A 121896-nucleotide genomic window follows, 5' to 3' on the forward strand; every position below is an offset into this window, starting at 1 on the left:
ATTGTCAGAACATTTGGTGCAACACTGTGAAACACCTCAGCCAGATGGGCCTGCACGGCTGCTTGGCGGCCATCTGGGCTGCACCCCGAGCCCTGTCTGTCACCGTGCCCCACTCGCCAGAGAGATGTGGGCCCTGGGCGGTGCAGCCCTGCCGGCCCCCCTCCCCGGCCAGGGCTCCCACCTGCAGGGCCTCGGCTGGGCGGCAGGGCACGGGTGTCGCAGCCCCAGCCCACGAGGCCGGCGCTCCTTTCTCACCCAGACTGATGTGGTGTGAGAGCACTGTTGGTGGCACACTGATGGGTTTGGCTCTGGCTGGGTCATGTTTATACTCAGTCAAGGACTTTCCAGGTTCTGGGGCCCTGCCAGCGAGAGGGCTGGAGGGGCACGGGGAATTGGGAGGGGACATGGCCAGGACAGCTGACCCCAGCTGGCCAAAGGGATATTCCATACCATGGGACATCATGCTGAGTATATAAACTGGGCGGGGGGTTGGCCAGAGTGGGCTGATAGCTGCTCAGGGGCTGGCTGGGTATCAGTCAGCGGGTGGTGAGCAGTTGTATTGTGTGTCACTTGGGTTTTCTCCCTTCCCTTGGGATTTTATTCGTCTCCCCTTCTCCCTCCTTTTCATTACAACTGTTGTTGTTTTTTTTATTATTATTGGTTTGAGGTTTTTCCCCTTCTATTTTATTTCATTGTAATTATTAAATTGCTCTTATCTCAACCCTTGAGTTTTACATTCCTTTCTGATTCTCCCCCACACCCCTTTTGGGGGTAGGGGGGAGTGAGCGAGCAGCTGCGTGATACTTTGTTTCTGGGGGTTAACCCACAACAGCAGCTCACTGCCCCTGCCATCACTGTTAAGGCACGACTGCCATGTGTTATGCCACGTGCTCTGTGCAGCCTACCTGTCTCCTGCACATGCAGGAATGGATCCAAAACCTCCTCTGGAGTTGACATGGATGCCAGGGATTTTTTCAACCTTCTTTGAGTCTTCCTTGTGTATCTCTTACTTTTTTTTACTGACTGTATGTTGTGTCCCCCTCTAGCCACACTGCATTCCCCTGCCTCGCCATTAACAGGCAACTCTGCTGCCTCTCCCTTGATATTTCTGCTTGATGTTATACATCTCCGGTAGTCTACCAGTCTCTACAGTTCTGTGGCAAAGAAACAGCAGGAGCAACAGGGGCAATGTTTCCTGGGGGAAAAAAGAGGCCTTTTGTCCTGTGATTGTCCAAAATAACTCACTAAGAAAGACACTTAACTCACAAACGCTCATATGGCTGCACCAGCTTCAGCATAGTCAGGACACTTTACCACAGGTGAAGAAGAACAGTCCTGATAACCAATTGATCTGAGGCCCAAGGTGGATCTGGCTTTCAGACTCCCCATGCATACAGCACATAGTGCGCAGGGGGTCGAGTATCCCAGGAATGGATCGCAGACTGCCAGTAAGTCAAGCAAGGCATCCTCAAGGGCAGTATTTTCAGTGTTCAGTTTCCAGATCTAGACAGCCTTCTACCACTGAGCACTGTAGTAGCTCCTAAGTAGCAGATATTTTCTGTGTGTAGACCGAAGTTGAATGTTAAACCAAAAAAAGCAAGAACAATTGGTTGAACTTAAGTATGCATACATGAAAGACTTCCTGAATAAGGTGAAAAACAAGAAGAGGCAGAAGTGGCTGGATAAATGAGGAGTATAAAGGTTTAGAGGAACACACAGACAAAATAGGAGCTCAGGGCCAAATCACGAGGTCAGAGAAGAAACTCAGATATTTCTGAAAACAAAGATAAGCATAATAAAGAATGTCCGAGCATAAGTTAAGTGAGACAAAGAATATTTTAAAGAGCTATAAAACATACAGAATATCCCTTGATGCATCTTACGTATTTAACAACCATAAGTGATCGGAAAGGGAGTAAGCTTGGCTATTATTTTAATGCAAAAATGCACTGGCCTTTCACCTGTAGAATTTGTTTCTAAGCATCTGAAGTAGTCTGTTTGGGACAGTTGCTTCTCAGTGGCCATGTCAAGAGAATGTGAAAGTGTGTGGTATGATTTCCACTGCCACCAGCAGCAACAGCCAAATGCCTGGCTTCACTTCTGTTATCCAGAGGGATGTGTGCCAGGTTTACTCTCCATCTCTGTGCGTCAGCCTGTATGGTTAAGGCACACCAGTTACACTGGGTATCTGAAGAAGCAAAGTGGCTGCTCTCCTCCCCTTCTTCCAGCTTGTGTAAGATGATACTCACAGTTGGGTCAGACTTCAGGACAGCTTCAGTGTGAGGCATATTTATGAGAGCAGGTTGGAATGCATGCTGTGCTTCTGGCTTTCCACTACATTCTCCTGGATGTTGAAATATTTATGGGGAAAACAGTCTTATGAGTTGAAAGAAAGATAATGAGCTACAAAACTGCTAATTGCCATAAGGATTCATCCTCCTTTGGCACACTTGAGTTTCTCCCATTAATTTGCAGAGATAGGCTTAGTCTTTCTGGCATGGAAATGACTGCAGTCCAAGATTTCACTTGTTTGATGAAATGGGAATAAACACCTCTAAGGCAGTAGCTCTGGACGAGGTTCACTGTCATCATTGTCCCTCCCAGTTCAGAAGGGTGGGGTACTGAGATAAAGACTGGGTGGGCTCTCCTTAAACCTTTATGCATGGTTTCCAAATCACAAAACTTTACAAATTTGACATGCTATCCCCTCAATATTTTTTTAATTTATTTTTGGGTTTTTTCTGGTGGCAATAAAATAGTCCTCTGATTGACAACAGAAGCTAGGCTCAAGGTTCTAGCCATAAATTCCCTGTGGCAGCCAAAACCACCGAGTAAGGGAGCCCAGTTTAGAAGGATTTAGGGGAGAGAAGTTCTGGGAACTCAGATTTGGGATGCCTGGAAGGTGCTGGGAATGTGGTGCAACTGAGAGCTTTCAAGCTGTCATGAGCTGTGTTTCAAAGGAGGTGAGCTGGAGAATCATTGCTTTTCTGATAGGCAGGTGGGTAAAACCGGCAAAGTTGGTTTAAATATCAGTCTGAGATGCAATCCTAAAGCTAAGGAATCTTATCCTAGGATCAGTTCAGAAAGTCTTTCATACCATTAAAATCCATCAGGTGGCTACTTTTCCCCAAGAACCGAGAACCTTTGCACAGCAGCTCCACATGGTCCTGCAGGCTGCCAGACCATCCCTCACTGATTTTCTCTCAAATTACACAGTGGCAGGCAGCATGAGCAAAGATCAGAGAAGCCCCCATCGCTACATGGAGTGAATATGTGGGCCATGGCTGAAAGGAACAGGAGGCAACACTTGTCTTTTAAGAAGGATTGATGTGGTCAGAAGCAAACTGGAACGAAACGGGACTGTTAAGGACCATAAGTACCTCCAGCTGTCCCTGCTGACACCCAGCCACTAGAAGGAGGACAAGTACATATGTGTTACTTCTTTCTACATGCATCTTTGATGTAGTTGTGATTTGTTGAGGTGTGCTTTTCTAGCTGTCATCCAGCTAGCTTCCAGCTGTAACTGCACAGTGCCCCTAAATGGGCTTTAGGTCAAGACCTCACTCACACATACCTTCTGCATGAAGTAGGAGACTGCTCGGGTAGTGGGTGCGGGTCCTTTCAGGCTGGCCTCTGTGGGAGTAGCCAACACCAGCCTGACCACAGGAGCCATGCCATGGGCAAACTCCTGCCACTCCCTGCTTGCAGCCATTCCCATGCCTTGCAGAGCAGCTGTCATTGTGCAAAGCTCTCACACTGCACAGAGTTCTCACACCTATGTATGTCCCAGTGCGAAAAGTTTGGGTATAGTTGAAATATTTGGATGCCTCAGCATTCCAAGGACTCTCTAACATTGAAATGGCATTTCCCTTTGAAAGGTTTGGTAAGTTATTTGAAAAGAAAAAACATTTGGAAACATTTTTAAAAGGTCAAAATCAAAATAAACATTCAGAAAATAGAGAATCTGCTCACCCAGTCTGAAATGTTCATTTCCTTTGGATTTGCTACACATTTTTTTTTTTTCCAGGGCTTCAACGTTTCTTCTTTTCTGTTCAGAAAAGAATGTCAGATCCTGACAGTCCTTGTGGGGCTGGAGGAGCCTCTCCCACTCAGCCCTTCTGTGCATGCATCATTCATATGAGAAATGGGCCCTTGGACAGTAAACCAATTGAGCAATCTGCTTCCAAAAGGAAACCACCACCAGAGTAGAAAAAGATGTCGAGAACAAAAGTTATTGTTTAATGTGATAAAGAAAATCAGTGTTGAAAACAGCTTCCACTGTATCCCATTTCCTACGGCTTTGTCATTTGAAAACAATGAATCTACTCTCTCTCCTTTGTAGGCTCGACCTAAAGCTTATCTTTTTCCCAGCTATGTGTCACTTGAATTCTACCAGTTTTACATTCCCTGCAGTTTCTCTGATTTTGCTTGTCAGGTCCACGGGGCAGGGATACATTTGTTAGCCACTTTCCAAAGCACAGCAGGCTACTGCTCCCTGATGCAGGCACTATACCAATACAGATAATAAACAAAGAGGAACATGCCAAGCCATACAAGAATTAGAACTTTGAAGATTTATCTCCTTCTGTTTTCCTCATTGCAATTTTAATGTAGTTATTTAGAAGTCAATATATTTCACCCTTGCTGCTCACTAAATATTCTCAGACCAGCAGAGATGTGGAGCTGCTGAACACGCTTAAAGCAAGAAGAAATTGCCAAACAGATGTAGAACATCATCGCTAACTTCTTGTTTTTCATCATTCCTCTCCAGTCAAGAAAAAATCAAATAATTGAAGTTTGAAACTGGTAACAAACCTTACAGCATCTGGATTCTGAAATGAAAGAGAAACCCTGTGTCTGCAGTCATCTGGCAATTTGTCCTTCAGCCTTAACGTGTTTGTTGTCCTTGGCATTATTTTTAAAACATCTCTATCTCAAAAGTTGTCTCTGACAAGCGGGGATTTCTAAGGTATTGGTGGTGACCTCTCTCTGACCCTGTGAAGGCAACAGCCTGAGACAGCTGGGACGTCCCTGGATTTCACTCACGGGGCCATCGGTGAGTACAGGTTCACTTAACCTGCCTTAATTCTCACCATGTGTCTAATATCCTAAATGCAATGAAGCCGTGACAAATGCTTTGCTCCCGCTATAGCACAGGTTTCCAGATTCCCAGCAATGCTCCCTGCACACTAGTGATGCCGCCAGACAGAACTTCAGCTTTCAGATGCCTTATCCTCTTACTTCTGCAATTATTGTAAGAATTTCTAAATCTGTGGCATGTGGCAGGGTTTCAGAGCTGCACCGAATGCCCAGTGTCCCTCCCCAGCAGAAGGTATCCTGTGTCCACCACCCTGACAATGCAAAGGGCCCCACAAGCTATCGGCTTTGCTTGGAATGCACGAACTCTTCTAAAATAATAAACTCGAGTGTCCTTCTGCGTGGCCAGCCTCTGGCAGCCCACACCATTCACTTCAGATTGCCAAGGTCTGATCCCCAAGCATGGAGGCTATGACCTTACCTGATGCTGAAGTGACAGCTAACATTAAAAACGAACTGAAGAGAAGCCAGCTATGGGCTGTGCAGTGATCTGGCAGCAGCTGCTAAGAGGAGCCATGCCCAGGTTAGCTTCCAGTTCCCGAGGCTGCATCCAGGGCCTTTCCCCAGCTGTGGAAAGGGGCTGAGGGCAAGGTGCTCCAGAAGAGCTACCTTGTCCATGTAGTCTGCATTGCTCCAGGCCTGGATCAGGACCTGATATAGAAAGAGTTTGACCCTAGGTCTCCTCAAAAGGCACTCATCCCACCTAACTTGAGTCATCTGCTACACTGCTGCCTAAAAGTAACTTGGCACAACATAACCTGCCTGCATAGGGCAATAGAAACCAGCAGGAAACCTTAGGATAAGAGCCGTCTAACCAAGTTAGGCATCTACAGAGGGATTTATCTACAGATATGGGCACCTAAACGTTTGTGTCCCCATGTAAGTGCCTCTGGTAACATTTAAAGCCTTGAGCAAAAAGCTACCCCATGGAGCCAGCAAAGCCTACAGAGCCATGCAGTTCACCTTCATTCCCTTGCTTAAACATAGGTGACTAAGGGTAGGCACCCCATGGGGCTGGCAGGTACAACACAAGACCTGTGGGTGACTCACAGCCTTCCAGGGTCATGTCAAGGGACTGCACAAGGTACATGTCAAGGGACTGCACAAGGTATGCTATTGCATCTCCAGGAGAGAGGTCTGTGTTTAGGCAACTGAGTCCCACCTCTAGAAAGCATGTAGGCACCAACACTCAGGTGTTTGCCTAGAGCTATATCACTCCAATGTTTCAGGATGAGCTGAGTCTTTCCCTAAAAGTGCCTGTTTCTCTTCTCTGACTGTACAGGAAATCTGCCCAGCTCTGCTGGAGACCCCCCACCTAAAGGAATGCAATGATGACCAGCACCACTCCAGGTGAGCATTGAGGGGCTCTTCATGTTTGTATGAAAAAAAGTCCTTCAGAAGTATTGGCTTCTTTTCAAGGAAAAGTTTTAAACTTTTGCGATGGGGAGAAAGGAGGGAAATGGTTTTATTTGTTCTAAAATGAGTATCAGGTTGACGGATTTCTTCAAACTGGCTAGCATGCATTTCTTGCCCATTTCAGGTTTTAACTCTATTGAAACTTTGTGGCTACACATTGATTCCTCAGAGTGATGCTAAAGGCAAGCAGCACTATAGGATGAAATCTTGTCCAGCCAAAAATGATGGAAAGTCTCCTACAAACTTCAGAAAGGGCAAGATTTTACCCCTAATTTTTGTGGTCAAAGTATTTCCATGGGCTTTTGTTCTTCTCCAGCATACGATCCCCAGCTGGGGCAGATCAGACCACCACAAGGAAAAATTCAGACAAGTGGCTCTGAGATCTCAAAGTGGGGCATAAATACTCTCAAATGCAATGCACTTGCCCAGGGATGCTACATGGGATTTGCAAGCAGCTGAGGAATGAAGAGCCAGAGAAGGCTGTCAGGAGTGGAAGTGGTTCTGGAGAAGGTCAGAGGAAGACAAGGTGAAGATTTTTCTCTGAACTGCATGAAAGTACAGCTTGAAACTGGGTGAAAGTTCAGGACTGTGCTGCCTTTATCCAAACCAGACATCATAGCTTTGCTCTCTGTGTGCAGGATTATTTTTTAGTTATTATTTCCTAGCTTTCCTCTTGCTGTATGTAATCACTCCGAGGAATGTTCAGCTATTTTCAGAACTCTGTGCTTCATAATCAAGGTGGATTTTGGAGAAGGCCATGGCTTTGTCTGCACCGACAGGCAGTGCAGCATAGTTGAAATAGGTCTATGGAGTGGGTCCTCCTGGACCTGGGACCTGCCTCACACTACCCACCCTGGGGGCTTCTTCAGCCCAGCTCCAGCCTGGACCAGGTGTCCATGAGGAGGTGGCACACACTACAAGCGCTCCCAGGGGCCACTCTCACTCTGGTTTCACCTGGCAGGAGCCCAGTCTGAGCTCCTTGAGGCCAGTCTGCAGCACAAATTCTTTCAGGTTGTGCATGGAGAAGGCAGATACTCACTTCAGAAATGCACTCCTGCTCCAACCAAGTGCTGGTATCAGCATAGCCCCAGGTAGCTGGAATACAGGGACAGCAGAATAACTCCCCTCTTTGCCTCGATCAGAGCAGAGTGAACCATGGTGCTCCTAGCTACAGCAATCCCGTTTGGGAAGTGCCATTGTGGCACCAGATGGGAAAAGAGCCTGCAAGGCCAGACATGGCCACTATCAAGATATTAAATACAGGCAGCTCCAACTTTTTTTCTCTCAAGCCACAGCAAACCATGCTGATCCAACCCATCCAGAGCTCCTGGGGGTACAGAAATGGGTGTGTAGGAAGTGGTTAAGAAGGAGTTAAACACTAAGCTGGCATTAAGAAAGGGAGAGAGAGAAGGATCCTTTCCAGCCACCTCTCCCTAACCAGTGCTAACAAGCAGGGCTAAAAGGCACCAGCTCAGCTTGTGCTCAGGTGCTGACAGCTACCTGTTGGGATGTGAGTAACACCTGCCAGGCTGCTTGCAGTTCATCCAGCCTGTGAAAATATAAATTGCTTAATGTCTGGACTGTGCTTGAAGGGGGTCACTAGTTCAGGATCATTTTAGTTGTCCTTTATATGACTATTCCTTCCTGTAGGAGCAGGCAGCAAAGCGGGGAGGCACTGAAACCCCCTCCTCTCTGTGACTGATGACCCGCCTCTAGCCCTACAAAGGGGACATGCAGTTAGAACAGTGCAACACTGAGTGGCTCTGCAAAAGCACAGTACTGCCCAGATGCAGCACTATCAGCTCTTTGAGGGCAAATTTGCCACTCTTTGAGGGCAATTCTTGCACTGCTTGGTGTTCTGCTTCCCCTGTAACTTCTGAAATCAAGGTAGCAGAAAAATACCAGAGGTATTCTATTCCTTGAGCCCAGCTTCCGTGATCTGAGAGGAAACCTTGAGCAAAATGCTCCAACTCAAAAATGGAAATGAATAGAACTCTTAATTTGCAGTTTAAGAAAATACTTAATTGATACAACTATCTTTCAGGTGAGAAGTACAGTGGTACACTTGATGATCTGGTGTGAGCTGCAATAACTGAACAGCACGCTCTAAGGCTGAGGGCTAGCTAAACTCTTTCTAACCTTTTTTCTAAATTAAGTCAGTATCTCCCACGTGCTTGTTGCCTCCTCATCCAGGAATGGTTTCTTATCCCTGACAAGGGTTCAAAATATTAATCTTGAATGACCCAAAACCTTTTCCTGGATCCATGAAGACATAAGTCTTGGGTTTAAGTGAGAAATTTCTTGAATGCAAACCAAATATTTCATGATCTGATCCTGCAAATGCCCATAAGTCAATAAATCTATGGAAGTTGCTCATGCACGTAAGTGTTTGCAGAACTAGTCCCCAGAAAGGATCTATTTAGCAATGATCAGCAAAATCCCTAATGGTTAGGGGTCCAGTGCAGAGATCTGGATGCTTGTTACACTTATGTAAACCTTCTGGATCAGTAACACTTGGCTACAAATACAAGGAGTAAGACAGTGGAAAGAATTGTAGTACTTCTACCATTAGTCAGACCCCCAAAGAGCAGAGAGTATCATGAGGAAGAAAAAACACTGGAAATGATATTAACCAAACTTTGCTGAAATGGCAATAAAAGTCTGTTGCAGATGGAAAGAATATGATACATTACCAGAAGCGGCTAACCTTTCCAGGTCCGTTCCAGTCAACCCTTCAGTGGATTTGTAGCTTGAATTTTCATGTTTCCTGAAATGCAACATGTCACCGCTCCAGGCCCCTGATCGCAGTAATGTTGCTGTCAGTATCCTGCTGGCTGGTGGCATCTGTCCTCCCAGGCCTGCAGGATGCTGTGGGCAGCTGACCTCGAGCCAGTGCAGATATTTCGCAGGCAGTACCATGATCGTAAGTGCAAAGTATGTGAAGGAGGAATCACAGAGATAAACAGGCAGCTCAGCTTAATGAACCATGAAAGTTTCACATGTTGCAATAGTGGATACAGCTTCAGTATGACCAGGACTTTGTACAGGCAGGCATCTGGGGACATGTCCCACTCGTAAGGGAGCACAGGGGCCCCACAAAGCAGCAGTTTTGAGGGAATCTAGAAGGGTTGTACACATCCTGTAAGTCCCAGCAAACTCATGGCTGGTGTTGTGCGCGTTAGTCATATGGGTGTAGGAAAATGGATGAGCAGTTAAAGATTCAGGCTGAGAGCACCGTGGGCTTTGGTCTGGTGCTAGGTGGGAGGAGGTGCCTGGCCAGCAGGGTCTCGGTGCAGGACTGGGAGTTGGATTTAGCTGTATAGATCAGATAAACAGAGGTTTCCTCTACTTTTATCCCTTGATGTTTTAGTAGTTAACAGTTTAAAATTTCATTGAGTTTTGTGGTTCAGTGTATTTTAGTTATTATTTAAATTGTTTTCTGCATCTCTCTGTTGCTCTCCTCAGCTCACGATGGGAGACAAAGCTCAGGTACTGAGGCTGAAAGCTATTTAGTCTGGTCCAGGTTCTCCTCTCATGTCCACCAGGATAAGATTAGTGGCTAATCTAAGTGTGAGCAAAGTCAAGACTGTTCTCTCTGCCCTTTCTGTCCAAAAGCAGCAAAGAAGGCCAGCAGCTCCCTGGGCTGCATGAGCAAGAGCACAGCCCACAGATCAAGGGACGAGACTGCTCCTTCTACTCAGCACTTGATAGACCACATCCAGAATACTGTGTCAATTTTTGGGTGCTCCAATACTAGGAAGACATCAATAAACTGGAGAAATTTCAGTGGAGGGCCACTAGTATGGTCAGGGCTGAAGCACTTGCCTTGTGAGGAGAGGCTGAGAGAGCTGGGCCTCCTCAGCCTGGAGGAGAGACCATTTTGGTGAGACCTGACAGCAGCCCCTGGTACATACAGGGAGAGCACCCTCCATCAAGGATGGAGCCAGGCTCCTCACAGTGGTGCACAGTGGGAGGATGAGAGACAATGGGCATAAGTTGAAATGAAGAAGGTTCAGATTGAATATAGAGAGAACCTTTTTCACCCTGAGGACAGTCTGGGAAGTAAACAGGCTGCCCAGAGATGCAGTGCAGTCCAAAGCAGGTTGAGGACAGAGTGCATTCCATCAATGGACTGAGAGACCTACAGGCTGACAGACAGGCATGTTGCTAAAGACTTGGACACCAGTAAAGTCCTTCATTCCACATATGTGCAGTGCCTTTACACTGAGGCAACTTGTCTCGGGTACAGCATCAAAATCTTTGAAAAGCCAGCTGTTTCCACTGTTCCTCTAATGCAGGGTAAATAAGCAAACACTGTTCAACTCCATGTCTACACAGATTTATTTCATGTCTGTGCAACTTCACTTAAGCTTCAGTAGAAGGGGAAAGGAAGGTACCATAAGCCATTTGTATATGATCACGTGCCTACAGCTGACATATGGCACATACATACTTCACATACATCGGTGGTTTTGTTGCTCCTTTTGCAGGTATTTCTCATCTGGTGCTTGCATGATAAATGACTTCTTTCCCAATGGAAACAAAGTCTTCTGACACAGACCTGAGTGCAAAGTAACACAAGCTTTGGGCCAGAAAATAGTTATACAGTAAATAAAACGTTGCCTTCTGTTAATAAAAGGGTTGTTCCCCCCACCTTAATTTAGTATAATTACATATCAGAAAATACTTTATAGATTAAGCTTTTAAAATTAGCCTGGTCCATAGGATGCTGGGAAGCAGGGATAATATTGTTCAGTAGGACAGCAACAGCAGAGTCTTTTGGTCTGATTTGTGGAGAGCATGGGCGACCAGGTTGGCCAGGGGACAGCTACAACCTCTGATATCATTCTTACGGTCCCCAGCCACCTGACTTCCCTCCATGCTCATGTTATTACGTTACTGGAAGCCAAGGTGCTTGGGTCTATTCAGCTCTCAGCAAGGAAAACGTTCCTCACCCCTGCTCTGAAGGAAACATCGTATTTCAAAAGTTTTCAGATAGCTCAGCATTTCCTTGTCAGAAGATGCTGAACTTAGATCACATCTTTGGTAACCAGTGCATTCATAGTGAGACTTAATAGAGACAGGGGTGCTGGGGCTTTACTGGTGGTCGCTGTGCTCCGTGAAGCTCTAAACAGCTTATTATACTACCTTGAAGTGCCAGACAGGGTATTTAATGTGGTCTGCATTTCAATGGCATTCTAGTTTCTGCATTGTATTTATAAAGTGGAAAATGAGCTACAGATGTAGAAACTGCTTACTTCAGAAAACTTAACCTGTGGCTTGCAGGAGTCAAGGGAGACCTGGAGTTAGAATAGAATGTCTCAGTCACAAAGGAAAGCGATTTGGCTTGAAAAGCACAAGGTTAGAGCTGCCCCATGCCAGTCTGTGCTGTATTGGCAGTACAGAGCACACACAAACTCATCCTGGACAGCCATGTCTGGATGCAACATGTAGGTACCTGCCTCATAAATATTCTGGCTCTGCTAGGACTTTGGGCTGCCTACTCTTGGCCCTTTCTTAGACTTTATATATTTCAGAAGAGTCTTTAAAACATGGGTGGGTGAGGGAGAAGTGCTCTGGCAGTGGCGTTAGCAGGAGCTGTGTATTTTGGAATGCCTTCTCAGCCCAGGCCAAATAGTGAAACCGCTGAAACCCCAAACCAAGCTGATGACTTTTCATTTCTTGAGGAATTTCTGTCCCTGTCCCCAGCACCCTGGAAATGGCAGGACTGAGGAATGTAGGTGGGTTTTTTTTCAGTTAAGATTTCCAGGGACTTTTGCAGTGTTCTTTAGAAAAAGATTGTTCTGACACTCCAGTGCTTTGAAAGCTTTATTGGTGGACAGTGCGGGGAAAAGAGCAAATATTGGCATACGAATAATGTGTGAATTATAAAAATGGTAAATATAAATTGGGTTAAATATTTTTTCTTATCTTCAGCTGACTGTACTTTTGTCCTCTATCCAGCTCAGCAGAACTTCTAGCCAGCTCAGATGTTTCCTCAGAGACCCATAAAAGCTCTACAGCCCAGAGCAAGCCCCATAAAATAAGTAAAACCTCCCAGTGTGAAGTTCTGCCTCCCTCCCACTCAGCAATTAACTCTTGTTCCTCCCACTTACATCTAAGTTGGCTTCCCACACGCTGAATGCCAAGTTTTCTGCTACTCCTCTTTCACACCAACCTCAAGAGAAGGGGAAAGGATTTTCAACCATTCTGTCCTGCGGTTCTGCTGGGTTCTTCTCATCTCCAGGTCTCTCACTGGACAGCTGCAGTCTGTTACGGGCCTGTCTCAGTTTTATTAGCTATTGAAGGACACACTAATCTCCTTGCTTTCAACCATTTCTCATATGGGAACATGACTTACCCATACCTGTATGCCTTCATCTCTCTTACTACCATCTGTGATACCAACTTAGAAAGAAACACTCTGGCTTGTAAAAGCAAAGTTGCAATGAAGGTCTTGGAATGTGGCAGCTCTTTTACCTTGTCACAGGAGCATGGAGAGGTTACATTACAAAAAAGCCCCATGGTTTCAGATAACTCCCACATCTCCCTGTGACACAACCCCAGCACTGTCCTAGCTTACATCCCTCCTTCTCTATCGATGGCAGACCTGCAAAAGGTCTCTTTGAACACACACATTAGTCTTCTTAATTTTTTTTTTGCCCTTTTTATTTTCTGGAGGATGAGAAGTCACTTCTACACCCCATTTCCTTCTCCTGCAACTCTAGATTATAATTACTTACAGTCTGAGCCTGTTTTGTCAGAAACTCTGAAAGTACAGTGCAGTTTGTTTTAAAGACCATTTGCAAGAGCAAAATATCAAATGTTGGTAATGGTGCCAACATTTATTATATGGAGTTCCCCCTGTAGCTAGTTCATATGAAGTATTTATCGTATAACACTGCAAAAAGGATATGACTGATTGACTGACTGTTTTCAGAATCAGCAAAGTCTCGTCTATAGCTGGCTTCCAGGCCCTCTACAGCTGGCTAGCTTCTGCTAGTTTCAGAGGGACAAACTGGATAAGCAAATACATGTGTCTGAATGTGGCCTATTTAAGCTCTATATAAAAAGCTGGAAGCTCTGGAAGACAAGTCTCAGCAAGCAAGATAGGTTCAGATATGGATGCACCATTCCTTGAGATGTTTTCTGGAGTTCAAGAACAGGTTAAGCTGTCCATGTTGACACAGCCACAACTGGAGCATCTGCACAGCTAGGGAGCCAAATGTAAACCTGGCACTGCTCTGTTGCCACCTCTGTCGTTATTCCAGATATTAAGATCCCCATTTCCTACCTAAGTAGAAGAATTGCAGTTAATTTGGGGTTTGACTGTCTCTGTCAAACCATGGTCTGAATGTTCGGTCATGTATTATTTCCCATCAGATCTACTCAGATGTTGAAGGAGAACTACTTCCCAGTTCAACATCATAAAACACTAAGAAACACAACAGCAGCCAAATAAACAATTCTCATAAAATAGGGAAATGCAGTGATAACATGCATATAAAGAGAGCTCCGTTTTCTGTGTGACTAGAACAGACTCCTAGAATCAGTTGGAAATGGGGGAATTGCCAAACAAACTCTTAAATGGCACTGTTTACTCTTCCTAAAATATTAAGTTTTCTATAGTCACTTCCAACCTTAAAAGTAATGAGCCTTACATGGAGGACAAGAGAGACATCTCTGCTGATACACTGTGTGGGTATATTGTCATGGCTGCTTTGCCCTCCTGGCAGCACACAGAGGCAGAAACTGCAATGTGACCCCAAACACAAGCATTTAGTTTATTGCTTCTGTAAACAGTTCTCCAATTTTATATACCGATTTATTATTCAAGATCACTAAATACTCTTCTCCTGAGGCTGACAACTGCAGTGAAACCGTAACTTGTCTCCAACCCAGTACTGAGGCAACCAACTACTCCTAATTAATGCTATTTTTTAATAGGAAACCTCAGGTTTCAGAAGGCAGATTTTACATTTTCAGGAAGTTAAAAGGTTTCTATTACAATCTAGGGAAGGACGTGGGGATTAACCCATTGGTCTGGAGCCTCCAGCTCCAGTCTGTTTCCTTGCAGCTGTTAGCAGCTGGCTAACCCACACCCTGAGTAGCCAAATGATGGAGAAACCTGCAATTCTTGCTGTTAGTTGAGGCCCTGAAAAAGGTTTACACACCCATGTGTGTGAAATATGTGGATCCTGTACCAAAGTGGCTTTTTACAAATTTTTTTAGGCTCAGTGATGACAACAGAAACAAAAGGTGGTGGAAAAGACACAGGACTGACAACAAGGCTCCATACCAAGGAGATTTCCCTATAACAGGGCTTACTACACACTGCACAGATCTCCCAGGGACAGTGAAATTTGGAGAAACCCATGGCCAGATTTTGACCCACATTGAGAGATCCCCAAGTTATCTATTTGAGTCCAGCCCTGTGAAGCATCAGGAGTCAGTGCAGATTCCAGAAGGTCCCTTTTATACTTCTGTAACTGCATAAAACAACATTAAGACAAGGATAGTATTTATCAGGGAATTTTCTTATACAGCAAAACTCCAGAGATGGCTTCATCGACAGCCGAACTGACCCCAAGCTGTCTGGGGTCACTGACGGTAGCAAGGGACATCCAGCCTCTTGAGATGGCCACAGTAGGTGGACCAGTGACAAATTTCCAAATTTTTTCAGAATTTTCCAAGTTCTTGCAGCCTGCATGCAGGTTTCACATGCACTATGTCGCTCTCCCACTGTTGACATTTAGTGTGTCTTTCTCTTGTCTAAGGAGGCCATTCTTTCCTCCTGCTGCTGGGATTCTAAAGCAGGCCCAATAACCTTGCAAAGTCTGCAGAAGTGTGTTATGGTGGGTCTTCAGCATGACAGCAAGCCCATGCCCTCACTCTGTCCTGGGACACAAACTCGGTCATGGGCAAAATGTAGAAGCATCATAAGTCTCCTAATACCTACTTATTCCCCTTGTTAGAAACATTAGCATATCACTAAGACTCACTAGGAATTTGCTATATAGCAACGTGTTGTACATCCACTATATGCTTCAATGCCATGTATTTTTCTCCTCAAATGCAACTCAAACCATCCTTACAAAGCTTTTGTTCTCTGTATCTTATAAGATGGCTCTTTGAAACATTCCTGTTTTCAGTCCAGGTTAACTGAATATGATGTGATATATTGATTGATGTATACAATATTATAATACACTCCAGATATACACAAGAATTCACTAACTGTGCAACACGTTTTTTCTTGTTTCTGAACCTTTGGACTTCTAAAGAAAAACATTCCAAGCAGATTTCTCAACACATATGATTTCAGAATAATTTTCAAATGAAAGTTTCAAAAGGAAGAAACCAAAGCAGATTTTTCTGGAACAAAAGATATTAAAGCACATTTCTAGCACTACAGCTGAAAATCCAGAAAAAATAGTATTACCTTAAAACATAAAATGAGAGCTGCAGCAGCAGTGAAGGTAACTGGGAAGAGGCTGGTCATTTATAAGAAGCTCCAACCTAACTTAGACCATTTTTGTGCAAAAGGCAAGTGGCAAAGCTGGGAATCACCAGTTTTCCCACCACAGGAAGATTCCCCATCACCTTGAAAGTTATGCTGTTTGTTGAAAAGATCAGTTTTGAGCCTTTGTAGACTGAGGACTAGTAGAGTACCTGGGAGGAAAGGCGATAGGCTGCAGCATGGCCATGGACACTGTGAAGGAGCCCAGGCTGGCTGATGCAGTACAGTGGACAAGCTTATCAGTGCAATTTTGAAAGGTAAACATTCAGAGTAGGATAGAACCAAAAGATGAACAGTAGAGGTAAAAAAAACCCATAGTGCTACTTGGAATTAATGGGTGAGTCCTCACTCTGGTTAGTTACTTCTCAGTTTTGTTTAGGTTACTTTGCCTAAAGCCAGTGTTGACAATACTCTTCATTTTGTAAGTCTTGGTTTTCCTCACATTCAGGGAGAGGAAACGGTAACATAGTCACAGCTTGGAACCGTTGTCTTTTGTTTGTTCACTGCCGATTAGCAGCATAAGCTAAACATGACCTCAGCTGACTTCTATTTACATTGCTGTTTTGGTAGAGAAGACAAAAATACATAGTGTATTTGCTCTTTGCAGATTCTCATCTGTCTGTTCATGCCTTTAGGCAGCTCTGCCTGTATGGGTCACCATGTCACACAGGTTTGGGCTCTCACCCTGTCCTTCCCTGGGGGCCAGGACTCCCAGCATCTGCCCAAGGAGGTCTGGCGGGATGAGGGGTTCAGCTCTGCAGTTGGCCTCTGCCTTTCTCAAGGCTGTCCCAACCAAAAAAGCAGGGCAGCCAGGACGCTCTGAGGAGCCATTTGGAGCAGCACCTTCCCTCCTCTCCACAGCTGATCTATGAATACTGACCTTCGAAGACTGGCCAAAATGATCCTCATCAGTGTGATGGCACATGTAACCTAGAAGGAGGAGGTGACTCACTAGTGCCTGAGTCCAGCCCATGAGCTCGCCACAAGCAAGAAACACAATGCCAGCACTCCTGCTCAGTAGGGACACCCATGGGCAGCATAAGAAGGGCTCAGACAGGAGAAGTTTTGCAGCCTGGGCCAGGCAGAACAGGGGCCAGCATGAAGACAGAGATGCCGGGTGAGCCAGAGGAGTGGGGAAGCTTCAGCCCCAGGTTCTCTCCTGTATTTTATTGCCTCCATTTCATTTCCTCATGATGCTACTGACCAGAGAGAAGGGGGAAAAGCTGCTACTGGTGTTTTAGGAGGACTTACAGAGCTGTGGCATTAACATATCCTCTGTTTATGGCAGGAGAGAAATGTGTGGACAAGGCAGGTTAAACATCTGCTAGAAGACATGGAGTGGGACAAGACAGATGATGTTTATGGGTGCCAGGGAGGAATACCAACCTCTGAGTGCTCCATTGTAAGCATTTTTGGACATACCCTAGACTATACTTTCAGGATACAATCAGTGCTTCAGTCAGCTCCAAGAAAGAATCTCCAGTTACAGAGGGGAGAAGGTCAATGAAGGGAACAAATGGAGGTTAGTTAGCAATGGAGAATCAGTAAAAGCTTATGGGGATTTTATTAGCAGTTTAAATAAACACAGCCCATATTTTTAATGGATGAAAAGGATCTGTAGCTCACAGAACAAAGACCTTCAGAAAGATGAAGTGTGGAAAGCAATTAGGTAGGAAGAAACACAATTGCAATTACATTCAAAAGGAGTCTGAAAGCCTCCTGGAAATAGTCTGTAAAATGTAAATGTAAAAATACTCCTACTGTGAGATAAAACTGGTTCTTGCTGCCCACAGTACTCTCAGGAAAATCACAGTGCCTTAATTTTAGGAAAAGTATCTCCTGAGAAAGCGCAGCAGAAGCACATTGTGTATTTGCACTCTGTCTGTATCTACTTATAACCTTCCAAAGCTTTAGACATAACAGATGGCAAGTTTTGCCTTGTGAAGGACGGACTCCTTCCTAGAGATTCTCTCTGAGACCTGGGAATGGAGTTTGCTGCTCCTGAACAAAAACTGTGCTCTCATTAAAACAATTTTCTTGCTATGTGTGTGCAACGCTGAATGTACATGTCATCTGCACTCCTGTCACTCATCCCCTGCTGTAGGGGCCTGCTGCAAGGCCTGGCCAAACAGCATCTCCTGCCATCTAGAGGCTTTTTGCATAAACATGAGGGTATCGCCAACGTTCATGTGTGACTTGATCCTCAGATGCAGCTGTGAGCTGCACAAGTCACATTTGGAAAGCATGTGCAGGAACTACTCACAAGAAGAAACCAAGGTCAGAAATTCTTCATGGGAGTCGAGGAGACTACACTCCTTCTCTCGCTTGCCCTCACAGCCTCCCTCACTTCCTCACAAAGGGTCATGCTTTTATCTGAGCGCCAGCTTGAAACTTCCATTTAGGGAAAAGAAAAAAAGAAGAAAAGAGGCATTTTTTTAAAATGAAGGTGTTTATTTCCAAAAAGTTGATCCTTCAGCTGTATTCAGCACCAGTGAGGCCACAGCTAGTGTACTCTGTGTTCAGTTCTGGGCTCTCCAGTACAAGAGAGATATGTACATAATGGAAAAAGTCCAGTAAGGGTCACAAAGATGATGGGCTGAAACATCTCTAATATAAGGAAAGGCTGATAGAGCTGGGACTTTTCAGCCTGAAGAAGAGAAGACTGAAAAGGGATCTTATCTCTGATGCAGGGAGTAAAGAAGATGGAACTAGGCTCTTGGTGTCCAGTGACAGGACAGAAGTCAATGGGCACAAACTGAAATACAGGAAATCTCATCTAAACAAAAGAGAAAAAAATTATTGTGGTATGGTGGTTAAACACTGGCCCAGGTTGCCAGAAAGACTGTGGAGTTTCCATCCTGGGAGGTATTTAAAACACGAGAGGACATGGTCCTGAGTAACCTGCTGTAGCTGACCCTGTTTTCAGCAGAGAGGATTGGACTAGGTGATCCTCAGAGGTCCCTTCCCATCTCAGCCATTCTGTGCATCTATGATCATTTTTGTCAAATAAATAAATAAATCCACTGTGAAAATTTCCTGGAGTTTGCATTTTGCTTCTGTGAAATTTTGGTTCTGGTTTTGTCTGGCTGCATGATGCAGTGATTGATGTTACTCACAGACTTGTATGCTTCTTCAGGTTGGAACAACCTTTGGAAGTCAGGTCCAACACACTGCTCAAAGCAAGGCCCACATCAAAGCTAGATCAGGGTGCTCGTGTCCCTCCCCAGGCCAGTTATGAGCGCTTTCAGGGATGAAGTTTTCCACACCTCTCTGGGCTGCTGTCCCTGTGCTTGATCACCCCCATGATAAAAACGTTTTCTTGATATTTCATTGGAATTTCCTGTGTGGCACTTTGTGTCCATTGCCCTTCATCTTTTCACTGTGGGTGTCTCAGAAAAGTGTGGTTCTGTCTTCTTTACAATCCCATTAGGTTGTTGAAGGTATCAGTCAGATCCACCACTGCAAGCCAAGCCTTCCCTCCCCGAGGCTGAAGAAACTGAGCGCTCGAGTCCTTGTACATCCTGTGCACCAGTCTCCTAACCACTGTGGTCACCCTCTCCTTGATCCACTCCAGCTTGCCTTGTACTTGCCAATAGCACTCCACGTGCAGGCTCACCTGCGATGAAGTGCGAAGTACGTCACTGAGCCCACTGACTGTGCCCTTCCTGATGCAGCTCAGTCTGTGGCTGACCTTCATTGCTGCAGGTATGCGCTTCCTCGGCACCTGCCATGTGGAGGTTCCCCCAGCTCTTCTTCTGCTGGTCAGGTTGCGTTTGGAGCTGGGTGACACAACTGGCACTGAGGAGTTACGGCAGCTGTTAGCACCCCAGGATCCGGCCCCCAGGCTGCTGCCTTTGACACAACTTCCCAATGCTGACACCATGATTATCACACTCAGCTATGATTCTGGCCTTACGCTGCTCTGGGTGCTCATTCCCACCAGGGCCACACTTTTCACTGACTTTGTGGCGCAGCTGGCAGGGTGATTGGCACAAGTCCTGCGGGAGTGCTTCCTGCTTTATGTGACATAGAAGCATGATGAGAATAGGAGCAGCAGTACAAGGCATGGCTTTGTTTTCAAAACCAGCTAAGGGCCCTCAGGCAGACTGGCTGCTCTCCAGGGGTGGGAGTTTTTAGACATCGTGGATGTCAGCTTCGCCTTAGGAAGGAGAACCGGGCTGCTGCAGCATTTACCTCATTCCCTTCTGCATTTACCTCATTCTCTTCTGCTGGAGGGAGGCAGCTCTTCACACGAATAACATCTGCCTGGTGAGAAAAAAGGACATCGGTTTTGGGGACAGAAACCATATAGCTTCTTGTAGGGAGGAACCACAAGAAGCATTTCACATTGTTCAGTGGGTTGGGTTACCTCCCGCAAAGGCCTTCAATTATCTTTCCAAGCAACACCCAGTGCTTCCTTCATCACCAAAGAGCTCTTCTGTTCGCATCCTGGGTCCACATGCTGGGCTTTGGCTGCCCCCGCGAGCCCTTGGCATTTCTCACATGCTGGCAATTGTTCCTGCTGCCTTTGAGGCAGAAATCCCAGTTCTCACAAAAATATGGTACAGTGATCAGAGATTAGCATCTGGAACTGACCAGGGCCAGACAATGCTTCAAGCGACTTCTTCGTCTGTCTTTTCCTCCCCACCCCTTCCCCTGTTGTGTTTTTCTCCCTTTCTTTTTCAGCTCTGTACAATTCCCCACCAGGCAGGACCCTGGCATCCCTCCGCCCTGGAGAGGCTTGGACCAGAAGCAATGCAGGCACAAGCTGTGCAGATTGTCCCTCTGTGGGGATCCGCCCTCTCCTCCATACCATTCCCTCAAGGATCACTCCAACAAGAAAGGAGGGTTGGTGCAACACCCCTCAGTGTCTGAACGGACACAGCATTCTCCAAGCTGGCACCAGGGGCTTGCCAGATGAAGATGTGGCTTTGCCAGCTAGGGGGGCATGGGAGGAGAGCTGACAGGGGGAAAGACCCGTCCCTCTCCCTTTAGCACCATGCAGAGCCACATGATGTCCCCTGGTACACAGCACAGTCACAAAGCTGTACAGCTATTTCAGTGAAGATGGGGTTTACCTCCAAGCAGGCACGCTGCTTCTCCTGTGGTGGCACAGCAGGACCACTGTGTCGTAGGGACAGCAGGGAAAGGGGGAAGGAAAGGAGAGGGTAGCCCATTGGTCAGGGCACTGCCAGGGCCTTGGAGAGAGGATCTCGATGGGAATAGCTTTCCTGACCCACAAGGCCTTAGTTCCCTCTTTAATCCCACCACTCTTAGATAAACAAAGAGCAAAAATAGTATCATCTCTTCAATGAACCACCTATTACCATGATAATGTGTTATCCTGCGCATGGGGCAAAGGACGCAAATGTGTCAATCAGATCACCTCAGACAGCACAGAGGACTTGCCCAGCCCAAGCGAAGGGAACAGACTGCACACCATTGTATTTCATGTGTTCCCCTGTTGTATCCTACTGCTGACTCTGCCCTGGCTCAGTTTAGCCTCAGCGAAGATTTACACTGGAGGAGAACAATGTGCAGTGCCCTCCACCTCTGCCCCCAGCACCCCCTAGCTGAGGCTGCAGAAAAAACGATGTCCTCCGCTCTTCACCCATGGTGACATCCTTGAATGGCACTGTCCCACCCCAAGGGTATTTCCAGCAGGGAACGAAGGAACCACGTCTCTGCAGATGAACAAATCAAAACCCACCTGTGGTGTCTGAACGTGAAAATGCATAATGCATTGGCCGTGGAGAAGGAACACCCATCTTTAAGCAGTAGGCTAAACCATGACTGGTGAAACCAGGCCCTGCTTTACAGCATCAGTGGCACAAGTTCCACTCACATGTGTTAAATACTGAGCTCTGGACCAAGGCGTGTCTTTGATTCAGTAAAAGAAAAAACCCCATTTTATTGTTGGATGCCTCCCCTAGAATCATAAAAAGTCACTGAATAATTTAGGTTGGAATGGATCTCTGGAATGCTCACATTCAATCTGTTGTTCACAAGGATTTCCAAGTCCTCTCATGCAAAGGTGCTCTCTGGACAGTCACCCCAGCCTGCACTGCTGCAAGGGGCTATTCCATCCCATGTGTGGGACTTCTCACCCCTTTGCTGAACTGCATGAGGTTCCTGACAGCTCATTTCTCCTGCCTATAATGCTCTGATGAGCAGCTCTGCCCTCCAGCACATCAACCACTCCCCAGCCCCCATTTAGTATCAGCCACAAGTTTGCTGATGGTGCACTCTATCCATGCACTCAATCCCATCGTCCAAGCCGTTAGATAGTATTGGCCCCAGTACTGGCCCCTGGGGTGGCTTGTAACCAGCTGTCATTTGGACTTTGCACTGTTTTTGATCACAACCATTTGAGCCTCACGACACAGCTGATTTTGCATCCACCTTCAAGTCCAGCCATCCAAGCCATATCCCACCAGTTTCGCTACTGGTTTCACTAGTGGGAGAACACACCAAGAGACTTAACGCAAGGCAAAGTCAATGATATCCACTTTTCTCCCCTGGTGTACAGAGCCATCCATCTCAACAAAGAATGTGATCAGGCTGGTCAGGCATGATTTGCCCTTGTTAATTCCACACTACCTGCTAACCACCTTCAAAAGGGAACAACACACTCACATACTTCCAAACCCTTAGAAAAAGTCGATACCTGCTCCTTTCCCAAGGAAGACTTTTTGAAAGCTAGCAATTAATCACTTTGTCAATTTACTTGACACAGATGACCAGAAAGGATGAAATAGAAATGGCACCATGTATCATAGGTTTATTAGGGAAAAAAGTTATACTTCGAGACCATATATTTGGCACTGTACTGAAGCAAAAGTATGTGAGAACAATTAAAATGTTAAAAACCAAATTACCATGAAAAATAAAATGCTCTTTTAATCACTTTAGTTCCTTTTTTGTCCCCAGACAATTAACAATAACTACAGGAAGCAACTGAAAAGGTATTAGACCTGTACTACACGTGAGCTGGAATGAGAGTGAGAGGATGGAGCAGAGACTGGATCTGTCCCCCAGGTATACTGCTACTCTTCCAGGCCGTCAGAATGGGGGAGTCTTACTAACAGGCGCAAAGGCTGTTGAGATGTTGCCATGAAACAGTAAGACCATGAAAATTACTAAGTAAACATTAACGCTAGATTGCCCAGAAGGACTACTAAAATCCTATGTTATCGTAAGCTTCCAAAAAAGGTTGCTAAAAATTATCATCATACCTTTCACCCATGTCAGCTTTTGCTTTCTGGTCTGGATAGAAGACATTTCGGTAGTATTTTAGAGGAAGTGTATCCCGATTTGTCTTCAGGACGGATCAAAGTCAAATGAGTTTCCTACTAGCTGACTCTTGCATTGGTGGCTTGGGTTTCTTTTTGGAGGGAAAATAAGTTAAAAGCAGTTTCTAATTTGCAAGTTACTTATCCCATGCCTCCACACAGTGAAGTGAAAGATACTGACAAGGAATAAATAACATACCAAATAAGATGTAATGGATTGAAGAAAAGCTCCACTAAAACTTTTAACTAGTAAAGGATAGAAAGTTTAACTGATGCTGATAAACTGCTGAATATGTGTTTTTGCTGGACTTCACAGTGCCACTCTAACATGGATAGAGGGGAAAATTCCCATTGAACGTCCAGTCCAAAGGCTGTCAAGGAAGTGGGACACAGGTCTTTGATCAACAATTCAAATGTTAGACCAACAGTACTCACAAGAAGAATACAGCTCTTTCCTTGGTTAATATATTGTGCATAGCAATATCTCAAAGAATTAACAGCACCTTTTACATAAAAATTCCAAACATATTTATCTAGTGAACAAGAAAATCTCAGCATCCCTAAGCAGTACTTCTGCAGATGTACAGTACTGTATTTATATAGATATAGATATAGATATCTCAAAGTGAATTTACACTGTGACCTGGTGATTAGTCCAGCAGTGGGTGAACCCACAGGGGAAGTCTTCAGGAGAGTATATTGCCTTTGGTGGGCGGCCAGTTACACAGCACAATTGCATAGGGGAGCCCCGGCAGGCAGCAAAGGGCAGTTTAGTATCCCATTAAGCAAGCACAGCATGCTTAGGTCATTCCTGCAAGATATAAGAAACTTCCAAATTTTCATGGCTAGTAACAGTTCTAGTTTTCACAGGTTGTACACACTGCAACTGCCTCTCTGTGCCTTAAGGACCCAGAGGAGGAAGGTAGGACACCAAACTTATACCCTGTCCCTGCTTCCAAGCAGAAATCAAGCAGCACCACAGATCTAGGCTGGTAAAGGAACCATGTTTGGCTTCATGAGGGTTTCTTGAGCAGCTGGTTTCCACTGGTTTGCCTCATTTTTTATTTTTTATTTTCTTTTCCAAATCAGTTGCTCACAGTCCTCTGGTAGGAATCATTTGAAAAGCATGGTCTGCCTAAGACAGGAAAGCAGACTGCTACCATTTCCCTGGGATGGGCACGCCGCACTCATACCAGCCCACGTAGTAGTAGGGTGTTGTGTATCCAATGCGCCCAAATGATACAGGCTCCTGACGGTACTGGCGGTAATATCCTGTTGGGAGAAAAACACCCGTTTGCATTTCAAAACAAAGACCTAGTAATTTAACAAAAGTAACAGATGCAGCAAGAGTCAATCCCACAGCCCAAATGAAAATTTAGAAGCTGTCTGGTAGGGAGTTCTTTCAAAAGGGTATTTGCTAGCCATGGTATTTGGCCTAGATCTTTCCTGAATGATTTACTACTGGTTCTTTATATTTCTTATAGTTTTCCTTGGGTTTACTGTTCAAAATCTCTTGAACTATTCTGTAATGTTGTGGTCTGCCAGAGCACTTCTGCATTTCCCTCCAAAAGGTGGGTATATTTCAGCTGTGTTTATGAAGTTTGCACGTCAGTTTAAATATACAGATGACTCCGGAGCAAAAATTGTATTATAGGGCTCAAGAGACTATCAACAAAAAACAGCTTTGCACAAAACAAAAAGGTATCATTTCATGCAGTAAATATGGAGTTAAGCCTTTCTCCCCCTTTTTCTTCATCTGCAGAAAGAATGTGACTGCTTAAAGCATTAGGAGAGGTGCAGCATTCTTCTCTGCATAGCTCGTGCATTGGAATATCTGAAACGCTCACGTCTTATGCCAAGAATACAATTTCTGTGTGCTCTCTATCTCTGTCTCCTAGACCTAGTAATACACATCTGGATTAATCATCCCTCTTTTGAACTGTGAAATGCAGTGCTTCCCAGTGATGTATAAATATTAGTGACTATTTCAGTTTCTTCCTGGTAACGCCACCATGAAATGAATATCAACAAATAATTTGACCTAGAAACCTTTAAAGCTAACTGAATTATTTAAATCAATAGACTTATTGAAAAGATTGGCTGACTTTCATGATTGGGTTCATTTTGCGAAGCAAGCCGTCCCCCTCTTGGCTTATGTGAGCTGAGGAGTTTACTCAAAGGAACTCCTTCAAGGTGAAAATTTTTACTCAGTGAGATATTGACCAGGCCAGAATAAAAGTCCTGCAGTCCGACCTTACATCACTAGACATACTCCTATGTGTTTTTCATTGAATGAACTGGTCAGAAACTGTCCGCAAAAGCCATATGTGCAAAGATGTAGCTGGACCTTTGCGGCATGTGGAAGAGTTTTTGCACCTTGATTCAATGAGGCAGGTCTTATAATTAAGAGAAAGGTTTCATAAACCTATACAATTTTTTTCTTTCTGTTTTTTGCATTTTGTTCCTGTAAATTATTTGTATTATATGCCCCTCTCTTTCATTCTGTCTTCTTCTCTCTATCAACACCCACAAGCCCTTCTGGGACTTTCATAACCTGTTCAGCTAGGCCTGAGTACCACATCACCTCATTGCCTACTGCATCAGCCAGACACCTCAGAGAGCTGCCAGCCGCTGGGACAAAGAGCCCCAGTCTGCGCTCCGCTCCCTACCCCTTAATCCTACAGCTGGGTTGACAGGCACCTGGCCAGCATCCCGCTCCCCCACTGCCGTACCCTGCCGTACCTCGGATAGTGGGCAGGGCTTCAATGTACGACTGAGGTCCTGTTCTTCCATCCAGGTGTGAATCCACAAACTGACAGTGGTCCTCGCCCCTTCCCCAGCTATCCCCAATGCTGTAGAAGGTGTCTGAAAAGTGATACAGACAGATTATGTGACTCAGTATTACTTTTGTTTGGGACGCACTTTACCACCAAGAAAATAGATGTGGGAGAAAGCAGAAGAAATCTTACATTGACAAACACAGTGTTTATTACCAATTAACAAACTGTGGCTGGAAAGAGGGAGAATGCTACCTTGGCAGTATGGAAGGACAAATTATGGAAAACAGAAATGGGTTACAGCTCCGTAAACAAAAATCCCCATTTTGCAAGTCCATGGGCACTGCACCGCAGGTGACAGGCGGAAGGACTTCCAACTACACCAGTCATTTCAATATGTCATGAGAAAGTAAGAAATGCTCTGATTGTCAATACCATTGGTTTGATTGCAGTCTCAAATGAAAACTAAAAACTGTGGAGCTCTCCTTCTCCAACAGAGAAGGTCAGTCCTTGTTTGTTTCTTATTGCATATTCAAACACTATCTTTAAACTATACCAATGCACTGCAATAAGAATTAACAAATCAGCATAATCTGAAAAGCCATTGAGATAATCCCAGTACCACAGATCAACAATATGGAAAATTTTGTTCACTATCTCTCAGCAAATACATCTATATATGAGCTGCTGTTAACTCTTAGGAGTAGTGCTCACCCAGCTGCTGTAATACCAGCCTTCCCTTCACTGTTCCCCACTTCAGCCCACCCTAGGGATCCCTAGGGTGTATTGCTCTGTCTGACCATGCATAGCTGGGGCTCACCAACCCTTGGAGCAAGCGTAGGACTTCCCACAGAGACGTGTGGGGAGCAGCACTCTGTTATCACAGTACAAAGCACACACAGGCTTTTCAAGGGAAACTTCCTCCTGTTCTCTGTCTAAAGAGTTCTGCTTGAAAGCTAATGTCCAGGGTGTGAGCATAACACAAAAGCAGGGCAGTTCAGCTATCACATCAGACTTTCTCGAGAGGACTCCCAGATAGCTGTCACACAATTCTTCCACAGATGAGGTGAAGAAAGAAAGAAGATGGAGATCACAAATAATCATATATCAGGAAATGAATCTTGATGCCTACCTTTCAAGTCATCACTGAGGTAAATCTTGTACCTTAAGGAGTTGCAGAGAACCACTCCTACAAACTTGCGGTACCAAGTCCGTTTCACATACTGCTTGCCACTGCAGTCTGAATAGGTGGGGTCGTATTTAAAAGTGAATGGGATCCAGATAGGCTCACCACCTTGAAGGAAAAAAATAAATCAACATTAAGGACAGACTTCAGCATTTCAGTCTAGAGTTTTGCTAAGGTTAACATCTGAAAATATGTTTTAAAAGATGTGCTGCAGCAGATTAATGCCTGACTTTTTGACACCTGGAAATACTAATTCAAGCACAAATACAAAATAAAAATTAAAAACCAAGGGACTTGATTAAATCCCTTCTAGGCAGTAGACAATAACTGTAAAATTATGATTTCATGTACTGAACCCCAGTTTTAAGTAAACAATCTCACTGGTTTTAGTAAGACATCTTCTCTAACTAGTGACTCAGTTTCTTTTCTCAACAGAGCCTGATCTTAAGTCTGACAGTGACACCACCTAAATACCATCACTTGCATTTTAACACTAAGCACAATACTTAACTCTTTTGCTAAAGAATAGATGTTAAGAATTCTGTGGTGACTAACAGCCTGTAACGTGAAGTGAAGTCTATCCTTGCTATTTGGTTAAAAAGATCAAATAAGAAATGTACTTTTCTGTTCTCTTTTCCCACATCACATCAAACCAGACAGAGTTTCCAATTGAGACCTTTCCTGGGGAACTCCATCCAGAGCACTACCGCAGAGGAAACTGTTTAATTGTATTGCAAAAGACTAAATGTTCCTACTGGCTAACCTAAATGTTTGCTTTATACTAACCAGGACAATATAATTCCTCTTGAAATTGCTGTTGTAGTAATGCACACAGAATCACGCAAAAAGCTTCCAGTGTGGTAACTGGTGTTTTCCTCTCTAGCTACAGCACAAAGCCCTGTTTTTACTGCGCTCTTTTGAGGTGGTTTACAAACAAGATTGAAAGTTTTTTCTGTTAGTCTTTTTTCCTTCCTCTCACTAGGGACATGGACCAAATCCTACAAACACTTGCACATGAGAAGCAGTCACTTAGCAGCACTCCTCAAAACTCCACCAGTATGGACACAAATGTAAGCAGGCTGACTTTACTCAATTTAGTCACATGGTGAAAGGATTGCAGGATTTTGGCCATTGTTTTCTCTTTAGAATAAAACAATAAACCACCTATGTCTTGAATGCAGTTTTACTGCTGTGCATAGTCTGCTTTTGTCCATCACTTTTGCCCACCTCCAAAAGTCCTGAAGGAAAAACTTAGCATGTCCTGTAAGAGGACATGCTGGATGTTCAGAAGCTTTTCATTTCCACAAGTTCCCAGAGCTCTGCCACCTCTCCTTGGTCTATCCTATCGCTGCTACTGCAGCCACACAAAAATAGTTTCTTTTTGTCCATTCAAAGCAGAAACTACAAGCGCAAAAGCTATCACCTTCCAACACCTCCTTTCCATGAACAGACCCACAAAATAACTGACAGCAGAAAACCTGAAGGTGACCGGGGACATGGGAAGGCCACCACCCTGAGAGGCCTCCCACAGTGACTGCCAGAGACACAGTGTGCTCTGCAGTACCTGCATCACCAGAGACATCTGAAGGGACATGGAAAAAAAGACTAACAAGCATAATAAACACAGAAGGGAGGGACATACTGGACGCTGTTTTCATGAACCATGTAGTCAAAAAGCCCCAGAACCAATGATTTGAACTGCTTAGGAAAGCTGACAGAGAGTAATAACCATGAGGTCTTTTTTCCTGCATCTCTTTCAAGAGCACGTACTGCCTGGGGTTGCCCTACCAATGTACATGTCAGCAAGGTTGGTCCCAGCACCAGGAAATCAGCTCTTCTGGTTAGGGGCTGAACTGGTTTATTGCAAATTTGGAAATGCAAAGCAAGCTCAACAGCTTCATGGCATATCATTCAGGTCAATAACAAGTCGTTGATTTTTTTTAGTATTTATAAAGGCGATCATCAATACAGATGAGCTGGAGACAGGAAAGCCTGATCCCACTGTTCAAGCAATGCTCAGGCAACTGAAGGACACAGAGAAGCAATATATAGTGCTTACTACTCAGCAATTAAAGCTGTTGTACCAAGCAAAAGATGGGCCAAAATCAAGTGCTTCTTCTAACATATCTCTACAAGATATATTTTGAAAGACCAGAATAAGGAGTCCTAAGACAGAAAATGTTTTTTGCATTATCACAATTAATTATACTACCTGTTCCTGCTTAGAACTGTTAATTCAAACTGCATGTTACAATGCTTCTAACATCTATATTGTAACTGTTTTGCCCAGGTTTTATGCAATTCACAAAAGGAACAGCAGAATAAGACTTACCAGGTGGTCTGACAATGAGGAGTGGATTGTCTAGAAGAATGAAATAAATAAAAAACTTAGTATTTTGTTCCAAACCTTGTTTTAGCATATGAAACATACAGTGTCACTCGAGAATGCCAGTTGCAGAGTAACTGCCTTTAGTTACATTATGAACACGGGATTTACACGTCTCATCAATTTGCTGAGCTAATGAGTGTTTATTATCTCACTGTTTTTCTCAGTTGATGAAGCTTGCCACAGGATTGTATTCTGATACTGTAAAACTCTGCTGAGATTAGTACCATAGTTCAAAGCGAGCTTTTAAACAGATTTCCTTTTCTCAGAAGGTTTTCAGAGTAGGAGGATAGTTTGACCGTACACTTCCGAATATATAGTGTAAGTTATACCTGCAGGCCTACCTTCCAAAAGGAAACATAGCCTAGCTCTTGTATGCAAATCTCGGTCTCAGACATCCACCATGCTTAGCACAGTTATTTAATGCTATTCATAAATATGTGAGATTTTTGTCATAGTGGCAGAACTTTTGCAGGAGTACCCTGGGCAGCACAAGGAGCACTGCCCACTACCTCAGGAGCTTCTTCTTGTATGAAATACTCTCTTTTTTAATTCAGAAGGATGAAATATGTGTGGAGTAAGGATAACAGAACAACATGATCTAATGCATTAGTTTGTCTGTGTTCATTACACTGCAGTTCCTCTCATCTCTTAGCTAGTCCTTATTGTACACAAAATAACGGGACAACAAAGCATGGTGCTTGTCTACCAATGGGAAAGAAAACTTCCAGGGAGTTTTATAGTTTGATGAAAAAGAACAACCGTTTTCTGTTCTCTTCAGTGAGTTACCAGGGGTAAGATTGAACATTTTCAATAAGCTGCTTGATCCTACAATAGCATTCTTTATTGACATAAGCTCAAACCTTTCAGTTGCACTAGAACGCTCTGAACTGGTAATTTTTATCTTTTCTAACCTATTCCATCACTGTAACTATACAATCTGGCTTCAGATTTAGTAACCGCTTTTGTACTTCTGGTAGCTGGAAGGTCACCTCTGATCACATGACAAACAAAAGATCTGTGCTGAAAATAAAACTCTAAATTTGGTGGATGTAACCTGTAATACAGAGTTCACAAGGCAGCTGATTTTGGATGGGAAAAGTAGGTATTCAGGGCCATATACTGGGAGACAGCTGATCAGCAAAACTCCCTGCGAGATACAGCGTAGAATCACAGAATAGTTTAGGTTGGAAAAAAACTTGAAGATCACCGAGTCCAACCGTTAACCCAGGCCTGCCAGGTCCACCACTAAACTACGTCCCTAAGTGCCACTTCTACACGTTTTTTTAAATAGCTTCAGGAATGTAAAGTCAACCACTTCCCTGGGCAGCCTGTTCCAATGATTGACAACTCTTCGGGTGAAGAAGTTTTTCCTAGTATCCAATCTGAATCTCCCCTGGCACAACTTGAGGCCATTTCCTCTTGTCCTGTTGCTTGTTACTTGGGAGAAAAGACCGACACCCACTGCGCTACAACGTCCTTTCAGGTAGTTGCAGAAAGCAAGAAGGTGCCCCCTGAGCCTCCTTTTCTCCAGGCTAAACACCCCCAGCTCCCTCAGCCGCTCCCCATCAGACTTGTGCTCCAGACCCTTCCCCAGCTCCGTTGCCCATCTCTGGACACGCTCCAGCACCTCAGTGTCTGCCTTGCAGTGAGGGGCCCAAACCTGAACACAGGGTTCCAGGTGCGGCCTCACCGGTGCCGGGTACAGGGGGGCGATCACTGCCCTCGTCCTGCTGGCCACGCTGGTTTGGATACAGGCCAGGATGCTGTTGGCATTCTTGGCCACCTGGGCACACTGCCATATTTGTCCAATGTTAAATATTATGCTTGGATTTATACTTGAGCTTCTTACTTCTTTAGAAAAAATCTGAGTATGTTATGCAGGACCATTTACTTATCTTGCATTTTTGTCTCCCTTCTGTGAAGACTTATTTCCATGGTTCTTAACAGAGCTGCTGAAGCAAGCACTACAGGGTGAAGTCAAATGAGCAAAGGCAGAGACTGCATAAACCCCATGTCATCAAAAGGGCAAAGTTTCAAGAGACAACGAATCTTCGCTCAAGTAAAGACTGAAAAATTCGTTCTTTATTATTCAGTGGAGTCATTGGCCTCTGGCTCAATGGAACAAGAAGAAGAAGAAGAAGAAGTAGAAGACGACGACATGGGTAAATATAGCTCATTTAACATACTATTTTTAGAAGAGGGTGTTGCTCTTGAATGCACTATTAGCCCTATGAAAGAGCAGCATGCCTTGTCAAAAACGGAACGGAGAACTTTGCCCGTCTGATGGAACAATTGTTTCCTATATTTGTTCCAGAGACAACCGCTTCCAACTGTTCAGCTGTTCACAATTACGAAGCTAATTTACTAACTGTTTGGTCAATCTACCAAAGACATTAAACTTCCCATTGCTTCTGTATTGTTGAACATTAATAGTCTTTTGTACTTCAAATTCAACTTCCTGTTCCCCTGAAGCTCACTTTAATGTCACTTATATTTTCACAGTGGCATTAGGATTGCATATTATTTTCCTACCATTACAGAAAACAAATAATTAACCATAAAAAAAGAAATCTCAAAGCAGCAAGTTCAGGATAATCACCACTATTACTGTGCCGGTTTCAGTCATTGCCCTGCCACATCTATTATTAGGAATTCAGTTTTGAGATGAAAATAAAAAGCAAAGCATACCAGATTCTGTGATAAACGAGACTGAAGAGCTAACAGGTCCATAACCAAAGGGATTCTTTGCTTGAACTTTAAAATAATATCTGAAAAGAAAAAGAGGGGGAAAATAAGATTAAAACATTGATTCCAATGCAATGACTAATTTATAAATAATACTAAGACCAGGTGAGAACCAAACCAGCAGAATTTCGCTGAGTTCAGGTGTCCTTTGCGTTAAATGGAGTTGGATACTGAGCCAGGTATGAGCTGGCTGTTACAGATAAATTTCTTCTTTTTGCAATTGCTCCCATGCATATTTTTGGATCATTCATTTGTATCATCCCTGTCCACAAACCACACACAACTACATCTACTTTATATAAAACAACCAATAGCAATAGACTAAAATAAAAAGTTGCAAGGAAATTAAATTCTGATCTCACAAACTGTTTTAAACCACGTTAACTCCTATGAAAGCAGTGGTGTAAACTGCAAACTAAAAGCGGATCAGATTTATATGAGATCAGAAGCTAAGCTTTTGACCTTTCTAGCAGCATTTGACCTCTAGCAGCATTAATATCACAGTACTTGAGTAGTATGAGAAAGCTTCGCATGTAGCCTTATTGATTCCCCCAAAGTATTTCAATCACAAGCTTAACTCGAAGCACATGACTCATGACTTGCCACTAGAACTCCATTATTTGCTCGACAGAAGCAAAATTATCCTCACCCCTAGAGAAGAATATGTGTAAGCACATATTTTGTTCATTTCAAATACAATGATTTCTAGTTGATGCTTACCCTGACATATTTTTTCCCCAGATTAATGTTTTCTTCTTTCCCTTTCATCTTTGTATCCAGTCCAGCAGAAACCAATTAGAATGGAAGATTACTGTAAAAATTTCCAGCACAGCATTTTTAAAGTGCCTGAGTTTAGGTTTGTTTTGGATTTTTTTGCCTGCTTGCTAAATTCCATTCTTGTAAAGAAATTAATAAAAAAAAACAATTACTGCGCCTCTGTAATATCAACATAGAATTTAGATCCTGATTGAGCCTCTCATCCCAAAAGCAGATATCTCCAAAACATCCAAATCATCCAACATCTCCATAGACAATTCACATAACAAAGCAAGCGCTTACTTGCAGCGATGGTTGGCACTGGGCACAGAATTACCTCCCACGGCCATGCCCCATCCGAGTGGCAGGCCTGATGCTCCTCAGCTGGTGAAAGTGAGCCTGCCCCATTAAAAACATCAGGCTTCTCTTGGTGGCAAAAGTCTCCCTATCCTGCACAGAAACTTGCCGGTGTTGCTCTGCTTGCATGGCTCATGCTGGGCTGAGAGAGTGTGGTTCATAGCAAAGGTGGTCTGATGTCCCTGGCAGCTATTGTCACCTGGTGCAGTTTTTGCACCAAGTGTGGACACCATCCACATTAAAAACTTCACTCCCCTGTCTTCTCTCTGTCCACAAGAGCTGACAGTGGCCCTTGCAACGTAAGTTGTTGCAAGTGCGTAACGTGGTTTAATGTCACATAAGATGCTCGTGCTTTACAGCCTACCAGGCAGAAGGAAAATTCAATGCAATCCTGTTGCAAGAACTTTGTTGTGGTTTAGTCTGCCACTCAATTTCTATTGTGTCCACTGTCCTGTACCATGAGATGTATCTGTTCCCCAAGGACTTAGCCACAGAGCAGATCCTGAAGGTTGCTCCTGAAAGGACCCTCTTTGGCCTAAGCACACCTAAGCACATACAAAGCTATTCACTACAACAAACCAGAGGGGGGCTGGTCGAACCAGCCCTTTGGCAAAGGTGACTACCTTTTTTCATTAAAAGGAATGCCTTTTTTCCATGCAAAGTGATCTGCTTTGCCTTGAAATCCAACCAATCACTATGAAAAGGCTGAAAAGGCATGCGAATAACATCCATTTCTTCAGCAGGAGGGTGTCAGTCATGTGAACACGAGGTTTTGCTGTGAAGCAAGACTGTTATCTCCAGGGTACATGCCAGGACATCTTCTTGTTCACTCCAAAACAATTACAGACGGGTCCTCTTGGTGAGATCGATGTGGAAACTACAGGAATCGAAATATTCTGGGCTTCATCCATGGCATGAGATTTACCTCCTATCTGTGCCAGACCTGGAGCACTTGCATGCATGGTCAGACCCTCTGTGGGACACATTCCCACCCCTGCAGGGGGAACATGTCCCCTGTCCCTGCTGTGTCCCACAGCTGACACCAGAAACCAGCTTCACTCCTGCTTTCTGCAGCCAATTCTGCCTGTAATTAATGACTACACAACGTTCACAAATGACTCACAGCTTTTTTTAAAAGATACACACTGTGGCAAAAAGAAACCACATTAAGTAGCGCAATTTAGCAAGGCTATGCTTTTTGCTCATGCCTAGCACAATCCTCTTGCTCTTGACCACAGCTTCTGAGTGTTTAGCGTGAGTGGAGAAAGAGGACAGGGGAGGCAAAAAGCCTCCCGTATGCTCCTCTACTTCTGGCCACCTGAGCAGAGCACGGCAGCCTGAGAACTGCTTTAATCCCCTGAGTTGCCAATGCTCTCATGGGACACCTGCATCCATCCACACCTCTGTCACCCACTTGCACCTTCACCTGCATCAAGGCAGGGGCCAGTGGCACAAGCCTGACCACAGGGCAGCGATTCCTCATGCTGGCTCCTGAAACAGCCACAACACAGTACGAAGCTGTACTAACTTAGCCCAGCACTTGGTCTAACTACTTCAGAAGAGCAGGAGAAAAATCTTTACAGCCCACATCTTTTCCATAATGCTTTAAAGCACAGTGAAAACATCCCTATAGATGCCTGTCTTCACACTGCTTCCAAAGAGGTATAATTAAGACACAGTTGCACCTTCTGAAAAACCCTTTCAATGCACTTAATCTGTGTGCATTAATGCTAGCTTCAGAACATTCCCGTGAGATACGTAAGTGCGATGATCCACATCTGAAATAGAAGAGAGCAGCCCAAGAACATCGCGCACCTATTTAAGCGGGGAAAAACATGCAGGTTTTTCTAATGCAAAAAGCAGGAACTGATAACCTATGCAATCAGGTCAACCACGTGTGCAGGTGACCTGATACATACATAGAAGCCCGCCTGGGACACATCTTTGTTCAAGTTGCCTGTCTGAAAAAAACAGGGATGAAGTTATGAGTACATTTTTCTTTGCTAAACTGGAAAATTAATTCCTAAGCTTTTATATACACAAGAAGCTTCTAGCTGTGCCAGAAAGAGAGCCAGGTCTCATGACTTGCTGACCTGTGATTTAAACATAGATGATGCTATGATTGCTGTATTAAGAATGTCAATAAAACAATGCAGTCAGGATATATTTTTTCTCAGACATGACAAACAAAAAAGAAATTGCCAAAGCCTTTCTAGGTCCAAACATCTGACGTTTTCATTAGTCAGAATCCTTCAGCTGATGAATTTGCCAGAAAATCTCAAATCAGTATAACTAAACTGTTCTTCATCACATAAATACATGAACAAAAATGGAAAAAAAAGTAATTTATAAATTCATCATGCTTTGAGTACCCTTTTTTCTGCATTGCAGAATTGCAATGAATTGTTACTGACAGGCACAGAAGGCAACAGATGCAATACTGTTCACTGTTCGTTTTCAATACACACAAGAAAAAAGCTTTTCCACCTAAGAATAAACCTCCTTTGAGATTTTATATACCACTGCTCCTGACATGACAAGAAAGGACATAGTAGACTCTAATGGGGCAATGACTATGTAATATTTTTATTCACTTAGACTTTATGACTAATTGTATCACCATACCTGTCACTTAGAGCAAAATGATTTTATGACTTAATTCAAGTTGTCTCCTTTCTGTTTGAATTAAATAGCTCGTACTCACAGCCACAAATTGAGATAATCACTCAGCATACTAATTAGGGAAGCAGCTGGTTTTTTAAAAAAAAATTAGCTGTAAAATCCTTTTTCCAGCCTCTCCAAAGGCATGCCTGCACGGACCCCCGGCCCCACACCCTGTCCAGTGGCAGGCTGAGATGGTGGCATGCCAGCCAGCTGTGGGACGCACAGCGGCACCATCTGCATGCGCTGCAGGTGGCAGGGCAGGAGCCATAGCACCGCAACCACAAGCCAGCCACGGGAATGGTGCAATGCCTGCTGCTGCACCTCCATCAGCACTGGCTGAGAGCCAGGATGGGTGTGCAGAGGGTACAGGCTGCTGCCTGCAGGAGGGGAACTGGCCTGCCTGACCTGGTGTCTGGGAGGGAGACACACACGCTGTCCAGGAAGGGGAGGAGATGAGCTGATCCAGCAGGATCAGTGGATGAGGGGAATAAAAGGCTGGAAGGGGTTGGGAAGGACAGGCAGGTTTCCTCCCATGAGCACATGGAGAGGGCAGCAGGGGCTGAAACTCTCCTCCTACAACTGCACCATCCCTTCAGAAGAAAAACACGTAATTTAGCTGCCTGCAGATTCACAGGCTAGTGCAAAGTGTCTCCCTCCATCAAAAATGGCTTAGCACTACATCCATCATGAATACTTACAACAAATATAGTAAGACACTAGCGCAGAGCTGGAAAAGGAGCTTCCTCCACAGCTGGTGTGAGGTAGGTATGGACCACACAGGTCTACCACTTGCACAGAACAAAGGTTTCATTGACATCTTACCTCTTTTGTGCTGCTCTGGTGATACACAGCAGCCAGCTGCGGCTGATGCTGCTTGTTGGACAATACGGCAGCTTTGCTTTAATGGAGATACACAAAGGAAATAGAAATTTTCAGTGTATCTGGCCCCCAGAGCTAGAAGATCCAGTCATGAGCCCTGAGCAATTATTTGGGAGCCACCTATGAAATGCTTTTGTCATGGTTTAACCCCGCACAGCAAGTAAGCCCCACACAGCTGCTCGCTCACTCCCCCGCGTCAGGATAGAGGAGAGGATCGGAAAAGGAAAAATGAGAAAATTCATGGAGTTGAGATAAAGACAGTTTAACAGGTAAAGCAAAAGCCACACACACAAACAAAGCAAATCAAGGAATTAATCCACCACTTCCCATGGGCAGGCAGGGGTTCAGCCATCCCCGGGAGAGCCGGGCTCCGTCACCCGTAACCGTTACTTGGGAAAACAAACAGAGTCACTCCAAATATCCCCCCACTTCCTTCCTCTTTCCCCAGGTTATATACTCAGCATGATGTCCCATGGTATGGAGTATCCCTTTGGCCAGCTGGGGTCAGCTGTCCTGGCTGTGTCCCCTCCCAATTCCCCGTGCCCCTCCAGCCCTCTCGCTGGCAGGGCCTGAGAAACTGAAAAGTTGTTAACTTAGTATAAACACGACCCAGCAACAGCCGAACCCATCAGTGTGCCACCAACAGTGTTCTCACACCAAATCCAAAACGCAGCACTGCACCAGCCACTAAGAAGAAAATTAACTCTGTCCCAGCTGAAACCAGAACGGCTCTGTATAACAATGGAATTGGTAGCAGGCACCGTGGGATCAAAATATCCCTGGAGGGAACAAAACTCAAATGGACAGGGAAGAAGATTTGACGACACATGGAGACATGGTGCTAAAGGACAGGTTTTTTTTAAATTATGAGACTATCCAGGCACTCCCATCAGGCACTGACACAGCTTTCCTGTAAAAAGGCAGGAAAAAGCCTACCCATGCTCAAGAAGGAGACTGAAATATTTACAATTAGGCTTATAATGTTTGTGACTGCAGGAGACTGGATTTAGTGGTTGAGCAGATGCTGTCCAGCTCTTTCCATCAGTTTTCTATGATGGCTGAGAATTAAGGTTAGGGAAGGGACATTGTCAGGTCTGCTGTTTTTAAGATTTAGTAAGGTTCAAGTTAATTTTAGCATTTACATTCACATGTCACAAGGAAGCAGCTCCTGTGCCCATTGAAGCTGACCAGAGTTTTCCAAATGGAAAAACACTTCTCAAATGAGGTTAGACCTGGCCTTGGAAGAAAACTTATGACACGGGTTAAACATAGACTTCCATTTTGTTTGTAAAACCTAAACACCAAGCAGATGTTTTCCAGGATATGTTGACAGCTTCAAATCTTCTCTGGGGCTACTTCTGCCAAGATGCCAACCCATTTCTGATACGCTGTGCATGCCGCAAGATTACACCACCAATAGCCCCTCATGGGACACCCAGAAATCAATAGCATCTGCATACAGTAAATCCAACTTAGAGATTTCTCATAAAATGCACTAACAACTCAAACACACAATTTTTAGACTAACTTCAGATTTCACGCCATATTTTCTTAGTTAGGCATGGGTCTTTTCCCAGTGGTTAGGGAGTTACTTTTAAGACAAAAAATATGCAACCAACTCAGTCTGTGGATTTGGAGAATGTAAATGAGACTGGCCAATAGAAACATTTCCTCTGTTGTAAAGAACCCTCCCTCTCTAATACAGACCCCACATGAAGCTTTTATTGCCTCCACAGAACATACAACAAAGGCCAATGGATTATACCATTCTTCAGTAAATTGCTGGGGAAATAATATGCTTGAAACAGACAGCACTTGCTTGAACTTCCCTGCTTGAAAACAGAACCTTAATATTCAGCATTCGACTTACTAGGTTCGTGGAGATGCATGAACCTATAACCTTACTGTTCCTACAGAAGTCCATTCAAATACAGATAAACTGTGACCTTCTGAAGCCTGGAGTTAATGTACGTCTCAGCAGAGGTATCACAGGTTGGCAGCTCAGTTCCCACCAACTCCCCTGCACCGAGCGTGGCCAGCACAGTGGCAGCAGGGCTCCTGGGGGCTTTCACTGCAATGACCTGGAGCCCTGGAGATGCTGGGCACAAGAAGTGGAGAGCTATCACTATCACCGGCCTTCAACACTGTTCTTGGGGCAGCAGGAGAGGGAGACATGACTGAAAACAGTGAAGAGGTGAGGAGCTTGAAGGTGGAAGTGGCAGAGAAACAAGAGACGGAGGACCTCAGCCAGGGGAAGCTGAGGCATACAGGCAATGCCTTCCCAGCCTGCATGTGGGACAGGGTGAGAGTGGAGGAGCAAAAAGTGGTGTGGGGGAAAAGGGCTAGGGATATACAGGAGTCTGGGATGTGGGGACAGGAACTGGGAGTAGTAGCAGGTGGAGAGAGATTTAAGGAAAGAGTGTCTTCAGGTCACAAGGACATGGACATACAAAGGCAGGAGGGTCTGCACCCGCTTCCCTGACTATCTAGGAACAGAGTTTAGGAAAACTCAGACCTCTTCCATCTTGTTATAACAGGTGAAACTCACAGATATGGTGTCTCATACCTCCCTTCATACATTTGTAACAATGATGTTTTATAACAAGGGCACTAACAGATGCAAAGCATACAACTGCAGTTCTCTACTGTGCAAGTAATATTGCTTTAACATGTCATGAACCACTCTAATGGACTTGCACTGAATTTTAGACTATTAATCTTCAGAACAGGTTGCCTTTTTTATCTCTTGGATATGTAAGAAAAAGCCTCATGAAGTGTGTGACTGACAGCATTGTAGACACAATAGGAGAGGATAAGATGGCACAAAGTTTCTCCTGTAACATCTTATTTCTGGGGTTTTAACTCTTTGGGTGTCCTGTATGTGCTTGCCCTGCCTCTCCATATCCTTTCTGCTTGCTGATTTCCTGTATCTTTGGCACTGCAGGTGTCCTCTGGTGGACACGTCCATGGTGCACCTGCCTAAGGAACTGGTGCTAAAGTTGATCCAGTGCTGGCTCTCCCAAAGAGATGCCATGTCCTCAGAACTCTTTGGCCAGAGGGAAATCTGTGGAGAGGAGACAGGGCAGCAGCATCCCCTTTTCCCTTCTTGGTGCCTGGATATCTCAGGATATCAGCAGGAGCAGCTGCAGGGGCAAAGTGTGGGTGAGTCTATGCTATAGTCAAGGCTGTGTGGAGAAGCACTGCAATGAAGTCAGAAAAAATAATGTCTGGTTATATTTAAGACCCAAATGCTATCTATACTCACTTTTCACGATTTATTTATCTTGTTTTGTTATTTAATCTGTTAAGATTTTAGATAAAGGTCATACGCAATTGTCTGTTTTCTAGGTTGAGGCTCTCAATCATCTGCTTTTAATCCACAGAACCTTCATTTTTTCTTTAAATCATCTTGGAAAGAAAAGGTACTTTAGGTGGCACCATTTCTCTCTTCTGTGTTGCCCTGGCACAATCCCTATGTGCCTGTCCTAGGAGGGGATGCTCTGATCTGTAGCTTGTCATCAAGTGAGGTATGCTAGTCCCAGCCCAAAACCCTGGTGCACCTCCCGTGTTACCAAATATGTGAGCAACACTTGTCACCAGTGTCTAAGAGACTGTAGTCATGCAAGTGAAGAGCAATCACCCAACCCAAGGCAGCACCAAAAGTATTTTGGACTCAGAATTCGGGAGGAAACTATGAGATGCACTGAGCGTCTGTCAAAAGAAGTAATTTAAATGTACTCCCTTTGTGGCCATTTACTTCCCACTCAATTGCCATTAATTATTCTAATATCACGCAAAGCATGCATTCTTGTTCTGCCATTTCAGTGAGATTTTTTGCAAGCTAAAGATCTAAAGCTCCTGCCAAACTGACTTCTGAGCAACTGCCACAGCCTCATCATATACCACCAAGCCTTCTCTTCCAGCACAAGTCATGTGAACACACAGCAAAAACAGACCAGAGAGTGGCACATCTCCCCACCAGCCTTAGGTGTCAAATCTTGGCCACACCATTACGTGGGAATGGCCACATCACATCATACCAAACATACACTTTAGTATATTCTTCCCCTCTAAATTTGATTCAGTTATGCTAAGACTAGAAAAATGCATTTTAAAAATAAGATTTTCTCTGTTACTGATATGTGGTTTAATATACAAAAAGACTGTATGCATGTACACACAGTCATCTGCTCCAGGGTTAATAGGGTAAAGATATAATGTAAGCAAGCTTTGTGGTTTATAAAACAATTTGCTGCCAAACAGAATTAGTAAAATCTAGATCAGATGTAAACATTTATACTAAGGCCAAGAAAAACAACTGACAATTCTCAAAATTTGCTTTAGTTCCCTAACAGAACTGAAGGAGAGCAGATCAAATCTTTACCGTGTGTTGGGTTTCAGGTTCTCAATTGGCAAATGAGTAGACCCTGCAGTCCTGGTTGACCACTTATTCTTCAAAAAGTCATCATAGGAGGCACTGTAAACCAGATAGCCTGCAAACAGGAATAAAAAAATCATTGTGACAATCCTAAATAAATTTTAAATAAATTATATCCCTAGGTATTGTAGTAGATTTTATTAGTTTAAAGGAGTGGAAGCAGCTTTGAATATGAAAGATTTGATGCCTAACTCTCCCAGAAAATCCCATTAGATAATAATGATGAAGCATTACATCAGAGAATGGTACTGAGGTGCAAATTCCGACTTAAAACACAGTGAAGGCAAGAAGATGATAGAGGCAACCCATTCATTGTTTTAAGTGGTACACTGGGCAGAAATTAAAATAGTTAGAAATACCAGGATAATTTTTGGGAAAAAAAAGTAAAGTTATGAACTGTGTTCAGTAAGGTACTGGATCAACAGCTGTGAAGAATCAAATGCTATGGGACAGACATGACATAGCCTGTTCAAGCGCTACCTTCTCCCTTCCCAACCATTATCGCTGCTTTGGCTCCACCATCTCCCCACCCTGCTGCCAAGGCTATCAGCTGCAGAGCTGGGCGAGGCTCCTCAAAAACTGGACGTTAGCACCAAGCAGTGGCCTTTTCCAATGCTTACTTCAGATCTTTCAGGTCCACTGACAAACAGGGGTTGATTAATTTCTAAAATATTTTGGTTATTTACTCCAGTGGTTTTGCAGCAACTTTTGAGATTCATTCTCAAAGTCACTTGGGCTTCTCTCTGGCTCTCAAAAGGTCTAAAGACATTAGAGGAGATCTAATTTAATACATTTGTTCAACATCCTACCCATCCCTGAACCTCGCTTGTCAGACTGATATTTGAGCAAAATTTCAGTTAAAAAAGGTAAGCGTAGCCTGGGCCACAGACTCCACTGGAGATAATGAGCTCATACATTCTTTTCCTACAAAAAAAGTGGACTGCCAAGCCAGAAGCCCCTCTATAGGCAGATAGCTCCTGTAGCCACGCTCACAGCCAGGCGGGACCTAGACCAGGTCCAGCCATGCAGCCGCCTTTGCTCGGAGCAGACTGAAGGTGATGTGACAGATGCTCCAAAGGCAGGCTTTGGAGGTGCCTGTGGTAGAGCTTGGGGTACTACCTGGCAGCAGAAGAGCTGAGTTGAGCAAAGCGCTTTCACAGTTACTACCCAGGCAAGAAGCGGTGCCTTCAGAACCACTGGCACAAAATCAGTGCCAAAATTTTGAGATATCTGGACCAACATGGGCTGGTCAGTCTGGCACTGAGGGATGACAGAGGGACCTTTCTCACTCCCTCAGAAAATTGTAGAAATTGTAGAGGAGTGAGAACTACAGGCACTGTTGGCTCAGTTTAAGGTAAAAAAGGTCATTTAAGAAAACTTCCCCCTTCCCCACTGCCCCATCAGGTGGGCAACCCTCGGGAGAGTACCTGTTACCATGTCTCCTCGAGCAGGTTTGGCCCAGTCCACAATGACAAAGGAGTGACAGCCTTCGACTGCCACAACAGTGATGTTGTGAGGGGCTTTCAGGGGACGCAGATCTTTCTCTCTGAGGTCATTAGGGATGATTTCATCAAGGCTGTCCACTTGGAAGTGCTCCAGGGCCTCTGTCAAGGAGCAGGGGGCTGCTGGATCTTTATTGAGATAGGTCACATAAGGAGCTGGAAAAGACAGGGACGGGTGATGTTTAGTTAGCAGTTTGGAGGTACTGCAGAGTAGCACGCAGGCTGGCAATTTCCTGAAAAGAAGAGTCAAGTTTTGTGATGCATTTTAAAATTCCTCACCTTCCAGCTCAGAGACAGTTCATTGCTGGCAACAAATCATGTAACACTCAATTTGATTGATAAGCAGGGGGAATGGGATACCCCACACTCCCACCTGTACTCAATTATGCAAAGACAGAAGGATCGTCTTTGCTATGAGAGGCAGAAGAGCGTGGTCTGACTGCAGGACCCCCTGCATGCTACCTCCAGCTGCTCTGGAAGGTGGGCTGAAAATGTCACCCAAACTCTCCCTTTCCACATGTGGGAACAGATCCCTGCCAGGGCCTTAGATTGCCTAAGACTTTACAGGTCTAAGTGGTTTGTTCTTACACAAATATCCTGAAACTGGAGTGAAACAACAGAGGGAACAAGAAGAGTAATTCCAAGGTGAAGTCCAAACAGGTTAAACAAAGGGATTATTGCTGTGGTCCCCTGGGTACTAAGGTACCAGGAGTCATGAGTCCCCTACCTTATAGGCATGTGCTCCCAACCTGTAACTTCTATTTTTAAAAGCTTTTACTGACTGGAATTGCACTTCAGTTCAGGAAAAGATTAAACCATCTTTTTATTGCCTTAAAAGTTACTGTAACATTCAAAGGACTATAAAACTTGCTTTGGAAATGTTTATTCAGTTGCAATAATACAATTCATTGAATGGTAATATTATTTCCCTAGTGCCTTGAAATGTTCATAAACCAACATTTCTTGGTTTATCTTATTGGATTTCATGCCCTAAAGGGATTCTTTCCAGATCTTGCAATGAAGTTAATTTTAGCCTTTCCAGCTAAATGAATCAAGGAGCACTGTCAGTGAGAGAGGCGAATAGAAACATCATGAAATTGTTTGGACAGGGAAACTGAAGATGCACTGGAAAGTCTTGGCATATATAAAACCAATTTTTTTACTCAGCAGCAGAACTCCACACTAAGCCACGTGAAGCTTGTGGATATTGGAAGGGAAGGCAAGACATGAGTCAAAGCTGACTCTCCATCCCCTGAACTCCCATCTGAAATGCCAGGTGAGCCAGCAGCTGACCTGACCTCGGTTCAAATGCCAGAGGTTTGTAAAGGGCTGCAGGGGAGGCACTAGTCTGGGGTGAAGGCTGGAATGTGTTGCCCTGCCACCTCCAAATCCCTCTGGTCTGGCCCCCAGTTGCTTCTCTGACAAAGAAGCAGAGCAGCAATAAAGTCAGAGCTGCAACACCCACCTACACGCTTGAATGGCTCACATACACAGGGGCCAGCCTCATGGCTCATGTCAATGTATTGGGAATTCCTTCACCAAGCTCCTTCTACAGAGCAAAGATACAGATAGCAAAGTCAAATTTATCTTTATTGGGTTTACCTTTTGGAAAGTTCATACCCAAAATACTATGCATTCCTTGACCTTGAAGCACACCCTTGACATATATACTTGCACAAGGTGGGTAAAACCACTGGGGTTGCAAAGGTCAGTGGAAAAGAATCGAGTCTCCCAGAGGAAGACTCACACCTGCATGGAGACGCACTGATTGAACTACTGGTACAAACTTAAAATGATGCAGTTGAGCCGAACTGAGCACCAGAGCAGATACTCTTACTCTCTTAATGACTTCAACTAAACCAAACACAATGCAGAATACCCAGCAGAACACTTACACTGACAGAGTACACAGAGGTTTGCACTGCTTCAGTAAAATCAGTGTTGGTCCACACCCAGAAATGCAAGCACTGGAACCAGAAACAAAGTCCTGCTGTTTGGGTTTCCCAGGTGGCAGCCTTTACAAGGACCACACACTACTCTGTTGGACATATTTGCATAACGGTCTCAGCTTAAGGGCTGACCTTGCTAGAAAAAGAATTCTTTGCAGCACAAGTAGTAAGCTACATAAAACAAAGGACATCCTCACCAGTGAATCGCTTCTTCCCAGCAATATCATATTCTGACACAGGGCCGGTGCCAACAACGCTAGTCTCCGGATAGTCAACTTCCAATTCTGTTGTAGTAGAAGCGGTTGTGGTGGTGACAGTGGTGGTAGTTGGGGGCAAAGTGCTCTCAAAAAATTCGTAGTCTTCAGAGGAAACAGAAGATTAAAATGTTAGCTTGTTTCATGCTATTTTTGCTTAACTATAAGAAGGGAAATATTTCTGTCACCAGCCATAGTCCCAAAGGAGTGCCATGCACCCTGCCCTAGCTGCCACACACTCCTAAGTCAGGGCTGGTCACACCTCAGTCTTGCAAGGGTTTCTACCAAACTGATGGACAGTGAGCACAAAGTCTTTGCCTTAGAATACTAAAGTTGTTGCATAGACCTCACTCACACAGTTAAAAAGGATGGCAATGAACAAATGTATTCATACAGCAATATCCCGAACGGGCTTTATTTGTCACCTCCCCTCACAACCCCCAAGAGAAGACAGCACAGTAACTGACTATTCAGCCATAGCCCTCAGATGCCAAAGGAAGGAGATAAGAGAGTGAAAAAACCACCTTTTTAAGAAATCTCTGTGTTATTATTCAAAAATGTTGGAGCTGGTTCACACTACTGTCAAACTTTCCTGCAACTTAAGAGGCATGGAGTCTTGTACGTGCCACTCATGGTTCCATTAGCGCCATGAGGGAAGGAAAACTAGCCCACATAAACCTCCTGATATTCAGTCCTCCTTGACATTCAGTCCTACTAAATCCAGTGCTGTTTGAAAAACTACTGCACTGCCAGACTGACACAAAATTAAGGGAAAGAAGCACTTGACATCCCTGCTGTGTCCTCCTGCAGGTTGTGGGACTCGGCTCATGGCTTTGAGTGTTTTTTTGCTTGAAGTGCTGAAGCATTTGTCTTCTGCAGGTCACCTGCACCTAAGGGGAGGCCTGGGAAAAGATCTGTGCACTAAGGATATTCCGTTTTTATGGAGATGTAGAGAACATGGGATGTAGGACCTGTGCAGTTTTCAGTTCATCCTCTCCTCTCCACATTCTAAATGGTGGCCTTAGTAAGAAGTGATCAGAATAAAAAGCACAGAAGTCTATGATATCTTTCTCTCAGCTGCTGCACTCTCTTTTTAAATGCTTTTCTGTTGTTTGTTTGACTGAAGATCCCAGCACTGTATCCACAAAAAAAATTGCTTTTTATTATTCTAGAGCCATAGATTCTACTAAAAAGCTTTGAGTTTAACAGAGTTCCGTACTTATCCGCTTAATATGCGGGGGCAGGAGTAGGAATCTGAGGATTAAAAGGAGCAGAACATCAGAAGTCACTGATGGCAGAAAGTGAATGCTAGTTCCAGTAACTGAGAATTTGCATTCCCTATGAAAACTTATAATTAAATGCTGGGACTTGAGGCTTCCTCTTCAGCCAAGTTTTGTGTGTCCTGGATTATAATATCAAAATGGCATGAATATAACTCTGCAAAACCCCTTTTTAAATTCCACATGAATTCAGCAGATCATTTATTTTATATGTAGGTGATCTCATTCAGTATGAGCACGTTTTATAGTCTAAATGCAGACTACACATCAAAAAAAAAAAAAAAAAGACAAACAAATACATTCACACTGCTGTAGAGTGCTAAAAATTACAGTATTTCAAGTTTCCAGGGCACAGTTATTATTTGGATTTTCTATTTTAGAAGAGGTCATTGACTTTGACTGGGCTGGAGTTAGAAACTGTGCTGGAGAAAGTAAATCTAGTAAATCTAGGCTTGAAGCAGTGACTGTATGACCAAGCTCTGAATGTAATTTATTTCTGCAGTAGGTTCATGTTAGATTGCAGGACCGATAGAAAGGGACTTTCATGCCCAGAAACAGTTGCCTTTGCTCTTCAAATGTGATGCAGGACTCTGGAAAGCTTTTTCAGCTCACCACTGCTTGCTTAAGCTCTCATTCTCCAACCCTACCCCTTGAACCAAATTCCAAGGAAAGAAGACAGGGAAAAAACCAACCCCAAACATGCCACTTGCAATAGACTTTTAAAGTTAAACAGTACCATCATCATATATCACATATGCCTCTGGAGTAGCTGTCACATCTGAATCCAGTCCTGAGAACGTATCTATTGAAGGAGAAAGAAAAAACTGCTATAAGAATTCAATGGTCTCATGTCCACCCTCCCAGTAAAATACTTCTGGAATAAAGCTTAAAATTAAAATCTTTAGCCCGTTGACTTGTAAAGAAATAACTGCCTAGTTTTCAGATAACACAGTGACAGTCCTCTCAACATATTCAGAATAACAGGTGAGTAGCTAACTGCAGTAGTGAGTTTTTCTGGAGGAAAATGGGTTCAGGGCTTGTAGAGGAATGAAGCTGGGTTAATTACCATTGATAATACACAGCTGTGGGCTGGCTTCAGGGGTGGCGGGTTGGCCGATGTAGATAAGGTGCAGCTGTGGCTGGTTAAGTTAAGTGGTTGAGAGGCAATGAAGAGAGAGCAGCTGAGGAAGAAGCAAGAGAAGAGGGAGCGTGCCCTGGCTGGGGTGAGGAGACGTAGCAGAGTGGAAGGTATGAAGAGTGTGCTGGTGTGAGATGTTAAATGACCTTGTTGCAGCTGGCTAGTTTGGAGAGTGCTGTGATAAGGGCTGCTACTCAAAATCAAGAGTAATGCACCTTTCAGGAGCTCCGTCCCAGGCCCGAGCAGCTCTGGAGCAAAAGCAGGCTGCTAGCAACCATGATACACTCAGGTCAGGATTTGACAACTTTATAGTCTCAGGAGCAGCAAATATGAGAAATCTATATGCAAAAAACCAACCAAGCAATTCCAATAAACTAAACACTTCTATTCAAATATTTTTGCAGGGGAATAAAAATCAAACAACCCACAGAGCCATGACATTTACAGACTACATCTATGCTAGCAAGTAATGCAGCCCAAAAGAAATGGATTTAGAGAATGAAGTAACCGGTGCTGGATTTTTTCGGGCTTTTATTTAGCTCTAGTCTGATCCTGAGGACTGAATGCCCATTACAGGTTGGTGCACATACATGTCATCCTGAAGAACTGCTTCTGCTTTAGTTTTATCCAACAGGAATTCAGTTTGTCCACACCGAGATTGCTCTGCGATGCAAACAAAGTATAGCAAGAAGAGATGATTGTGTGGTGCACATCGAAAACACTCTCCTGATTCACCCCAAAAACCAACGCAAATGCATCCACAGACTTCCCAGGTGCCTATCCCTACATATTATCTCAGTATCTCTACAGGTCACACACACAGCACCAGATACATCCACTATCAAGTACCTCATCTTGTGAATCCTGGACTTCCCTGCATGCTCCGAGAAATGCATTTCTCCACATGCTATTCAGAGAAGCCAAAGAGTACACAAAGCTCAGATTAGCCATGAAAAGCAATGCAAACAAAGCAAAAGCATTGTGCTGGAACCCACTGCAGGTACAATCAGAAGTCTTCAATTAAATGCTGGGGGAGAGGCCAGTGTGTGAACAAAAGACAAGAGAAAGACAGCTTTGACCTCAGGATACTAGACGGAAGCTGGGAAGTTCCTGTAACACCTGATATGAATGCAATAACGTTATTTTTACTCAGTCAGTAACAATGCAAAATTTCAATTGCCAATGTCAAACGGTTCACAAATATAATCCGAATGACATTTTCATTTTGGAGGATTTTTTTTGTTTAGAAACAACAATTATTGTACAAGATTGATGTTTTTCTACTACAATAAGTTTCTTTTAAATACACAGTAGTGATTTTAATGGCAAAATAAGCTTTGAAAACACAGGAAATAGGTTAATTCTTCAGACTGTCATATAGCAAAACCTGACATTTTCCCATGGTAGACTTCTGCAGCCACTCTTCAGATGATCCCTTGGAAGCTACTTGACTTATCTGAGGGTAGTCAGTGACAAAGCAGATCCTTTGCTGAATTCTGCAGATCTCACCATAGTTGGCCAGCACCAACTAACATCTATAATGTATGCATTTACCTTGGACTACATACAAGTAAACAAAAGGCTCAGATGCACAGAAATCTCAAGTCTTTCATGGGCAGATATCAGCTCATTCACACCTAATAGCTAGTCAGCCTTTGGCCTACTACGATCTAGCAAAACCAAATTTTATTTTCTGTTTTTGTACTTGTTTCTCCTCTACTTCACTGTCTGTGATTTTTTAGCATCAGCTGTGGCTTGGCGACGATGGGGTACTTCCCAAAAGTTCTCTCACTTTATAATTTTCTGTACGCACACCAGCTGCAGTTCTCCAGCTTGCTCCATCACCCTTTGCTGCAGCTCTTCAGTGAACCCTGCCTGTATCAAATGAGGTTGTCTTGCTATGACTGCTTGCCATAGTCTTTTGACATCTGTAAGGACAGCAGACTGTACAACCATCACTCAATTTTATCACACATAACATGTAGTTAAGACTTCACCTTCTTTTTCCTTGTGAGTTCATGATAAAAGTTTAGCTGATTTCACTGACAAATCATGCTTATGTGGCCAAACTCCTTCTTGAAAGTTAAAGACTGCTGAATCTAGTGAAATGTTGACAATAAATTCTGCTGGGTCGAGCAAAAATCCTGCCAGAGAGTAAGCGAATTTGCCAAAGCCTAAGTAAAACATTTGGCGGTGAGTTTTGGCGCTTGCAGCCCGCAGCTGTTTGTGAGTAAAGCACTTAGCAACAAATATCAAGCTTTGGCAGAAAAACTATTTCATTAAATGATCTGGAGTGTTTTCCAGATTCAGATTAAAGGGAAAGACAACATAAAAATATGATTTGGAAACGGTCAAGGGAAAACTGCATTAAATGCTTTGATAGTTCAAGTAGTAGTTGTTTATTCCTCTTGAAATAGACGCTGCACTTGTCAAACAAAACCAGCCATCATTAAATAAATACCACCAAGATGCTCCCTTTTCAAGCAAGTTCCTCTGTGGAACAGGCAGGTTGTTTTGCTGTGTTTGTCAAATGTTGAGGCCAGTCACCAGGTTGAAAAAAAAAACAAACAAACAAAAAAACGCAATCAAGAAAATCCTAATAATTACTCTTCAGAGAAACTTTCATAATTGCCAGGTAGAGACTAATACTGCTCAAGCTATATAGCAGGTGAGAAGTAGAAATCCAGCCTCATCTTTGTCTTTTCAGTCTTCCACTGTGATGCATTTGCAGACAGTGTCAAAATGTCATACAGTTCAGGAGTGACTTAAGGGCCATTCTCATTGAACACGCAGCCTGTGTAAAAAACTAGTTTTCATTCAAGCCTCAAAGTTCAAGGACTCAGCAAGACCATCTGGTTGAAGGCAAAAAACCCAAGCAGAGAGTTTTTAAATGTCCATAAAATCACATGAAAATTCCCCAGCCCACAGCTCTGCTAAAAATAATACTGCAAAGCTTTTTGCTGTCCAGCTTCTGGAGCCTATGCTCAGATTAACCCCAGCCATATTTCATGAACTCTTACTCTTCTTTTAATATGTATTCTCAGAAGAAAACCTTCAGGCATCAAATCGCACAGGTCAAAGAGGAAACACTACAGGATATAAGCAACATTTAACTGTAACATAAGTTACATTAAGAAGTAACTAAAAGGAACTGGAGTGATTGGAAAGGACTCTTAACTCTACCAAAAATCATGGTCCCTTTTAGGCAACTTTGAAAATACCAGGGTAGCCATATGTAACAATATTTGTAACACTTTTGTAAATACAATTAAGAAACAATGAAAGCACCAAAGGGAAAATAAAAAATCTTCAAAAAAATATTTACCGATGACAGTCATTGTTATATACATATGTTTATGTGTGCATATATCCATGAATATTGTAGATATGCAAGCACGCTTCTATAAATACACACTGTCAAAGATGGGTCTAATTGCTCAGTAAATATTAACACCTGTACAAAAATTCCACCTGGACAAGGCACTGACATCTCTGGTTCGTTACTTACCCAGGGTAGCTGGTAAGGGAATTTTCAGTCTTCTGCTTCTGAGATCCTTTCCAAAGACGCCATCCTTAGACTCCCTGTCAGTTGCTGAAGCCACATCTTTCCGTATCTCTGCACTCTTCAAAGTGATAGCTCAGCTTCCTAGGCCATGGTTACATGGCCTACTTGGAAATCTACACTTTGGCTTCAGAGATACAGGTGCATGGGGGGAAAGTAAGGGCGTTTCATTACCCATTAAAACTGGCTACTGCAGTTAGCAGATGTCTCACTGCCAACTTGTTGTTTTAAGTCATGGCCATGCTGCTACTTCCCATTTGTAGACTCACTTGGGAATTACCTACAAATGGAAAGGATAAGGACTACCATGGTGTTCCCTGATCTGGGCTTGCAAAATAAGCAGCTAACTGGTTTCCAATGCAACATTCAAGAGATGAAAGGGTAAATGTGGTAGGAACAGGCTCAACGCCAAAAGACTCTAGTGCATTTATATTTGTTTACTTTGGATTTCATTTTGGCACCACATCCTAAATTTGTGTAACTGCAACAGGGAAATAATGACAGGCACCAACACTGTTTTACATTTTCAGACGAGAAAGAAATTAGTGTACAGCCCTCTGCCCTATCTATGCAGAGCCAGGGTTCTCTTTCCCCAGCTTCATCCGTGCTGTGCTACATTCCTGCTACACAATCTCTGTCTCCGAGGGCTGGCAAGAGAACAAGAATCTCAGTTTGCAAAAGCTGGTTCCACCATGGCTCAAAAGACAGTTTTTTCAGAATTTATTGTGAGAAATGAACACAAAATAGACAAAATATATAGCGCTTTAAGGTCCTTCCCTGGCCTGAACTGCAGTGAAGACTTCCTTATATGTGAGTGCTTTGACCACAAAACCACTGCCTATACTTGTGTTCACATGCGTGAATATATGTGACAAGACTGGATACAATAGAAGGTAAGAATTTTTCTGAAATCAACATATTTCCACAAAAAAAAATTCAGCTTTGGGGAAAGTTGACATTTTCCAATGGAAAAAACATGTAACACCCAAACACTTCTCCAGCTGCTCTAATCTTAGCTCCTACCTTATCACATGGACCAAAATCTTCAGAGGCAGATTCTTTGCTGCTTTATATTTGCATAACCACGCTGTACAAACAGCACAACCAAAGAAGCTCAAACAGCACAAAAGGAAGTTACCTTCTGCATTGCACTCTGGCAGGCCATCGAATCCCAACAGCAGGTTGCCCTCATCATCATACTGTCCATAGGTGCCTGGAGGACAGGTAGGGGGGGGTTTCTCGGTGGGTGGTTCAGTGGTGGTTGGTTCAGGAGTGGTGGTGGTAGTTGTAGCAACAGTTGTTGTAGTGGTTGTAGTAGTTGTGGTAGTTGTTGGTGGTATTGTTGTAGTAGTAGTTGAGGGAGTGGTTGTTTTCTTAATCATTTCAAGACCAATCAGAGGTTTCCCTCCAAGGCTTATTATTGGTTTATCTTGTGCACTTGCTACAGGTTTACTAAATCTGCCATGTCCAAACAAAGGTAATCCATCAGGACTCACCATTGGGGCACCCTTTTCATCTAGAAGAGAAGAACAAAACCAAAAAATCTCACCATTAATCCATTTCAGGCTTTTAGCATCGTATTTATCAACAGTAGATAGATAGAAAGTGTGACTACAGCCTCCTGTAACTAAGCTGAAGGAGAAGAAGGTTGTTATCTAGGAAAGAGCCATGACTAAGGAAGATGGGAAATGCTTCAGAAGAACCTCAGATAAACCACAGCAGTGTTCACTTATCAACTGTTTGATAAACATTTCTTAGGAGGACTTCAGGGAGGTTTCGCTTCAGGGTCACAACATGCAGACAGTACCTGCACTCTGAGTCAGTCTCATAAATGTTGATGAAAGGTATGATGAATCCATATTCTACTCCCTAAAGTCAAACATGTGCAAGGGAAAACTGGGATAAGCTGGTGAGATGCTGTCACTGCAGATAAACTTTTGTGCCAGATTCTGGATACTTCAAATATTCATGGCAACCAGTTTAATTCAAGAGATCTATACAGATGGACTGATACGCAAACAGCAGTGTTTTCACAGATCACACACAGGGGTTTTTACTATTTGTGGTTGGTTTCAGAAAAAAAATAATCACATGTATATGGCTGGTACAGTGCTAGTGGTGAGGAATAATTATTTCTATGTATACAAATACATAAACCAGCATCAATCCTTATTCCGGCTCAGTCCTGCAGCCTGCTCTAATGCTGATACAAGTGAGATGGACACGGGGTGATTCTTGCTGCCTCATACTCCAGAGCCCCACAGGATGCCCCAAAGTCTCCCAAGGTCCTGCAGTGTGCTGACTGGCTGATGGAGACCTGGGGTAGAAGCAGCTCCAGGTGACTTGCATGGAACCTGGGGATGCCTGAAGCATTCAACAGCTCTAAGACTTGTACCATATGCACAAAAACTGACACTTTTTTTCTATAAGAAGGAAGTTGTCACTTACCAACAATTGTACGTCCATCCCCTCCTAATTTCACGCGGAGAGGGTTGCCTTGGGAATCTTGGAGGTATTTTCCTTCAACATTTAACACTAGCCCTCGGTCAAGATCTACAATCTAAAAACAACAGATGGACTCAAGTTCAGCTAACACAAGAGGAGGTGAAATGAAATTTCACAGCAACAGAAATCCTAGGGGAATTCAGAAGCCAAGTGTGATAGAAAGAGCTACAACACCCACAGATTTTTAAAAGTGAGTTACTAACTGTCTAGCAATCACTGAAAAATCACTGCTGCAAAAAGTAAATCCCCAAGAGCTGGGCTCCAGAGTTGCACAACCGTATTGATAATGCCTCCCGTAGCTTTCATATGCAAAGGAGCAGATCCCTTGATTTTCCTGGGCTGTGCAACTCCTAAGGTAGATTCCTGTAATATTGCTTTGAGTGTGACCCTGAGTCCCTTTGAAGACAGGATTTTTTAAAAGTATGTCTACTAACCAAAGGAAAAGGAAAAATTAAACCAGTTAATTTAGATTGAAACAGCAGTGAAAACTAAGTAGCTAGGACTTTAATCGGGGTAGGAGAAAAGACTCGGTCTCATAAAACAAATCTGACAGCTTGGATTGAATTCAAGAGGTAACCGCAGTTAAAATCCAGTTCTCATTGCTATGTCAACCCAAAATGCAATTCAGAATTGCATGCTGTTTTAACCTGAGGTAACAGACAGGAACACTGAACACCGAATGCAAAAGTTGTTAAGTGCCGGGAGGAAACTGGGAAGAGGATGTGAGCATCAGTTCCAGGCTGGCAAGACAGACTTACATTTGGTACTGGGGAAAAGACTGCAGCAGGAGGCCCCAGATGTTGACACAGATCCTCTTGCTTTACAAGGTGTTCATCCTGCTTGCAGCAATGCCCTCCTCTCATGAGGCAGAGAGAGCTGTGCTACAGCCTCACAAGGACCTTTCTAGCCCACTTTCTGGAAGTCTATTGAAAGGGCTTTGGGCATACTTTTCAGAATGGCTGCCTTCAATGTGACATACCTGATGCACCTTTTCATGTTCCCCTAATGCAAATGGTAAGACTGAAGTGGCCATAAAATAAATGTCTTTTATGTGTCACGCCATGTGTGAGCAGCTGTAGTGATTCCTGAGAGGCTGTTCACAGTCTCCTCCAGCTCAGCATTTGGGCAAACATGCAGGAAACACCAGTTCCTTCCCTGCATTGATTGGTTATAAACTCACTGGAAAGGATTTTAAACTACAAGGTCTGGGCATGTAGGCACCTAGTGGGGCTTTCCTATCAATGGCATCTGAGCTCTTCTGAAAATACCAGTAGAAACATGTCTGTACAAATGGCGAAATGCTTAAAGATACCTGTGTATGTGCTTTTAAAGCACTGTGACACCTATGCAGTAACTTTTTATTTTGATACTCTTGCTCATGAGCTTCTCCCTGGAGTGTAAGTCTGGGAGAAGCCCTGCTGAAGACAGCTTTCACAGCAGCTATCCTGAGCAGTCCTCACTCACACTGCACAGCAGAGAAGCCCTGAGTCACTGGGGAGTGTAAGTCCCACTGACTTCGAGGAAAAAATGTTATACTAAGTTTATGGAAGTATTGCTATATTTGAAAATTCAAGCCATCAGGGTTTAAACCAGACATTTAAAACATTCTAATAAGGAAATGCAGAATCTGTCATTAGATTTCAATGGAACAGTGGAAAATAGTTCACTAAGTATGACCTCACTTTTACAGCTTCATTGACTGAGGCTACTGTTCTCTTTCCTTAATGAAAATGTAAGTACAATAAAGGCCACAGCATCTTGAATTTGGAGAGAAGGTCACCCTACCCACTTTGTTCCTTGTGGGCCATTGATTACTCTCTGTCCACTTGGTTTTCCATTATTACCAGGCATTATTTTTCCATTTCCGTTTCCATTTTTCGTTGTAAGATTAGGTCTGCCATTGTAACCTGAACAGAGAAGAAAACACACTATCCTGAAGAAAGCTGTGCAACCTACAAACCACATTTTAAAATGCAAAGAAATGCATTTTCTGACCAATCTGGACATAAATGAGAGCAGAAAAAGCCCTCACCACACTCAGCACACCAGGCATTTTATTTCTGCTTGGAGAAACTGTGGTGACACTGTTAGATCCCCACAGCTGACATAAGCATCTGGAATGGTTTCTTCTGAAGACGTTGAACACTCATGGTTTGTTTCTACCATGTTTGCTTGGTCTCTTTATTCCCTCTTAGTTTTTTTTAAGAAAGCAGGGCAACATTTCTAGATGGTACTACAGCCATTAAGATGTTTGTGACTTTTGTAAACATTCAAAGAGTGGGGTGAGGGAGAAGACCATTATTAAACAAAACCACTTGTTCATTTCTATCCTTAAATAAAGCTGAAGTGACAAACTGAAAGGAGAGGGGATGGGAATTGCCTTCTTTTTATTTTTTTAACCTGTAAAAGGAAGGATTCTCCTTCTCTAGTTGAAAAAAACACTGCTACACAGAGGCAAACTCATCTCAGAAGTAGAGAAGCAGTAGCGCTGAGCTGCAGGCCCCCCAGCTCAGAAAGGGCAGCAATTTTCACATCCTATCTGAGAGACTTGCCTCCAGAAAAACAGATATTAACTTAAAAATAATAATTACATAAATCTATTAACAGAACATTCTTTGGCTATTAACTTCCCAACGGCATGGCTAGCAGTAAGCTGGTATATAAACTCCACAGATAAACCTAGAGAAACCTGTTATTCTGTCATGCCATGCATCTCATCCTCCATGGTATTATTTAAGGTCCACTCCCATCTTAAAGCTCTGCAAGCTGGTGGACCTCTACACATAGCAAATACAATAGCCCAGCTGCATGGTCCTCACTGTATAACAATGAGACCACACTGAACAAAACATTGTTATCTACATATAGCACAGAAGTTATTTACTAAACCACTCAGGTTACTCAATACTGTTTTGGATGTCCATGCACTGGAGGGAGAAGAAATAATTCTACCTGGCAAAGTCACTGGTACTGTCTGGGATTTTCCATGAGGAATCAATAGGTGACACGCCCTGATGTGTAGCGGACGCTCTCTTCCACTACTTAGGGTCAGCAGACATTCTGCCAGAAAGCAAGCCTCTAATATTTGTGGTAAATCACAGCCACAAAGGAATTAGACGGCCTGACTGTGATGTGAGCAGTTCCTCAATAGGAACATGCAACCCTGAGCTGTCACTTAGAAAAGAGGAAAGTGGCTTAAAAACTAATTAAAGAAAACAACGCCAGGACATCATGAGAAAACACCTTACTGCCTAGGCATGGGCAAGGTAGCACTATATAACCTACAAAAGCATTTCAGTAATTGGTACGATGAAAAGCAATATACGTGAGAGGTTGTCATATTCTGAGTACAAATGTGCTTTCATTGAGCTTTCAGTGAAGACACCACTCAGTAAGGAATGTCACCCTTTTTCCAAGTTAGTACCTAACTCTGTCATCTCCTGTGCGCATCATGGGATCCTGTCCGGATCAGGCCACAGGACCAAAGGTCTGGGGCACCACATTGCACTGATTAGGCAACATCCTCAAGAACTGGGCTTCCTGAGAACAACCAAAACAAAAAGTAATGCATTACACTAAAAAACTGAACCTGCATTCTGATGGAGGACTTTTCATCTAACTGCTGATCTTAGAAAAAACACATTTCAGTGAGATCACTACAACAAAGACAAGATACCTTGTCTATAAGGAGGTCTAACAACTTGCCGCTGGGAAGGGCTCCGTAGCCTAGAGTTCAATAGTCGCTGGCGAGGGGACAAAGTGGAGGAAGAAACTGTTGGAGAAACAGTGCGTGCGGTGGTAGATGCAGAAGAATGTGGCCAGACAAAGCTGGGTTTAGATGGGGTATGCTTGTTAGAGGACTGAGTAATCCGTGATACTATGGCAGAGCTTCCTGGCGATTCAGCAGAAGACATTTTTAGTGTTGGAGTTTCTTCCTTCTCTTCTTCTTCAGAGCTTACTTTGTGAGGTAGAATAGTGTCCATAGATTTCCTTTTATTGCCAGTAGTGTCATCATATGTGTTTTTGTTACCTCTAGAAAGAGAAGGGGACCATTTTGCTGCCAAAGATGTGGTTTTCTCTTCCACTTCTTTCTGATCATATTCACTGTAATCATCATCCTCTTCATTAGAAACTGACTGATGAGATTTAGATGAAGAGGAGGAAGAAACTTTTCGGGGAAGTTCGGCTTTGGACATTTTTGAGGGCAACAGGCCATGCTTTTTCTCTGTTTGGGACACTGTTCTTGTAGCAACCCTTGAGCGAGTAGGTAATGAAGGACGAGCTTGTCTTGAAGAAGTGGATGACAACCTTGGATTATACTGCTTGTCTTTTGCTGTATCACTGGCAGAACTGGAGGCTGGTTGAGTAAGTTTTGGTTTGTAGGAAGGTACCTGAGAACCTGGTTGCTGTTGCTTTGATAGAGATGAACTTGAGCTTCCCTGAGAGAAAGATGCAGGTAATCCCCTAGAAGAGAACACTTCTTTAGGAAACACAGAACGGCTGCTTGCTCTGTCATTGCCTTCTGTTACATCCTCATCATCGTCTTCCTGCAATTCTTCGTTACTCTGGGATGAGACAGGAGACGGGAGGCGCCGGCCCCTTGAATGCAGTAAGGAAGGACTTGTTTGTGCCCTCTGTGGAGGATCTGAGTGGGAGGTCTTCTCCAGTGGAAGATGAGAGGGGAATGTCTTTTTAGGCAAAGATGCACTCGGTTTTGATCGAGCAAGCATTTCTTTTACCTCTTGACTGTCCTGCTCTTCAGGCTTATGTTTGGAAAGAGAAGACTGCAAAAGAGAATGCTTTTCTGGAGCCGCCACTCGACTTCGTTGTTCTTCTGAGTCAGAGTGGGGTGACTTTTCGCTATGTGTCCCTCTGAGCTGAGAATCAGAATCGGCATGAGGATTTCTTCTCTTGGAATAAATTGCTGAAGAAGACTGCCTGGAAGAGGGTAGAGAATGAAATAAGGGGTTTGCACCTTGTGAGTCCTCCCTAGAATTTTTATCAACATCCTTTCCATCAGATCTGGCACTGGTGGAGGAATGAGAGTGAGGTGAAGTGTGACCAGAAACAGCAGACCTCGATGAGACGGCCACTGCAGCTAACTTCAAATCCTTCCATGTGCGAGAACTGGAGCCTGGGGGAAGCCTTGTTTGCTGTGACCTAGAACTGGGCTGTCCTGCTCTGTCCTCTGCTTCTTCACTATTAAACTCATTATGACTGTCACGAGCATGGGATTCTGCTGATTTGGAAGATGATTGATGTGAATGACCCAGAGATCCAGACCTACTGGGATGGCTTGGGACAACCTCATGAGAGACAGCAGACTGACGATTTGATGGCAAAGCTAGGTGACTAGGCTCTGAAGTTTTAGAAGACACTTTCACCAGCATGGGGTCTGGCTTTCCTTCCACATTATCCACAAGATCATTATTTTTGGATGGCAGAGGACGGGAAGAGGTTTTAGAAGGCACATTAGCGTTGCTGTGTCTCAGTTGCTTTGTTTCATTATCTGTGTATTTAGGAACAGACGAAGTAGAAGAGTGTTGTGCTGCCGATGGTAACAGTGCTGGTGGCTCACGTTTCTCTGTGCTCATCTGCCGTGACACCTCTGATGTGTGGGTTCGAACAGAGGTCCTTCCTGAGGCAAGGACAGGGTGGACTGGCCGACTAGGGGACAAGGGTCTAACATTCCTCCTCTGATCCTGGGCTTTTGGTGGCGTCGTTGGAGCTTCTTGGGAGGAATCGTGATCATGTGTCACTTCAGTGGATTGGAGATCAGGTTCCAGCTCTCCTGTCTTTCTAGAAGGTAACTGAGATTTACTTAGGACCCCTCGAGTCAATATTTTATTCTTATATTCAGAAAGAAGATTCTTTTTATCACTAACATTAGGTGAACGAACAGACGACTGCTTAGAGGAAAGCGAAGGCTGGACTTTTGAAGAAACAGACAAAGTTTGAGAAGGAGATGAGCCAGCGTTCCCATTTTTTTTAGCCTCTGAATTATCTTGAACATTTGTTTGTTGCTGAGCAACTGAATCCTCATGAGTGGCTGAGGGGAAAAAAACATTGTTTATTCACAACCACAGAAGCACAAAAAACTGACCAAGAGAAGAAAACAGCCAGGTAGCAAGAACAAATCAACTTATGAGAATATGACATAATAATTATTTCTGTATTAACCAGCCTGTGGAGTCCAGCTGAGTAAGTTTTGGTTAGTAGGTAGGTACCTATATGGAATTATTGTAGCTTGGGTAGAAGTTAGAGCAATTAAAATCAAGTATCTAAAAGCAGGAACTGCATCATCCTATCAGTGGAACCAGATCTGCAGCAGAACTTAAGTCATGTTGATGGAATGGCGCTGCATTATCCCATCTGAGGCTGTGGCCCACATTTTTAGTTAACTCAGCAAATCTCTTGTCCTCACAACAGCATCTTTTTGGCAAGAAGCAAATGCAAGTAGTATCTGAGTAAGTCGTTCTAAGTGACTTTCAAGAGCAGGATTTGTCAGGAATAGTGCAATCAAAGACCCAAAGCACTGTATTCTTTGGCCTTTGGATAAAAAAAAGCACATACTGTTTTCATGTAGGAAACAGTACAGTATGTATTTATTTAAGATGTTAAAATGTCTGTAAAATGTTCTTTTGCATGCTGCAGAGTGACAACCACTTATCTACAAGCATCTCTTTGGACAACACAGTGATGAAAAGAGCCAACAGAAACAGTATTAGGGAAGTAAAATCCTACAGGTTAGATGGAGTGCAGAGGAAGTTAAGCCAGTAAGAATTAACACCAATGGGACAAAGGCAAGAATGGGCAGACTATGCAATCAGTGCATGTCTTGGTGCTCACCTGCTGGGATCGCAACGCTGAAGGCTTTGGACTGAGGACCTGGTCCCCTCCTGTTTGCTGCACGAATTTTGAAAATATAGCGCTCCCCGGCCTGCAGACCATCTATTATGGCTGATGTTGTAGCTCCAGAGTAGGTGATGGACTTTGCTCCAAATGGCTTGAGAGCCGGGGCGTATGAAAGAATGTATTCTGAAATGATTTGGCAGACGGTTGGAAGGAGGAAACTGAAAACAGTCCTGTTTCCAGCGGACAGACTGTATGGGTAGGATGAATTAGAACGTGCATTACTAAAATTAATACACTAGCAATGCACACTGAGTCAACAGCTGGAGTATAAAGACACGAGAGAGAGAGAGAGACATATAGAGATATATATATATGAAGGTAAGTGGAACATTTGCTCATCTTAACAGACAAAGCCAAATCACATCAATAACCTAATGACTGAGACAAATTATGTTATCTATACCTTTGTAAAAATACATAAGCAACAATGCCCATCAGAGTGAAGTGTCACCAACAGGAGCTGGACAACAGTTGTGCGCACTTCCAGAGAAGGTGTGAAGGACGTAAGAAAATTACAGCACCAACTACTGTGTGGTTTGGTGTGCTGCACTAGGAGGCCTTTTTTGTTTCTGGACACCAACTAATAAAGGGGAAAAAAATGAGTCCTCTGAAAAAAATTAACCGCCCTAAATCAGAAATAACAGAGGAACCCTACAAAGAGAAAATGCACTGGAGGCAGAAAACATAAATGAACATTGCCAGGAAAACATGTCCTGTCCCACTGCTTGTGGAAACATAGACTGAAAGACTGTGCAAATGTTAGGTAGTGCGGATTGCTACGATCAGAATACCTGTGTTGTTTCAGCTGATGAATCATGAGAAGATTTTACACTTCACAAGAGAAAGAGAGATTTTGAACTTACTGATTAGCTACCAAGATATTTGCAATCGATAACACATGATCCAGAGAATATTCTTCCAAAGCATAACTTGCTCACAATGGTGGACAACACACAGTTGTGTTGCTGACTGTAGCTATGTCCACAGCAAGTAAGAATGTTAAAAAATTTTCTTTCCCACAGAAACTATTTGGAAGAAGAACAAAATGGTGTATTCACATAATCATCGTTCAAGACATCAGTATTAAAATCAGGTGACATTATTCAATACTATTATTTACTTACTTATCCTATGTTTCCAACAGAGCCTTGGCATAGCTGTAACTGCACTGTACTTTAAGACCCTAGTCACGCAAAGGCCACTGTGCCAGTCTGCTGTGGTGAAACTCTACCAGCTCCAAAGGCCATATACTCATTCCTCACCAGTGCTGGAGCCTGAGGAGCATCCCCATGAAAACACCAAAGCACGCACTTTAGTCTTGGAAACAATATTACTGCAGTCAAACATGTTTCCAGCTGAGTCTTTGCTTAGAGGGGTTTTAGCTGCAATCTACAGGCCAGTAGGTAAAATTCATGCCTGGATGATTGAGGTTCTTACACAGAAAAGATACTTCTACCAGGAAATATCAGCACTGCATATTGCCAAATGGTAGAAATAGCACATCTGTCCAACAAAATCAAAATCTGACACATTGTGCTTAACTATAGCCAGGGCCAACCACCACTGCAGTGAGCAAAGCAAGGTCTTGCTGCCACTTCAGAAACTCACCCTGCTCTCACCTTTCGGTTTAGGATTACTGTGGCACCTGTGCTCTGCATTAGCCCTCTGTATTGAGAGAAATTTCACCCCTATAGGAGAAGTTGTATGCATGAAGTGGAGCTTCCCACTACGCTCCCAAGGATTGCAGATAAGATCTCAGCCATGGGCAGGCTTCCTTTTCTTTTCAATCCTCTGTAAGAGGCATGGGTATCAGACACAAACAGGGTTTTGAAAATAAATTCCAATTGGGTTAAGAAATAAGCCATGCATAGGTCATCAAAATCAATAAAAAAATATTTCATCAATATTTTATATGCAAATGCATTTAATGCCCAGTGGAAAAAGATTTATTAGAAGGTGTGGTAAGCTTTGGATTGTTTTCTTTTTGTTTTAAGATGCACAGGAGTTGCTTTAATCGCAGTGGCACTGGTGTAACTTCTGGTAGCTCCCAAACAGCTACTGGAGGACATTTTCTCCCATTACTTTAATATGTGGCATAAATATACAAACGGACAGGGTTGAAAAATAGAAGGATCAAAAGACCAAAATTCCTGATTACCATGTGCTATCAAAACAACTGTGAAGTGCTAATTCAGTGATTTCATTTAGCCAGTATAAATATATTTTTTGTCATGTATTTAGTTTAAAAATAAGACCTCTTCTGTACTACTTCATACTCAAGAAAAACAATGATATATTAGACACATGTAAGTGTTCAGCCCTTGAATATCAGGTATCCTTAAAATGCTTGCCTTGGATGAATCATCTAAAGATCAGCAGACAAAAAAGGACAAAGGGCTACAGACTGCTCAAAATTACGAGCAGATTTGAAATTTCTGATAATGTCCCTGCATGACCCTGCTTGAAGAAATAATAATTCTTGGACACAATTGTAGTTCCATTGAAGCAACTGGCAAGACTCCTAGTGACTTCAAAGAGGATGGAATTCCACCAGTGCCCTGAAGAACACATAATGTAGGTCTTGTATGCAAACATGGTATACTTCCCTCCTGGCCAAAGGTTTTTTAAATCCTGAGATGCTATAGTGCTGATAAGGCACCTCCAGAAACTTGTGTAACTTGAGTACACAATCCTGTCAACCACTGGAAAATGGAAGCAGCCCAAAGAATCAGCCTGTTCATTTTGAGATAGAAATAGGAGAAAAAAAAAATCCCAGGAAGATATTTTTCAAAATCTTACGCAAGTAAATAGCCACTGACAAATTAGCTTTATAACCATGTACAGTAACGCTATAGTAGACAAGGCTTCTATGTGGTATCTGTTGCAATCAGAACTTGTGCATGCTTCTTAAGCTGAGGCTTTCCTTCCACAATAAACTAGAAATAAAACACATGATAAACCCACTCACTTTCTTGGCAACTACCTAACTTTTCCTTCTTCACCTAATTGTTACAAATCCTTTGGGAAACTTCCTTCTTGAGCTCTGTTTTGACCTGCTTATCAATGGAAGAAGAGGTAAGCGTGCACTCCGGGAAGCTCTGTGACATCCCAGGCACACGGTGACAATGGCTTCCCAGCGGTGGTGCGGAGATAGTGGGCTGGAAACAAGAAAATTTTGCTCAGGTATAAGCCATTAACAAGTGAAAAAATCCTGGCAGTCAGTGGTTCCAGCCTACTGTGGAGCAGCAGTCTGGCTTTGAGAAGACCAGCCCCTTGAGGGGATTAAAAATTGACAGTGATGACTTACCTTTGACTTTTCCTTCACTCTCTGGGAGAGCATCCCAGGATGCTGCTACAGAGGTTGGTTTCCCCTTTAGCGGCCAAACATCCAAATTTTCAGGTGCACTGGCAGGAGCTGTGAGAAGAGGCAGGTAAGAAAAGCTGACCTACATAGCATACACCTTTTGTTCCTTCTTCTCAGAGCAGAAATTCTTCTACAGCCATTTCAAAGATAAATGGGAAGAGCACACATGGCTCAGGTCCGTGCATGCCTGTATTACATGTCTCTATCAGTCTCCTGTGGTGAATTTTTATTCCTCACTTTTAGGAACAGGCTGTCTGCACGAGACTGCTTACTATGGCTTAGCTGGAATGATGTGGTAATTTGGGTTTTATGGACCACTTCCCTGTACCAAAGGGGCCCCACACCTTCTCCATGGTGGATGCAGGATTTAAATTTGCTGCCCACAGAGAGGGACAGCAGCCATGCTGCTGCTCCCAAAGGAAGGGGCACACACAGCTGCAGGGATCCCAGGTGCTGACCAGTCCCCCAGAAATACCCAAACCACCTCCTCCCAGCCTCATTGCACCACAAGAGCAGCCCTGGTGTGCTCTCCAGAGCACTGCTGCAGGGACGCAGGCAGCAGCATGAGGCTTTTCCCAGGTTCCCAACCTTCTGCTGCCTCAGGCAACCAGTTATTCTGGCTTTCCCTCAAGTCAGCTCTACTTCACAGCTCAAGCCCTAAGACTTGTGTTACCCTAAGGACCCTTTGAATACATACCTGCCTCTGGGGTCCGTTGGTAAACAGACACGCTCCATTTGCCTTCCTTTTCTCCCTCCAGGATTTGGACGGCAAACTCATACATGGTGTCTGGCACCAGATTCTCCACCAGCGCCCTCCGGTTGGACACCTGCTTGTAATCCCACCTTGCTGATTCCCCCTTTTCCCGATAGCGAACACTGTATTGCCTGAGATCAGAAACACAGGAAAATAAAAATTCACTTGTCAAAACCTAGTATTAGCAGAATCAGAAAGGGACAGGGCTGCTTTCCCCTCAGCTAGCCTGCTGGAGCTTACTGGGAAACCTACCAAACTGTAAACAACAAAGTAGCACCCCATCAAGACCCAGTGTCTTTTAAGCAAGTATTTGTGCCTTCTGCTAATGTCTGATTGCTTTCACCCCAGGGGACAGACTGCCCTTTCCAGCCTCTTACTCAAAACACCGACTGTCCCAAGGGGAAGCTGCAGGGCTTTCCAACCCGAGCCAGGCGCCCCATGCCACCACCTCCCTGCCCCATGGCTGTGAGCATGGCCGGACAGCTCGGAGCCCCTTGCTCCCAGAGCAGCACCAGCAGCTCAGTTCCCATGTGTCTGCCCAGATAACTGCTTCCACAAGGAAACTGAGAAAACTGGAACAGCTAAAATTACCACTTCTCCTGCTGTGCCCCTCGGGGTCTTTCAGCACTGGGTTACAGAGCTTTTTGGTGTTCCCAGGCTGAGCAGCATAATCCATGCTTTCAGACCTTTGGCTGTTTCCAGCCCATTTCTCTGTTTATTTTGGTCTCCAACTGCTGCAGCATGCTGCAAACTCTCCCACTCACAGAAGCCCCTGACCTGCTCAGCCTCAGCTGCAAGGTGTTTCTGGTGGGTCAGTAGATGCAGGGGGCACTGACAGGCATCTTTCCCATTGCAGCAATGCTTCCTTCCGCTGCCATATGGTCGTCTCAAAGTTGTAGTCTGTTCTGACAACCCAACTCAATGTCTCACCTCTGTGGGCTGTGCCCTGTCCCCCGCCCCTTCTTTCTTCATGCACACATGGGGATTTGCTGACTGTAGTGATATACCAGCATTTGAATAGCAAAATATCCCAGTTGGTGCTGACAACATTTCAGAAGGGATGTAAAAAGCTGTAGTCCAGCACTTACACAGACCTCTAAATACTAGAGACCAGGGCACTGGGAGGCAAGGAGGGTACATCACCCCACATCGGGTTTCAAACAGCTGCTCTGAAGCATCCCCTACCAGCCACTGTCATAGGTATGGATATGCAAATTTCTATGCCCTAAGCTAAATAATTCTCATAAGCAACTGTAATTAAATAAATGCAAAAGCAGTAAGTAGTGTGTTGGCAGCAGTTCACCTTCAGTATGCATTCTGAAAAGAAAACATGGCACAGGGGTAACTACCTATTTGCTGCAACCTTCTGTTTTTCATGCAGTGGGTCTGTCCAAGCAACAAGCACAGACTGAGAGGACATAACTCGAACGGTTATGTCTTGTGCCACCTCCACCTCTTCCTCCTCTGAAATGGCGAAACAAAATAGCGTATCATTAACAACATAGAGTTCTCATAAAAAACAGTAACTGTCCAACTGACAGTAAAATAGGCATGCAGCAGAGATGAATAACAAATACAGTAGTAGTGGAAAACCAAGTACATTGGTTACTGATGGTACTCCATGGAAGCATCATTTCTTCTGTTGGTTGTCTGCTTACCAGACCAGAGCACTACTATAGTCTACAGTCCTTCAATATTCTATCAGTCCCCAAACTGTCACTTACAGCAAATGTCTTATTAACGTATTGACATTCACAGTCTCTGGCAAACTCATTGCTAGAGCTGCCTGCAGAGCAGAAGTTTTAACTTATGAAAAAATTTGAGATTCTAAAATTTGTTTCATTTTGTAGGACAATAAAACCAGGGACTGTCAAAAATTCCTCACAAGAATTCCTGCATATTTTACATTTTTGAGTGCTTCAAAGAGGTTGTTTCAGTTCCGCTTTTCATTTTTTATGGTATATAAGGCAAAAATAATTTAAAATTTGAATGAAAAAACCAAAATCATTGAAGTGGGCTGTTTTGACATACCAGAATTTCTTTTGCAAGTAGTTTAAAAATTTACAAATTAAGTGAAACTAACTTGCTCTTTGAGGTTTTTCATTTTGATGATGCTCCTTTTTCTCTGTCCATCAGTTTTTCCAGTCTAGTCTATCTACCACGCCATGAAAGATTTATTACTCTTCCTGTTAGTGACCATTCCCAAGTCTCCCAAAGGCACAGAATGCACGAAGTGCAACCTTCCAGCCCAAGATTTACAGAAGAGTAACACTGGAAAAATATTGATGTGTCAGGAAAGACAAGGGGCCAGTAAAGTCTGGAGTATGATTTCATCCTCTAGGGACCTTACTGATGTATGACTGAAGTCCAGGGAAAGATTGCCCTTCTCTTCAGCAGGTGGCATGTTACACTGAAACCCAGCACTGCCCACACAGAAGGCAGGCAGCAGGAAAGCACATATCACTTCTTCCAATCAAGTTCTTAATGTAGAGGGTTCTCATAAAATTTCAGGTTTTCCAAGGCAAACAGTTACTACGCAAAAGTGGCTGAGAGGACCCATCTACTGCTCACAAGTGGCTTAGTGGACCTATTCACAAAGTTTTGCAATGGGAGCACCTGAAGAGAGAAAGTGAACATGAGAAATGGATGGTATCACCTCCACAGAGAAGGTGTGAGGTGGGATTTCAGTATATCATAGTTCTCAGTTCTGACAAGGGTGTTCTCCATCACCATCAAAATATCCAAACCACTCTGCCACCCCCACGATATTCTGATCACTGTGCAAGGGGATGACAAAGTGGTGCTGGCATGGAGATGACTCAGAATGCTTTTTAATCTTGGCAGCAGTATGTTCCAAAAGAAAGTGAAAACTTCTGCTGACCAGGTTTAGGCTTCTGGAAATCAACCCTTCAGAAAAGGGGGTGAAGATCTGACAAGAACGCATACCATTGTGGAGGTCCTAGCTTTGATTTAATCAAGTCTTCTCATGTGGTTATTGCAGTGGATAACATTTCCCAATAGCTAGAGAGGAGGACATTAAAAAAAACCAACAAACCAACAACAAAAAAAACCCAAAACCAAAGAACAAAACCAAACAAAACAAAACCCCCAAACCCAGAAACCCAACCAATCATGGTGCAGAGCTGTATCATTTTATTAACTTTGCTTGAATTAGAGAAGCAATTGGAGACACCTATCAAGCTCTAACAGAGAGAAAAACCTAACCGTTCCAGCAACAAAAGACTGCAGTCTAAAATCACAAAGCTATCTCACTGCATTCAAATGTCTCCATGAACTGACAGCAGATGTGAAAGAAACATACCTGTGATTTTTCTTTTAGTTAAGGATGACCTGTAGACAGGTTGGCTCCGTCCTTGGGAACTCCTTGATGGCAGCGAAACCACATGAACTGACTCAGAGGCTGTACATGCGGGGGGAAAAACACACTGTAACCTTTTTCACTGAAAAAAAGTTTTGCTCTTTTCTGGTTTATTCTCTTCTGAGATACAAAAGAAGAAGCTTATTTGAAAGTTAATTTACCTAGAGTCAAAGCACTTACATCAGAGGGTTCTATATGCATGCAGTAAGAACAGTAAATTTGGTATTTTAGAAACAGGAAAGCAAATTATTAACATGAAAAGACCATTACAGGAGTCCTATATTCTAGGATTGAGTTTTTCTCCTGATAAATTTATTATTTAAACATTTGTTCTCCTTCTTAAAAAAAACATATTATAAAAGTAATGAAAACAAGAAGCAGATGCTCCAAATCATGTTTCACAGTATTTCTCATCAAGATTAACTTAATTACTGAACTTCCACAAAGTCTGTGACAAGATTTCCATTGCTTTTTGTACTGCCTGGACAGGCTCTCAACCTGCAGAGCAGTGGTACAAGCTGGGCATCAGACAAGAGTGTTCCCTCTGTGAGCGGTGCACAGAAAGGTGAAAAGGTGAATACCACAGAAGGGATGAGAAGTAAGAGATTCCTTTTAGGAAAAGGGGGAGTAACTGATAAAGGTGACTGAGGAGTTCCCTCTCTTTGGAGAAACAGAGATAAAGATATGCATTTCATACAAAACCTGCAAAGCAGAAGGGGAAACTACATTGCAAAGCTAGGAATTGTGGCAGCTATGTGGAATTTTGCAATCATCACCCATTTTGTAACCCAAGACCAGACTACCTGTGGTACAGGCTTTCAGCCTACAGGAGAGATTTTGAGAGAAAGAAGCCTAACCTCGAGCAAACACACCCAAACAGTACAGGAGCAAAGTAAGACTCAGGAGTGCAGACCTAGTGCCCGCTCAGGCGAGAGGAGCTCAGGCAGCAGGACAGGGACAGGTCAGCCACAACACAGGCAGTGACACAAACAGAGCAAAGGGAAATGCTCAGCCTCTGGGGATATAAAACTGTTGCAAACCCCACTGACACCATTAGATGGGAATTCCTTCAAACCAAGGGCAGGTGATCTAGGGCACGAGTGCAAACCATCACAGCACAGCAGGCCAGCGAGCACAGAAGAGGCCAACCTGATGATCTCAAGAGCCCTTAGTGACCACGACCTCACGAAGGAACTGGAGAGAACATGGATGCATGAGTGTTAACACTCTAGTATGGGGCACATGAAACAGTTTTAATGGTAAGTATGGATAGATTTAATTAAAGCATTATTATTTTTCTCCACTGGCTTGAAATAACATATGGACACAAAGAATAAGAAGGGGACAAGAAACAACAGACTTTAAAGAGGTCCCACCACATGCAAGGAGAATCAGCTATGGCTCTTCTCCCCAGCCCCTCCCTCTGCTGTTAATATGAGTACTTGCACATGGTGTCTTTAACACAGCATCAAGTTCTGCTACACTTTCTACCCTGGTCATCCTATTTTTCTGTTAAGAACATGTTACAGAATGCAATTATAGTGAGCATTTTCATTTATAGAAAGAAGTAATTTTGATGGCTACAACATGTGATCTGTGATCACCTAGCGGCCACAGGGGATTACAGAAGTGTGCTAGACCAGCGAGTTGCTATCAGGGAAATCTGACTCACCTAGTTTTCTCGCTTCCTGGTTTTGTCGCTCCTGCAGCAGCGGAGCATAGCTCATCCTTCGGCTGCTCTCTCCATACCCACGCAGGTAACCTTGGGATCTGCTGCGTGGACCCCTGAAGCCTGCTCCATAAGGTGGCTTCCACCGAAAAGGTAACTTGCCATCTGGAGACTGGGCACGCATTCTCAGAGGTCTGTTTGGCATGTCCTTCTCTTCAAAAAATAAGCAAACACACACAAACCCCATCACAGTTATTATGAAGCACATGACATGTATAGCAGCCCAATATGTCTGTTGCAAGCACATCTATTAAATAACATGAGGATAAAGGGCATAATTTTATAGGCATCTATAGGCATAATTATAAAAATAATTTTGCTATAAAACCCAACCACAGTAACAAGTTTTCTAAGTGGGATATATAACACTCAATAGTGTCTTTTCCCAGGCTCTTCAGACAGACTGGTGCAAGACACCAACAGTGAAAACATATCGTAATACAAGGACTCCTGCCAGAAACTGGGGATGTCTCGTAGCTTTCCTGTTTAATCTTTTCCTTTAAAAAATAAAAATAAAAATCCCCTTTCTCTAATTCAGGCATACCAGTACATTAGTTTGTTGGCAAGTGCTAAAGGTCAGTGTAAAATGAAGCACAGAATAGTTTCACTACATTTAAACTTTCTTTTAGAACCAATCCACATTAAAAGCAGGTTCTTCCCTAAACCCATCATTAACGCTTCTGCTCTTGTATTTAACAGGTCTGTTCTGCACATGCTTCAACTCTTGACTTCCCAAGCTCCCATTATACAATCCCTTGAGCATCCAGCACTCTAACAGGTACCTTACACAAGTCATTCATTTTTACATTTGCTGGCAAGTTGGCAGTGTTCTTTTAAGAAGTGATACTGACGCAACAGATTACTCAAGCAACCAGTCTGGTTGCTCTGAATGGCATTTACAGTTTGTGTGGCATTCTCCATTGCATATGACCTGCCCTCTGCTACTGCACAGTCTGCAAGCAGAGCAGACAGAAGGAAGCAAGGTGCTGGTGGCACCAGACAAGACTGAGATCTCCCACACTTGTAGCAAATTTCGCCTCTCATCTTTTACATTTTGCACTCAAAGCAGGTCTCAGTCTCCTCTAGCAATGTCATGCCACCAAGCACAAGGTTGTGTGAACCTGCCAGCACAGAGGTTACACACTATATTCAAACCCTCTCACTCTCTGGCTAAGCCAGTCATTGCAATCACAGCAATGTCAAGGGAACAAGAGACTGGGACAGCAACAGCTGCCAGACACCTGGAAGGACAGTGAGAGGTTCTTTTCAGCACCAGTTCAGGAGCTCATATTTATTCAGGAAAGCACTTAAACTTGATACTTTAAGTATGTATTGATGTCTGCATGTCCTCATATACACCAAAAGCAGGTCCTTTCCCATTATTTCTGCTCAGTGACACCTTCTTTAACCAAACTGCTCACTGATCCTGATCTGCTGACAAGGTTGCATCTTCTGATGCAGTCCCAACAAGCATTCTTCTGTTAAATTACACTTTGGAAGGGATCACAGTGACTCTCAAAAGCTGTTTGCAGAGCTTCTCTTGAAATCCATATGAGAAATGCAATGTTTCAGTGCTGATGAGCTGTACAACATATGCAGAGAACCACACACTCCCAGGGAATTCTGCTTTTCTACTGAAACACTGGCCAGCAGCTCAGCACAGTAAATCTTGCCTTTTTATTTTGCCTACAGAGAGACAGACCATCAGTTTAATTACATGGACTTCACCAGCTTCTCTCTTCTGGCTGCTCTTCACCACCCCAGCAAAATGAAGCAGCTCTATACCAGATTAATCAGCCAATTAAGCTGGTTTTACAGACACCTTGTGCTGCCAGATCAGTGTATACTAGCTGGATCACAGCAGTAGATCTGGTTCTAAGTGTTTAACAAACAATAAATGCTTTTTGCTATACAATGAATATGGTTGCTTTCATAAGGCTCCATGACCACTTTCCAAGGAACATTCAGTCATGCACTCTATTAAAAAAAAACCACCTGCTCCCCATGGTTTCTTTTTCTTGCTCAACACAGATTTCAAAAGCCTATTAGTTGTTGATCTTGTAGACCAGGGGTCCTCAAACTTTTTAAACAGGGGGCCGGTGCGCGGATGAAGTGGCAGGAGGTCATCTGCGGCTGCTTGGTTTCCCCCCCCAACACCCGGCGGGGGTGTGTGTGTGTGTCTGTAAATACCGGGGGCCGGATTGAGGACCCTGGGGGGACTGTATCCAGCCTGCGGGCGGTAGTTTGAGGACCCCTGATGTAGACACACAGCCTTCATTCACAGCACCACCATGGAGAAATGAAAGAGGGCAAAATTCAAGCTGGATGGGACACCTGGAGGTTTCTTCTCAACTTCTTCCTCAAAGACAAACTATCTCCAACAGTGCATGAGGCCAGCCTTGGTTTTCCCTAACTCAGTCTTCAAAACCTCCCACGATGGACATCACACAGCCTCCCTGTGGACCTACTTCAGTGCTGCACCAGCTGCCCAGGGCAAAAGCTTTTATCACAGAATCATAGAATAGTTTAGATTGGAAAAGAACTTTAGTATCATCTAGTCCAACCATTAAGCTAGCACTGCCAAGTCCACTACTAAACCATGTCTCTAAATGCCACATCTACACAACTGATACTTCCAGGGACAGTGACTCAACCACTTCCCTGGGCAGCATGTTCCAATGCTTGGCAACCCTTCGGGTGAAGAAGTTTTTCCTAGTATCCAATCTGAATCTCCCCTGGCCCAACTTGAGGCCATTTCCTCTTTTGCTTGTTACTTGGGAGAAGAGACCGACACCCACTGCACTACAACGTCCTTTCAGGTAGTTGCAGAAAGCAAGAAGGTCCCCCCTGAGCCTCCTTTTCTCCAGGCTAAACACCCCCAGCTCCCTCAGCCGCTCCCCATCAGACTTGTGCTCCAGACCCTTCCCCAGCTCCGTTGCCCGTCTCTGGACACGCTCCAGCACCTCAGTGTCTGCCTTGCAGTGAGGGGCCCCCACCTGAACACAGGGTTCCAGGTGCGGCCTCACCGGTGCCGGGTACAGGGGGGCGATCACTGCCCTCGTCCTGCTGGTCACACTGCTTCTGATACATTTTCCTAATGTCCAGTCCAAACCTCCCAGACAGCAACTCGTGGCTGCTGCCCAGCATTACGGCATTACACACGGTGTGCCACCACCAAGAAGTGGCTTCCTTGCAGCCCCCAAGCAAGTAGCCACTGGCTGCTGTGCGATGCTGCCCTCTCCTCCCGTTTGTCAGACTGGGCCAGCCCCGCTGCTGCAGCCTCTCCTTGTAGCCCATGGGCCATAGGTAGCCACCACCTCCCCGGATCTCAGCATCTCTACACAGCAGCCCAGCCCTGGCCGGACGGGAGGAACGCCTCCCCCAGAGCAGCCAGCTCTCCCAGATCTGCGGCTGGCCAGCCGCGGTGCAAGCACACCCTTTGGGATTCCTCCCGATGGCCCATATGCCCACGGGCCCGGGGTGGCCAGGAGGGACAGTGAAGCCCATCAGCTCTGCTCCCCCAATCAAAGCCACAGCTTCCAACTGGAATTAAAATAGACAGTTGTAAGGGACAAAGGATACAAAAGGAACCAGCCCAGCCAGAAAGCCATATGGAAAGTATTCAAGCTAAAACAAATGTGGCTTTAGGCAAGGAGAAGTTGATCGACCCTGATGCTGAATGCAGGGGATTAGCTGAGATTTTAAACCCAGGGCTTTCTAAGGCTTCGATTACTTTCCTCACAGTAGCACTTCATATGAAGTTTGTGCCAGGCTTGACAGAAAGAGATTTCTCATTGAAAACAAAGAGCAGCGGGAGGAGCTGGCCCATCCTGCTGTAGCCCACAGCCCGGGAGCCACCAGCCTGGGCTGGGCTGAGGCTGAAGGCCCTGACCCCCACCACAGAGAGGAAGGAGAAGCTGGGCTCACGCCACCTCGTATGAGCACCCACAGGGCTGCTGTCCTGCCAGGCTCAGCTGCATCGTAAGGCCAGCACTCCCCAATCAGGGCATTTGCCACTCCTCAAGTGTCCCACGGGACAGCAAGTCACTGGCTCCTGCCATCACAGCCCCTGCACCTGGGCACGCTCCTGCCCTGGTCTCCTGCTCACATCTTGGCTCCAGGAAATAGACGGGACTCCCACAGGGAGGATACCCCTGGGGCTGTGGAGGCTGAGCAATGAGAAAAGCTCACTGTGTCCTAAGGACCAGAGTCTGGTCCTGCTGACCAGGCTCATTCATCTTCAAAAAAACCAAAAACATTGTACCAAACAAGCTACGCTCATCAGGGAAGGGGTGGGAGGAGGAACACATAAATCCCATGCATCATTTAAGTTATTCAATTCCCAAAGTAGACCCTTTTTGTGGGGACACTGAACTGTCCAGGAACAACAGTCTTGAATAGCTCACAGCTAACAAGAAAAGAATTGGATGATGCTGTCAGCACAGGTCAAGCAGTAGGAGGACACATCCCATCACCTCCCTACATCACTAGGATCCCCTTCACTGCATATCTAGGTGCTGGATGTGAACCTGGAGATTGCAAGATCTGAAACTGCTCACGAGACTACAAAGTGGATTTTTTTGCCGTGCTGGGCTAAAGAAAGCAAAACCTTTTGAAAAATCAAGGTATCATTTCAACCCTAGACCAAGCGAGACAAGAAAAGGTCCAAGAAAAGGGGTGTGGAAAGGAGAAGTTGAAACAGGGAAGATCAAAGTCAGTGAAAGAGCTACTATAATATTAAAGGTGACAACATGGGAATAGGAACACACAAGGAAATCTCATACAGACAGGGAAGAAACTTAGTACTGAAACTGAGAAAAGGCTAACAGTCAAATAGCATAGGTGGAAATGAGGGACGGATTAGAGACAGCTGGATGCTGTGGCTTCATCCACCTTCAACAGGACCTTGCACATATCCTTCAGCTCTCTCCAAACAGATTAATGCAACAATAAAAATTGCCCCATTTAAGATCAAATATCCACTAGAAATGCAAGTACACCAATCTCAGCAACAGTGGTGCAGAGATCTGTAAATAAAACCTCATCCCCACAGAGGGGGAGTGATGCAAGAATTGGCAGATTTACCAACAGGAGGACCAAGCACAAACAGAAACCTCAGTATCTTGTTCATGACCTGGCATAACACATCCCCATGTCACAGGATGGATACATTGCACTGCTGTTCACTCCCAGCATCCATACCACAGCTCCATCCAGGCCAGCTGAGTCCAACTCAGATAAATGGGCATCCAGGTATGTCCCAGGACACCAATGGGTTTTAGGGTCCCTGAGCAGTAGGGAACATTTCCACCACTTCCCTGGAGTGCAGTCTGATCCTGCCAGGCATCTCTCCCTACCTTGTGCGATGGTCTAAACATAGGCAGTTTGCCTGAATCCTCTGCAGAAGATGGCCCTAACAGGTCCCAAGATAAGATTTTGGGTAAGCATGAAAGCTGCACAGCTGATAGTTACTATAGTGCCTGTGGCTTCTCCTATCAGAGACAGTAGATATGACCTTTATGAAAGCATACAGCACGGCAGCTGTCTGTTCCCTGTTTAACACCTACTCTGGCACACCAGGAACTCAGCTGGATTTCAGCAAACTGGATGAAGTCCCAAATCAGAAGCAATGAAAAAGCTAAGCCTTCAGATGCATCCACTCCCAATCCCTTTTTTCCCAATAAATTTTGGGAACAGCTACCAAGTGGTTGATTGAAATGAAGGTTGATTCTTCCCCATCTCCCCACTATTTACTGCTGTAAATATTACTTCTTTTTTTTTTTCACTTTTGGTTCTAAAACTGATTTAACGGTTCTCTGGACCTTTGCTCTGGCCAAACAAAATCAAGTGGTAAACATCTTCAGACCTCATCTGAAGAGCTACCTGCAATTAAAATAAAACAAAATTCTTTTCTATGTTCTGGAAAATGAGAAAGAGTCACTCCCTTGTGCTTTCTTCAGCTTAGAAATCCAACATTACCTACAGCTACAAGAATTTGTATATATTATCTTGGCCCCCCAAATGCAGGGCTGATTAAAGCCTCGGTATTGACTTTTTGCAGCTGAAACGTACACTAATGTTGCCAAAGTTTCAGGACCGTGGGAGAACATTTTACAAATGATGTAAGGAGAGAGCATGAGGTCTAAGCTGAGGGTAAAACATCCTCTAAACAACCACACAAGGAGGCAACTTGCACTTGCCAAATCACAGATTCTTCAGAGTGCCTCATCAATTATCTAGCAAAGGAAAACACAAAATAGCTCCAGAAGAAAAGGGAAGTACTGACCCCTAGTATATAGCATAACTGCGGGTAAAAATATCCCAAGCAACATAAACCTATTAATACATAAGTGCATAAAGTATTTGAAATATGAGGTCACAAAAAATTAAGCATGTCAATTTACCACCACAAGTCTAGATACAAAATCTCTGCTTTTGCCCTCTCTGGTCAGCAAAAACTTTTCTACATTTTCCTTCTGTGTGCCGTTACTTCAGTACTGGAAAACTGGACCTATAAAACACATTCCGCTGCAGAGAGAACACATACTTGGCAGTCTGTATACAACATTCATATAGTCGATAAAAATCTACGAACCTCTCTTTTCACTTCAGGCAGAAGTCTGGGAGGCTAAGCACAGTGACCCAGCCATGGGCAAAGTCACAGCTTGAAGAGAGAAGCTGTAGCTGCTTAAAGAGAATGAACTCATCAGAAAGTGATGAACTGCCTTCAACAGAAAAGGCCAAAAATGTCAGCTGGCAAATGAAATCCTGCCATGGGCAACCTGACCAAAAATCATCATAGTCTACACTGCAACAGCAAACTGGTGGGATTTTTTGCTCCCCTCCCACCCACCCCCCTTTTTTTTTTCAGGGGGTGTGTGTGTTCTGGGTTTTTTTATTATTTTCATTTTTAAAAATAAGTTCTAAGCATCAAATGCGACTGATTGACTCTACCCTGGATTTGAGGCTACTGTTGCTTTACCAGACAAAACAGAATGGAAGATAAATAAAATGTGCCAAACTGCTCAGTTCATTCACCCTCCTGAAAGAGGAGATCCTTGTCTTAAGAAGCCCTTAACTGCTCTCGAAGCACAACCAATTGTCCTCTGAGATCATAACCTTGCACCACTGTCAATCTGCAATACAGTTTCAGAGCTGAGCAACTGGGTTTACGAACACACTGCAGCATCCCTCCCAAAACCCAACACTAGGGCTAGAAAAGTACCTCAGACAGCTGTGGTTCCTAGATATTCCTTTAGGATGTAACACTCTTGTATACCATGCACTCCCATAAGTGTCCAAGCCCTACCACCATCAAGATATCAGCTGTACTTGTAGCAAAAAATGATAGTGAACAAGTGAACAGAAAAAAAAAGAGGCACTACATTTTGATTCTTCAGCTGGCAACTCTAAAATTAATTCCATTTGTGAGGTAAGACCCTTTGTAAAACATCCACACTCCTAAAACCTACTGTGTCAGCCTCTGCTAAAGGCAACTGCTTAAGTGGTGACACTCAAATCTATAGCATGTGGCAAACAGATCCTAGGGCACCTCTATAATTGCCATTGTTCAACTTGTGAAATTGAGACAGGCCAGGGGTGCAGCAAGACTAAGGGACACCAGCCCCACAGGAGGCACCACGGAAGCCAGGGAGGAAAAGCTCCACACTCAGGAGGCAGTGTTCAGGCACGGTCTGTATCATGGCCAGCCTTTCATCAGGAAAAAGTGTATTGCATTCAAAAATACTTTGCAACGTGATCATGCATCCCTTCTTTATGCCTGCAAAGGGTGTTGTTTTCCACATGGTCTTCTACCATCTTCCAGCAGGTAAATCACTTTGTGCATTGGCTTTAAGGATTGGGACAATTCCGATACATCATTTTATTTGTTCACCTAATTTGAAATAGATTACAAATCAGGGTGTATTTGAAAACGGAGAAAGTAGAGCTTTACTAGCAGAGCGAGGCATCTAAAGCTCTGTAGTCCTTTGTCAACTCCAGGCTTTCGGTTGTTATTCATGAACAGGAAAAGAAAAATGGCATTTTACCATAACTGAGAGGCACAAGAGAAAGAGAATACCCCACCTTTCTCATCCAGCAGTGCACACACGGTGGCTGCTTTGCTCCTTGCCTTCACATACTCTCACCGTTACACATCTCCATACAGCTATATGAAAGTCACATCAGCAGATAAGTAAAGAAGAAAGAGGACAGACAGAATACTACAGGAAGATACTTGTTTTCCACCCCAAAATTGATGCACCGTGTCACTTTGGCAGAGAATTACTGGGTATTAATTTTTTTTCAAGCTGACAGTTTGATCCAAGCTCCGTTGAGAAAATAGGAGCAATTCCACCAGTTTCAATGAGGGCTGGATTGGGGCCATCCTGAGAAGAGTTCACTCTGCAAAGATATTTCCTGCGGTCAGTGAGCCAGCTTAAACAGTGCTGATGTGGCCCTCTGAACCAAGAAGTGCTGACTGCTCCAACTCCAGAAGACTCTGGGCTCAATGATTTACTTCAGACCAGCCATGGCACAAGCATAGCACTGGGGCTACTGTGGATCTTTGTAGCATTGCAGCAGGTAATGTGTAAAAGCATAAGTATACTATCAGAGAAAGCAGGACTGAAATGGGAGAACAAATCCAGCCTCAGGCTTACCGGGTTGGTAGGTCCCCTCGCATTTTAAAATGCACCATCAACCTTGCCCCTACGTGAGCTAACCAACTTGTTTAATGCCACTAATTTATACACCCAGCATCAGATCTTCTCCTGAAAATAAGCCAATCAGTTAAAGCAGTGGAGGCAAACACATAAATCCTTTGTTTCTCACAGAAAAAAAAAGTAATCGCTCAGCACATTTCCCCACACTTCTGCTTGGCACAGAAACTGGGGACTGGAACACTTCAGTTTCTGCAAAGCACAATGGAAAGCGCGCCATAATTCACCGGTTTCTGGCCAGGAGTTTTGGGCAGGGGACCAGTATCCAAGGGTAATGTCTGATTTAAGCAAAGCGATTCATTATACATCTGTAGAGGAGTTACCTGGCATCCGGAGGACATTCTTTAAATTGACAGCATCAACAGAAGTTTCCAGCTCCCTTTGAAAAGCCCTCTGAATGCTACGCACAGTAGGACTAGGGCATTTTCCAAACTCAACAACGTGTTTCTACACCATTAATGCATGTATTATGAATTAAAAACAACCGAGTTATTGAAGGCTTCGCGTTCTCCCACTGACGACCATGCACAGGTTTTCTTCTGCATCAGCACCCTTTGAAGGGAGCCCACCAAGCCTGGGCTACTCTCCTTTCTCATACCTGCTGCCTTTGGACACTTCCCAATACGAGCTTCTCCAGTGACGAAAGCACATAGATGTAAAAACTCCCAGCAACCCCAAAGGGGCTATGAGAGCACACCACAGCTGTGGCCCTGGTCTGCAAGCATCCATCCAGGGTGTTGTCCAACACCTGCCTCTTCACTGAGTTGGAAGAAAGGCGGCACTGGAGTGACATCAGCTTTGCAGCCCAGGCTCCTTGCAGGGACAGAGCAGGCAAAACCAGTTGGCAAATGTGCAGGGTTGCCCTGACCATGGCTGACCTCACCATCTCTATAGGGGCAGGAGGACAAAGGGGCCACAACCAGCTTGTTTCAAAATACTTTCCATCACAGATCCCCTTCTCACACCCTGACCCTGGTCATTACCTCCATTCACCCCATGCATGGCAAAGCAATCATGTTCAAAGTCAAAACTAGTCTGTGACCTCCTTGGTAAGCTTCACATCTCCATTGTCAAACACATGCCCTGAAACAAGATGTTTTCTTACCTCAGTAAGCTTGGAGAACAAGGCAGAAGGCCTGTGAGCAGCACGGCTCTGTGGGATGCCACATCTGTACAGACAACAGTTTCATCCCTGCCTTTCCCAACACATCCAAAATGATAAATGGACATACTTTTACTATGATAGTATCTACCAGCAAAAATAATTCTAAATACTATTCCAGACCATGAAAAAGAGCCTGGTAGTTGGTCCATAAATCACGATAACAATTTAACATTTACCCGCAACTGATTTTTTACTTAACCAACCAACCACACCAACTGGCTTCCATGAGCTCAGCTGCAGAAACAGTGATGGGCTGTTCCCTCTAATGCAGACAGAGGACTTGACGTTCCCAGCCTCTCTGGGACAGACTTCAGCACCGCTGTGGGGACAAGACTCCAATTTTAACTTGGAGTTGCCTAAACTTCTATTGTTGAAGGCTTTTTAACACTAACATTTGTGAAAAATAAGATATGATAATAAAGACATACTAGTAATATGCATATACTTGCAAGCTTAACATTTTCCTATAGTTACATATACATGGATATATAACACAGATATATGACTCACAGATGAAATTTAGAACAGACAACACACATTGGAAAAATCAAGAAAAGGCACCATAAAGAATCAAACATCAAATGGAGAACACCACACAAAGATTTCAAGACAAGGATCTGGTGGCTGTAGCTGCTCACAGATTAACCAAAATAACAATGCGATGTTGTTGAAAAAAATCAATATAATCCTGTCTGGATCAGTTGGAGATTATTCTACTCTACTGTGCAGTGAAAACTCATTGCTGTTAGAACTGTGTCCTATAGGCAGATTTATCAGGTTTGTGGCGTAAGGTTTTGGTAGTTGGTGGGGCTACAGGGGGGGCTTCTGTAAGAACCTGCCAGAAGCTTCCCCTGTGTCCGATGGAGCCCACGCCAGCCAAGCTCCAAGATGGACCAGCCAATGTCCAAGGCTGAGTCCGTGTGTGTGTGTCTGTGTGTCTGTGCATGTGTGTGTGTGTAAAACCCACAACATCTCCAGGAGAAAGGAGTGAGCAAATGTGAGACCCTGCAGACATGCAGGTCAGTGGAGAAGGAGGAGCGGGAGGGGCTCCAGGCCCGGAGCAGGGGTTCCCCCCCAGCCCGCGGTGAAGCCCAGGCTGAGGCAGGCTGTCCCCTCAGCCCCGGGAGCCCACGGTGGAGCAGATCCCCCCCGCAGCCCGTGGGGACCCCACGCCGGAGCAGGGGGATGCCCGCAGGAGGCTGTGACCCCGTGGGCAGCCCGCGCTGGAGCCGGCTCCTGGCAGGGCCTGTGGCCCCGCGGAGGGGTGAGCCCAGGCCGGGGCAGGGCTGCTGGCCGGGCTGTGACCCCGCGGGGACCCGCGCTGGGGCAGGTCATGGGGGACCGTCTCCGTGGGAGGGACCCCGGGCTGGAGCAGGGCAGGGTGTGAGGAGCCTCCCCCTGAGGGGGCAGGAGCGGCAGGGACAGCGTGTGGGGGACTGACCCCAGCCCCATGCCAGTGTCCCTGCACTGCTGGGGGAGCAGGGAGAGAAACCGCCAGGGAAGCTCAGACCGGGAAGAAGGGAGGCAGGGGGGAGAGGTGGTTTTAAGGTTTGGGTTTATTTATCCTACTCTGATTTGATTGGCAATAAATTAAAGTAATTTCCCTGAGTAGAGTCTGTTTTGCCTGTGACAGTAATTGCTGAGTGATCTCTCCCTGCTCTGCCTCAGCCCCTGAGCCTTTCTCTATATCTTCCCTCCCCTGCCCAGCTGAGGAGGGCAGTGACAGAGCAGCTTTGGTGGGCACCTGGTGTCCAGCCAGGGTCAACCCACCACACCAGTCCCTATGTTTTAAGACATATACAGGCCCACTGACTACAGTCAAGAGGAGAATTATAAAGACAGTAAGAGATCTAGAAAACATTATCTCAGAGCAAGAAAAAAGGAGAAGTATCACCAACACCTGGGGACTGAGGCACTACTAGAAGTGTAATGCTAAATGGATACTTGAGTTCCCAGGAGGAGCACTGGCAAAATCTTTGCAAACACCTCCTACTGAATCCACATATTTTTTGAGGAGTTACCAGCGGTCCTCTGCTCTATATAACACACCCAATTCCTCAGATCTCCCAGGCAATTCAGTGTATTCAGGAAATTACAAAAATATCTTTCCCTTTCAACTGCTCATGTTTTGATTTCATTTTAATATACCAACAATAAGTTCCACAGATACCCTATGTGTTGTATAAAACCCTAAGTCTTCTCATGGGTTCCAAAAATACAATTTTCCAATAAAAAGAGTTGGTCCTCTCCTTTGTGTTGTAGAGGGGTAGTTAAACACAAATTATTTAGTTATGCCCTTTACCATATCTGCTATTGGTGACTCTAAGCCTCTTCATTTATTTCCTCGGTAATTTTTGGAGAGATTTGCCCTTTTTCCTATGGAAATTCTCTGCTTAAAGACTATAGCCTTCCAGGCTTACTGAAGATGGTCTGTATCTCAAGCTGAACATGATTATCTCATAATTAACAACTAGTGCCTCTCTGAGCTATAAGAACCAAGCCGGATTCAAACGGACAAGCACAGAAGAGTCACATTGCTTTTCCATACTATGCCCTACAGGGACCTGGAACTGACTTATACACAGTGACAGAGAAGTCACTTCTTTCCATTGATTTATTGGGTTTTAATTGTCTGTCTGTTCTCCCTGAAGACTACACCCTTGGTAACTTGCTTCCAATCATGATGTTGCTCATCTAACTCTGCTCGTGTATTTATACAGCCAAAAACTTTAAACTGCAAGAAGAAATCAGTGACCATGTTGCTCATCAGGTAGGTACGGGCACTACAAAGAACACCAGCATCAAAACAATGAAGTGTGCAGCAACACGAGAGGCAGAGACAACAGGTATTCAGTTTGCACATTCCTTGGCAGGATGTCCTCCTCTTGTCTGTCACCATGAGGACAGAGCTGACCTCTAAACCTGCTGCTGTGTAGATCTGACTGGTTGGCTTGAACTGTCACTGCAGGAGATGGAAAAGCTTAATTTGTATCAGTGTGGCTATCTGGAGCATATCTCTTGGGAAGGGCTTGTCAGCCAAGATTCCCAGACAAACCCAACAATGTACCAAGCACAGAAACACAGGGATGGATTAAAGCCCACCTTCAGATACCTGCGGAATGACAACTACAAAAGGCATTGATAAGCTTTCACAAACAGCCAGCATGACAAAGGGATAAAAACATGACAGTCAGCAGGAGAGAACTGAGACTCGGTAAGCTGTGCTTTGCTGCATGCATAAACCAAGCAACAAAAAATTCATGGAAACAGTTCCTCCACCTGGCCCCAGAGTAGTAACATCAAAACCCATCCTGTTCTGAGCAATACTGTTACAATTTTTAAAAAAGGAAAGCTTTCCCTTTCCACACCCCTCTTGAGATGCTGCAGAGAGGTATGCCTTAAGAAAAGCCCCTTTGCTTTACTTTACGTAATTCTGTCACTACAGTGTGTACTTTTCACTTGTGGTCATCACTTGGAGACTGACATCTGTCTCACAAGCACTTAAAAATATCCCTCACTGCATGCATTTGAGTTCTTTGACTCAAGACTTTATCCAAAGCTCTTTGGTGCACTCCCAGCTGAAACCTTGGTACCACCCTCTGCCTCCAGCTTATTCGAAATCTATTCTCGCTCTGGAGGGAGGGGCATCGAGTCATTGCTCCTTCAGGTCCACCAAGACAACAAAAAAGCCACTCTGACAGTCCAGAAGAATTGAGCAGGAGGGTTGTGAGCTCTCCTGGCTGCACAGCTCTGGCCCCTGGGGCTCCTTGCTACCACCCACACAAAGTGCACAGCCTGGGCTCCAAAACACATGGTTTACATCAGGCCACTGTTTCAGTTTCTGGAGACCTACAGCCCACTGTTCAACTGAGCAGCTACTTCTGAGAGAATAAAACATGAACCCATTCCAGCACCAGACTCCTGAAAACCTCCAAGCGTAAGGCGAGGTGGAGATGGACGGATATTGCATAGACTCTAAAATCAGGTATGGTATGTAGAGCTGTAACCCTTCTAGAGTAAAATCTTCAATTGCTAAGAGAAAATGGAGCGACATTCAGTGAAGAATGTACTTTGTATGTCATAAAAACTTTAATTATTCTCCACTCCCTAATAAGAAAAAATAGAAAGAGCTGAACATTTGGCAGACCCATTTCGGAAGTGTTTTTTAAACCACTACTTCAAAAGCAGTATTGGAAAGTGGCTTTTAAACCTGCCACTCAAACTACCCCTTTTTCTAGATACATCTCCTCCACCTGGCTGTCTAATACTAACTCACATTGGTACTACTCTGCTTTTCTTGCTAGAACTGCTCTTTCTGATTTTCCTTTGGGATTCTCTTCAATGCATCTTTCAAGGTCCTGATATTACTAGCTCGCTGACATTTGAAGTATTTAAAGTTCATCTGGCAAAAATGATTTTTTGCTGGTGTATTGTGCCCTTTGACACGGCTCAACTGTATTAGCCAGACGTACTGACAAAATGACTGACAATGTAAGGATTTGTCTTTCCATGCAGGAGAGAGCCACAACTCTGACTACAGCTGTTCCTCGAGAGTCCAGTGAACAGTCACAGTATGAGAGCACAGCTGGATTAGGTGGCACCACCAGCAGAATGAGGCTTACAGCCTTTAAGCTTTTGATAACAAGTAAATGTCAAATCTGTAATATTTGAGTGAGTTTCAAATGTATATGCAGGTATCCTTTTAATGCTTGTCTACTGACTTTAACCTTTTCTGGGCTTAAAAATGGATGTTTATAGCAGAGCCAACCTATTTCTTTTACACAGTCCACACGACAAAGAGGAATAGCATGAGCTGTCAACAGGCCTGATAAAGCCATTGATCCCAGCCCATTCCTTCACACACATCCCTTCAGTCCCTGGTCTTCCAGAAGGAGGGAGTATTAGTGCTTCTCCCCCGTGACACACCTAATGTCTCCCAGTGCTGATACCACACTGCCAGGCAGGATTCCTGGCTGTCTTAGCTGGCGGCTACCATGACGCTCAGACCTTCCCAGTGGGCAAGAAATTCACATTCCTTGGCGTCAGTGGATATTCAATTGCAGGAATAGCACAAATCAACTTACAACATCTTAAACCCTGTTTCTGAGATAAATCAGAGCCTAAGGGTGCTTAAAGTGGTGCAGTCTGAATTTAATCTGACTGCAATCACAAACATGACAAAAGCACGGGATAAAGTTAAATGAACTTGTTTTCCTCTAGACAATCTTTGTATAGGCTGTTCTTTAGCCCAAGTCAGAAGTTCAGTGACAGGAAGGAAACCTGCCTGAGAAAATCAGAATGTGAACCCAGCACCGAGCAACTCATGCCATGGCAAGACATTGTCTGGAACAAAACACACCCCTTCAAAGCTTATGCCTTTCCATGCTCTGTTAATGACTGTAGCCTCTACATTATTTTCACGTCCAATTTGTTCTTGTTTTCATATTCACATTCCTTATTTACTCAAAAGTGAGGTAATTTCTGTGTTTCTGACAGTCTAAAATGAAGCATACCATACCTCAAAACCATGTCAGAAAAGCAAAGAGCAAACATAACATTGCCACAAAGCTAACAGACCTATAGTTTTGGTTAGCCTCCTCTTTAAAATCAGGGTCACCTGACTCATAGTACTTTTTAATGCATATTTTGCTGTCAAATCAAGTATTGAAAATAAATTGTCCATTGAAGAGAAGAGATGGACACCACAGAGGAGAACTCCACCATACAGTGCTGAATACCTGGAAGCCACGTCACTCCTGGGACATCCCTGACTTCCACCTGCATGTGTACATCATCTTTATGTGCTTCTCACGGCCGCCTCTACGAAGCCTGGGGTCTTTAACTGCATTGGCCCTGGATGCACAGTTTAACAGTTGTTAGAGCAGCCCACTGGTATAACAAGAGGCATCACTTCCTTGAGTGGAGAGAAAGTGACTTTAAGCGCACTTCACATTGCGCTCTCTGAGTGCAAGAGAAGGCAGGAGAAGAAATGATCCCATGAGAGATTCCCAGGGCAGCAGGATCCCCCTGAGAAACTCCATGGCTCCTCAGGGCAGACCCAAGGGCACACACACACAAGCGTATCTGCCTGTGTGGGCAGGATCTGCCACTGGTGCCCAGAGCAAACACATGGGTTTCAAAGGGCCCTTCCTCTGCAAGGCCCTGCAAAGCAGGGCTCCCCTTTGCTCCCCACTGCTCCAGTCTGCTGCTTGTGCCCCAAACAGTTCAAAGGCTGACAGGGGTGTGGGGCTACTGGAGGTGCCCCTTGGACCCCAGGCAGGATTTTGGCTGCACAACCTGTGATGAGCAGCAACACTCTCATTCTCCTCTAACAACCTGGCAATTTTGTCCATGACAAGAGCAGAAGGTGGCACAAAGGTAACACAAAGCTTGCACCAGGATGGGTATTATCCTTCTCGTAAAATATACTGACTTCCACACCAAGTGCTGCCACTTCTGAGCCATAATGTCTATATGTTTTTCTGTGAGAAAGAGTTGACCCCTGGTACAAATGCACATGGTAAAGTCCATCATGGCAGTAGGAAGAAATGACATCATCTGCTAGCACTGCTCCATTTATCTGAAATTTCTGATGGTTTCATGAAAACATGGAACAAGACAAAAAATTTGCTCAGACTGACTTAATCTCAGTGGTTTTCTCATATTCTGTGAAGCTGCCACGGAGGGAAAGCTTTAGAGATTTGCACACAAAGGAACATATGCAGATCTTGCTTTAAGTTGAAGATGAAACCGGCACTTCACCTGCAGCTGATGGCCAGACAGGTATGGCTAGATAGGAAGGGTGACCCATCTGTGCAGGATCACAAGTCCATGGATGCCCTTCTCTCCAGCACTGACACCAGCATAGAGTTTGCACGATGCCACTCTGTCCAGTCTGGACTTGGGACCTGAGTCTGGGAGTCACTACATTGCAGCCTACCCACACATACTCTCACCCCTGTACAGATGGCTTGCAGGTAAGCCAGCCTATTCTCCTCTAGGTGGGCCTCAAAGGATGCCTGCAGGCAAGGTAGTAAAAAAAGAGAGAGTATTGTTTCTAGGCTGTCACGCATCCCCTCCACCACAGCCCCCCTCCAAGCATCCCAGCAGCCAGAGCTAGCTTTGAAGTGGGTTGGCAGGGGACATGAGTCACAGCCAGAGCATGCACTCCTGTGAGCCAACCTCTGTCCTGCTTCCTGCAGGTACAGCCATAGATCTGCAAGAATGAAAACACACCTACTAAAACTGCACTGCTCATTAGGAGGCTAACTAAACCGTGGCAGCACCTTTATGCTGTGCACCTGGATTACTTCTCATGAACCTAAATCTTCACTCCATTGCTTTGCTTTCATGTTAGTGCAATCTCGTTAAAATCAGTGGCACGTTACAGAGGCAGTCAAGTGAAGAATGAGGCCCTGCTCCTTCAAAGGCTGAAGAAAATGTAATTATCCTGATGAGAGATAGGGACTAGGCTTATGGAAAGTCACAGCAGGGAGCACAGCTCTCTTTCTGCACCAGCTTTCACTACAGCCTCATGGTTACCCGCATCCATAAAGCACAAAGCTTTATATGCTTAGTTCATATTATTCACTTTATATGTGAAATGCATTTCTAATTAAATACTCCTATTCAAACACCTAATTTGCTTCCAAAACTTGTTCAGCTCTTGGCTGCTGGGATGTTTTATGGCAGATCCTCCAAGCAGGAGACAAATGCTAACCTTCTCCATTGATTTGGGGTCTTGGGTTGGCGGGGGGAACTGACAACTGCCAGCCACCTTCCCATTTACATCCCCACTCTACAGAGCCTCTGAAAAACCCATTCACCTTGAGCACTTTAACACCCACCAAGTGGATTACATCAGTCATTTGCGGAAACAGCAACAAGTGTTAACCAAGCCACAAGAAGCCAAAAACTCATGGCTTCAACTCTTCTTCAGATACCCCAGATTTTGAAAATCCCAGAAAACTGTAATTTTCACTCACAGAAAAAAAAAAAGAAAGAAAAAAAAAAGAAAAAAAGAGTCAGTGAGACACTTCTGAAGCGAAGATTAGCTTTGGATTCAAGGTGTTGGCAATCTGGGTGGTGTGGCTCTGCTTTTGGTTCATTCCTTTATGCGTATCACAGACTTCACCAAATCATCCTACTTAAAGGCTCTGAGTTACTTGCATTTGGGGGGGCTGGTCTTCACCTCTCTCCAAAACCACCTCAATATATCTAAACCTGCTCCCTTACCCTGTAAAGTAGCACAGATTTTTTAATGTACTGAGGATTCAGATGTTTATGTAAAGTCTTTCCATTCCATCTCTAGTTGAAGTGCACATTCAACTTTCCACTAGAAACTGCCAAAGATGCCTCAGACTCACAAAGTCAGAGAGTAGGAATTCAAGTTTCATCATGCATTGAAGCAAAAAAAAAATATTGAAACTCTCCATTTTTATTTCATATTGCGAACCTTTCATAAATCAGTAAAGTTTGAGTGTTTCTAAATGTACAAGTTTGCTAAGAACAAACCACTGGCTCAGCATTGGCGTCCGCTCTTTCATTAGCAGCTCTAGAGATTAAGTTTCTTCACAGGGATTGGTAAAAGTACATCCTAAATTAACACAGTCTTTGTTTCCTCCTCTTAATGAAAAATGCAAATAAAAAACTCTAAAACATTATTTATCCAGCTGTAATACAAAATTGTTTGCAATTCATATCTTAAATAACACTAACGCTGACTCTCCTAAATAAATTTGTTCCACAGTTTTTACTGCGAAAGTCTTTCGGAAAGTACATATGTAGCTTTGTACCCTGTAAAGGGAAGCTGGTGGCACACACTCCAAGTCTCCCAAAGTGCAAAACTCGTAGGTACGAGATAAAACGCATGCCAAGGAAATGGCCAGAACAGTATTATCGCTACTCTTAGCAGCTCTGCACTAGGCTGGGTTCAGGTAAGAAACAGATAGGCACAGATTTTCATTACTGACAAATGGCCGCCTTATTTTCAAAAAGCAAACCTCTGCAGTCATATTCAAAGCAATGTCTTCATGCAAAGCCCTGGGCTGTATTACACATTACTCTACAACTAATCCTATCGTAGCTGAGCAGACATGACAGGGGCAAATGGCAGCAGCCCCCTGCAATCCCCACATCTTACACGTCATGGTCTGTCAGCTACTAGCTGGGATGGCCAGCAAAGATTTTAGCCAATTACTACCCTTGAAAAGCTGCTGAATGTACCGAAAAGATGCAGTCACAGCTCGGCAGGTTTGTAGAAGGGAATTCATGTTATCTTCCTCAGTTTATCCCAGGGATATCTAGAACTGAAAATACAAGGATCTACAAAGCAACTGATGAACTGGCCTCCAATGTGGAGGTGCAAAACTTGCAGCTTCTCCCCATGCAGCACATAGCATCCCTGCCCAGTGGGATATACAGCAAGGGGGACATCTGGGGAAGAAAATCAACCCTTCAAGTCAACAAAGCCTCTGCAAAAATCAGTACAGCAAGTCTCAGGAAGGACCATGGTAGACTTCTAGAGTCTTCAACACGCCACAGCTAGCAGCCTGCCAGACCCATACATTACCAATGTGCATGGGCTCCTATTTTGTGCTATTCACATATCATTGTTTGAACACCCAAAGTGGAAGATGTGGAAGAAGGTCGCACTGACTCTCTGACTGCTGCTAGGTGACCCTCTGAGGCTGAGCTGGCACTGGTGCAGGTCAGAGGATTGAAGCTTTCAAATACCGCAACACCCATCCAGCATTGCCCACTTTGCTTTTAAGCTCTGAACATCTTGTCACCAAGTTAGCTAGTACCTATAATGAGCTCCTGCTGAAAACCAATGTGACAGTACTATCTTCTACAGTCACAGGGCTTCAACTAGACCTGCATGGCATGCAAGAAGATGTTACTCAACAGAGTTACAGGCAGCCTGGGTCTGGATGTTCTGCATGGCCAATGCTGGGACACCAGCCCTGCAGTGACAGCAGAGCCTAAGCCCTAGCTTGGATCCCTCAAACCAAGGCTGGCTGCTACTAGCAAAGCAAAGAAATTTGCACTGCTTTACAAGTAGTTTTAAGAAACTTGCTACTGCCTTCTGGGTTGGCCACCTGCTACCGTTTAGTAGCACAAACACTTTGCTAGAGCAGCAAAGCTTCCTGACACACAATGATTTTCTTCCATACAAAGGGGCCCCAAATTACTGAAAAGCTCCTACAGACATTTCAAAGTTTAATTTGCCTTCTTTTTTTTTTTAAAGGGACAGCTGTAACCATAACAAAAGTGGTTTTTAAAAAAAAAGTATACTTATACAGCATGAACAGCTTAAAATACATATTTGCAAGAGATCCCTCTTGCTGAAAAAGCCAAATGGCTCCTTTCTCATTGCCAAAAATCTTGCAAAATCTATGGCTAACTTCATGGAGGCTCTTATCTTTAGATTTGCAGGGTCCATTTCTGCCACCCTTACTGCATTTATTAGCAGCTTGTTCTGCAAGGCTCTGGTTTTAAGAAAAAACTTGTTTCTCCCCAAGGAAAGCAACAGGTAGAATGGCGGGAACTTGCCAAAAATAATCCCCCCTCTCTTCACGCACACCACCTTCATTCAGAAACATTCACATTAACTCATCAGCTATTCTAATGCTTACCCCCACCAGAGCCTGAGGTCCATCACTTAGGAGTTCTCACCTCAGCTCTCTCTACTGGGCTGACATCCTTCCCCTGTCCCTGCTGGTGCTAGAAAAAAACCACCTTTTTTTCTCTTGTATTGCCTTCTCCCTCCCCTCCACCATCACATACATGGGTGGTTACTTCCCTCCATTCTCAATGGAGAGCGTAGAAACCATCCTCTCCCAGACATGTTCCCACTGCACCACTGTGCAGGCACAGTTGTGCCCACACCAGCCTTCCTAAACAGCTATGACTGCCCTGTGCTAGCACAACGTGGGACAGCTGGCTTGTCACCACCACAAGGGAAAACTTAAGCCAATACAAAGCCATTTCTCTTTTAACTTTACTAAAGTAGTGGTCTGAAATTTCTTTCCACCCCTCCAAGATGTCACACTCATTCCCATTTCACATCATCAGCTGCAGGTTTCCCAGCCAACATGCACAGCATGGTACCAAACACGGCCAGAACCCCCCAATGTCTCGTACCACCCATCATCCCTCCCCGAGGGTAATTTAAACAGCTGTTTCTGCAGAGGAAAGCAAGTGTGTTTGCAGAGGTGTCTGGCCCACAGTGATCAGCACTTCCAAGAGCATAGCAGGTGTCCTGCATGGGGACTGAACAGCTGGGAGGGCAGCTGAGGAGTACGTATGGCCTGAGACATCTCATGGCAATAAACAGACCTTGCACTCAGCAACTGACACCCAGCAGCTCTGACCCTGAATGGGAAGGGCTTTCGTGAAGATGCACGTGGTACCCGCTGAGTGGTCAGTCCCCTGACACCGATTTAAGTATGCACTCATGTTCCCGGAGGACCAGCTTGACTTACATTAGCCATTAAGAGTGAAGAACGGGAATTCAGTGCGCTGGCATAGCAATCATGACACTGTAAACAAAAAAGTACATTACTATGCACATCTAACAAGAAAATCAGGCTTGCTAATATTGCTGTTTTAAGGTTTAGACTTTCTAGGCTTTCAATACTGTCACTGTGCTGTCACAGAACAGCTTATTTTTCTGTTTAATTTCATTTCCTGTTGGCCTTGTTTCTTTGGGAAGAGAGCAATTTCTTCTGTATCTGCAAGCACCAGACACTTGAAGGGATGGATGCCATTCAGGACCTTCTTGGTGGGTCATCATGGTAGGAAAAGATATTCAGGTCTTTACAGCCATGCACTCCAAGTGCAGCTCTTCCCCTCTCCCTGGCGTACATACAGCTTCGGACCTGAGACTTGGGAGTAGGACTCCCCCATCACCAAAGCTGCCCTAAGATCCTACAACATACAAGTATCTAGATTAATAGTAGTCATTTCACTAGCAAAAGAAAAGTTAAGCAACACAGAAGTGAATAAAAAGCTGGAATTAAAATAACTTTTTAAATAGTCCCAAGCAGACTCCAAAGTTTACTGAGTGGAATAAATGGAAAGCTGAAATACTTCACATTTTCAGGCTCTCGAAGCCTGTGCTCACGGTCTCTTTCACCAGAGAAGGGTGACCTGATCGCCAAACTGAATTTATTCTCAAGCACTCTCTGTGGTGCAGCTGGATTAACATCCCCAGATTAGAGAGACAGACACCAAGCCACATCCGTTTGAAGGTTTGATCCAGCAAAATAATATGCATGTACTTCCTTCAGCTGTCTCCAGTGATTTCAGGGAGTACCACTACATGCAGCACAGAAGCATGCGTGTAAGCATGTTGCAAATCACAGCCCAATACACAATAGACCAGAGGAAGCCTACAGCAGGAGCAACATCAGAATCCATGTTCTGAGTCACAGAGGGCAACTTGAGCCCACACACCCCTCTCCACCTCAGGGGGCAGTCAGCTCACTGCTTTGCAGGGATGCTATGTGCAATGACAGTGCAAAACCACAAGACTCTTAGGAAGCGTTGATAAAACCCTGCAGAGATACTACTGAGCATCTCACAAAAGAATTCAGTCATTACTTCTTGTCTGGAACGTTTCAAGTAGAAGAGAGAACAGCAGCTTAGGTTGGGCAGTTCTCCAGCACCACAGCGTGGAAAAAACATTCACCTCATTTTTAAAACAGAGCCAACCAGGGAAGGTGAGATGTCACTTTGAAAGTTTGTCTCAGACCTATGAAGGAAACCATGTCTTGTGATCCCAACCCCACCTCCCCCATAATAAGACCTCAGACACTTAGCAAATGCATATATTAAAAATACATGCAACCTGAAATCAGACTGAAATCTCAGTCCAGATGAGCCAGATGGAACCTTTCCATCACTGCCATTAGCTCTTAAATTGTTTATAATACATTTACTTTGGGAGATCAGAAACATCAAACGAATGGCACAGCTAGGAGAGAAGCCTATGTGAAGCTCAGCTGACACAGAAAGGCTGTAAACACATAACCCCGAGCACGCATTGCTGCAAAGGGCACCAAGCCTTCTGCCAAGTTCCCGGAACACTGTCAGCTTCACACCGCTACAGCCTCTCCACGCGGGAGCTGTGGGGCCATCTGCAAAGCATGCAGCACTAAAGGCCACACAATTATGTCGCCAAACTCGGTATGGCTTCTAAAGGTGAAGAAAGGGAAAGACATTTAGACTATGTGAAAGTGCAGCTCAGTTGCTCATGCAGGACTGGATTCTGATGCCATTAGGTATTTCAGCAGGACTGCCACGTGAAGCAAGACACTGCCCAGCAGGAATAACAGCATCTAAATCCAGCCCTGCATCTATCTGGCCACAGGCTGCCCACTGCGGTGCCCTCAGAGCTGGCCCAAGGACCTCAGCAGCACAGGCAAAACTAAATGCTGACTTCCTGAGGCCGAAAACATTCCTGAGGCTGAAAACATGAGGTCTGCTACTTCTCAGGCTGCTGGAGGGGTGGCAGGGTGGGCATGGGGTGCTGCTCCCACACTCCCCTACCTCGGCAGAGGGAGCATCTGGGAGCTCTTCGAGGACTGGCCAGGCAGGTGGCAGGGCTCGGGCTGGGCACTGAGCATCCAGCCACAGCAGCGTGATTTGCCAGTCACGTCTGCTGCTTTTTGTTGCTGGAATTTTAAGGTAAACTCAGTTTTTGTTCCCTGTTACCAACTAAACCCTTTCCCACTCCATACACTCTGCCAAGGATGACACTCTGAAAGAGGGATAAAGAAGTACATTACGGAATACCGAACAAAATTATGTTAACTATTCAATTTCTCTTATTTTTGTCTTCTTTTTAGAGGCAAGGAAAAACTAACGCTCCATCTCCAGCAGTTCTGCACTTCTTCCAAAAAAAAGTTCCAGCCAAAATACTTCAGCCAACTATACAGTAAACATGATGACAAATAACCATTTGAAGAGTTGCCTCTTACTTTACAGATGTATATATTAAGAATGACCAACTCCTCCAGTGGAAAAAATAATCACTTTAATGACAGAACACAACAGTTAGCAAGACTTGCTGGAACGGAGACCATTGCAAGATGCCCAAGAGGACTTGATGACTGAGTAACAGTGAAATAGCTGCACTGGAACAATGAAATATGAACACACTCCACAGTCCTCAAAGGGTAATTTGCTCAGTTTAATGAAGAGCTGATTTGATGATCACGTTACTCACTGAAGAGGGGTGATTTAAAATGCACACTTCTCCAGACCATTTTCTAATACATACACAGATAAATTTGGATGTACCCTTTAAGTTTTCTTCCAGGGTGAGGAGAAGCTTGGACTGCCTTCCTTACATCAGGATTTCACTATTTTATCTGATGTAACTAACAATTACCCTTTGCTTCGGAAAAGTTCTCTGTTTAGAGCACACAATTTCTACACAACTTGTGTCCTTCTTCCACCTTTCTTTGCTTCTTGCTTTAAATACAGATCAACTCTGCCAAACACAAAGCACCTACACTGACATAGAGCCACACGTGCAGACCAACTCCAGAGGCACTGAAGCACGGTGAGTTCTTACGGCAGCACGGTGGTGTGACACAGCCAGGGTACGCAGCCCGACCTGGCACACAGGAAGAGCTCTCACATCCCATGGCACAGGTATGATTTGTGAAGAGCTAATGGTGGGCCAGAAGTTACAACTTCGGTGACAGTGAGGTACTGTGACTGTTGCTCAGGAAATACAACCTACACGGATTTTAGCCACCCTGAAAATGCTGTGAACAGTACAAAGCATGCTAAAGCTTGAACCTAACATACCTTTGCAGAAACTCTGAGGGGCAAAGGAGGAGAGAAGACTTTACATTACACCCCAGAGAGCAGTCCCAGGGACCAGCGGAGGAGGAATTAGCGTCTGCAGAGCTACATGTGTCAAAATCCTCTGGTCATGTGACTTAGGAGGGCAGGACACAGGACAAGAGGTCTGGAGAGAGGTGGGTACCAGGATCCCCTCGAGGACAAAGGAGGCAGAGGGAGCTCAGCAGCCTGCACAGGTCTTGCTGGGGACCAGAGGCACCTGAGCTGTCAGCACAACCTCCCATCTCCCCAGGCAGGACAAGACCATGCAATGAAGGAGCCACCGTGTAAACACTGTTTGATGTTGCTCATGTTAACTCTGCTACCAGTATAGTAGTTAAGCACTCAGCCGTGTGGTCAACTGCAGAAAAAGCTCTTTTTCATTACAAGCTTGTCTGAAGTTTCAAGAGGAACCAGGGAAACCTGACACTTTCCAGGTGTTTGTACATCCCCAAAGGAAATGAATCCAGCTACAGAGGTGCTGTGGGCAAAAAAAGAATAAATGTGAGAGCTGGGATCAGAGCATCAGGAGTCCCTCCAGCCAGGTACAAAGTCAGTGCAAAATCCCCTCCTCACTGGTCTAAATGCCTCTTTGGTAAGAGGCAGGCAGTGGAGATGCAGACTAAATCATACTGTCCCTCTAAATCCCTAGACATCCAGGGTGTGGAGGAAAGGTTAGAAATGTGTGTCCTGAGACTCAGAGAACAGACAGCAAAGCAAAAGATCTCAGCAGTTCTTGTTTTTTAAATCTTGTGCTTTTTAAGCCACTGTCTTGATCTTGGCAATGCTTATTTTGGCACTGCACTTTGTGAACATTCAACACAGACTGTGGGGTTTGCAGCCAACAGCGCAGCAGAGTAAGTGACAGTATAGCACACACATATAAGAAAATGTAAACATGATTTCAAAGGCTTTATACTGGGTCACGCATAGTGAAGGATCTTTCAGACGACCTCACATTTCTTCAAGATACCCATCACTCCTCCATTGCCCTGGAAATGTAAGCCGTATCACTCCTCAGAGGCTATGGTGTCAGTGCAAACATAGCAAAAATACAAGTTCTCAGCCCACATAGAAGCAAAATACTTGGGCTCCTCATCAGCCAGAGGGAAAGGATCTCCCCAGCTTCAAGATTTGCTGCTCCCCTCTGCATTCCACTGCCGTACACCCCGGCAGGCCACCCCTCTCTCCCATGCTGGGCAGGAGCACCGGTTGCAGAGGTGTAGCAATCTTTCACCTTGGGGAATAACGAAAACACTCAGTTCCAAATAAATAAAATTTCAACTGCATTTGAAGGAACAAAAGCAATCCTGTAGTGCAACACACCAGTGAAACCACTGCTGCTTTGGGGGACTGTAAACCAGAAAAGACAACTGACAGTTTTGGGGGGGAGAAAAGCAGAACAGGGAGCACCGGTCTCTGCCTGAGAGACCAGGGCAGCATTTGCAGGGCTGGGAGTGCCCTCTCAAGGCTGCACAACCCTCAGTACGCCTGCAGCCTGGGGGAGAAAACAGCAGCATGCTGCTTGCTGAGAGGAAGGCACATTAATGTCTACGCCATTCCCTCTGGAGAAGTAAGCACTTCACCTGCTCAATGCATTAGGGGTCTGCGGGAGGCACAGCTAAACACCCACGTGCCCTCCTCCCCCTCGGTAGAAACCACACACACACCAAGCGGTAAATGTTCCCAAGATACATGCATACACCTAGCTATGAACAGTTCGCTTGGGCAGATGAGCGGGGAGTTAAGGAATGCTAATTTAAGAAGACAGGTAACTCAAACAAGACAAGTGAATCCTGACATTTCAAAACTAGGGAAACAAAAAAAAAAAAAAAGTGCTGGCTTGGCTGCAGGTTTTTGAATATTTGGGATCACGCTCAGACTACTAAACACAGGCTCACTCTAGAGGTCTTTGGTAAGGAAAAGGTTCCAATCATGCTTATGCCTGAGCTGCAGCAGTGTAAATTTAAAAGACCCAGTGCCTGATGCTAGCACACCCCAATGCCACCTTAGCCACAGTCCCGAGCACTTCCCCAGTGATGGAGAGAGCTGGGTAACACAGCTGCCAGCTGAAGAAACCATGGGTCCTAGAAGTGCACCAGAAACTGAGCCTGGTGAAAATACTGCTTTGCTTCATTGATCCGAAGACAACAGACCACTTGCAGACAGCTACACACAACTTGGAGCAGACATGAAGACCAGCCTCCATTATCTCGAGACTCAGAAGCCACATTTACCATTTCAGTGGACTGCGTGAGAAATATCAATGTCACCTGAGCACTGAATGTGTCTGAGGGAGCTGTATTTTGGGGACATATGAATGTTCACTCAACACACTGGATTATAGAGACAAGATCCCATTCCCTCTGCAGGCAGAGAGAAAGCATTCCATGTGGTTTTTTCGCTGCATGATCTGCTCAGCCCCCTTCTATTTTCTTTCTGTATAGATCAGCTTCTGAAAGCATCTTCTTAACTACGTGTCCAGCCAACCTCAGTCCATGTGCTGTCTGAGGAGTTGGAATTATAGACTTGGACGACACAAGGGCATTCATACCTCTGACACACCCAGAGGCTGGTACAGAGCTATACAGTTAAGACCATTACAGCATTGTCCTAAATAACTGAGAAGATACATTCCTTAGAGCTAAACAAAGTGGAAAATTCCCTTGGAGTCCCTTCTGCTTTCTCTGCGTATGGCACACAGTCTAGACGAGGAGGGAAAATGAGAGTTAGTGCTGCTGTCAGAAAGGCTCTCACTGAGCACAGCCTCTTCTTAACGTTCCTCCCAAATTTCTCCCACTGGCCACAGGTGGTGCTTGAATATTGTTTGTATAAAAGCAACCAAGGAGGGTTTCTACAGGACTGCTTTCCAAAGTCAGTATCCATCCTTCCACACGTGGGATCTGGCAGCAAACAACAAAAATCTCTCTTGGCAACACACAAATGGGATCTGCCCCCTAAGCTGGCTCCAGCACAACATCCTTCTCTTTTTTTGGCCTGAGAGATTGCCCACAGCAATCCCGGGCACAGGCCCCACACCGACTTTCCATTTTGATAAACAGAAGCACAGTCAATGACAGGACCAGCCCAATGCCAGACCCTCACTGAGGAAAAATCTTTTCTTTCTTTCCATGGACAAAAAATGAAGGGCTCTTTCACTCCCTTTGTCGGAGCCCCTCTGCTGAGCCAAGGCAGCCTCTCCATCTCCCAGACACGGCACTTGGGCAAAGGCTCCGAAGTGCAGCGTTTGGGACAGGTCACCTAGACAAAGCATGTGTTGGAAAGGTGATGAAAGGAAGACGAGAAGAGTCCATTTCAAACATGGCTAGAAGGTGAGAAAGCAGGGCCAAGGGCAGCAAAGGCACTCAGCAAAAGTTTTTACCTCCTGAGAAAAAACTCCAGCACCCACCAGCACTTGTGCACTTGTTCAGGGCATTGCCTGGGCTTAGTGGCTTATAAACTACTCTCTGGACTAGAGAAGGAATGTGGTGCCCATTTGGCATGGCCGGCACACCGCCAGCGACAATGAACACATGTGCAGCTCACACTCAGTCCTGCACAGCCGCTCTGGGGTTAACAGCACAGTGTTCCCACTCCAGCAGGTTCTGGTGTGCTCCAGAGGTCCGTAGCTGGGAAGCACGCAGAGCTCTGTGCAGTGCTATGCCAAGACATTTGGATTTGTTCAGAAATTGGCTTGGTTTTACAGTACATTGGTGTGGGACTGCAAACGAAGAAAGACTGCACGGCTGTTACATCCAAAATTTTCAGTGAAGTTTCAGACTCCCCTAGAATGACTTTAGACATTACACTGCCAGAGAAGCAAAAGCCTGCCTGAGCTCAACAGCTAACACTTTTCCTCAGAGGCTGTGACATTTCCCATGGATGTTGCCCGTGCTATCAGCACACAAACTCCCCTGCTTCCCTTCTCTCGCTTGCCAGCAGGCAGCCCCAGCTCGCCCTCCGCTTCCCACCGCCACAGAGCAGCGCTACTAGAAATCCACTTCCAGGAGAGTGAACCCAGGCTTAACCTGGATGGGCACAGAGCATCACGGAAAGGGAGACAGCAGTGGATACGGGGGCACCTGCCCGCAGAGCTGCTCAGCACTCAGCCTCACAAACGCACCCTGCTGCTGCCCTGCGGCGGCGCACCCCGCAAGCCTCGCACCTCCCGCAGCCCGCCAGGAGGGCTGTGCGGGTCTGCAAACCGGGCTCAGAGAGCTCCGCCTTTTTCCAGGTGAAGCAGATCTTTGTTAAGCTGCACGCTAAAGCTCACCAGGAGCCGGGGGTGACATTAGGTCCCGGGCTCTCCTGCCCAGCCCAGAGCTGCCGGGGGGCGAGATGCTATCGTCCTTGGCCGGCTCCTCTGCAGCGACAGCACCGGGCTGGAGGTGGGACAGCCACCACATCCAGAGCCAGGGAGCAGGTGTCCCGGGGGCTCTGCCCTGGCCACTCTAACACCAGCGGTTAAAATCTGGTGCTGAAATGCCTCCATACGTCCCTTTAGACCCTGTCTCTAGCCCGGTGCCTCTTTGCCTCTGGTGGGCACAGGCTGAGCCAGGCTCGGGGCTCAGCGCTGCCCGCGGTCCGAACGGTGCCGCGGGGGCTGCAGAAAGGCCGGGGCAGCCCTGCCACCGCCCCCCACACCCCCACCTCCCGCGGTTTAAACCAGAGGCTGAGAGCCGGGGGAATCCGGAGAGCACCCCCAGCCTCGCCCAGGCTGATCCAGAGTCCAACCCACGGGGCTCCGGCGGCGGGAATGAAGAAAGAAGGGATCTCGCCTGACTTCCCGGAGAGATGCCCTCTGTCCAGCGCCGTCCACCGCGCGAGCGGGGCTCCTCCGCCGAGCCCAGGCGGGACGAAGGGACCCGCACCCGGTGCCAGCGGGACTAGGGCACCCGGGGCGGACGGCAAGCGGGAAGCAGCTCCCCGCTCCCCGCAGCTGCCGTCGGGCCAGCAGCGCCATCGCAGCGGGCTGCAGCCCCGCGCCCCGGAGCTCCCCAAGCGCAGCCCAGCCGCAGCGAGCCGACCCGCCCAGGGTCCCGGTCTGCCGGAGCCGCGGGGGTCCCCCTGGCCCTCGGTGCCGGGGCTTGCCCTGATTCGCAGAACCCCCCCTCCCCGCTCGGGTCTCCCTCCCCTGCCTGCGGGTCGCCCGCCCCGGCCCCGTCGGAGGGACCGGCGCAAGCCCGGGGCGGGCGGCAGGTGCCTCCGCCGCGGCGCCGGGGCACGGGAGGCGGCGCGGCTCGGCCCGGCTCCGGCGGGGTGTCCCCCGCGCCCCCGCCGCGCCACGGCGCCCCGAGCAGCCGGCGGCCCGTCGCCGGGCGCCCCGCAGGAGCCCCCCGCCCGCGGCACCCGCGGAGGCGAGCGGGGCCGGCAGCCACACGCGCGCCCCGCCAAGTGCTCGCCCACGGGCGCGCAGAGCGGCGGCACCTCGGGGCGGGCGCCCGGGCCGCTGCCTACCTGGCGCGGCGGCGGGCAGCAGGGCGGCGAGCAGCAGCAGGGCGGCCCAGGGCCGGGGGGCGGCGGGCCCCGCCATGGGGCCGGGGGCGCGGGGCGCGGGCGGCGGGAGCGGCGGGGCGCGGAGCTGCCGCCCGCCCGGCGTCCGTCTCCGCGGGGCTGCCCCGCTGCTTCCTGCGCGCCCCGCCGTCTCCTCCTCCCGGGCTGCCGGGAGACTGCAGCGGGGCGGCCCCGCGGAGGCGGGCGCCGGCCCTCCGCCCCCCGCTGCGCCCCGCCGGCTCCGGCCCGCCCGGCCCCCGCTGCCCGCCCCGGCCGCCGGCCCCGGCGGCGCCCCCTGCCCCACCCCCGCCGCGCTCACCTGGCTCCTTCGGCACCCCCCGGGGAGACGGCGAGCTCTGCGCCTGGCCCTGGGCACCCCGGGGGGCGGCAGCCGGCCCACGCGTGTCACTCGCGCACCGTCCGCCCCCTCCTCTCGTGCCCGGTGCCACCGAGCCCTCCCAGCCGAGGTGGGTGTTCGGCCACGGGGTTCACGGGTACGAGCGACCGTGCAGAACTTGCTGCAGAGGGTTGTCTTTCCTTCACACCGTCTTCGCTCTTTCTGACCTTCCACCCCACACCTGGCCAGGGTTTTTGCTTCGGCCGCCTTGCGCACGAGAGGTGCACTGTTAGACCTACAAGGCACTTCTCAGTCGGACTTGTCTGGTTCTTCCCCCAACCCACACCCCCCCATCTGCTTTTTGAAGGATACCCACCTTTTCATAACAATTAATAATGGGTCCTCTGCTGTGGAAACTAAGCCAAAAAAAGAACAAACCAAAATGGGCATTACAATTCTTGCCTGCCATGGAGGGAGAGGTAAGATAAAAAGAGTTTCTGCAGGCACAGGGAGAAATGAACACCACATTTCTGGCAAAAATCCTCAAACAGACTGAACAAGCAAAAGCACAATTCAAAGAAAGGCAAATAACACGGGCAGGCTCTGCACAGGAATCTGGCAGGTGCCGGCTCCGCACCTGCTTCTGCCCAGGCACCCGTCCTAGCACGTTGCTGCACAGCCCCGTGGCTGAGCGCGTGGGGGACCGGCACGCAGCCAGATCCGAAATCTCAGCCGACACCTCTGCTGCTGGACATACCTTCTGCCGGGACTCTGTCCCCACTGCTCCGGCCCTCCTGGCCGAGCCGCTCAGACCACCCTGCCCACGGGAGCACGCCGGTGGTGCCTCTGCTGCTAAGAGCACGCATGTGGTCTCCCTTGGGCCCCAGGTGTTACATGCGTGCATTTTTGTCAGCTTGTGGTGTCCAAAATGAGGTGAAGACAGCGTTAACTGGTGAGCTGAATGGTGCTTTCCTAGCAAAACACTGTGGGCTGCATATCCTGGTGATGTTACAGCAAGGATGGTGTTAGAGGGCTCTGTGGGATACAGGGGGCCAAAGCTGGTGCCTGCTCCTCCGCACTGGGTATGGCGCAGCCCCCTACGAAACTACACCCGGGTTTTGTTTCAGAGCAAGGTGCTTGCCGCTCCCCAGATGGAAGCCTAGGAGCAGGTGGAGGGGCAACCATGCGCAAGGTGGGGACTGTAGCCCAGAAATGAAGCGGGGAGCCAAATGATGCAATGGCATGGGCGCGCCGTGACAAGCAAAGGGAGCTGGTCCCAGCCCCCTAGCTGTGGTGGTCTCCAGAAGACTGTCTTTCACCACTCCTGGAATACTTCTTCCTAGAACCTGACTGCTACAGCCTGGAAGAGGCTTTTAAAAACAAAGCAGCGTACCAAAGAGAAGGAGCCTCTAGACGACAGGGTTTCAGACAGCTCAAGGTAAGGCACACCTGTAGCACTGCATGTTCAACATATTGTTGCCTGTTGCAGCCTCTTGGCTCTACGTCAGGAATCTGTAGAATCCATCTTGAATTCAGACTTGAATCCATCAAGTCTGGCAACATGGGTAACTTTCTCTCCACTTTTCACTGTTCCCCCCGTTGCTCTTAACGCTGCCCAAGTTGCTTGAGCATCACTGCTTCATTATCCCCTTTCAGCTTCAATTCTCCTCTTCCTTGAGGAGTCTCCTCGAGGATGTGGCCTGCAGCACAATAGCAGCAGTCATGCAGTGAGGTACTGAACTTAGCTAGCCTTTTACATTAAATGCCACCTGTGCCCCGACAACTTTGAAAGGCCTTTTCTGGATAATGAATCAAGGAATGGCTTGAATACTGCCTAGTAAATTACATACACAATTCTCATGTGGGGTACCAGCTGTTCCTGGGGGAAGGTAAATTCCACTAGCAAGGCATGACATGTAGAGAAAAAAAAAACAACCAAACAACAACAACCAAACTGAGAGATCTGAATATTAGAGTCAAAAGTTTTTGGAAGTAAATCTGGGTAAAGATCCATTGCAGTGAGGGATCTCAGCATCACAGAAATCCAAATCGTGCCTAACATCTGTAGCAAGAGCCTTTCTGTGTGAGGAATATATTGTAGGACACGGTGGCCATTTGGGAATTGCAGTGGATGTAGATGCGGAACAATGTGGCTGTGCCAGTACTCCCTGACAGGGATGTCTGAGCTTGCCCTCAGGAGCAAATGGTACCTGGCAAGTCAGGAGGCACAGCCGCAGTGTGGCCCACCAGCACCCATATGCCCCTGCCACCTCCCCCCCAGCTGGTCATGGGTGGCTGAGACAACGCAGGGGACCCTCCATGGGAGCTAACGTCCCTCAGCAGGCTCAAGTCTTTTTGCTGCTCTGGAAATAATAGCTCTGAAAAGGGAAAACCACTGCACTTTCCAGCTGGAGGCAGAACAGTGTAGATGTACTGGAAAGGGCAAATCTTTGCAGAGTTCACAAATCTGGAAGGGTTTGTATTTCCCTCGGTTGTTTCTTCGCTGCTCACCCAGTGCAAGTGCATCCAGGGGAGGCAGCAGGTTGAACATGCAGGAGTGCAGCCATCTGCCTGGGTGAAACTACCCACCCTGCTCACCCATGTGTGCTGTGCAGCCTTGGAGGTTTTTCATTTAAAAGGCAAAATTCCATAAAAACCGTGAATAACTCAGGAATCAACCAAGATGCTGTGTTTCAATGAGTACGGACTCATTCCTATAGTAATGCGGAATTGTTTTGGGTTTTTTTTTTCAGGAAAGGCATTTTCTGTAATTAGCCCAGCTGACATTAGTGTAACATCTAAGATTAAATTATAGCCCAAACGAAGACAAGGGGTAGTTGGGATTACCTTTGTCTATTTAAGCAAATTGCTTCTCCTTCAAGCGACATGAGGCCAGACGAATAATCACTGTACGCTGGAGAATCCCCAGCAGAGAAGCAGCAGCACAACAGCACCTTGCTTTCTGGATTTTTAAAAAACTCACTGGAGCAGGTCTTCAGCTGGAAAAATCTGGCAGAGCTTCTTGCCTCATCTCCTTTCATCTTCTTTTCAGCTCTGCAAATTACACCAGCTAATGAAACAGCTTTTTGCATTTGGCAAACAAACATTCACTCTTGACTTGTAGGAATATTTGTCATTAATGCAAAGGAGAGGTACTTGCAAGCTCTGGGACAGAAATGGTAATCCCACCAGTCTGTAGAGCAGGTTTACAAATAGAAGAGACAGACAGAACCGTGCAAAAGAAGGATTTTAGTAAGCCAAATTGCCCAGATATTTATAGGCAACCTCAAGGGTTCTGTACAGAGAGTTTTTCTTCTCTGCAATTGGAAGCACTGGCTGCAGCTCGCTCGGATATAAGCAAGCAGGATTCAGCCCCAGCATCAGTACAGGTACGGATGTGGCAGCATGGGCTATGATACAAGCGTGGTTCAGCACCCAGCAGCTAAAGCCACATCTGCTGTGATGAGTGTCTAAGAAAGCTAGCTCCCACACAAGCTGCAATGGCAGCTTTGGATCCAAGTGAAAATACAGCAGCCTTTCACTAAATTCCAGCGACCTTTGCTTTGTTTATGCACAAGAAAGTAGGAAAGCTGCAGTAAACACCGCTAAAGGAGTTTCTGACCACATTCTAATGGCGATTATCACTCAGTACAACTTTGCTTAAATTGAGACACTTGTCCTGTAAACATTAAACCTGCATAAAGTGCAAGGATTATTTATATGCAAAAGCCTAAGCATCTATTTCATTTCAAGATGAACAGAAACAGTTTTAAGCGTGTTAATCATGTAATGCTTTTGAGGTGAAGTGTACAATTCTGTTGAAGGCCACTGTCAGAGAGACAAGAGGCTGGAAGAGCCAGGAAACACCTTCCAACCCTGTAAAACTCCTATGAGCACCTGGTAACCCCTCCTCTTCCTTGCAGGTTGTCCTGTTTCAGCATGAGCATATGCATAAGTTGGTAGAAGTACAGATACCTACATCACATAAATAAATGCATATTTTTAAAAAGAAGACAGTGTAGAAAATATACTTGTTATGGGCAAATCACTAGTAGCCGATAATTTATTTGCTGCATTTTGCCTCTTTTTCTGGTGATTACTTGGCTGCAAACAGTTTCTTTAATGTATTTGTTAATTACTTCCATTTATATGCTTTGATAACCCTCCCACTGAAACCAAAAGAAAAACTTCCACTGTTTTAATAATAAAATGATTCGGCCCCATATTCTTGAAGCTATTTGAGGTATTTACCCAATTCAGCTTCTAGATAAAAGTTTTAAAATGTCTGAAGAAATTGAGAATTTATGTTAAATGAAATTGGCAGACAATGCCATTTGAATTCTTGTGTGCCCATCTGGTAGACTCATTTAAACAAAAGCTGAAGAAGCGGAGATTATGTCAATAAAGAATGCCGGCACATGAACAAGGAGCAACTAAGGTTTTTCAGGCAGCTGTAGAGCTGGCATGCCTCGCTTCTTGAGTCATTTCCATCTGAAGCCCTATCTTTTCCATGCCATTCTCCTACAGAAATGCCAATGTTTTGGCTTCAGTTGGACTCAATGATCTTAAGAATCTTTTCCAAACTAAATGATTCCATGATTCTATGACTTGTAAGGGCAACATGACCGACACTACTTCTGTTGGGCTCTGTTTTAGCAGCTCCCCCTTCCCACAAAGCCAAGGCAAGGCAAGGCAGTTTAGTATCCAACCCTGTGGCACCGAATGCCATGACACAAGCTGTAACTTTCTCCCGCAAGCAGACACCATTCTGCCTGCACATGTTGTGTAAATACACCTTGGTCCAGAGAGTAAACCCCTTGAAAACGGCTGTTGAGACAGCTGTTCAGGCCTCCCAGCCAGGAGGGCTTTGGTGAAGGCTGAGCCAACTACACGAGCAGAGCAGTGCGGGCAGAGCACTTGGGAAGCACCGTGGCTTCATTCAGGCCAATGGTTTTACAGTCCAAGCGTGCTGGGAGCTGGGGGTTTGTGGGGTTACAGCCTCGGAAAGGTAAGGCATCCCAGCCTGCCACCTCCAGAACTTAGTTATGTTAGTCTGCTTAGTCTAAGATTCTTTCATTTGGGCATTTTTCTTGCTTTTTTACCAGCCTGCTTCAGGAAGACTGTCTCGGTTATTGCTATGACAGTAGCATCCGCCTCCAAATCCTGATTCTCCATGTTCTCTTTCCAGTACTCTGCCTATATAGACACTAATTATCTGACATAATCAGAGTGGGTGTGTGGTGGGTTGACCCTGGCTGGACGCCAGGTGCCCACCAAAGCTGCTCTGTCACTGCCCTCCTCAGCTGGGCAGGGGAGGGAAGATATAGAGAAAGGCTCAGGGGCTGAGGCAGAGCAGGGAGAGATCACTCAGCAATTACTGTCACAGGCAAAACAGACTCTACTCAGGGAAATTACTTTAATTTATTGCCAATCAAATCAGAGTAGGATAAATAAACCCAAACCTTAAAACCACCTCCCCCCCCTGCCTCCCTTCTTCCCGGTCTGAGCTTCCCTGGCGGTTTCTCTCCCTGCTCCCCCAGCAGTGCAGGGACACTGGCATGGGGCTGGGGTCAGTCCCTCACACGCTGTCCCTGCCGCTCCTGCCCTGGCCTGGGGGCTGCAGGGCTGCTGCTCTCACACAGGCCCACTCTCTTCCACACGAGTTGCTGTTGCACAGTAACTTTTCCCTCTTCTTAAATCCATTATCCCAGAGGTGCCACCACCATGGCTGATGGGCTCGGCCTGGGCCAGCGGTGGGTCCGCCTTGGAGCCGGCTGGCATGGGCTCCATCGGACATGGGGCAGCTTCTAGCAACTTCTCACAGAAGCCCCCCCTGTAGCCCCCCACTACCAAAACCGTGCCATGCAAACCCGATACAAGGTGGCAGTAAGAGATTACCGCTCCTCTTCATTAAACAGCTTCAGCTTCTAGAGTGAATGAGTATTTTCCTTTGAGTGTCCATGGATATGGAGATAGTGCTGTGTTACTCTGTGATGTGATTTTGTCAGAACAGTGTTTGTCAAAACACAATGGCATGATCCCCAACCCCCATATCCTGGTGAGACTGATATAATTTTATGTAATTCAGTCCCATAGAGTCACAGCCTTTGCTGCTTCACCAGACACCTGTCAACACTGCATCTAGTCGGCAATAAGATAGCAGAATACAAGTGCTGCTTATGAAAGTCTTGGCAACATTTACATTTAAAGACTCAAGAACAAGTTCCCTGTGCTTGGGCATGGTGTCACAAAACCTGAGACCAGCTCTGGGACTGACAGCGCAATGAAAAGCAAGGTGGGTAAATGAAGCAAGCCTTGAAGCCTGTCAAACCTGGGTGCTGTTGACTGCCTGAAGCACACAGTCCCCAGAGATATGGGACCTCTGCTGTTGTGTTGTCTGGACATCAGTGTTCACACCCTGGGAACTGTCAGGAGACAGGCTAACTGGCATGAACTTTGATGGTGGGCACCATCGGAGAAGCGACATTGGCTGACTAGGTTCAAAACTGTTTCAACTGCTAAGGCTTACAGTCAGCACAGGGAAGTATTGAGTTCTGAAAGCTTCGTCGTGGCAAGCTGCAGTCTAACAAAAGGTGTGTCAGCTTGGCCACTTTTGCCATGGGTTCTTCCAAATTAAACATAATTGTGGTTGCTGCTAGAACAGAAGAAAATGCCTCATGCCTCTGCACTGAGCCCCCCACAATCGAAGATCACTGAATGGGAAAGGCACATAGAGTTTCAGAGCTGCAGTTCCTGCATGGCTTTTGTGTGTCCACATTGCAGCTGGTGGTAATGTCGAGACACAGCACTGGAAAAAGCCTCAAGCAGAGGTAGAGGTTAGGGCTCTACACAAAACCCTGACCTATGCCACTTTGCCAAATGTCCTAGTTTCAGCTGGGATAGAGTTAGTTTTCTTAGTAGCTGGGTCAATGCTGTGTTTTGGATTTATTATGAGAATAACACTGATAACACACTGATGTTTTAGTTGTTGCTCAGTAGTGCTTACTCTGAATCAAGGACTTTTTAAGTTCCCCATGCTCAGCCAGTGAACAAATGCACAAGAAGCTGGGAGGGAGCAGAGCCATGACAGCTGACCCGAACTAGCTGAAGGGATATTCCATACCATAAAACATCATCCTCAGTATACAAACTGGGGGGGTTGGCCAGGGAGGGCAGATTGCTGCTCGGGGTCTGGCTGGGCATCAGTCAGCAGGTGGTGAGCAGCTGTATTGTGCACCACTTGATTTTTTTCCCTTGGGTTTTATTCCTGTCTCTCCCCTTCCATTACAATTATTATTGCTATTTTTGTTGTTATTATTACTTTATTTTCATTTTTAAACTGCTTATCTCAACCCCTGGGTTTTAACTCTTTCTGATTCTCCCCATCCCACTGTAGGTAGGAGTGAGCAAGCAGCTGTGTGGTACTTAGCTGTTGGCTGGGGTTAAACCATGACACCAAAATAAATGGATTTTCATCACAGCTCCAAGGGCTAGAGGACATCTGAGTTTCATGGATGGGCCCTGCAGCACAGCCTGGCTACGTGATAGAGAGTTTGGGACTTCTAGACCCCCATTTTCACCCTCCTCCCCTTACCTGCCACAGCAGGTGCCATAGCACTTTGCCAGAAATTAGGAGCATTGAGGACATAGGGGTTGCCCTTACGTGCTGCTCCTCTTTGCCTGGTGACACCATGTCCAGCAGCTCAGAGCAGCAACTGCAGGGCAACACTTATGTTGCTGGCCCAGGGACAGTGACCAGGATGGGGACAGGCACAGGGACAGGGAGCTCTGGTCCTGTGAGGAAAGGGCTCTCATCAGGCTTGGCACTTGCAGGGATTGTGAGAGGATCAGATAGGCTTTGTGAAGATGAAAGCCTCAGAGGATTCATCTCTCAACTCTAATAATGTCTACTGGACCCATATAAACTCCGCTGGTTTAGAGATTTGTCCACGCTCGTTTTCCCTGGTGTTCCTCCTGCTCCCCACCAGAGAGCAAGTGACAGCCTGTTCCCAATAGGCACCTCCAAGAAGCTCACATTCCTGGAAGCTCAGGAGTGAGAAGACAACTCTATTTTTACAGCAGTAGAGCATACTCCTTCTCTGATGCCCTTCCGTTAAAAGAGCAGGCTATTGCTATGCCTCCATTCAGCAAGAAATTCTAAGATTGATCAATGGCTTGGGGTTACTGTTCCTTTAATGACTGCCACTGCTTTGCTCTCACAGTGGTTTTTTTAGGGATATTGTTTACTCCAGCTTCAGCCCTACTCAGAACACTTGGAATTCAAATAAACTGCATTGCATCGCATTTTCTGGCAGGCACCCAGTGCAATTCATTTCAAACTAGTGTTTGATTTTGTCAGCTACAAGGCAGAGAGGCATCTCACTAGTCAATACTAATTCTTCCAGTTGCTACACAGCATGACCCCATGATTTTGCTGCCAGTCACATCATTGAGGTCACGTTATCCCACAGGAACAGTACCCCGAAAACATGGTAAAATGCAGATGGTGATCTGCAGAGTTAGGAGACTTTGAACCTGTGGTATTTAATACCTGGAATTCACTGTGGGTGTATCTACTGACATTTGGAAGAAAGATAAAAGATTTTCAACCTTTAGGGTGATTCACAAAGACAAAATATTTGGAGTTGTTTGTGGTTGCAGATCTTAAGCAGATAAATGAAAAAGTGTTGACCAGACATGACTTTTCATTAATCAGATAGATGAGAAGAACAAATTAACTTTTTTGAGGTCAAGATCAAGAGATTTTTCTAAAAATATGATACCCTTTCCCCCCACAAAAATTGATGTTATATATATTTTCAAGTCAAAGTTTTCCGAGGAGATTTACAAAATGCTACATGATGAGCATAAAAGCAAACTATCACTCAGCCCTATTAAACACTGTCACCCATGCACAGCACAGGCTATTTAACGCTATAAATCCCCCCTTTAAAGGGGGATCCTGACCAACGCCTCCTCCTTCCCACTTATTTTGCGTAGAGGAATTAGCTGGAGCCCCCCTGGCTCCTCGCACTCTTCAAGAGAGTATCCTGCAGCAATGAGATGTTTGCACTCCCCTTCCTCTTCAGAAAGAGCCCTCCCACCAAGCAGCCCGATTGCCTCAGCCTTCATGTCCGCACAGTGACTGCAAACAATACTGCTGTTGCACAAGCCAACTCCCAAAACATTGAAGGGTTGTGCCTGATTTCTTCATGAATGGTCTTACTGTCACCAGGGATGTGAGGAAGGCCAGATCCCCACCCCAAGCCCTGGCTGCCACCCTGCAAAGCTGGGTATTTCTGCTACAGTGCTCAGCAGCAGACGCTGCTGCTATTTGGCTCTTATGACTTGTCACCTGAAGAAAGTTTCCCTAAATGTGCAGTTGCCATCTCCATTGGACCCGTAGGTGCAGATGGATGGGCCCACAGTGGCACGGCATTGCCCGACTGGTCTCATGCGGCGCAGCTCAGAGGGCAGCATGCCCTGCAGGCACAGCTGGGGCTCCTGGATATAGCTGGAAGATGCTACCAACACATTCCAGCTCTGCCCATGACAAGGAGGACAAGGAGGACACTTGGCTGAACATGAGACCAAGGCAGTGTGAGTGGCACGGCTCTGCTGCTGTTGCTTCAGCAGAAGGATTTTTTCCAGGGCATGATGACTGCATACTTGAAGCATCAATTTGGAAACATAGCATAGGGCTGCCCTGGCACAGCTCTTCTGCAGTATTTGTGTCATTCAGGGTGTTTTACCCTTCAGCTTTGTATTGATGAAGTTCTTCCTCTTCTTCGGGGACAAGGTGCTTTTATTTGAGACACTTGGCCTGGGACTGTGGATTATAGACTTGTCAGGATCCAGGTGCCACAAACAGAGCTGGAGCTCAGCCTAGCAGAGGAAGAGCTAGTGATAGTTTGAGCACACTGGCTGCAGGAGGCACCTCTGGGTCTCAGGCACCCGCTTTTCCCTCCCTTTCTGTTAAGAAATGCAAGCAGCTTGGAGTCCAAATAGCATTGTCAAAAGGTCTTCTCCAACTGCACCCACCTCCTTGTCCTCTCCAGCACTGTAGCGTTGTCATCCCTCCATTTTCCTTTGCCTAGTCATATTTCCTCCCTTTTTACCATTCATTCCTCATCCTCAGATAGCATCTCAACATTTCTTCACCCTTATGGCACTCTTACACCTTCCTTTTCTCTCCCACACCTTTATTAGCAACTAGGTCCAGTCCTCTACTCCAGGGAGAGGAAGTGGAGCAAAGCTGCCGGGCTTGTCTTATTATTACTAACTCCAGCACCTCCCTGCTCTTACTCACCCTCTTCCCATCATCATCACTTCATCCAGCTCTTCTTTCTGCCCCATCCTGACACTGCTGTCCTATGATAACTCTTGGATGACCTCCCTTGGACTTTAATTTTCCCTTACATCATTGCCTCCCTACCACACCCTCACTAATTCTCACCTCCACACTGGTACCCATTTGACTACCTGGCATCTTTCCTCTTCTCCCTTGATTTGCCCTGCAGCTGTGATCTATGCTTCATACCCACTGAAATGCATCTCGCCTTTGCCATGGACCATTCCCTCGCTGGTCTGCTTGACTGTGATGTTGATATCTGCTTTAGCATTGCTTTCTGTGTCTGACAGGTCAATACCAGCTTCCTCTAAGTTGCCTGGGTCCTTTTCCTGGATACCATATTTCATTTGCTCCCTCATCTGGATATGACTGTTTCTATGTCTCAATTTTCTTCATCTTCCGCAGCTTCTCTAAAATGTTTCATTTTTTCTTGCATCATTTCACAGCCCTCCACCTATCCACCTTCATCTGCTCTTGCACCTGCTCCTTTTAAAGCATTATTCTAAATAATTTTCTGAACTCTATTTTTGTCCTCTTGCTTCCAGCACCCACTGGCTCCACCTTATCAAAGGCTTCTCAACTTTCAGACCTTTCCTAGGTGTTCATTCTCAGCCTCTATCATCCCCCAGCCTTTGATACCACATTGCTTTCTCCCACATAGACTTTCTGCATGCTATAAATTGGTGTAAAAGGATGGACTCTTCTCAAGCTTCATTTCCTTAACAAGGTACTCAGCTCTCTTGTGTCTGACCCTGTCTAAGCAGAATGACTCCTCTTCCTTCCATCCTTCCTCCTTCTAGACTCATCTTAGAAAAGGGAGTTGTGCCATGGCTTGTCCACGTTGGGACACTAAGAAAAAATCACTGGTATTCATGAAAATTGTGAACTGAAACTGGCTTAATAACATCAACTGAGTCATGTTCACTTTGAATGAGAACACCCTTGCACAAAGATGGAGATGAGATTTAATGATTTCACTTTGCATTTATACTTTCAGGTAATACAGATTACCTCCGCAGGCACCCACCTTTGAAAAAACCTCACCACATGGTGGTCATTTCTCAGCAGTGCCTGGTGCCTGGCTGTTGTATGTCTTACCTTTTTCTGCCTGTAAGCATTTCTTGGCAGAGTTCATCTCTTTTCTCCTCCTGTACAACACCCAGAAGAACAAGACCTTATCCACCAGTGCCCTGGGTGCAGGGACAGAGCGCACCCTCCGCAAGGCTGCTGGTGGGACAGACCTGGCAGGAGCGGCTGATACAGCAGAGGCTGCGCGGCCCTTCAGCGAGACCTGGGCAGGCTGGAGAGCTGGGCAGAGAGGAGCCTAATGCAGTTCAACAAGGGCGAGTGTGGGGTCCTGCAGCTGGGGAGGAACAGCCCCCTGCACCAGTACAGGCTGGGGCTGACCTGCTGGAAGGCAGCTCTGTGCAGAAGGACCTGGGAGCCCTGGTGGACAGCAAGTTGCCCACGAGCCAGCACTGTGCCCTGGTGGCCAAGGCCAGTGGGATCCTGGGGGGCGTGAGGAGGAGCATGGCCAGCAGGCCGAGGGAGGTGATCCTCCCCCTCTGCTCTGCCCTGGTGAGGCCCCATCTGGAGTGCTGTGTCCCCTGCTGGGCTGCCCAGTTCAAGAGAGACAGGGAGCTACTGGAGAGGGTCCAGCAGAGGGTCCAGAGGCGGTGAGGGGGCTGGAGCATCTCCCTGGTGAGGAAAGGCTGAGAGAGCTGGGCCTGTTCAGCCTGGAGAAGAGAAGGCTGAGAGGGATCTTATCAATGCGTACAGATCTCTGAAGGGTGGGTGTCAAGAGGATGGGGCCAGGCTCTTTCTCATGGTGCCCAGTGACAGGATAAAGGGAAACGGGCACGAGTTGTAACACATGAAGCTCCATTGGAATCTAAGGAAGACCTTGAGGGTGAGAGCATGGGAACAGGTTGCCCAGAGAGGCTGTGGACTCTTATTCTCTGGGGATATCCAAAACCTGCCTGGATGTGATCCTGTGTGACCTGCTGCAGGAGAACCTGCCTTAGCAGGAGGTTGGAATAGATGATCTCCAGAGGTCCCTTCCAACCCTGACCATTCTGTGATTCTGTGACCTCAACCTCTGTTGGGCTCTGGTGGCACCAGAATTAACATGGTCTATAGCTGCTGTACCTCAGAGTCAGGGCTCTACTGGGTGGCAGTGCCCCATCCAAACTGTAGTGCAAGGGGAACTGGCATCAATTTTCTGGCAGGAGAATAGGCTGCCTGAGGGGAAACCACTGCTGCAAGTAGGATGCAGAACTCGCATTTCCTCATACTCAGGATACTTGGCACAGAGGTTATGAAAATAAAGGACAATCAACTCTTTTCCAGGGAAGTGGGTACAAAGATAATTTTGATGCAAATTCTTTTCAGAAACCAATTTTCCTCATGAAAATGCTGGCATTTAAATGCATTTTAGGAGCTAAGAAAAACCCTTGATTTGTTCTCTGCTGCCAGACAGAAACACTGTGTTTCAGATTTGTCTCAAGAACTTCCTGGGCAAATGGGTTTGATGTGTTAACTTCACTCTTAGTTGTGGTTAACTTCTGCTAAGTGCCAATATTGCTACGAATCTGTTGATTGCTTTTCAGGATGCAAGAGAGGAATGTTTTGAATAAGCAGTGGGTCTTACCTTCACCGTTAATAAACCATGCACTAATTGAAATATAGATCAGACTATACTGTTTTGAAATAAAATATGCAGAAAATGACTTCTCATTTCTTTTTCATGAGAGGACACTGAACCACTCATTCTGATTCAATAGGTGAAATTTTTGGCTACCCCTCTTGCATTTTGCTATCTTTGAGCAAATGGGTTTGTACCATTCATTGGAATGGTGTAAAACTGGAAGAACTTGATCTTCACTAATGTTGCCAGCACCTAGATGGCTAACCAAAGGAATATGTTGCATTCAACACTGATGTGATTCCCAGTGGGTCCATTTTGGTTAAACATTTTTCAAAGTGTCTCTAAACTGAGGTGGTGGGAATTTAGCCTTCAGACAAACAGGGGCTAGGAAAACTGCCCACTAGAACTGGTCAAAGTCTCTAAAAGGGCACTCAAACATCAAGGCATCAGCTCTAGTTCAATGAAGCCCTCAGCTGGAAATCAATGATGGTCAGAGGAGTACTGCAGGGAACAATCACTATACATCTGCTCTGATCTTATCCTCTTCCCTAGGATTGCCAAAGACAGGGCACTGATCTAGGTGAAACTTCGGTGTGACCCACAAAAGCCATTTCTGTGGCTGTGATGTGAGTTGCCGCTATAGAGAGCAACTGCTCTGGTTACCCAGTTTCAGTAGAGAGTTCACACATGGGGAAGGTGTCAATGCCTCATCCCACCCACATTCTCTAGGAAAAGGATCTAAGTGAACTTGCACCAAAGATATCTGAACCCAAGCTGCATCCTTCTGGCTTGTAAAAGAGGACAATGAACAAGGGCTGTTCTGAGTCAAACACTCCTTGCGTTGTGCAGAGAAGGCAGTTACCCTTCCTCCCAAGCTACAGCTGAAGAAAGCTGAGGGAGATGCTAGTCAAGTACTGTTCAGTATGAAGTCTTAGACCTGAGCACATCCAAAAAGCAGCTAACCGAAGCTAGCCAGCTTCCAGCTACCTACCTAAACATGACCTAGCATGACCCAGAGTGGACTTGAGCAACATGGTGTCTCTAAGCGGAAAGCCATGAGAAAGTTCCTTTTCATGCAGCCCATTGCTGTGCAGCATCCCAGTAACGTGGGTCACTGCAGACACCCTCATCCACCCCTGTTGCCCTGCCATGGCTTCACAGAGAATTGATTCAGGTTCAACACCTGAGACATTTCTCCTTGAAGCACTGTGGGGTTTGGGTCCATGCTATCCAAAAGGCTTCCTGCTACTGCAGCATAATGATTGCAGTTGATGAGTTAACACCTCAGCACAGAGGCACTCTTCACTGCAAGGCAGCAGTGGTTTGGGTGCCTGAGAGAGCCTTCTTGAGAGCTCATGTGAGCCCAAGATTGACAAGAGGCACCCAGAGACCAGCATTGCCACCCACCACGCAGGAATCAAGCTGACCAGCTTCTGGCCCACAGTACGCAGGGGCTGCGTTCAGTGTCTGCTGGGACAGGGAGAGAAACGTGAGGTGAATGCTCGTCTCTCTCCTATTCATTAGTTTTCCAGCAATCTCGAGCAAAGTCAGTAGCATCTTCAGGGACACAATGATTCTCACTCTTGGCACAAGGATTCTGGACTTTGATGTGTCTAAGGTGATGATATTTTGGCTTAATTAGATGGTGCTGGGACCAGACAGGCTGGAACCATTAAGACTCCCTAGTTTTAAGTTTTATGGCCTGGGGAGCTGCCGTGCTGATGGCAGCAGGATTTCCTCTGCAAACCAAGGAGGAGAGAAGGCATATTTCAAGCCCTTGAAGCCAAAGGGCTTTGTAAAAATTCTTTCAATCCTAGTTTACTTACAAGACATTAAGCTCCACCTTCTGGTGAATGGCTACCTTGCAAGAAGAGACAACGGTCTAGGTCAAGTAAAAACAGTGGAAAGTTTTCAAGACAATAGTATTCAAGTAGAAAAATGCCTTAACTACACTTGAAATCTTTCGGGAGAATACACTGACCTTCATCAAAATGTCAACAGAATAGTTCTAAAAGGTGTCATAGTGTTGTTTTTCAAATGGGTTTATTAAGTTGGATCCCATTTTCTTCCCTTGGTGTAAACTGTCATACTATAAAATAAACTTTATGTTTCAACTATCCCTAACCAAAACAGTTTGGGATACCTTGTTGCACAAGACTTTTCAGTATTTTTTTCTTCCATTTCACTGAAGTGAAACAAAATTATTTCAACAAAAATACATGTTGAAATGCTAAAGTTTCTCTGAGGACAGGGGATGCTCCACAGAGAACATCCCAGAGACTTGGACGTCTTGTGTTGCTCATGGCCATTCACTTCTTCTGTTTTCTGCATGCTGAGGCAGGTGCAGAGATGGGCAGATACTGCTGATGTGGGGGTCCCCAGCTTGTCAGCAAAGTCTGCATCACTGACCTCCTTTAGATGTTCTTCAGCAAAGACATAGGTAATTGAAGTGTGGAGACCAAACCAGGGCACTCGGTATGGATGGCACAGATATGGGCAGCAGGATGAAGTGCTTAAACAGGCGGCTGAACACCTCAACCTGGACCATCAGCCTGGGCCTCTCCCCTCTTGTGCTTCTCCCCACACCTCCTCCTGCCACCTGGCCCAGCCCAGGCTGCTGTGAGCACCTGGACCAGTCTACATCCATCCTGTGGCCAGAGAGCCCTCTCTGCCTCTTCCTCCACCATAGCTTTCCCTTCCCAGGCTGTGCCAGCAGCCAGGAGGTACCAGGAGAAGGGCAAGGGTGGCTGAGGAGAACCCTCCCACACCCTGCTCTTGCAGGAAGGTAACAGCAGGGGGAAGAGGGCACGATGCTGCTCAGCACAGCTTCCCCTCGCCACTTCTCCTCGCCACTTCTCCACGCTGCTGGCTTGGAGGTTTGTACAGCGCTGCACAGCTCGGGCAGGGAGCTGCAAGCACCGTCGAACTAACTTTAGTCTGCAGGTCTTAGAAAGGGGTTGTGTACGTGTATGGGGGAGAAAGATGGGAACAGGAGGGAAAGAATGGGAACCGTGAGGGGGGCAGCCCTCTTTTGAGGCAGCTGCTGGTGCAGCTGCTGGTGCAGAGATCGCTGGCTACAGGCCTGCTGCTCGTGTGAGGGGATGTGCTGGCTCCCTGCAGCAAGGAAGTGGTGGCAGTGGTGGTGACTGGCCAGGGACGGAGGGAGCAAAAGGAGGTTTCCTTCCCATGAAGATCCCAGAGATTTGTCATGGTTAATAAGATTAAAAAAGGAGAAGAGCAGGAAAAGGAGGAGGAGGAGAAGAAGAAGGAGCAGAAAGAAGAGAGGGAGGAGAGGGAAAAGAAAAGAAGGAAGAGGATGAGGATGAGGAGTAGAAAGAAGGGGAAGGAGAGGGGTAGGAGGGAGGATGAAGAGGAAGGGGAAGAGAAGGAGGAGAGAGAAAGAGGAAGAAAAGCAGGAGAAAACTTTTTTTGCTGTCCTTGTGTGCAACATAGTAAGTAACAATCTGGTTTTTACAGGAGAAGGATGTCCTAAAATGCTCAGGTATTACACTGGCAGAGCCCACAAAAGACCTGTTACAACACACTACATTTTGCCAGGGCCATGGCACTGACACCTTCTACACTCAGCCACATTGTCAGCTTTCCACTAAGAGCACAGTGCCTGAGTTCAGCCACAGTATGTGCATGGGCAGCTTGGCAGTGGAGGGCCAGAGGAGAGGTCTCTCGGCTGCCCTTTGGCCCGTGGAAAGGCCCAAAATGGGAGAAGTATAGGAGGGAGAGAGGAACTGGGGTGATAGTTTTGTGCCACCCATCCAGGGCACAGCAGAAGCCAGCTGCAGGGATGAGCAGCTCAGGAGATGCCTGGGTTCTGGCCTGAGCCGCGTTGCTGGCAGGGTGGGTGTCAGAGGCCAGTGGCTGTGGGAGCCCCCCCTGTGTATGCATCCAGTCCCCTGTGCAGGAGCTGTCACCAAGCTCCAGCAGTGGGGACCAGGGCTTCCAGCTGCCACGGTCTTGCAACTCACTTGATGATGCCACTGCAGCTGGTGGCAGCCCAGCTCATCGCATCTCAGTGCATTAAATCCTGCCCCACCAGTAAATGAGCTCCTGGGCAACTGGGTGGTACAAAGCAGGGACTGTTTGAATAAGGAAAGACATGCAGATAACGCTGTTGAACCAATAGCTCAAAGCCTATCTAGCCAACTACCCATTTAACTTTATCTAGCTACTTTAGGCAGTTTTCTCTCTCTTCTCAGTAGTAGCAATGAGCACACACAAATCAAAAGCAGCCCCATAACTATCAAAGGTCTAACCACAGGCTTGGGCCCAGGATGACTCCAGAAAGATGTGGAAGAGCATGAGGAAACAAGGAGACAGCCCAAGAGGTGGCCATCTCACTTAGGATCTAACCTTACTGCCAAGTCTTTTAGAAGTACCATAACTAAAAAACATTTTAAGGAGGGATTTGAAGCTTAAAACAAGCAGATGTAGGTGTTACAGGATCCTCCTCCAGATATACACAGCAACAAAGGAGAAATCACAATGGGAGTAGCCTTCCCAGTAGGTACAACAATCTCATTATGTTAAATCAACTAGTTCGAAAAGCAGGCTAAAAACAGAAGGACAAGAGCTGCTGTTGCTTCCGAGTGCTCAAGCTCTTGCATTGTCTGTGGTGCAGACTCCAGTCCTTTTTGAGGGTTGGGGTTTTTTTGGCATGTACTTGTTTCTGGCACATGTGACAAGCGGTTGCAGTGCTCTTACAAGAAGGTGAGGGGTTTGTTTGTAGGTTCTGCACATCTACAACACATCTCCAGAATGTGAAACACTAAACAAAGCAGCATCCTTGGGAAGAGTGTGTTTTCATAAGCTGCAACTTCACAGTGTCTAGAAGACCAGAGTTTCAAGATTAATCACTCTTCTTTTGGTTTTGAAAGTGAACAATAGATATCTGGGGTATGCCAAGATGACACATGGAAGGAGTAGCACTTAAAAATACATTATCCAACTGCTGGCCCAGCCTGTGTATAATACAAACACACAGAGACACACACAGTGTCAGCTCATCATGAGACTATTTTTTTTTACCACTGCTGCTTCTAAAAGCCTGGAGGTTCTCTGTTCCCATGCCATGAGGGAGAAAATAATAAAACCTAGACAGTTTTAAAGAGCAATTTGAATGTGTTTTTTGGAAGGTGGGAGAATGACTGAATCCAGCTGCGCCATGGGACACTGAGGCTGGACTGTGCAGCCTGTCCATTACACTGTACAGACTGGTGTTTTCACTGCCTAGTGCCCAAGGCTAAAAAGGGCCTTGTCCTCACCTCTCCTCTCCTTCTCTTAGTGCTCCCTCTCCCTGTCCCAGAAAATCCACCCTGACATAAAAAAATTCCCTCCAGCTAATCAGGTTCAGTCATGTCCCCATTGATACCTTCTGACTGATTTCCAGAAACAGGACATCTTTCCCCTGCTGCACCCCACCTACCCGCAGCGTGTGGGAAGGAGGTGACTGTAAAACTGCCCTTGTTAAGAAGGTCAAAGATGTGGGCAAATGAGTCAGGGCGCTGTGGGGAGCTGAAGGATGCTCCTGTGGCCCAGGAAATTACATGGCCCCATGGGACTGGCTTATATGCAAGCAAATGCTGCATGATGCTATAGATATCAAACCTGGTATGGAGAATGAACTGTGCTCCCAGGGGCCTGACTGCAGGATTTGGGATGATCTCCAGAGGCACCACAAGCACAAAAAGCAATTAGAGCTGTATACCTTTCATTCAGCTAAGTCTCTCAAAAGAAGCCAGCCCTTTGCACCCCAGCACGGCACCCACAGCTGGCAAAGCACCTGGCCTTCCTCCCCTTGCAGCTGTGCTCCCCACCAGTGTGGCAGCCGCCAGCTACCCAGTGCAGTGAGAGAGGCAGGTTCTGATGGGATGTGGTGCACCAGCAGGTGACTATGGGCTACAGCACGTCACACCAGTGGCCAGCCTTGCAACAGGGGCATGTGGGTTTAACGCTGCCTGGAACAGGACAGACTCTGGCACCACAGAAAAGCTGCTCGGAGTTACTGCTCCCCATCTAGGCTGTATGTATAAATTCTATGTATAGTATTTTGCTGTTTACTCTAGCCACAGTGACGGGGGGGGGTGGGGGTGGGTGGGTAGGATTCAGTTCTGAAAGGTCTCCAGTCTGGATTTGTATCTACAAATGTACATAGATAGATAGATAGATAGATAGATAGATAGATAGATAGATAGATAGATAGATAGATAGATAGATAGATAGATAGATAGATAGATAGATGGATAGATAGATAGATAGATAGATGGATAGATGGATAGATAGATGGATAGATGGATAGATGGATAGATAGATATAATTAGTTTGGAGCTGTAGTCTTCCACAAACTATTCCACTGGGCAGCTGTCACAAACCAGTTGCTCACTGACAGCTCAATGTAAAGCAATTACCCATAGGCTAATGGGCTTTGCTGAAGAAAGATTTTTTATTTTTCTCCTCAAACATCATTAGAAGAAGGAAACTGAAGTATCATCATCAGGAAGCAGTGTTGTGTGGATGTCAAGCAGTAGCAAAACAGTGCTCTTGCTGTGGGTGGTGTATCACAGCATAACTGGCTGCTTACAGGGGAAAGGAGCGACAGAAGACTGAGGAAGGAGAGGGATGCAGTGGTCTGCAAAGAGGCTACACCAAGGCCAACAGTCATGCTCAATGCTGACCTCTCACTCTGAGTCCTGCTGACATCAGGGACACAGTGAATGAAATGACACATGAAAGAGGTGAGAGAGACGCCTGGAATTCATTAGTTCTCCAGTTTGGGGGGAAATAGTGGCACTTTGGCTCTGCTCCCTGGGATTTCAGCTGCAATGTTCTCTCCTGTACTGCAGCAGCAACAGTCCCTCTTGTTTAACCCCCCCATGCACTAACACAGATGGGACATGACTCTCTGATGAAACCCTGGCAGGGTAACAAAAAAACCCGCTGCAAATAGAGCTGCAGGATTACATGAGGATATTCTTCAAATCAAGCAAAGAACTGGAGAAAACCCAGTTAATCCCTCAATTCACGCCATGCACCCTGTGCTAGCTCAGCTGGAGGCACGTCAGAGAGGCTTGACCAGCAGGGAAAAGGAACAAGCCACCAAAGGCTGTAGCTGTCCTCTGAGGTGTGAATCCCTTCCCTACGATTACAAAGATTTACAGAGTTGACCACTGGCTTTCAGGTGCCTCAGGTGGGTGCCTGCAACTTGGTGGGGTAAGCTGAGTGTTGGGAGAGCGTGTGGGTGCAGCTCAGAAACACCCAACGGCACCCCAGGCCCATCCTGCAGAGGCCAAGGCAGTCACAGACCCACCCCGCCTGGTGAAAAACTAAACCAGCACATTCTCGTGGTGACTGGCAGGTACTGCTTTCCTAATAAAAATTTTTTATGACCCACCAACCACCCCCAAAAACAACCAGATGAAGCTGTGGCACACATGAAGGGAAATATTATTTTGCGGGTGTGTAATCCTGGGTCCCTTGAACCATCTTCTCAAGCAAGGATTGCTCTGCTGTCTTGGCTGCCATCCCCTACGTCTTTGGGACCCAGTCACAGAGCCCTGGTAAATTCTCTGCAGCCCTTTGCTCCCCGCTCTGCTGGGGCACTCTTACCCTTCAGCAGGAGACACTCACCCTGAATTACTGCACTTGGTTCCCTAAACGGCTCACACTGAAGACATGTGAGTTACGGCAAGGGAAATCGGGATTTGCACCTGCAGCACACTGTAGCTAACTACTCTGTGGTAGCTGCCTGAGAGGGTTTTTTCTGCCCTGGTTTGTTTCCACACACACACACCCCTGCAGTTCTCCAGTGATGCAAGGAAAGTGCCTCCAAGGAAAGAGGCAGAAGACTTGTATCTGACACTAAAGACATGCAATGGGCACTAGCTACAGAGCAGCTGATGTGTCCTTACAGTTAATTTACCACAAGTAACTTCTTCTTGAGTCCTTATCTTCAGTTTAAGCTATCTTTATTGCCGGAAAAGAGCATCCCCACAGAGTGATAGCCAGGAACAGGCTTTGCTGTTTACTTTGCATTCACATCCTCCCTTATTTTCTTTGTGTAGACAAGATCTGAAATTCTCTGCTCAGCTTTGCCAAGAAAAATGCACTGTTCCTGGTTCATGACATTAGCTTTTCTGGTAGTGTCCTTGGAGAAGTGGGGGTGCGAGGCCGGGGGAGATAAGCTTTCAGCAAAAGGCTGATAGCTAACTGCCATGAGAGCAGCCTGAGAGACGAAATCTCTTCCTCTAAGAATTAAGCACCGTAACCTCTCAACCCTACTGCATCTCACCTCCCCATTTCCTAGTAAACATACATCATGTCCAAAAGATAATGCCTTAACACCGTCCTCATACACAGCTGACTCCAGCCCAGTTTCTCTCTGCCAGCGTTGGCAGCCTCACTGATGAGGTGCATGTGCTGGGGAGTGATGCTTCGATTCGTTTTCAGAGTTTCAAAGTTTGACT

The 121896-nt window shown here is 45.6% G+C and overlaps 1 protein-coding gene across 1 annotated transcript; it reads right to left on the minus strand.

Annotated features, from left to right (window-relative positions):
• Window positions 1-22799: 22799 nt before the first annotated feature.
• On the minus strand, window positions 22800-100227 carry FNDC1 (fibronectin type III domain containing 1). Its single transcript, XM_056344288.1, has 20 exons — window positions 100049-100227; window positions 69791-70000; window positions 68062-68160; window positions 66089-66203; window positions 64683-64870; window positions 63929-64036; window positions 60556-60744; window positions 57383-59755; window positions 55492-55613; window positions 53650-53761; window positions 52340-52717; window positions 47238-47303; window positions 45165-45326; window positions 42944-43174; window positions 41463-41571; window positions 32366-32445; window positions 29621-29650; window positions 27235-27396; window positions 26068-26190; window positions 22800-24597 (listed from the first exon to the last, which is right to left on the minus strand). The coding sequence occupies exons 1-20, from the start codon at window positions 100122-100124 to the stop codon at window positions 24482-24484; spliced, it is 5049 nt and encodes a 1682-aa protein (XP_056200263.1). The 5' UTR covers window positions 100125-100227; the 3' UTR covers window positions 22800-24481.
• Window positions 100228-121896: the final 21669 nt, after the last annotated feature.

This window comes from Falco biarmicus, chromosome 6, assembly GCF_023638135.1.
Source record: "Falco biarmicus isolate bFalBia1 chromosome 6, bFalBia1.pri, whole genome shotgun sequence".
Lineage (NCBI taxonomy): Eukaryota > Metazoa > Chordata > Aves > Falconiformes > Falconidae > Falco > Falco biarmicus.

Excerpts from the sequence above, each read along its gene's own strand:
- FNDC1 (XM_056344288.1), bottom strand. The coding sequence starts at position 100,124 with ATGGCGGGGCCCGCCGCCCCCCGGCCCTGGGCCGCCCTGCTGCTGCTC. Across the intron at positions 59,756-60,555 it reads CAGCGTTGCGATCCCAGCAG|CCACTCATGAGGATTCAGTT; the intron begins GTGAGCACCAAG and ends TTTTCCCCTCAG. Across the intron at positions 26,191-27,234 it reads CCTCAGTGATGACTTGAAAG|ACACCTTCTACAGCATTGGG; the intron begins GTAGGCATCAAG and ends ATCACTTTTCAG.